General features: G+C 36.5%; 4 protein-coding genes across 4 annotated transcripts; all 4 read left to right on the top strand.

The window, feature by feature from the left end:
• Nucleotides 1–23,175: 23,175 nt before the first annotated feature.
• On the top strand, nucleotides 23,176–37,513 carry slc25a11 (solute carrier family 25 member 11). The gene is made up of 8 exons (XM_067407961.1): nucleotides 23,176–23,376; nucleotides 26,657–26,809; nucleotides 27,148–27,354; nucleotides 29,084–29,174; nucleotides 30,058–30,148; nucleotides 32,556–32,655; nucleotides 34,568–34,619; nucleotides 36,529–37,513. Exons 1-8 carry the CDS (start codon nucleotides 23,300–23,302, stop codon nucleotides 36,682–36,684), a joined length of 927 nt encoding a protein of 308 aa, XP_067264062.1. The 5' UTR covers nucleotides 23,176–23,299; the 3' UTR covers nucleotides 36,685–37,513.
• Nucleotides 37,514–38,155: 642 nt separating this feature from the next.
• On the top strand, nucleotides 38,156–78,532 carry spag7 (sperm associated antigen 7). Its single transcript, XM_067407951.1, has 7 exons — nucleotides 38,156–38,660; nucleotides 39,116–39,183; nucleotides 39,263–39,351; nucleotides 39,816–39,900; nucleotides 74,731–74,820; nucleotides 74,972–75,128; nucleotides 77,657–78,532. The coding sequence occupies exons 1-7, from the start codon at nucleotides 38,531–38,533 to the stop codon at nucleotides 77,767–77,769; spliced, it is 732 nt and encodes a 243-aa protein (XP_067264052.1). The 5' UTR covers nucleotides 38,156–38,530; the 3' UTR covers nucleotides 77,770–78,532.
• Nucleotides 78,533–80,382: 1,850 nt separating this feature from the next.
• Nucleotides 80,383–95,924, top strand: rnf167 (ring finger protein 167). Its single transcript, XM_067407424.1, has 10 exons — nucleotides 80,383–80,617; nucleotides 85,626–85,751; nucleotides 85,966–86,046; nucleotides 86,170–86,316; nucleotides 87,231–87,318; nucleotides 87,703–87,793; nucleotides 88,770–88,875; nucleotides 90,137–90,230; nucleotides 90,627–90,707; nucleotides 92,610–95,924. The coding sequence occupies exons 2-10, from the start codon at nucleotides 85,665–85,667 to the stop codon at nucleotides 93,068–93,070; spliced, it is 1,236 nt and encodes a 411-aa protein (XP_067263525.1). The 5' UTR covers nucleotides 80,383–80,617; nucleotides 85,626–85,664; the 3' UTR covers nucleotides 93,071–95,924.
• A 9,753-nt stretch (nucleotides 95,925–105,677) lies between these two features.
• On the top strand, nucleotides 105,678–117,969 carry wasf3a (WASP family member 3a). The gene is made up of 8 exons (XM_067407586.1): nucleotides 105,678–105,810; nucleotides 107,681–107,815; nucleotides 110,299–110,452; nucleotides 111,187–111,304; nucleotides 111,540–111,733; nucleotides 113,225–113,518; nucleotides 116,289–116,596; nucleotides 117,812–117,969. The coding sequence occupies exons 1-8, from the start codon at nucleotides 105,678–105,680 to the stop codon at nucleotides 117,967–117,969; spliced, it is 1,494 nt and encodes a 497-aa protein (XP_067263687.1).
• The last annotated feature ends 10,437 nt before the right edge of the window (nucleotides 117,970–128,406 follow it).

Genomic DNA, 128,406 nt, shown 5'->3' with positions numbered 1-128,406 from the left:
GGAAGATTTGACCCTTCCTATCGGAACATTCCACACAAATTCTTGTCCAAGCTCTTGTTCTATCCAGACTGGACTACTGTAATGCTCTCTTGGCTGGCCTTCCAGCATGCACTATCAAGCCTCTGCAACTGATCCAGAATGCTGCAGCAAGACTGGTCTTCAACGAACCGAAGAGAGCGCACGTCACTCCTCTCTTCATCAGTCTGCACTGGCTGCCAGTAGCTGCTCGCATCCAATTCAAGGCTCTGATGTTTGCTTACAGAACGACCGCTGGCTCTGCACCGTTATACCTTAACTCACTACTTCAGACTTACGTGCCCTCCAGAAACCTGCGTTCTGCAAGTGAACAGCGCCTTGTGGTGCCATCACATAGGGGCACAAAATCACTCTCACGGACCTTCTCCGGGACTGTTCCTGGCTGGTGGAATGACCTGCCACGCTCTATCCGAGCAGCTGAGTCTCTAGCCATTTTCAAAAAAATGCTAAAGACGTATCTTTTTCGTCAGCACTTGACCCAGTAGTAGTAGTAGCACTTACCTTGACTTATATTCTTCTCCTATCTGTGTATTTATTTAAAAAAAAAAAAAAAAAATTCGCTATGAGCACTTTACTGACATAACTGACTTCACTCAGCACTTACATACTGTTGTTCTCATGTTGAGTTGATTGATTCTACTACTCTCATTTGTAAGTCGCTTTGGATAAAAGCGTCTGCTATATGACTAAATGTAAATGTAATGTTAATGTTCGGGGGCAAAGAGCAATGATAATATTGTGGTCAATAAAACAAAATGAATTTGAATTATAATTAACATGACAAAAGTGACGAATCGCTCAAAAGTCGGAAAATTTGTTAGTGTGAGGCGTTGCCATAACGCATTTTAGCTGTGTGATATTCTCCAGCTTTGTTGTTGTTGAGTATCAAAAGCGTGAGCTGTTACAGCTCCGCCCTTTTCTGGAAAGGGGCGGGGAGCAGCAGCTCATTTGCATTTAAAGGGACACATAAAAACGGCGTGTTTTTGCTCACATCCAAATAGGGGCAAATTTGACAAGCTATAATAAATGATCTGTGCGGGATTTTGAGCTGAAACTTCACAGACACATTCTGGGGACACCAGAGACTTATATTACATCTTGTGAAAAGAGGCATAATAGGTTCCCTTCAAAACTGCAGTGAACTAAAGCAGTGTTGCCAAGTCCCCAGGGCTACTTTTCATGTCCAACCCCAAATAACATATTTAGCGACTGGAATGCGGATTTTACTAGGGGGACCCCGCCATGAAGCAGATTTTACAAGTTTTTTTAACACGTTTCTTTTTACCCCCCGGAACACAATTTCACCCCCCCTTTTAAAAAAATAGAAGGCAGGCTGAGATGGCGAACAGGAACATGGTTTGTGTAACATTAGCAACACATTATTAGCTGTTTAATAACTTAGTCAAGCAAAAGGCTAATCAAATTAATTACCATTAGGCCTATGTGTCTGATGTTGTAAAAAGCGATACATAAAACACATTATCATTCTGAAACATCGACTTGTAGACAAGTCTGTATAATTCACTTTTCCACTTCTTTTTCTGGTTCAAGCATATATGGCTGAATTAAACCAGTATTTCCACTTGCCATTAAAGATTCCCGAGTGAAACTCTGAGCTGCTGTAGTGAGTGGAGGTGGGGCTAATTTGCATATTTATAGACCATATTTATATACTAAATGAAGCAAGGGTGTAGTTACATTAAAGCTATTTTAAGGCATGAATATTTTTCTTCACATGATAAAAATGTTTAAATATGTCATTTTGATGATCAAAGATGAATTTTAAGGGATAAAATGATTGACTACAGGGGACTTTAAATTACAGAGAGATATGAATGACAATGACAGCTCCAGACTCACATCATATGCCAACGTTAATGTGTCGGATGCTAAATAAACAGTGTTTGATTGTGTTTACCCTTTTCAGGCAAATATAAATTACTTATTTATCATTGTCTCTGCATTTCGAGCTGGACAGAAGAATCAAAACATGCTGTTTTGCACCTATATATATATGGTGATTTGTGAATCCGTATTGAATTGAGATCACCGGAGGTCAGGCCATAGAGGACCTTCATTCTTTTACACATACACACAAACAAACACTCTAAGTTCTCTTAGGCTATATAAAGACAATGTAGCCCCTGTGCCTCAAATCAGCGAACCTTGAGCACGCACGGCCAGCAGTTCCCATGGCAACCCGCATTGAACAAATCACCTGGGGACACAGAACAGCCTTATGGGATTTGTGGTGCAATTATAACAGGATTATAAGTATTATGAACTTCAGAAAATGCCCAGTACGCCATACGTGTCCCAGTGGTTATATTTATTAGGGATAAAGATATTGTGGATATTTGGAATACTAGTAAGTGTACTGTGCATTGCATGCCGGGTATGAAATACATGATTTACTACATTTACCAAAAATATGCAATATACAACCAGAACACACTGTGTAATCCACTACATCCCAAAAAGCACAAAACTTGACCTTCCACACTGTCAGGAAAAAAAGTGCACAAATATGTACCCTCTAAAGAGTCTCTATTATATATATATATTTTTTTTTTTGGGGTTATTGTCTCCCAAAAGAAAGCACTGATTCTGAACTGCCTGAAAAGATTCGTCAGTAACTCCAGTCCTACTTCCTACACAAACTTACATAGGTTTGTAACAAATTTGCATAATGCCCACCTATGGTTTTCATTGGCTGCACATGACTAATGTCTACTTTGCCCCTCAAACACTGTAGTTGTTGCTGAGACTGGAATAGTTTTTTTTTTTTTTTTTGTCGACATGTTGAGATTCTACTGCCAAAGCAAATCCACTTTGATGCACTTCTAAAATATGAGACTCGTGCTTACTTGAGACTCGTGTTACTGTTCGTTTCACTGTGGATCAAGTGCTGAGGAAGATCCAGAGCTGAAATCCAGCATTTAGTTTCCGACACGTGCTGTAAGCAGTCGACCAATCACAACAGACTGGTCCATCTGACCAATCAGAGCAGAGTAGGCTCTCGGAAAGATGGGGTTTATAGAGACCGAATCCTTTATCGAACCGTTTCAGACAATGTGAGAAAAGAACTGATGCTGCAATGAATATTATGAGAAAATTAAAGTGTTTTTTGACCATGGATGCATATAAACATATTGTAGGAGAATCTGAAACAAAATTAGGAACCTTTAAAGCTGCAGTCTGTAAGTTTTGCCTCTTTGTCGCCATCTCTGTTTGAAACCTGCAATTGCAATTATTTGCCAAATTATCATCTTAATGATACGGTCTTCCGCACCGTCGGCTGAAGTTGGTCTCACCAGTTTTTTTCCGGCCGATTCGACATGTTGAATCGACATCTGAGCTTGTCAGTGCGTCGGGCCATCTGATCATTCTGATTGGCTGTTCAGCTACTCCCACCTGCTGGTACGGAAAGACATTTAATATTACGCAGGTGCAGAACGGACGTGCTACTTGGCCGTCGGTTTGGAGTGTCAGGACAACTTTGGACCCAGACGCTGTCGACGTGAGCCAACCCCACAGTCTGCTTTCGTCGCCACTAGTTCGTCGGCGTCGGCTTGGTGTGTTCCTGCCCTAACGTTGGTTGTGCCTCCGCACGACTCCTCAGTGCAGATGAATCTAATGTTTTGAAGAGAATGTTTGCTGTCATTCATCCGCACCGGTGGATACTGTACAAGTACTTCAGAATCACAGATTGTAGCCTTGGAAGTATAACCAAAATAAGTAACAAAGTTAAGTAACAAATCTGCCACTTTTGTTCTGACAAACTGAGAAAAAATAAATTAAAAAAATTGTGCTACCGATGGTGATTAAATCTAACGATCGCTTAGCTCATATCACATCAAACCAGGCAAATTATTATTATTGTTATACTTTGTTCTCAAATTGTTTATGTTAACATCTGAATTGTGTGACTATGTGTATTTAGTGTGTATTAGAGTTACCTGTAGATTTTTATTTCTTTACAGCCTCATCTCTAATGTTAATTTGTCAAACAATCTGCCATCAAAATGAAAAGTTTAATTATTGCAGCTGCTGTGAGGAAAGGCTATAAATGATCTACCACCTGCAGCAACCACACATGATATAGCCTACTAGCTGGGACTCGTTCTTTATATAAACAGACGTGACACAAAGATACAAAGATGAATTCCTGCGGAAAACCCACCAGTACCACTCGAACACAGTATTACAAGTAGTCGCCGGTAGTTAGCGATATCACTTTGAAAAGAAACACTACACAACTGAACACCTAATGCATGACATCACCGTTTTCACAAATACACGTTTTTGTTGTTTACACAGAGAGAAAAACAGTATAATTTTCAAAAACTTGCACTTTGAAACCTGTTTTCAAAAGTTTGTGTTTTCAGGCCCCCAAAACGATATTGTCGTGTAAATGAATGGCCAAAACGTATAAAAACGTTGTTGTTTTTAGTTGAAAATGGTGTTGTGTAAATGGACCCTAAACTGAAAGGTTCAACATGAAGCCAAGACATATGATCAAAATCCCAACTAAACTTGACATACCCTGACATAAATGTCTTTACTGTCACTTTTTATCAATTTAATGCATTCTTGCTGAATAAAAGTTGTAATTTCTTATTCTGTATTCTGTTCTGAATGTAGCTTCTGTTCTGCTACTGCTGCCTTCATTTTTATCCACCTTTCACATTAGCTTTATCAGGTTTGACATTTTGACACCAATGAGAGTGCATTTCCCAAAACACACACACACACACACACACACACACACACACACACACACACAGCTCCTCACTCACCGGTAGAGCATGGCTTGTCTCTCTGATTGGCAGTCATTGATGCTGAGGCCACACTCCCTCAGGTAAAGCTCAAGACGCCGCCGCTCAACCAGTCTATGTGCCGCCTCCAGAATCTGAGAAGCCAGGGCATCCGTTTCTCCTTTCTGTCCCTTCCCACGGGCTTGCACACTTGCTTTTGTCCCAGTGCTGCTTGCTGCCCCAGACGAGGCTTTAGGCTTCTTGCTGATGCCATACAGGTCCTCAACGGAGAACTTGCCCCCCTTCGCCCCACGACCCCCAAACATGGCCATATTCCTGGGTTTTGTTGAGTTTGTGTTGGTCTTCGGTTTGAGCTCTCAGAGGAGCGTTTAGACACACTCCAACTGGCAGGACTAAATGGAAAAAGATAAAAGAAAGGCAAAAAAAGCAAAGAACAACGTTTCAGCATGCAGGTACTAAATTTAAATATATCATTTGGAGATGTCACATTTATCTGAAACGCATACAGATAAAAGAAAAAAAAAGTCCCATCTTGGATGTTTGTTCTTTTGCACAATGCAAATGATAAAAAAAGAACATCTGTAAACATCACTGTCAAAAATCACACACACATTCCTTTCTAAAACATCTCTTTCACTACAAAAAAAAGTAATTTGATTTTGAGTCATTTTCTAGTAAATATATCTAAACATTCTAAAAAAAAAAAAACAGGATGCATTTACTTGACAAGCAAAACTAATAATAATAATAAGATTTGCTTTCATAGAATATTATTTTTTTAGATTATTTTTCTTACCCCAAATTGTTTTTTGTTGTCGTTGTTGCTTTAAACATAAACCTTTAGTTTTAATTATGCTTTAAACAAATAAAAACAACCAGACAAATTCAAAAAGTTTACAAATCTCAGAAAAAAAAAAATATTTTTTCTTACTTTTGTCTCTTTTGCTTTTTCCTCTCTTTTTCCCCAGTCTCTTTCGCTCTTTGGAATGAAAGATAACAGAGGATTTACAATGATGTCGTATTTAGATTTAAAATACACACACACACACACACACACACACACACACACACACATACACATACACACACTAATGCTCAAGCTGCTTGCATTGGGCTTGATTGGCAAAAAAAAAAAAAAAAAAAAATCAGATAAAAAGTGACTAGGTCACTCCTCCCTCATCCGACAGACTGATGTAGAAAAAGAAACACTAAAAAAGACACGATAAAACAAAGGACTGACATCTAAAAGGAAACCAAAAATACCCCACCAAGATGTAATAATAAAATTGGTTGACAGCCATACAGTCATAGCATAATTTTCAGACAGTGCACTATAAACAGAATATGGTAGAAGATGATGTTACTCAATACTCTAGCTATACAGTACAGTCCAAAAGTTTGGAACCACTAAGATTTTTAATGTTTTTAAAAGAAGTTTCGTCTGCTCACCAAGGCTACATTTATTTAATTAAAAATACAGTAAAAAACAGTAATATTGTGAAATATTATTACAATTTAAAATAACTGTGTACTATTTAAATATATTTGACAAAGTAATTTATTCCTGTGATCAAAGCTGAATTTTCAGCATCGTTACACCAGTCTTCAGTGTCACATGATCCTTCAGAAATCATTCTAATATGCTGATCTGCTGCTCAATAAACATTTATGATTATTTTCAATGTTGAAAACAGTTGTGTACTTTTTTTTTTTTCAGGATTCCTTGATGAACAGAAAGTTCAAAAGAACAGCATTTATCTGAAATACAAAGCTTCTGTAGCATTATACACTACCGTTCAAAAGTTTGGGGTCAGTAAGAATTTGTATTTTTATTTTTTTGAAAAGAAATTAAAGAAATGAATACTTTTATTCAGCAAGGATGCATTAAATCAATCAAAAGTGGCAGTAAAGACATTTATAATGTTACAAAAGATAACAAATATTTTGTACAATTGTACACATTAAATGTTTCTTGAGCAGCAGATCAGAATATTAGAATGATTTCTGAAGGATCATGTGACACTGAAGACTGGAGTAATGATGCTGAAAATTCAGCTTTGATCACAGGAATAAATTACTTTATGAAATATATTCAAATAGAAAACAGTTATTTTAAATTGTAATAATATTTCACAATATTACAGTTTTTACTGTATTTTTAATTAAATAAATGTAGCCTTGTGAGCTGACGAAACTTCTTTTGAAAACATTAAAAATCTTAGTGGTTCCAAACTTTTGGACTGTACTGTATATACTGACCTTTTTCATAGACAAATCACAAATTAGATCTATTTTACATCTCGACTGTTTCTAGCAATGAGACTACATGATGATCTAATGAAAACTAATATTTCTCATCAAATTCATTTAAGACCAAATGATTTGAATTGTGCTATCCACAGTCATTTCTATTTATATGCCTATTCTTACTGTATGTAATATAAGCGTACATTATTATTTCATTTAATATATATAGTTAGTTTTCAAGAGTGCTGATATTTATTGTAACTTCACTGGATCGTTTCACTCCACTTGCCACATGCTTCCTATATTTCAGACTGTGTGTAATTTGAAAACAATCAACCCAGACTGAACCTGCTTTGGTTTCATTTTAGGATGTAAAACATTTCAGTCAGTTGATATGAACGTGTTATTTATAGAACTGTTGTGCAATATCACAATCTTTCTGTTATTGTAATGAATGTCAGCACAAACACAAAAAGCAACATCTACACCATAGAATCCACTGAGTTGTTTTTCAACAGCTTCTCTATTGAACATTGAGTACTACTCTCTCTCGCTCTCTCTCTCTCCTTCTCTCACTCGCTCGTTCCCTCACACACACACACACACATACACACACACACACACAGATGTGTTGCTCTCTGTCCCATTTGTGTCAGAGGAGCACAGGAGGTATTGGGAGGGGATGAGGGAATAGCGAGCAGTGTAATGGACTGCAGCAGATTCACAGTGATTAATCTGTTGCACTCAGAGCAGCTCCAGCTTTACGCAGAGCATTCTTTAGCACTGCACTCTTCATCTATCAAAGCACATCCGGCAAAATGCAAAAAAGACTTGTTTATAAAGAATAGATTTTTATTTTTTATTATTTTAAACACACACCTATCAAGATAAAAGTGCACTTAATAGCATACTTTAAAAAAGGGTACTTATTGAAAATTATCGAAATAATAAACTTTAAAATATATTCTTAAGTGCAAACTGAATGTAATGTTTCCAGACACATAATTACATGTAATATGCAATGTATTATTGTTTAAATTTATTTTAAATGCAATTATCAGAACTTTAGAGTGCTTTTTTGACCCATTTAAGTACATTTTTATAGGTAGTTTTCTATTGACTTTAAAATATGGTATTGATAAGCATTTATGGTAAACTAAAATATAATTTAATGTCATTTCTATTGACGATTCACAATTATGTTATGTTTATGACTCCTTTAGTTCCTGTTTCCTTTCTGTCTTTAGTTCCTGTTCCCTTTGTTCCTGTTGTTCATTAGTTGCTATGGTTACTAATTGATTGTTTATGTTCACCTGTTCTTCATTTAGTTTCCTTTGTTTGTATGTAGCATTTATACTAACATTGTTTAAATTGCTCTTGGTCGGTTCTGGTTGATGTTTGCGTTTATGTGTGTTTTGTGTTTCTCCTGCAATCTCCTTTGAGTTAATTTTGTAAATAAGACTATATATTCTGAAATACCCTGTTCGTTTTCATGTTTGTTTGCAACCACAGTTGTGACAGTAATGATGACTTGCAATTTAGTCCACTTTAAAAGTAATATCGAATAACACTACAGATTAATCTGTAAAAAGTACTTTACATGTGCTTTAGTTACACAAGACATCAAATAAAGTGTACTAGTTTAAAGCACAACAAAAGGTTATTAAAATATAATGTACTAAAGCTAAACTTTTAATTTGACATTATTACAAATGTACTTTTTTGAAGTGTACTAATTTATGTTAAGAATCACAGTCATGAAATACTCTTTTTAAGTACACTTAAGTGGCCTTTTATTTAATTAATATTATAATAGATTACAAGTTAATTTTATGTACTTTTAAGATTTGAAGTGCACTGCAAGTGCACATTCAATACAATTAAGCACACTTACTTTTTTCTCATTAAATAAAGACTTATGTTTGCTTGTTAGGTAAATGTATTTTTATTTTGAGGACCTTCTTTATTTATAAAACCTGTATTTTTGCAAAAGAAATACATGGGATTGTCCATATTCTTGTTCAGCTTTGCAAACTGTGAAGTGGAACCTTTTGGAAAGCAATAAAGTCTAAGCAGTTTGATCTTCATATACTGTAGTTAATATTGCATCCATTGGAGAAGCACTGTGGCTGTGGGAATACCCATAATCCCTTACTCTTGAATAATTTATTTAAATGTGGTCAAGAGTGGTCACTGATTTATGGGTATGTGTACAACATTTTTATTTAAAATTAATAATGTTTTAGCTCTAGTCTTTTTGTTGTTGTTACAAAAGTTGTGTCTCTATTAGGTTGAATTAATGTATTTATATTTGTTAATCTGCGTCATGCATCTCCTAAAAGGGGTCATGAACTGCGTTGTTTTATTGTTTTATAATGTTTCCTTGTGTGCACTTATAATGTTAGTATGCTTTTTACACCAAAAATTGTCATAATTTAGAAATAAAAGCCATTTTTCCCACCCTGATTTTAGCCTCTGATTTGAACACTTTGTTTTAAGGGCGTGTCTGCTGTGAGAATTCAGTGTAAACGCCCACTGCTGTGATTGGCTGACATATTTGCCTATGAAATAGCTAAGTATTTTTCTCTCAAAAACTTTTCGCATGTTTTTACTATTACAGCTCTTAAGGTTAAATAATTGTGAAAAGTATTGATTATAGCATTACATTTAGATCTGTGGCATTATATTTAGATGCAGCATGAAAGTTTGCAGTTATGAACACTGTATTCGATAGACATGTTGTTGATCTCATGAAAGCAGTGATCTTGTCATTGCACTCAATTTCTGCACACTAATGAATGCTTTTGGGTGCTAATGAGTGCAAACTCAATGTAACTAAGAGATTTATTGAAAAAAACGGGAGTTTTGGCAGAGAAGTCCAGAACTCATTCACTGATAAACTTGCGCTGTTTGATTGACAGCTCTAGCGACTGTAAAATGAGCGTTCTTTGATCTCTTTCTATCATTTAATCAACGTTTAAATAACAGATTATTTTCATCCTACTAAGAGAAACAAGGTGAAGTTGACCGTTTAGTCACTGGTTTGATTTAATGACAGACAGACAAAGAACATCTGACTGTACATGAATCATTAATATCAGATCAGGCATTAGAATGAACACAGTTACTGACATGTTGTTGCATTACTGTCGAGTCCATATCGTAAAAGTCTGTTTGCAAAGCCTGCGCCGAAATGTACCACAATGAATCCTCATTGAAATGTATCGAATACAAATAAATAAAACTCAACTGAGACATTCACATGGTTGAAAATAAATAATCATATTCCATTAGGATCCTTTGAAAGGTAATGTTATTTTTATTCCTGAATCGCTCTTCTCTCCTCGTCATCTCACTAACACGCCAGTGGGCGGGGCTGTTGTTGCAATGATGAAGTAGGCGTTGATTTCTTATGCTGAGGCGGCGTTTCACCTGTCTATGACATGTATATATTTCATGAGCCCTTTAACACCAACATCTAACTGACTGAATGCTTTGCAGATTCGTGTTTTTTAAATGAATTGTCTTTAGAAGAATTTATTTCAACATTTCTGTCAGAACAGTGTTCAACCATGTGATTCAAAAACACACACAGGATGTGACAGCGGACATGAACTGCCCTTGATCCATCCGCTGTAAGAGGGTCAGATTATCAGGGATTAAACTCTTGCCTAAGAGACTCCGATTGACTGCAGCCTCTCTGGGCACAGCTGTTTCATTTCATCTCTCCTCTTTCATTCAGGCAATCACTCTCTCTTCATGCCTTCATTCCAGAACATTGGGTTCTGGCCAAAGTGAGACAAACATTTATGACGTGTCTTTGCGTATCAAATATAGATATTCCAAACTTCTGCTCCTTTGACTTCCAATGTCCCATTACCTGCTAGTCTGTACACAGAAAATTCATGTGGGAAAGTACAGAGTGAATCTACATAACAATTTCTTTGCTAAGGAACACTGAATTCTTCAAACAATCTAGCTTTAAGGTGCTAAATGAGCAGGGACATGTAAACCCCAGTAATCCACAATATTATATAGAGGCAAAGTCAGTGTCACTCCAGCATCCCAGGAGCTCATGCTCCGATGCCATGGCAACTACATAATCCATGTGCAAAACAAGGGTCCAAGGTATGGCTGGCTAGCATGGCCCTTTTATAGCCCCTGCTGGTGGATGCTGTAACTACATCATCTTACAGCAAAACAATCTTTTTCTATTGAAAGACATTAAAATGAAGCCATGCAATCTGTCAACATCCAATTTGGTGAGTGAAAAATAAACTAATGGATATCTTTCTGCAGATATTATCTACTTATATTGTGGACAGATATTATGCAAAAGTTGTTTAGGAAATTGTTGTCTCGAACAACATCAAATACAAAGCTCATTATAATATTTGATGGAAGAATCGATTGGCCAATCAGAATCAAGTATTCCAGAGCACTGTGTAATAACTGAAATCAAATACCTCTCCAAGGCAATTATAAGTGAAAATGCTATGCAGTCTTCCTTTATTTAACCAAACCTGAGCATGTATCTAGAGCTTCTCTTTCCAAACAGTTGAAAGCATCAACCAGAATGGAGAACTTGGTTCAGCAGTTTGCTCAGTCCACCATGTAGCATCAGCAGTTCCATCAATCTAGCGGTCAATGCATGCTGTTCCGCACACAAACACACACACACACACACACACACACACACACACACACACACACACACACACACACACACACACACACACACACACACACACACACAGAGAGAGAGAGAGATACACTCATTGGGTTTTCATGTTTTATGGGCACATTCCATTGACGTGATTTTTATACTGTTGCCTATACTGCTGACTATAACTCGCATTAGCTACTTTATATCACGCAGTTCTGACTATAACTCGCATTAGCTACTTTATATCACGCAGTTCTGACTATAACTCGCATTAGCAACTTTATATCACGCAGTTCTGACTATAACTCGCATTAGCTACTTTATATCACGCAGTTCTGACTATAACTCGCATTAGCAACTTTATATCACGCAGTTCTGACTATAACTCGCATTAGCTACTTTATATCACGCAGTTCTGACTATAACTCGCATTAGCAACTTTATATCATGCAGTTCTGACTATAACTCGCATTAGCAACTTTATATCACGCAGTTCTGACTATAACTCGCATTAGCAATTTTATATCACGCAGTTCTGACTATAACTCGCATTAGCTACTTTATATCACGCAGTTCTGACTATAACTCGCATTAGCAACTTTATATCACGCAGTTCTGACTATAACTCGCATTAGCAACTTTATATCACGCAGTTCTGACTATAACTCGCATTAGCTACTTTATATCACGCAGTTCTGACTATAACTCGCATTAGCTACTTTATATCACGCAGTTCTGACTATAACTCGCATTAGCAACTTTATATCACGCAGTTCTGACTATAACTCGCATTAGCAACTTTATATCACGCAGTTCTGACTATAACTCGCATTAGCTACTTTATATCACGCAGTTCTGACTATAACTCGCATTAGCAACTTTATATCACGCAGTTCTGACTATAACTCGCATTAGCAACTTTATATCACGCAGTTCTGACTATAACTCGCATTAGCAACTTTATATCACGCAGTTCTGACTATAACTTGCATTAGCAACTTTATATCACGCAGTTCTGACTATAACTCGCATTAGCAACTTTATATCACGCAGTTCTGACTATAACTCGCATTAGCTACTTTATATCACGCAGTTCTGACTATAACTCGCATTAGCAACTTTATATCACGCAGTTCTGACTATAACTCGCATTAGCTACTTTATATCACGCAGTTCTGACTATAACTCGCATTAGCAACTTTATATCACGCAGTTCTGACTATAACTCGCATTAGCAACTTTATATCACGCAGTTCTGACTATAACTCGCATTAGCTACTTTATATCACGCAGTTCTGACTATAACTCGCATTAGCTACTTTATATCACGCAGTTCTGACTATAACTCGCATTAGCAACTTTATATCACGCAGTTCTGACTATAACTCGCATTAGCAACTTTATATCACGCAGTTCTGACTATAACTCGCATTAGCTACTTTATATCACGCAGTTCTGACTATAACTCGCAATCGCAACTTTATATCACGCAGTTCTGACTATAACTCGTGATCGCGCCTTTATATCGCGCAGTTCTGACTATAACTTGCATTAGAGACTTTATATCACGCAGTTCTGACTATAACTCGCATTAGCAACTTTATATCACGCAGTTCTGACTATAACTCGCATTAGCAACTTTATATCACGCAGTTCTGACTATAACTCGCATTAGTAACTTTATATCATGCAATTCTGACTATAACTCGCAATCGCAACTTTATATCACGCAATTCTGACTATAACTCGTATTAGCGACTTTATATCATGCAGTTCTGACTATAACTAGCATTAGCGACTTTATATCACGCAATTCTGACTATAACTTGCATTAGCGACTTTATATCACAAAGTTCTGACTATAACTCGTAATCGCGACTTTATATCATGCAGTTCTGATTATAACTCATGATCGCACCTTTATATCATGCAGTTCTGACTATAACTTGCATTAGCGACTTTATCTCAAGCAGTTCTGACTATAACTCGCAATCGCAACTTTATATCACGCAGTTCTGACTATAACTCGCATTAGCAACTTTATATCACGCAGTTCTGACTATAACTCGCATTAGCAACTTTATATCACGCAGTTCTGACTATAACTCGCATTAGCAACTTTATATCACGCAGTTCTGACTATAACTCGCATTAGCAACTTTATATCACGCAGTTCTGACTATAACTCGCATTAGCTACTTTATATCACGCAGTTCTGACTATAACTCGTGATCACGCCTTTATATCGCGCAGTTCTGACTATAACTCGCATTAGCAACTTTATATCACGCAGTTCTGACTATAACTCGCATTAGCAACTTTATATCACGCAGTTCTGACTCTAACTCGCAATCGCAACTTTATATCACAAAGTTCTGACTATAACTCGTGATCGCGCCTTTATATCGCGCAGTTCTGACTATAACTCGCATTAGCAACTTTATATCACGCAGTTCTGACTATAACTCGCATTAGCAACTTTATATCACGCAGTTCTGACTATAACTCGCATTAGCTACTTTATATCACGCAGTTCTGACTATAACTCGCATTAGCAACTTTATATCACGCAGTTCTGACTATAACTTGCATTAGAGACTTTATATCGCGCAGTTCTGACTATAACTTGCATTAGAGACTTTATATCACGCAGTTCTGACTATAACTCGCAATCGCAACTTTATATCACGCAGTTCTGACTATAACTCGCATTAGCAACTTTATATCACGCAGTTCTGACTATAACTTGCATTAGAGACTTTATATCGCGCAGTTCTGACTATAACTCGCATTAGCAACTTTATATCATGCAATTCTGACTATAACTCGCAATCGCAACTTTATATCACGCAATTCTGACTATAACTCGTATTAGCGACTTTATATCATGCAGTTCTGACTATAACTAGCATTAGCGACTTTATATCACGCAATTCTGACTATAACTCGTAATCGCGACTTTATATCATGCAGTTCTGATTATAACTCATGATCGCACCTTTATATCGTGCAGTTCTGACTATAACTTGCATTAGCGACTTTATCTCAAGCAGTTCTGACTATAACTCGCAATCGCAACTTTATATCACAAAGTTCTGACTATAACTCGTAATCGCGACTTTATATCATGCAGTTCTGATTATAACTCATGATCGCACCTTTATATCGTGCAGTTCTGACTATAACTTGCATTAGCGACTTTATCTCAAGCAGTTCTGACTATAACTCGCAATCGCAACTTTATATCACGCAGTTCTGACTATAACTCGCAATCGCAACTTTATATCACGCAGTTCTGACTATAACTTGCATTAGCAACTTTATATCATGCAGTTCTGACTATATTATACCACGCAATTCTGACCATACCTCGTATTAGCGACTTTATATCATGCAGTTCTGACTATAACTAGCAATCGCGACTTTATATCACGCAATTCTGACTATAACTTGCATTAGCGACTTTATATCACAAAGTTCTGACTATAACTCGTAATCGCTACATTATATCACGCAGTTCTGACTATAACTCGCATTAGCAACTTTATATCACGCAGTTTTGACTATAACTCGCAATTGCACATTTTTTTCACACAATTCTGACTTATAACACGCAGTTGCGAATTTATATCATGCTATTTTGACAAGCTTCCATATGTTTCTGTATACGTTTCTTAGTTGCGTTGTGAGTATTTGCAGCAAGTGTTGTCAAACTGATGAAGATTTTTTCTTAATTTGCTGGTGTTTTTTTTCTATTTGCATGTGTTTTCTTCATTTAGAGCACACTGAGGTCTCTCGGCCACCGTACATTCAATACAATTAAGAGCACTTCTTTTTCACAAGGAGCCTTTAGTAAGGTTGCTAGACTCTCTACACACTATTACCACTATCATGAACTCCTGGGTTGCAGCAGTTCCTATCGATAGGTTTATCAGTGTGTCCTGGTGTGTCAACAGTTTACTATCTAACGTAAATGTGTTCTTTTCCCTTTGAAAAGTGAACAGATGGTACTTTCATTCTAGAATGTCTTTCAACAAATCAGCAAACATACATTGCTTATACAGGACTGACATAACTTTCCTTCTCCACCCAGTATCTGATTCATTTCCGGCCAAACACAAACACTAAGTTTAGTAAATCAGATTCAGTGGTCAGCATAAAAACTGAACAACATGATCTGAGCAGCTTGACAGGCTGCTGTGACCCCTGAGAAATCATTTGTCTATTTATATCTCCACTGGGTGATGTCATAAAGGGATCTGTCAGTAAAAACAAGGGAAGGCATATCTAGACCACGTCTACATGACAGAAAATAATATAACTCTAAAAAGATGGTCACATGAACTTAGGCATCAGAGACTTTAAAAACGCACACACTGTTGATTTCGCAGGCACATTTAGTAACACACATGAATGAGTAAAAGAGCCATAATGCATGGTGACAGGGAGACGCCAAAGGCATTGCACAGCCTTCAGGAAACACTGTGATGGGTTATCATGTTGCACCAAAGGAAAAGTGCCAACCAGTACTGTCAAAGGAGCAGGAAATGTACACAATAAGAAAATACACACAAGCAGCAAAGAATAAACTATACTAACCTAATATGTACACAGATGACATTTGGATTTGTGCAGGGCAAATTTCATCATTGGTTACACACATGGCTGAAAACATACATAATCATACTCTTTATATTTCTACAAATAAACTATTTCATGCCTTAGGCAACTAAACATAAATGGAATATAAAATGTATTCACACATGTGTGCACAGAAATAAAAGTGCCTCATCTTCTATGCTAAGTTCACACACTATATCTCATATCTACCAGAATATGCTATTATTCTACAGACTCTTAAAAAGAAAGGTTTCAAAAAGGAATGTTCACTGTAATGCCATTAAAGAACCATTTTTGTGCCATTGAAGAAAATTACAGTTCTTAAAAGAATCAATGTTTTCTTAGTGTGTGAAGAACATTTTGATAATCTAAAGAAACATATAAAAGAACCTTTTATGTAGGTTCCATGGATTGTAAAGGGTTCTTTATGGAACCTTGAATGCCAATAAAGAACCTCTATTTTTAACAGTGCATATGATTTACCACACATTGTTTCTTATTGTTGCATTATAAGGACTGATCCTAACTGCACATTTTGCATATACTGCCTCATTATCTCATGTACTCCACTCTTGTTTTACCATGATTTGTATATGCACGTACAGACTCTCTTATTCTTTGGTTATTTTCTCATATTTTATATAAGTAAAGAAAAAAGAAAAAGAAATAGGTATAAAGGCTTCTCTCTCTCGCTGAATATGTCCATGCCATCTCCACCTCTGTCAGTTCTTTGAGATTGTCTACGCTTCACTTGTTTCATCACAATGAACAGTGAACGAATGACCTTGCTCATGAAACAATGTCAGATCACTGTAAAATCTTAGGATGCCCCCTATTGTCATGCTACAATTCATTTTCTGAGCACCATATTATATTTATTATTGGCTAAATACAGACCAATCTTTCTTAGATTACAGACATTCATCTGTCTTAGATTAAAGCTATAGTTTTTCCTGGATTCTCTCAGAAAATGGCATTAAAATCTCTTTACCATTTAAATTTGAAATACACCACAGGACTGAATAATCATCATAATATTCCTCAAAACAGTTCCATAGTTTTACCAAAAATGCATGCCCAAAAACTATGGTGTCATGTGCAAAAACATTTTTTTCTTATAAGTTGTGAAAAGTGACACAAGTATATTGTCATCTCCTTCATGGACATTTAAGAGCTATTGCTTTCTTCTGGAATCAAAGTTTTAAGTAATATATATATATATATTTATAATTATACAGTATCTATTGAATTAAATAATAAATCATGTGAAAGATAAGCCTACTTCTTTTCAACAGGAGGCGATATTGGTATATGTTGAGTGGCAAATGTTGCTAAAACCTATAAGAAGTGTTATTCTTTCAGGAGGATCAAAAGCTGAGCAGTGTTGGGGGTAACACATTACAAGTAATGCAATTATGTAATCAGATTACTTTTCAAGTAACTACTGAAGAAGGCTAACACAACAAAAATATCTGAGTCACTATTTCAAATAAGGAACGCAAGTTACTTTGTTTTCCCATTTATTGACTGACAGCTCTCCTGTCCACATGAGCATGCACTTACTCATCTCACTTGAACAAAAACAGTGAAAAGCAAACTCAGAATATTACGCAAAACCTATAATAAATAAAATTGATAAATAATACAAATATACTTTATGTATTTAATCTCACTTTATTTACTAAAGCTGCAACAATCTAAATAAACCATACCAATAAGCAAAAATTACTTTATAAACATCACATTAGTGTTTATTTTACATTTTTTTTTATTGCTTAAGTAAGAGTGTCCTATTCTTCTGCCATCCAGAATGCCAGCACAGCTGAAAGGTTTGTTTGATTTCCTTCAGCCTGAGGCTTATTCATTTCACTTTTGGCTGATGGGCCGATTTCAAAACACTGCTTCGGAGCTTTACGAATCGAATTCGCAAAGCTCCGAAACAGTGTTTTGAAATCGGCCCATCACTATATTGTTGAAAAGTCGTTATTTTGGTTTTCTGGTGCACAAAAAGTATTCTTGTCGCTTTATAATATTATGGTGGAACCACTGTAGTCACATGAACTGTATTAAATATGTTTTTAGTACCTTTATGGATCTTGAGAGATGAAGTACCATTGCTGTGAATGCAGGCTTCACTGAACGTGTTCTGAAGATGAATGAAGGTCTTACGGGTGTAGAACGGCATAAGGGTGAGTAATTAATGACAGAATTTTCATTTTTGGGTGAACTAACCCTTTAATTTCTCAAGTGGGCGCAAAACAACTCAGAAAACTGAACATGGAAGCCCATTCAGGACGTTTTTGTCTTACTGCACAGAAACTATAAAGTTTAAATCCATTAATACCAAGAGCTGGTGCCTGACATAAAATGGAAAGCAATCTCTATATATAATTGTAGAAAAATATGTATAGAGTAATCACAAACTATTGTGATTGGTCCATTCTGAGCAGCGCTGAGAAAAGTTACAAAAGTAACATTGTCTATAGGCTGCTTCAGCAGTACCTCAGCGATGACGTATTTTTGTATGCAAAGCCCGGAAGTGAGTTAGCAGTTTAGGGCTTCCAGATCCATCGCTTTATTATTGTCTATGTTTTTTTTTAATGCATTTTTGCTAAATCACCTGAAATAAGGTCTGTGGTTAACAAAGCCTCTAAATATTTTCATGTTTTGATCTATGACATAAAATACACCAGTTATAACCCGATTGTGATTTTTTAACCCCTTATTGTGTCTTAAAAATGGCGGTTGCTAACAAGTTGCTAAAAGGGACTACTTCCTTTGGTGGGGACTTTAGACATCATCATGACAAACAGGACATTTGGACAGCATTTCTCATGAAAAAGTGGATAAGTATTCATACACAGCGCAGATCATAATCAGCGAGCATGTTTTTAAATAAAGTTGTTTTTTAAATAAAGTTTGAGGAAGCTTGGAGGTGGTGACATTGATCCGCGACCATGTGCTGTAGTCCGTTTATAGCCTACTGTTAGCTGTTTATATCCGACGACTTTATTTAGGCTTCAATATGTATAAATGTTGTGTTAACTTGTAAAGAATATCTTGATAGAAAAAACGTGTGAGTGTCATAACCCTTTGTTAAACACAGAGCTCATTTTTTGCGATTTTCCAAAAGTCTATGGGAAAAATGCTTTCGATCGAGGGAACCCGTGTGCAAAAACATGTCATCTCGGAGGTACTCTATTGATTTGGAGTAATAATAATATCCAATTCAACTTGAATAAAGTAAAATAAATATTTAACAAGACAGTAATTAACATCAAGAATACTATATTCAAGTAGCCTAAATGGCAAGTAAAGCATTTAAAATGCTTTTTGAATGTATACATCTAAAATATGTTATGAATATGATATGACTGTTTTCTTCCAGAAGCATTTGCATTTATTTTGTTGTTGTTGTTAAATTAGACCTATGTCTGCAGTGGATTTGTGCAAATTCTCTCTTATTAAAGGATTAGTTCACTTTCAAATAAAAATTTCCTGATAATTTACTCACCCCCATGTAATCCAAGATGTTCATGTCTTTCTTCAATTGAAAAGAAATTAAGGATTATTCTCCTTATAGTGGACTTCAATGGAGCCCAAACGGATGAAGGTCAAAATTAGGGATGTCCAGATCCGATCATGTGATCGGAAATCGGGCCCGATCACGTGGTTTCAGACTCGATCAGAATCAGACGTTACCTCCCGATCAGGACTCGGATATATATGTATTAGGGGTGCAACGGTTCTCGGTAAAAAATCGAACCGTACCGTATGGTTTGTTTAAAATAGCAACATGGAAAACAGACAGACAGAGTTCAAATAATGTACGTTTCAGTCGATGGATGCGCAAAACGTTACAACAACGATAATCAAAAAGCGTGGACAAAACAGTCACTCTTTGTAAACTGTTAACTGCGAATGCCGTCTGCTCTCATGTCCAGTCATTTACAGTACGCCGTCATCACATGGGTGTTGATACAGGTGAGACCTGAACAGCACACGTTGCTGTCTGTGTTTAAACTAACTCATTTAAGCCTTGCTGATTTAAACCTTCAAGAACAAGACGCGAAAGAGAACTCGCGCGCTGTGAGAAGATTTGTGTGCGCTCATCCGAAGCGCGCACACGCTTATTCCAGTCAGCGCGCAAATACTGAGTTCTCTTTCACGTCTTGCGCTTCAGCGGACAAATTCATACAAAAATTATTTAAAAATGCCCGTCCTAGCGAGTATCCTAGCAAACATAGTCGGTTATGTCTTAAGTGAACGTATATTAGTCGAAAAAGACAGCGCATGTGGAGCAGTATAGGTTGGATTGTGCATGTCTTAAAGGGAGAAAAACTATTCCTGCTGCCTGTTTTTAATGTTAAATCAAACAACAAATAACAAAGAAATCACTTACTGCTCTTGACTGAATAGTTTTTGTAACTTCAATAATGATTAATCTTTATTTATTTTATACAGTAAAGATTATAGAAGTTTTATTATAGAAGTATCGGATTGGGACTCGGTATCGGTAGATACTCAAAATCAAATGACTCGGACTCGGACTCGAGGGCAAAAAAACCTGATTGGGACATCCCTAGTCAAAATTACAGTTTTAGTGCAGCTTCAAAGCGTTCTACATGATCCCCGACGAGGAAGAAGAGTCTTATCTAGAGAAACCATTGCTTGTTTTCTAAAAAAAAATAATAATAATTATATAAGTTTTAACAATAAATGCTCATCTTTCAAACTTTAGTTTGAAATAATTGTTATATACTTGCACTAGCATATTGTATTTGACAATTTAGTTCAAACTTTGACCTGTGGAGGGCAGTAATACACTTAGCAGTGTCTACACTGTTGGAATTATAATAGAGAAGAAGAAGAAGAAGAGAGCTAGGCCGTTTCTCAAAACTAACCCTGCGTTCCAATGTCCATACTATCCATCCTAAATAGTATGTGAGATTAAAATAAGTGTGTCCCAAAGCATAGTATGTTGAAAAGAGTATGCCAAAAGTCCCCGGATGGTCTACTATTTCCGGTAGATTTTCGAAGTGTGGATCCGTGCACACTATAAAGGCTAATATTGCCCACAACCCATTGCGCATTGGACGAGGATTCAGCTCAGAACTACAAACACGAGTAAAAAGTGTTAAAAAACTACAAAACATGGCGGATATACGCGCGATCGACGCTGAGAGATTTGAGTGACTAATAATCATTTTAACCTGATAGAAAATATATATTTAATGTTACCCGTGTTATTTTTCATCTGCAAATACCAATGTGGACTTTTATAAAGATCTGAATGGCCATTAACTTTTAAATGCATCATTATGCATAAATATGACTCAGGAGAACGAACTCCCGTGGACGGGAGAACACAAGTCCGGTGAATCTGCAAATGGAACAGCAGCATACTTGATAACGTCACTTAGCTCACTCTGGCTTCTCCGGTTATCTCTTTATGTATATTTTAGCCAACAATAAAACGAAATTTGTTATAAAACACCACTCTGCCTCTTTTCGTTTTATTAAAAAAAAAAAAAAAAAAAAAAAAAAAAAAACATATTAATAGTCTCAGGCAACGAGTGATTGATTATCTGCAATGTCTGCTTATATTTATAACAAAACGAAATATTAAACAACCCTGCCTCTTTTCGTATATATTTCAAAAATATTAAATGTAATACTATTTGTGCATACTCTGATTAACTTCACTGTAATAAAATGAAATAGGCTATAACATAAAACAAAACCTTGTCTCTTTATGTCAGTTTTAATGATCAATAATAGCCATTATAAAAGGTAAGAATATACAATAAGAAATAAAGCAAACAATTCAGTCAAGCGCACAAAATCAGCGCTTTAGTAGGATACAAAAGTTAAATAGCCATATATAAAGTTATGAACAAACGTCACGTTGCCCTAAGCCAAAACGGAGCCAGCGGCAAACGTCAGAAGGATTAGACGAGATAAGGCTGCTCTCGGCTGGGAACATGAGCGCTGAGCGTCCGGTGATCGCCTGGATCTCACAATCTCACAACGTCAGATCAAATTGTCAGAAAGGCTGTTCTTTACCAATCTTTATCAATAAACCACACATTTGAGCTTTAAACCAGCACATTCTCGCCTGAAAAAATCTTAAAACTACATATCATGACATAAAAACAGTAATATGTTTAAATTATGTGGGGTTTCTCCTTTACTATTGACGCTTGCTGGTTAGTGCGAGATGCATTCTGGGATACCTGGCTGTCTCGAGTCTGCACAAGTCACCTCTCAATGCATCCTTGATAAAAGGGGCGGATCAAGAACACATCCAGGAATTTGAACTGAACTTGGTTAGATGCGAACTTTGAATTGAAACAGTACTTGGACAGCGACTGATGACGTTTCACAAGTCCACGAGAGCACAAGTACAGACAAGTACGCATATTGAGAAACGGCCCTAGTTCATGATGAGCATTTATGGTTAAATTTTTTTTATTTTTTAGAAAATGAGCGATGGTTTCTTTAGATAAGACCCTTATTCCTCGTCTGGAATCACTGTAATCACTGACCTTCAACCGTTTGGAGTAAACTATAAGGAGAAAAATCCTCAAATGTTTTCATCAAAAACCTTAATTTCTTTTCGACTGAAGAAAGAAAGACATGAACATCTTGGATGACATGGGGGTGAGTAAATTATCAGGAAAATTACATTTGAAAGTGAACTAATCCTTTAATTTCTCGCAGCTGAAAAGAAGGTAAGTGTCTGTCTCTTTAAGACATGCTACGCAAAATTACACGTCACGTACGTGCTCGGCACCGCGAGTGAAAACTCATATGTCATTGGTCCAAGCGTGTTCCGCTTGACGTGCGCGCTCCAGGCGAGTCACCTTGCTACACAACAGCAGCCGAATATCAGCGGAGCGGGCGGCAGAAGCGAAGGTGTCCTACAGAAACCCGAACAAACACTGCAGCCATGGCAGCCGCAGCGGACACGGGCAAGCCCAAAACTTCGCCCAAATCCATTAAGTTTCTCTTCGGTGGCTTGGCTGGGTACGTATGCAAGCAGCGGCGCGCTCTGTTGTATGGGCTTGAATTGAATGAACGACTGATGGGAGATTATTGATGAGTGTTGTCATCCGTTATCCGCTGCTCGAGCTATTGATCAGGATCAGCATAAGGATTTTGTGTGCTGTGCATGAGTTTTCTTGGCTCATTCTGCGAGTTCTGTTGTGAATGCAGTTACAGGCCCGGAAAAAGCCTTGTAACCCCGTGTCAATCTGAACTTCAGTTTAAATGTCATGCGTCGTCATGTGTCACTGAGGAATGCATGTTGTAGGCCCTCTTTTGTACCTTATTTGTCGCCAAAGATATTTATTGTGTGCCTCTTTTCAAATGCCTTTTATATTGAGATTTTTTTTTTTTTTTAACTCGTGCCTCTGACCTTTAAATATTAAATTCCATCCTTTAAATATATTACTACACATTTAAGACGCTCTCACACACATGACTCTTTGAAACACACACAAGACCTGTAATTCAATGCTATTTCTTATACAGGTTGTCCTTGGGCTGATGTTAAAGTCACCATGAAATCAAAAAAATATCTTGTCGTCTTTGATGACATGTATACTGGCGTGAGGGCGGGGCAACCTGTCACTCACATGAGATCCACCAATAGACTGCAACAGTCGGGTTCCGGAAGTAAAAACTCAATTTTAACAATAACTTTTAAACTTATGGTGAGCTACGATGCTGTTAATCCATGGTATTTGCTTCTGTTGAAGCTGTCAGTCAGCATTATTTTTAAAATAATCATATTTAACAGTGGAATTATAAGTGGAAAAACTACATTACCCATGATGCTGTACCGAAATTACACCAATCAGAGTCGAAAAAAGCAACAGGTGCCAAAAGAGCTGTTTATCTCCACCCACTCCCATGAAGCACTGCAAATTATGTAATCGAGTCAATCTAAGCTCTCAAAATATGCAAATATTTGTAGATATATGCATGTTTTGCAATAAATGCAAATTATGAAGCGGTTAGTTTCAGTCCTTGATTCTGATTCTTGATTTTTTTTCACAATAAAACACGCCGATGACCGCTTCACCCAACGGGTTTTATGTATCACTGCAAAACCCCACCTTTAGCAATGTAAACATATGTTTCTGTTCACAACAGTATCAGTCCTTTCAAACTAAAAGTCTTCGCTACTGACTCACTCAAACAGTCTTTGCCACCGTCTGACTTTTCATAATCTGTTTTTATTTGATCTCCATGAGATGACGCATTCTGTTGCCGTTCACGGTCAGTTTCCAGCAGAAGGAAGACTTTTAGTGATTTTACTTCATGAAAGTTGCATTGATACATATATTTGCTTTAATATTTGTATATCTGCAATAACCGTTTTATAAAAGCAGTAAGCCCTGTGAAGTTAGTTCTTATCAGAACTCCGCTTCGTGTCGTGCGAAACAACACCCTTTAGTTTTTATAAATTCACTGAAAACCACAGCTTCTTGGGGCTTATTTCTTTAATATGTTATTATTTATAAAATCAACATTCATAAATGAGTAGTTTTATAATTCTCCCATCATTTTTAATTTGATTATGCTGTCCGCAATGCTTCATGGGATTGTAGTTCTTTCCCTCACTAAAGCCGTTGAGTGTACAGTCTTGTGCCTTTTAGTAATTTTGTCCAATTTTCATAAACTTTTTTGCTTCCAATGAAAGTTTGTAATGTAATGATTCACCTCGTAGCTGGTTGGCTTGGTTCATGGCTTTTATGACGCTTTAACAAAGACTTTTTGAAAAATGCATGGAAAAATACTTCCGGAACCAGTGCCACTGAAAAAGGGGGCGGGATCTGTGGAACTCAATAGAGTACCTCCGAGATTAAGTGTTTTTGTAGGCCAACCCAGAAGTTAGCGGCGCACAGGAAAATAGACTTTTGGAGCCTAAATAAAGTCGGCAGATATTAAAAGCTAACAGTAGGCTATAAACGAACTACAGCACATGGTCGCGGATCAACGTCGTCACCACCAAGCGTCCTCAAACTAAAAAACAACTTTATTTAAAAACATGCTCGCTGATTATGATCTGCGCTGTGTATGAATACTTATCCACTTTTTCATGAGAAATGCTGTCCAAATGTCCTGTTTGTCATGATGATGTCTAAAGTCCCCGCCAAAGGAAGTAGTCCCTTTTAGCAACTTGTCAGCAACCGCCGTTTTTAAAGCAGAACTAAGTAACTTTTTTTACCTTCATAAATAGTTTTCTAAGTCCTTACGATGGTTAATTGACTTGTAGTGGTGTGTTTGAGGCGAGCACTAACCCCCTCGGGCATGTCTACGCCAAAAAACAACACTTGCAAATTGATCTTCGCCGACCCGAAACAATCTCGCCTCGTGTTCACGCGAGAGTGAAAAAATGCTTTACGGTAATTCAAAAACAATGTATATATTATGACTTTATAAGACCATTTCGAAAATTACCATCGAGATTTCTTGTACTGTATTTGCAAAACTACTGCGCTGGTGAGCGTTGTAGTCGTTGTAGTCCAGAGCTGCGCTTGGAGTATTTACAACAGTGTGATTCACTGAAGGAACCTGTAGGGGGAGCTTCGCAAATCTTATTGAGTTCCGCTTTAAGACACAATAAAGGTTTAAAAAAAGTCACAAGCGGGTTATAACTGGTGTGTTTTATGTCATATATCAAAACGTGAAAATATTTAGAGGCTTTTTTAACCACAGACCTTATTTCAGGCAAAAACCCATTCAAAAAACCCATAGACTTTTGTGCGATGGAAACGGAAATCCTAAAATGCTAACTCGCTTCCGGGTTTTGCCTACAAAAACACGTCATCTCTGATCTCGATAGCAAACCACAAACATCCAATCAATTCCCCAAGGGCAATATCATGTCCTGCCCTACATTTTTTCTTGAACGAGAAGCCATTTCACTCGGATATAGGGAAGAAAAGACTATCGCAACGTCCATTTCATGCAGACTTTTATAATACTTTTAAAGCACAATACATTTCAATCATTATTTGGAACTAATCTCAAAGGATCCTGATGAGATTAAACTGCATGAACAGATACTGGATGGTCCTACAGGTCTTGTGTTATCGAGTTTTATGATTTTTCTAAATCTAAAAGTTTCCAGCAGGGACATTTTATCCTATTGGGAATCATATTGGTCCTGTAGAGAAAAAAAAATCATATTAGCTATTTTCGTTTATGCTCATTTCAATAGGATTCCTTCAGGATGAGGACAGGACTTTAAAGTAAATAAATGATTTAGCTAACACACATTCTTTCTGACTTCCAGGATGGGCGCGACAGTGTTTGTGCAGCCACTGGATCTGGTGAAGAACCGGATGCAGTTGAGCGGTCAGGGCTCCAAGGCTCGCGAGTACAAGACCAGCTTGCATGCCGTGGCCAGCATCCTGCGCAATGAGGGCGTCCGTGGCATCTACACCGGGTAAGAAAGAGAGCCACGCCGCAGACGCGCAAGCAAACGAGCGTTTTAGATAGAGAGGTACACTTTCTGAGAAGGCTAGAATGTACAGATACAGATTTGAATGAATTATTGAATTAATGTTTTTTGTATTTTTTAACATTAATTTTACCAGACACTGGATGTGAGAAACTAGGGAGCTCTAGCTGGACATCCTTACTGAGTGACTGTAGATGGAGCCCATAGCTTTACACAAGCAGTAAATATCTGATTAGGTTTATATCTGATACATTTATCTCATTCTTGTCTCACTGCACATTTATTTTGTTCACGTCTGTTTCTGTTTCTGTTTTTAATTGTAGGCTTTCGGCGGGTCTGTTGAGACAGGCTACCTACACCACAACCCGCTTGGGCATCTACACGGTCCTGTTTGAGCGCATGACCAAAGCAGATGGCACACCTCCTAACTTCTTCATGAAGGCTTTGATCGGAATGACCGCTGGGGCCACGGGAGCGTTCGTCGGGACTCCAGCGGAGGTGGCGCTCATTCGGATGACTGCTGATGGGAGGTAGAAGAATATCATTACACTTCACCATATGTCACATTGTAGAGCCGAACAGCTGTCTCAGGACAGTCTTAGCAGGATTCTGAAGACGTGTCCTCTCAGGGTGTGTTCACACTTGGCAGGTTTGGTTTGATTAAAACGAACTCTGGTGTAATTGCTCTTTTAGTGCGGTTCATTTGAGAAAGTGTGAATGCTGCCATCTGAACACTGTTGTGCAACAAACAAACGGACTGAGCCACCTGAAAAGATGAGACCTGATCTGCTTTCAAATGAATGAAATATTTCAAATGAAATATGAACACAACATGGACCAAAAACATGTAAACAAACCAAAAACAGGACATGATGTCACTAGATGCAGGCCTAAAAAGGACAGAATGCTCAAGTATACTTGATTTTTCTTATCATAGTCGTGATGTTGCCCATCGCAGTTCGGTACAGGCGTCAGAACCACGTCTCCTCACAGCAGATCTTCATTTGTGTGTGTGACGGAGGGATTCCTGCCGCTGTTTTGACTCCTTTTATACATTTAAGATCTTCGTGATCATGAGTTGTCATCTCCATCATATACCATCATATGTACGCTCATACAGTGAGTGCATTTAGCCCAGAACACAGCATTGTCGGCAAGTTCCGTCGCAAAATATACGTCATAAAAGTATCGTTTAGGTTTGGTGTTAAAATGAGTGTGATCTCTAAGTGAACCAGGACTAAATGTATTTAGTCCACAACATTTACTAAAGACAACCAAACTACAAATGTGAACACACCTTTAGAGTTGTGAAACAAAGACTGCTCCTTTAGACAGAATGAGACTGACATGTAAAGTGACCAAATGGCAAATAATGTTGTTTTTACATGCCATTTCAAGGCAGGTGTACCTGAAATTGATGATGATTCCACAACAATAAACGTGTGGAAAAAAAATTCTAATAAGAATTTTGGTGTATTAAAGAAGAAATAAATGTTAATATTTAAATAAATAAAAACAAGTAAATATATTTTGCACTCTGCTCAGCTCTTGTTGTCTTGCTAATACATGCATCAAAAAACCTTTATATTTCAAGGATTTTATGCCACTAATTCTTCTTCCTAAGTGTTTATTCTATCAACCTGATTTCTTGTAAACACAAGTTTGTTTATGCCATATTTACTATGTGCTTGTGCCCAATATGAATTTTGTCTGATATGCATTGATTATACATGATGCCCTGTTTATAAATAATAGCATTCATACAAAGATTTCTGTCTGCAGTAAAAATATCAATATATTTTATTATTATTAATAAAATGAATGGTTAACTAAAACTAGAATTAATAATTGTTTTTGTTAATTGAATTTAATATAAAATAAAATGTAAAAACTTTTGCTTAACTAAATAAAACAAATAAAATTTTTACATTTAAGTGCTAAAATTATTAAAATTAAACATGAAATAAAAATATTTGAATGGTAAATAGACAAAACCGCATAACAAAATAACTAAAACTTAGACTAACATTAAAATGAATTGGCTTTTATTGTTAGTATAAAAATCAGTTTAAAAAAAAAAAAAAAAATTCAATAATAGTATATGAATAATAGTAAAATAACTTATTAATATTAACCCAATCAAATAATAATATCGTCATCATATTATTATTATTATTATTATTATTATTATTATTATTATTATTAAAATATTGAAATGTTAATAAAATATCACTCCTCCTTTATCTCTTTCTTGTCCAGGTTGCCTCCAGATCAAAGGAGGGGTTACACAAACGTCTTCAATGCCCTCGTCAGAATCACTAGGGAGGAAGGAATCACCACACTCTGGAGGGTAAGTGTGTGTTAGAAAGGTCACTGTGATTTTGCCAAGTCAGACATGTTCCTGGGTCAACATATTTTGTCAATCCTGGGACAACATTCCTGCCCCAAAAAATTTAGTACTAGCCCTAACCATAAGTTATCCCTAAAATCAGAGGGAAATGATGGTGAATAACACTGATGTAGAAGCACCTAACCCTGATTCCAAGCCTAAACTTGATATAAACTTGTCCCTCAGATCTGATTGGTTGATTGTAATGTTGTTCCAGGATCAACACAGATGTTGATCCAGGAACATGTTTCTCTTGGTGAATTCAGGTTCACCATGTTAGAATATGGTTTGTGTGTAATCTTTGCACTAATACTCTAGATTACAGATGGTCATTCAGTTGATGAGTTTTATGTTTTTGCCTACATCTTGCTTGTGTAACAATCATGTATTTGTGAGACTAAGACTATGATTGGGATTTGAATAAGAACTGGTTAAATGTAAAAGAAATCCTGGAACTAAATGACTTTTCATTATCTTTATTTTCATTAACAGTTCTTGAACATCTGCATTCTTTCACCAATGTACAGAAATACTCTGAAAGTGTTTCCTTCACCCAGTTTAGCTGTGATGCTGCTACTCAATGTACATAAATTATGTTTTAGCTGAATTGTGAACCAGAAAGAACGGGTAACGCAAAATCATACAAAGACCGGTGTAGTCTGATTCACAAACAAATGACTCTTATGAAATTCACTTTCAGACAAGAGGCTTAAATTAGTGAAATAACTGGCTGGTTGTTTGTGACAATGTGTTCCTTACTGTTCCTTGAGTCTGTTTCTCTATGTCTGCTTTAGTATTCTGAAACTATGTATGTAGTGATGTTTGTGTTTTATTTCTAATGTAGGGCTGCATACCCACCATGGCCAGAGCGGTTGTTGTGAACGCAGCGCAACTTGCTTCATATTCCCAGTCCAAACAAGCACTATTGGACTCTGGTATGAACCTTCTTTTATCTTATCAGTCACAAACTTGTAGAGTCAGCTCTTCTGGAAAATCTAGCCGATAGTAGCTGGATAAACATGGTTAGCTAGTCCAGACTAATCATTCATGATCATTCAAGCTGATCTAGGGTGAAGCTCAAATCAACCTGGGATTCCCAAACACATTCCTGGAGCCTTCCCAACACTGCATGTTTTCCTTAATCAAACACACCTGATTCAGGTCATCAGCTCATTAGGCGAGACTCCAAGACCTGAAATGGGTGTTTCAGACAAAGGAGACATGCAAAATGTGCAGTGCTAAGGAGGCTCCAGGAAAGTGTTTGTGAACCCGGTGGTAGACCATTGCCCTGTCCAAATACCCACACTTGCAGTCTTTGCACTTGACCACTTTCAAGTGTTTAAGTGTGCGTGAAGACTGCAAGTGTGTGTAGAACTTTTGATTACCCAGTGGAACACATAGTCTTGCAAAAAGTGCAAGCGTTTACAGCTTTTTTTAAATTATTATTATTATTATTATTTTCAGTACTTTGCATTTTAAAATACACATGTCTGTTCAGTAACAGAAGACACAATTTTAAAATTGTGGTGCTTCAAGTGATAAACAGCAGTTGCAAATGATGTACAAAGTACACACAGCCTACTCATCTTTGCATTGAATTGTGCAACACTTTACTACCAAATTATATGTAATATAAAATTAATTTAACTTAGTCGAATGTTTTCCTTGACATCTCGGGATTTCAGGGCATTTGAGTTCCCGAACATAATGCATGACGGGGTACGCTTAGCCTCGAACAGCGCTCTGAAGCAGTATTCAAGATAGTGTGGGTTTAGTGTGCATTAATGGCACTGCACAATTTTTAAGACATGGGACAGTCTTGCACACTAACTTCCTGTCGTGTGCACACGATCTTAAGTGGCGAAGACCACAAGTGTGGGTATTTTGACAGGTCACATCTCAGTCAAGCTGGTTACGGCTGACCTTTCTAGACCAGCAAGAAACCATCTGCCATGATCCAAAATCCTGCATGACTGCTTAAGCTGGTATGAACTGGTTCTCCCGCAGGGAAATATTCTAAAATCGTTCTGTTGTTTTGTTTGTTTGATTCTTTGTCAGGTCATAATTTAGTGTTTTTTTTATTTTTTATTTTGAATGTAATAAAATGAATTCTGGCAATGCTAAGCAGTTTTGGATAAATGTTATAATTGGTTTATATAATGTTTCATTGGTTAACATTAGGTAATGCTTTAAGTAACATTAACAATGAGCAAACAAAATTGGAATATTGCATAAAACATTTGTGAATAAAGCACCGTTCCATCACATTTGTTCAAAAATCACATCACTTCCTGGGAAATTGGCACAAAATATCTAATAAAAATGGAAATTGCTGTAATCAGGGAAGAAACTGTAGCTCTCTTTTTCCTACATTATAAATGTCTCAGAGCATGCAGATGAAACGCAATAAATGCTGTCATGTTATCTTGCGTTCGGATACCTGGTGTTTGGGAATGCAATTGTGTCATACGGTTCTGGGAGGGAATGAAACCAAATCATTTTGAGACTTCGGCTCAGGCATTTCAGAATGATCAAACCAACATTTGAGATGCTGTGCGCTACGATTGGTCCGATGGTTAGTCCAGTTATCCAGTCACATCCACTGTTGAGGGAAAGTCATGTGAGTTTTTTTGTTGTGCATTGAGGGATTTCTTCAGTAAATGTGTTTCCATTGTAGTTTATGTGCATGTTTTATTGGATAAAAATTGTATCCGCATCAATTGACTGCATATTTTTAGAATTTATGCATATCTTGGCGTTTCCGTCCAGCTTTTTTAATGCGATATCCAAAAATGTGCATAAAAATGGGTGGATGGAAACATAGCTAGTGGCCATTGATAATGCAGATGGTGGCGAAATAGACGGTTGAGGAAAGTTGAACTTTTTGCAAATTATGCAGCAATTATAATGATCTCTCATGACACGTGCCCTGTGGTATAATGTAGTTGACTGCATAGTGGAGAATGACCAAATCAGATCTGAGCTGCATTTTCCAAAAGCATTTTATGGCTAAGTAGATCGTAGAGACCATTGGTGCAAATGGTTTTTGCGATCTAATTACACATACGATGCTTATGGGAAAACTAGCCCAGATCAGTTTTGCAGGACATCCAGCAGTAGGAACACCTACTATGAGTATTTCATGTGCTCAATCCAGAGTGTGTTTTAGTGAATATGCTTTAGAAGAAATGTTAAAGTGTGATTCAGATGAACTGTTTAACCAGTCATTAACTGTTATTTATTTACCCTAGTAAGTGAGTATCGTTCCATGTGTGTACTTTTGAATGAATGAGTATTGCAATGAACTTCTTAAAATATCTCTCTCATTTTGTTTTTGTGCAGGGTATTTCGGAGATGATATCCTGTGTCATTTCTGTGCCAGTATGATCAGTGGACTGGTCACCACCGCTGCCTCCATGCCAGTAGACATTGTTAAGACCAGGTACAGCTTTACTTCCTAATGAAAATTCTGTCATTTATTCACCCTCATGTAACTGCAAACCCATATAAATTCTATTCATCTTTGAAAATCAAATGTATTTAATGAAATCTGAGAGTTTTCTGTCCCTCCATTGAAAGTCTATTCCCCCAAAACTGACGGTTTAAAACATTCATAAAGAGATTGTAAAAAAAAAAAAAAAAAATCCATATGAATTGAGTGGTTTAATCCAAGCCTTATGAAGGAACATGATCGCTTTATATGATGATTTAATTTGGGCTTTTATTCACATAGAAACATTGATTGGTGGACTATTGCTTTCAATTTTGGTAAACAGAAGCTCAGGCATACTTGCTAGATGTCACTTTTGTTTATTTCAATGTTTATATGTGAATATAAGCCTAAATTAAATATGTTCATCATATAAAGCAATCCAGTCTCTTCATAAGACTTGGATTAAACCGCTCGATTTATATGGATTTATTTTACAATCTTTTTATGAACATTTTGGATGAATAGACTTTGAATACAGGGACAGAAATCTCTCAGATTTCATTAAAAATAGATTCATTTGTGTTTCGAAGATGAACAAAAGTCTTATGGGTTTGGAATGAGATAAAGAGAGTAATTTATGACAGAATTTTCAACAATCTCTTTAAACAACTATAACACGCATGATAACTAGCGATGCATGTATTGACCGAAGCCGACAATTAGTCAATCATTAATTTCCATTTTATGGTCCAACACCAGTGTGACAGACGTTAAACCTGCTATTGCATTCACAATAAATGCTTGAATGATCTAATATTGCCTTATATGAAGGATATATTGTGCATCCCCAGGAACTGGCTTGATGCCAAGAGTATCAGTATTGCAGAAACATCATAAACAGTACAAAGTTCTAAACCTCATATGCATTAATATTACTGAAATGTTTGTGAAAATTGTGCATCTGTGTGCTTTTAATACCAAAACTATCAGAATATAACATTGTATGGTGGAAGGATGAGTGCAGGTCAACGCAGGTAGTTGACAGAGTATATTTTGTTGTTGTGTGCTGGTAAAGGTTGTAAATTCTGGAGCTGATAAGTAAGGAAACATCATTATTTATTATCTTATAATGCATACATGCTAGAGATCAAAGGGTTTTGCAGTGCCTGTCTGATACAGCTACTATTATGTAGAGAGCAAGAAAATACATCAATTTTTAAACTATTTATAATAATGTTAAATGTTAAATTACATTATTATAATATAAGAGAGCATGGCACTAACACCATGGTCATGTGCTTGTTTGATGAATGATAACTTGATTGCAATATAAGTCACTTTGTATTATAAGCATCTGCCAAATGCATAGACGTAAATGTCCAAGGCACTCTCAGGAGAAAACCATCCAAAATGTTCATCTTGTCAAAATCCATTGTCCATTAAACATATCCTTTTAGACTGTATTACATTTACCCCTGTGAGAAACCGTTTTTACTCTGTTGATAGTTTTGAAAAGGTTTTTAATCAAGTGAGCCCAAGCATGGTTTTAAGATTTTTAGAGGAAATAAATTTGAAACATCTTTTTTAATCTTCCTTTGATGTAATTATACTTTATTCTCGCCATGAATATAGCCTTTGAAGCCGGTATGGCGTTAAAAAAGAAAGAAAGAACGAAAGAAATGTCCAAGGCAAATACTTAATCTCATTCGATTATTATTTCCATTTTTAAAACTTGGACGCAAACAAAAAGATATGATTATACTCCACAAATGAGTCCCTCATTAAATAAGACATGATTAAAAACAATAGACTCAGAACATTAATTCAAATAACATTTTTCTGGCTGTTTTCTGTGCAGCAGGTTTGTGTGGAAATTGTGCTGATTATGCAATGCTGACATGTATCTTATTCTTTTCGAAAGAATCCAGAACATGAGAATGATTGATGGGAAGCCGGAGTACAAGAATGGTTTGGTATGTTCTCAGCACTCACAGTCAATCTCTCGCTGCTTTCCTCTGTTACTCTAGCTGTCTGAGATCAGCTGCTTAAAACAGTCAGAGTTGTGACCTTTCAGTCACGTTGGTGTATGGAGAAATCAGAAATGGATCAAGTTTCAGGAATATCTTTCTAAGCTTATTTCTGCCACAAAATAAAAATATAAATTGGTAATTGTGACTTTTGTCTCACAATTCTGACTTCTTTCTTGCAATTGTGAGTTTTTATCACAATTCAGATTTTTCTCAGAATTCTAGATTTAGATGTGGCAATTCTGACTTTTTTTTTCTCTCAGAATTCAAGTTTACATCCCCCAAATCTGACTTTTTTCCCCTCGGATTTCTCAGTTTACATCTCACAATATTTTCCCTCAGAATTTTCAGTTCATATCTTGCAATTCTGACATTTTTTTTCTCTCAGAATTCAAGTTTCCATCTCTCAGTTCTTTTTTTCCCTCAGAATTGACCATTCGCAAAGACCCGCCCCCCTTAGTTACTGTTGCTTTGTCTGACAAGCCATGGCGCTGTCACGCCTCACACAGTGAAAAATACATTGCGGAGCAAAGAGGACACTGCCAACACGTCGACAGACAAGACAGAGCAGGTTACTCATGATATTTAACAAAGTCCCAGCTTTCAAACTGGTGTCGTTTTTTTTAAGAAATTCGAACAATAAAACACGTTTTTTGGCTCTTTAATGTGTCGTGACAGATTGCTGTAGCGCCTCAGCTCAAGCGGCTCATGAACCGATCATCTCTTAATACTAATTAATTTATAGCATCAAATAAACATGAATGAACATGAGAAGAAATGTTGTTTCAATCGCAGAAAGACTACACACGATTTTTCAAGTTCAAGTCCACTGAGGTTAATCTTCTTACTCCTGACTGCTTTGTCGGACAAAATGGCAGATTCGACGTTACATCGCTTGTCAATCAAACTCCCTGCGAAGGGTCAATTCTTAGTTTACATCTCGCAATTCTGATATTTTTTCCTCTGAATTCTCAGTTTACATCTTTCGATTCTCCTTTTTTCCCTTCAGAATTCTAGTTTACATCACTCAGTTCTGACTTTTTTTTTTTTTTCTCTGAATTCTGTTTACATTTGGCAATTCTGATTTTTTTTTTTTTTTTTTTTTCGGAATTCTAAGCTTACATCTCCCAATTCTCCTTCTCGCAATTCCAACGTTTTTCCTCAGAATTCAAAGTGTACATCTCTCAATTGACTTTCTTCCTCAGAATTCTCAGTTTACATCTCCCAGTTCTGACTTATTTTCCCCTTTGGATTTCTCAGTTCACATCTCTCAATTCTCACTTTTTTCCTTGGAATTCTCCATTTACATCTCTCAGTTCTGACTTTTCCTCAGAATTCTCAGTGCACATCTTGCAATTCTGACTTTTTTCTCAAAATTCTGCACATTTATGCAGTCATGTCAGGTGTCTAAAAAATTCAGAGGAAAAGCTGAATTGTGAGATGTAAAGTCAGAATTCTGTTAAAAGTCTAAACTGTAAGAAACTTACAATTGCAATTGACTTTTTAGCCTCTCAATTCCGACTTTTTTTTCTCAGCTTCCTTCTTTATATTTTTATTCTGCGGTGGAAAAAGACTTCCATTAAATCTTCTTATGTTTTAGGAAACCAAATGACTTGGTAAACACTTAATTTGCTCTGAGTTGCAGGTATAAGAGCACCAACAGTAACATTTAATCAACAGGTCAGGATGGCATGACATTTTCAGTCACTTTGTAATGGTTACGCTGGATAAAATGCTAAAGTGTAAATACACTTACTGCAATAATCAAATGTCTTTTTTTGTTGTTGTTAGTGGAATAGTCTCTAGCACTTCCAGCCCCCCTCTCATCCTTCTCTTTTTCTTTCTCTTCCTATAGGATGTATTGGTGAAGGTCATAAGAAACGAAGGATTCTTTAGTCTGTGGAAGGGTTTCACTCCTTATTACGCTCGTCTTGGGCCGCACACAGTTCTTACCTTCATCTTCCTGGAGCAGATGAACAAGTTCTACAAAATCTATTTCCTTGACTCCTAGATCTGTCCTTAAGGTCATCAGGGGACAGCACAGGCAGTACTTCATTATGTTTCTCTCCCACATCTGGTTTCCCAGTATAGTTTCCATTTTTGATGGTTTGTAACAGAACCAGTGTTCGCACCGGGTTACGTCCCTTTGCTGCGGTGGTAACTGTGAAGACCGTTTGGACTCTTATATTACACAGACTGACTAACCATACTGTAAATCGAACTGACTGAAGGTATCGCTCACTCCAGTAGGACCCCTGTTTAGTTTTAAATTATATTTATGTAGTCTCCCTTCCCCACACAAACATTTCCTCCTTAAAGATCAACAGCTGTACTGACCTGTCGACAGGCTTAGTTGGGAGGAATCTTTGTCAATACTGATGTCAAACCTGTATTCTGAGTGAATCATAAAAGATTTTTCTCTTTCTTATCTCATAATTCTTTTGATTCTAACAAGCATACACAAAATGGTGTGCAAAACACTTATGATCCCAATGCAGTGACAACTTAGCCTCAGATGTCCACCTACCATAAAGGACTGCTTACAGTGCAGTGAACATTTGGAACATTTGGTTTACTGGAAACTGTGTTGTAATAAAGATAATGAGGTGTGTAAAGGCCAGTACTACACCAGATAGCTGCTTGTAATGTATTAACGTTCGAGGTATTAGAGAATTAATTCATGAACGTAACAGTGGAATTGTGTTCTTAAATTTTGGTATGAAAAGGAATTCCAAATTTTTCACACTTGATATTTTCATCCTAGTATGTAAGGAATTGTATTTTTGTTTTTAATGAAGAGTGAAATCAAACAAAGAGACCAGCTTTTAAAAATTATGCTATTGTGGCTTTCATCAAGTAAAGAAACTATTAAAATGATTGGCTATTGTGTTGTTTCTCATTTGCTTGCTATGCAGAAACAACAAACAAATTATGCAATCTGAACAAAACTAGTCCTGTTTTAAATAACAATTCATTAGGAAACTAAAATAATTTTTTTAAAAAATCATGTTTTAAGGGTTACATTGTAGTTGTACTGCTGGGTTTCAAGTTGTAACATTTAGAACAATAGTTTATTCTTGCTATATGACATCCACCTAAAAAATTGATAAATGATCAAGAATTATTTATTTTACTAAAATTATTTGCGGAAATGTAATTATTAAAACCTAAAAAATAAAAATGCATATTCAAAACTGATTTTAAAGAGTGTCGACAATAAGTTGACGACAGTCTCGAAATATTGTTTCTGAATTTGAATCACAAAAATTATCAAGAAACATAATATGCAGCACGTCAAAAGCATTTTTGTAAAAGTTCCTACATGATAAAACCTATGTAGCAAGCATTTGCACAACTATACAAAGAAATTCATCTTTTCTTTTCTTTTTCTTTTTTTTTTTACGGATGACTTTTTATTAGATGTTAAGACATAACATAGAACATTTACACTTTTAACATGACATCCAAAAAGATACTGCATTTAAAGTAATGGGTTTACATTGCACAAGGAAAAAATAAATAAAATAATAGCCAAAAATATAAAATAAATAAAGAAAAAACTACCAGTTCAAGTATATACCAGTTAAATTTTCAAGTAACTACAATTCTTTTGCGAATAAAAGTGTATCTCTACATTTTTTGTCATTGGAGAGACTCAACATACAAATGAAAATCAATCATAAAGACCTTCAGTGTTTAGAATTATTTCTTTTACTTTTATGAATATGAAATTTACCCAATAAAATCATAAGATTCATCATAAAATAAGAAATTCAGCCAATTGATTTAGATGCAATGACGTCATTGTGAACCCCGCCGCTTGCTTGTACCACATTACCCAGAATGCAATTTCAAGAATGCAGCATGCAGCGAGTTTCCGGTCAGAATTAGACAGTCCAAAGATGGCGGACCTCCTGGGCTCGATCTTGAGCTCGATGGAAAAGCCTCCAAGCGTTCACAACCAAGAAAGCCGACGGAAAGCTAAAGGTATAAAGTTTTAATTATACAAATACACTTCCTTGCCGCTTAGAATATGAAACTGAGAATGCTTCTAGATGTACAAGTGGAAATGAACAAATATCCGAGTGTCCTCTGCGACACCATCTCCGTGATATAACCAATCACCGCCCGAGGAATAATATATGCACATGCATACGTCATCTGTCGTTGAAAATCCCCTCTACGTCATATCTGGTTTGTTGATGCCTTTTGTGGTTTGTGTTAAAATGTTTTATAAACAGGCCGTGCATATGCATTAAAGCGCGTGTGTTAAAACACTTTCAGTTCAACAATAATAGCTAAGCTTTAATAATATTAATATAAACAATGTTCAATAAATTATTCGACTGTTCACTAACAATTCCATCTGTGCACTTGCATGTGTTGCATCATTTCTATGATATATTTTGATGTCTTTTTTTGCTCTTCCTGTTACCGTGCAGAACAAGCAGCCCGGCTGAAGAAGATCGAGGAACATGAGAGGAGAAAAAAAACTGAGTTTAGGAGAAAGGTATAACTTAATTACCTTTCTTTGTCTCGCATAAACAGGAGCCTATGACATTGTTTATGAAAATGAGTGATGTTTTTAGATGGAGAAGGAGGTGTCAGACTTCATTCAGAACAGCACAGTGCAGAAGAAGAAATATGAACCAATGGGAAAGATCGAGAGAAGCATATTGTGAGTTCAACACAGTGTTATTTTAGTATCAATTTATTATTAATACATAGTATTAATATTTTTAAGTGTGTATTTTAAATTTAGTTGATGTTTTAGAACTTTTTTCATGTGTTCTTAAAAGGTTATTTCACCCAAAAATGAAAATAATGTCACTTTGTTGTTGTTGAGCAACCGAAGCACGAGCTGTTAAAGCTCCGCCCTCTTCTGGAAAGTGCCGGGAGATCATTTGCAGTAAAAGGGACACACATAAATAGCGTGTTTTTGCTCAAACCCAAATAGGGGCAAATTTGACAAGCTATTCTGGGGACACCAGTGGGTTTTTTTTTTTTTTTTTTTTTTTTTTTTTTTTTTTTGGATTGGTCCGACTTCTCAACTACTGGCTCAACCACTGGCAGAGTTTTAGGCAGGACTTCCTGTTTTCCCGTGTACCATACAGTTCATGCTAACATCTCCACTTCTCTTAGGCATGATGTGGCTGAGGTGGCAGGGCTGGCGTCGTTTTCCTTTGGTGAGGATGAAGAGAGCAGATATGTCATGCTGTTTAAAAAGGTACGAATATATTGCAGACAGTTTCCTCTCCTGAGAAAATGTTTTCTTGTGTTAAGTGTACTGAACATTGAAAGATTCTAATTCTTTTCTCTCACCTGAGTTATTATAGTTAACTGAAATTAAAACTAAAACCATAAAAAACATTTTTGTTGCTTAAAAAAAAAAAAAAATGTTAACTGAAATAAAATGGCAAAAGGTGACAGTGGCAAGGAACCAAAACCACATCAGGTGACAGTAGTGGGGGAAAAATATGGGGGTAAATTGATGCCAAAACCATTGAAAATGGACAGACTAAAAGTCACAAATAGATATTACAACTTGTAAACACAAAACACAATCTACAAATAGAAAAAAAATCCGCAAACAAAGTCCTCATGATCCGCAAATGTAAAACAAGATCTACAAATAGATACAAAGTCCTCAAACAAACTCTTTGTGATCCACAAATATAAAGCATGATCTACAAAAAGATTAAAAATCCACAAATAAACACATCCTGATTCACAAATAGAAATCAGTGACTTGTACTTGAAAACCAGAATTTGAATGAATGTAAAGTGACTTGTTTGCAGGTGAAGATCATGTTCTGTTTGTAGATTGTGTCACAGTTGTTTTCAGAATTCTGGCACTATTGTTTCACTGTTGTGACAAAATAATGCCATAATCATTGAAAATGAAGAGACTATGAGTCAAAAATGCATATTACAATTTGTAAACACAAAACAAGATCTACAAATAAATTTAAAATCTGCAAATGTAAAACACAATCTGTAAATAGATTCCAAATCTGCAAACAAACTCCTCATGATCCGCAAATGTAAAACAAGATCTACAAATAGATGAAAAATCCACAAACAGACTCTTCATGATTCACACATAGAAATCAGTGACTTGTACTTAACAACCAGAATTTGAATGAATGCAAAGAGATTTGTCTGCGCACGAGGGTCATTATTTGTTTGTAGATTGTGTTGCATTTGTTTTCAGAATTTTGGCACAGATATTTCGCTGTTTTTTCCATTAAAAAATCTACAAATGCCCTCCTCACAATTTGCAAACAAACACGGTCTAAGTTGTATTTTCAAACCACTGTAAAAAGACATTCTTACACATTCTGTGCAAAGCTCAGCATGCAAGTGTTGAATCTGTGTTTGCAGATCACAGGGCATTCACAGATCCCTCTCCACACGTCTACAGATCTTTTTGGCACTATCTTTCCGCAGAGTTGTGTGACTACGATCCACACGTGTAGTCAGCCAATCAGGGGTATTGCTTCAATGTGATGTCACGCCCCCTCAATAAGCCCTTTTCAAAATAAGAGCTGACACTGATGGGTGGACCGGTGTCACAGCGCTGACAGGCGGACAGAGCCTGGGCAGCGCTGGGAAAGGACGGGCCGACCGACGCTCACAAGATGGGTTGTCAGGTAAGCGGTCGCTCGACTAAGTAGCTGTGTGACATTTAAAGAATAACTTTATCGCACCCCAGTACGTTAACGTTATGCACTGTCGTTAAAACTGCCCAGAAACCGGCTCACCAACAGCCTGGCGTTAGCCAGTTAGCCCTATAGCTCAGTGGTCGATCTTTATCACTGTTCAAGTAGCTCGCAAAAATAACAGAAATATGAGTATACATGACATTTCTCCTGTCTTTGTACTGTATTTTTGAATTTATTTATTTTTTGTTATTTTCGGGAGCTATTGGGGCAGTGATAAAGGTAAATAACTTAGCCCACATCATGTCTGAGTCTGTAAAAGGCCGTTCACAAGAGGCCAGAGACGCTGAAGACAAACACGAAGAGGAGAAAATTCTGTAGCCGGCAGAGCAGCTCACTGTTCACCTTGCTCGAAATATAGGAGGAAAATATAAATATTGAATTGTGGGTGAGGGGTTATATGAATGCATCTCTAAAAGGAGATCAGTCTTCAGAAAGATTTCGATGCCAATGGCATTTTATTTTCCTCAGAATAAAGTAGCTAAAGTATTCCTTAGAATAGCTTTGTTTACAGCAGTAACCAAGGAAACACTATATCACTGCTGCTCCATAAGCGCCACCTGCTGCCAGAGAGTGAATTTGCGTCCCATTCAGCCTGCTCTTTTTGTGTGTGTAGCATTTATAATTTCACAAAGATAAAGTCAGACCGTTCTGTTTTTGCTTTAAATCTTGAAATTAAATCTAATTCAGTTAAAAAAAGAAAAAAACAACTGCTCATGCAACGTTCGTAGCATCTTTGTTTGGATTGTGATTAAAAAGCAGTGGTTCCCTCTAATTTGAAATGGCTATGTATTTTTGTTTATTATAATAATATTAATAATAAATGCCTGCAACCAGTATCAGAATCAGCCAATTTCCTTGTAAAATAAATACATAAATAAATCATAATCTACATTGGCCAAAAATACTAAATCTGGGCTGTCTTTTTCTATCAAGTATATCTTGTCTTTCAAAAAGATCGAGGTCAGGGATCTTGGACTTAAAAAGGTTGGTGACCACTGCCATAACTTGTCCAACTAACGTTAGCCTAATAATATCATTTAGCTTTAGCTATAGCTGGCTATAACCAAACTTGTGTTTACAGCACAGAACAACAGCACATACAGTTAACGTTGGCAGTTCTTGCACATTTTGTGCCAACAGCAACAAAATAAACGTTCGCTGGGGACGTATCGGCACTGTGTCCCCATAGCATTTATGGCAAATATGTAAGTTAATGACACACTGAACATAGCATTAACGTTAACTAGAACAACCCCTCATAGTCATGCTGTCATTTCAGTTATTATCAGTGCCTGACAATTCAGCTGGTTGATGGTACATGGGGCAACTTTTTAAGCATTGTTGCTGGGCAATCTTGCCGAGTGATTGTTGCTTGGGCACTTTCCCATTGAAAAAATACAATACATTGCTATCTGGATAATTTAGATTGGTCGTGGGCCCTGTGTCTCATCTGGTTGACCGTTTATGGCAACATTGCCCAGAAACATTGCTCAAAAAGTTGCCCTGTGTATCATCACATTTACTCTTTATTGATCAACACAGAGCTGCGCTGTTGTCTTGTCTGGTAAACAACCTGCTAGTGTTTTGGAAAGCTATGTGCTCATGTCTTCCCCCTCTGTCTGCAGAATCCGGACCGGAGGTGGCCCAATCTGTTTCCAGACCTGCCAAACTGCTGTGTGTGTGTGTGTGTGTGTGTGTGTGTGTTTGTTTTTTTGTTTGTTTCTCTGTGCTGGAGTTCTTTTAAGAACTTGATGGCTTTATCCAGTTTGTTATTAAATTTGTTATGAATTTTAAACTTGTGTCTTTATTACATCCACACACAAAATAGCCATTTTTTGTCGTCAAGCATATTGTTTTTAATTGTATTACCATCAAATCGCATGGATAGTGACGTTGCAGTCTTATGTCGATTCAGCATCTTAAACCTCTCTGGTGCAATCTAGTCCATATTTGAGGGCTTTTGCCATAGTGGTTTTTGATCAGGTTTATCGTATATATATATTCCCCTCTATAGTATTTTCACTAACAGAATAAAGGTTTTACAAATCTACAGAAATCTAGAAACTACAGTTAGTAGTTACAGACAAAACAGTCTTTTCCCTCAGCTGTCACTGTGTTGCTGCCCACTGTTGTGCCACGCATGCTCATCACACACTGGCAACTACCTACACACTATATCACTATATAGATAGATATATAACCATCTATCTATAGATGGAAGCATATAAAATGAGCTAAACCTTAAACATCTAGGCTACAGCATTGAAATCCAACATGCACATTAATGCACCTTAACATTAATACAGGAACATCATGGTTAAGAAACGCTGATGGGATCGTTATACTGCATTTTGACTTTTTACTCTACATAGTTTAGGTGAATGTCACTACTACTTTCACTTAAGTAAGGTTTTCAATGCAGGACTTTTGCTTGTCATGTAGTGTTTTCACAGTCTGGTCGTACTACTTTTACTGAGGTAGTCTAAAGAAAGTTAATACTTTTTTCACCACTCCAAAACAAAAATTCCCCCCTACAGAAACAGTCAACCAGGACACATTGGATAGAGGGAGAACAAGTCTGCACCGGCCTGTGGTTATACAGACTGTCCAGAAAGAGGGAAAAATGTTTTTTTTTATATAATATATTTTACCAAAGTTGTACATCACAGTTAAATGCAAGGTACAAAGTGTATGCTGCTCTCACAGATTTTTACCTTGTCACAACCTGGCTCAACAGTACGTGACAAAAGAAGGAAACCACACAGGTCTGAAAATACTAGATATTTTAATAAGTAAATTAAGAAAAATATACAATTGTAGGTGTCTGTCAGATCAGAATGTATGCAGTGTATGTGTGAGTGGAGTGTATGGGAGTAAAACAAAGAAAAACAGAACAGATCAGCCACCACCTATTAACCATCAACCATTTCAATGAGTGATTCCACAAATTGCACCGTGGTGATGTAAATGTCCATGCCAAGGGAATCTGAGGGTCCCATAGGGTCAATAGCTGACCTAAGCTGCTCCATCTGTTCAGGATTCAGAGGGCTTTGTACGGTCGGAACAGTCACCCCAGTGTGTCCATTGTCTTGACGGCTGATGTCCTCCTCCCAGTCAATAACAGGAACAAGATACTCCTGAAATATTGAAAGACAAATCATAAACTTCACTCAAAACACTACTGGTTCATTTCAGTAAATTGTAAATAAAGAGCATTTTTATTGTTTTTATACATATTGGAAAGTGACTCATTCAAGAGAAATACAATACAGAACATTTCCAAATAACACGGCCATGGAAAAGTACCTCTGCATTGTCTGGATCTGCAATGGGATTTTGCATTTGGCCAACATCCCACAGCTGGTTTGGCGTCAGGTTTTGCTCAGTCCGGATTGGGTGGTTGTCCCATCCCTCACGAAAGTTGTCCAGATTGTTTTGCAGACGAGGCAAGAACACATAATGACATGCAAAAATGTGTGTGGTGCTACTGAGGTCCAGATAGCCTTCATTTTCCAGTGTGTGAAGTGCGTGATAAAACACATTGGTCACTGCCATCCACACGTCTCGCCACAGCCTCTCAATCCTGAGTTTTGAAATTAAAATAGGTAATTAGATTATATGAAATTACATGTGATAACCAAATGTCATGTGCTGCATTACCAATTAAGTAATTGCATTTTTGTGCAATAAAACCATAACACAAATTGCAAAACAATTTCAACAAATGTTTAATACCCATAAAAGTCTTTTTATAAACACAAAATGTTCTAAGAGATCTAACAGTTTGAAAGTATCTTAAGCTTCAGCACTGAAAAAAGCCCTGACCAGAGGCCTAATTTGATGCCTCATTCTCATAAAAGTGATCAGGAACCCCTTGAGGCAATTTCTTAAAATTGGCACAAATGTTAACTTGGGATACCTCACAATTGTCTAATTGCATCCATTATTCCCTCATTTGCATGTTTTCCTGAATGGCTGCATAAAAAGAGATGCAAGGAAAACATGTGAGGAGAGAAGAAACAAGGAAATGCATAAAGATAGATATATATGCATTAGATAAATGAGATGTCCTTTTACTCCAATGCGTCATGTGAAGAAACATCTGTTTCTGATGATGGCAACACCTAGGGCCTGTACCACGAAGCGAGTTCAACATACCCAGGATATGTTTTTGTTATCTGGCCTAACTAACCCTAACAATCACGGTCGGGATAAGCGGTACCACGAAGCTGGTTATCAACTCAGTAAGTCAACCCAGGGTTTCCCAATCCAGCCGTGAGCGCGTTCAAATAAAAGAGGCGTGTTAGCAGCAGATGACCAATCACAGACATGAACAAATCTGACAGCAGCAGAGCATCATATTTTACAGTCGAAGAACAAACTGTAACACTACAGAAATATGACATGGTCTAAGTAGCACGGCTGCAGCGGACACATGCAGGGAGAGAGAGGAGAGGAAAAAAGAAAAAAGAAAAAATTTTCGCCGACAGTGTGAATGCCTAAATGAACAGGTGTAGTCTATAATAATGCATTGATTTGATGTGTTCTTATGAGCTGTATAAAAATATCAGCCTTATTCTTTCAGCTCGGCTGTGTCTGCGTTTCCACATTAAAAGACTGGGGCACTGAATAAGTGGTTGTTCACCTCACTTTGAAAAACTTTGTCACTTAAAAAATGATACATTTGCTTACTGTTAAAACCTGTAGGCCTACAATAACCTAAGGCTTTTAATCAGTCTCTGTAGGATGATCTCGCTTTAGAGAAGATTTTCTCCACATCATCGCAGCAAACAAAGCAGCCTATAAAACAGTCTGTGGGATTTCCTACAAAGTAGATGGTGGATGGAGCTGATTGGTTAGTAGGCAGCATTTTCATGGAGTTGATCTCTTCTCTGCTCCGGAGCAGGTTAGCCATTCAGCATAAGTTACCATGGAGATCTACCCAAGGGAGTAAGCCAGAGATCAAACAGTGGAGCACACCAAAGCCTTCACAGAGGGCTCCATGTAGGCCCAAAAATGACGTCAAAACCCTGTGACACCCCGTCGCACATGAGAGATGTAACCATATTTTTTAGATTATAAAATCTGCAATCTATAATACATAATATTCAACCATCAGTGACGCTGCGTTGGTGTTTGGCAGGTGAGCCTTGTAGGTGGGCTGATGCTTCGTGGTACAAGCCCATGATCACAGGTGGATCAGCTGTCAGCTGGCTTTAAAAGCTGTAGACTTTTGAAGGAGTTTGAGTCTGCACACACACACGTGCACTGTGCTGATACTAATAAGGTACACAGTTCTGAGCGGCATGTTCTCTCAGTAGCAGTTACCTGCTACACACCCGTACGTGAAGAACCAGCTTTCTGCATGTCTACCGTTTCCTGTACCATTTATTATAACAATGCTTCTTGGCAATACATCTTATACCATTGGAATGTCTGTTAATGTCCCTTTTAAAATGGTGCCACATTTGTAAAGAACATGCATTTGTGGCATGAGCAGCAGAGCTCAGTATGTGGTTTGCACCGATGAAAGATTTGCTAAATCTTCTGACAATACCGAACAGTTTTTCTTTGCTGTTCACTCTTGTTTGGTGTATTGGATGATTGAAGTCAGAATAATTAGAAAGGTACTTTATTGTCACATGCAATGGCACTAACTGAAGTGCCTGACGTGTTTTTGATGGTGTGAGAAACCCACACAGATACGTGGAGAACATGCAAACTCCACAGAGAAAGGAGTTTGAACCCGGGACCTTCTTGCTGTGAGGCCACAGCGCTATCCACTGGACCACTGTGCCGCCTGAAACAAGACACATTGAATATTTAGTAATTTAACAAACAGGAATGTCAGTAGTGTGTGGAAGAACCATATAAGAACGCAACAGCCTGGCACCTTCTCCCCATACTGCTCATCATCCTGGTCACACACTGTTGTGGGATGGAATCCCATTCTTCAGCCAGCATTTGTTGCAAATGAGTTCTCAGCAGCCGGTCTCTGACATCACCCCTTATATGGAACTTGGCCTGAAGTTTGCAGATGGTACTGGGGCTTACTCCAAAGAATTAAGCAACTTGATTTTGCGGAACACCTGCTTGAAGTTGCCCTATCAATCGCATGGGCCCTATCCAGATCAGTCAAACATGGCATGCTGATTCTTGGAGCAGACACCAACGGACCTCTGTAGCAGAGCACATGCTCACAGTGGGGGTCCATAGGCTCAAAACAAAGGTTAATAGCAACAGCAAAGAAAAGCTGTTTGGCATTGTCAGAAAAGATTTGGCAATTTTTAAATGGGGACAACCCACATACTGAGCTCTACTGCTCATCCCATAAATGCATGTTCCTTACAAATATGGCACCATTTTAACAAAAAAGGGACATTAACAGGCTTCCCGATGGTATAAAATGTATTGCCAAGAAGCATTGTTACAACACAAAATAATTTACCAAACACAAATTGTCACTTTTCCTTTTTCTGCATAGTTTACATGTTTATCATACTACAACAGTTTACAGAGTTTATGTTCCAATTTGTGTGATCTTACCTTTGGTTGTGCACACTTTTGCCTGCAATGAAGCTTCCGTTCTCAGGCCCTCGTACAGACATCATTAGGCGTGCCACTGCCACATTCTCTACACCGTGGTCTGCTCTTACTCTGCAAACATTAAATCAGTGAATAATATAGCATATTGTTTAAAGATCATTGGTAAGGCTGCATAGGTTAACCATGTGACAGCACACAAAAATAAAGCATAATAGGACTCAATTGGCATTTTATTTCATACTTATATTTGCTGAACTTCTCTTTACATCCTGAAAGCAATCAGTATATGCTTATCTGATTGACAGTAAATCAAAAGAAAACCTGCATCTGTGGCTGTCACTGGACTGTAATAAGCAAAGCCAATGACATTTCCTTACCAGTTCTAATTAAATAATAATAATTGACTTAATATCTCTAAAATAATTACTGCAAGACATTGTGAAAACGGAAAGTGACCAACCACAGATGTCAACTTTTGGTGAAATTCAGAGTTATCTTTACCTCCATCAGTGGTGGTGGTGGGGTGGGGAGGGGGTCAAACAGAATAGTCATGCAAAAAATACTAGATGGCATTAAGGAATGAAATCATCTAGCAATATACAAATAGGACTACTGTGAATTAATAAATGCCATATCAAATGTCATTTTTCAAAAACATTTCACACACTTGTGGACACTGATTAACAATAATTATTTTCTGCAGAGATCTATGTTTTCTATATAATTCATACATCGTGATTTCAGGGCAGACAATCATGAAACTACTGTGTTGAAAATGTCTGTGGTGGAATGAAATCTCACCTGAGTGGGAATCCAAAGCGCTCCACAGATTCTGAGAAAAAGGCCAAAGTGGTGGCTGACAGGTTATTTGATGCAGCTCCCAGGTACATTATCTACATCAACAAAAGACATCAATTCAACATAAAAACCAAGGCATATCATACGACATAATTGTGAACAACAATGGTCAAGTCAAGTCACCTTTATTTATATAGCGCTTTAAACAAAAGATTGCGTCAAAGCAACTGAACAACAATTAGGGAAACAGTGTGTCAATAATGCAAAATGACAGTTAAAGGCAGTTCATCATTGAATTCAGTCGTCATCATGCAGCTCAGTTCAGTTTAAATAGTATCTGTGCAATAATTTGCAATCAAGTCAATGCTATCGCTGTAAATGAAGTGTCCCCAACTAAGCAAGCCAGAGGCGACAGTGGCAAGGAACCAAAACTCCATCGGTGACAGAATGGAGAAAACACCTTGGGAGAAACCAGGCTCAGTCTGGGGGCCTCTGACCATATGAAACCAGCAGTTCAATTCCAGGCTGCAGCAAAGTCAGATTGTGCAGAAGAATCATCCGTTTCCTGTGGTCTTGTCCTAGTGGTCGTCTGAGACAAGGTCTTTACAGGGGATCTGTCTCTGGGGCTCTAGTTGTCCTGGTCTCCGCTGTCTTTCAGGGCTGTAGAGGTCCTTTCTAGGTGCTGATCCACCATCTGGGCTGGATACATACTGGATCCGGGTGACTGCAGTGACCCTCTGACTTGGATACAGACTGGATCTAGTGGCTACGGTGACCTTGGAATAATTGATCAACAGACTAATAGTAGCATAGATGCCATTCTTCTAATGATGTAGCAAGTACATTGGGTGTTATGGGAAGTGTTCCTGGTTCCGGTTTACCTAATTAACGCAGCCTAAAAATCCTTTAACGGATTTGGATATTAGAAGCATATTAGTGTGCTATGTGTAAGCCAGGTTAAAGAGATGGGTCTTTAATCTAGATTTAAACAATGTTAGGTAGGTTATTCCAGAGTTTGGGCGCTAAATAGGAGAAGGATCTGCCACCCGCAGTTGACTTTGATATTCTAGGCATTATCAAATTGCCAGAGTTTTGAGAACGCGGCAGACGTGGAGGACTATGATGTAACAAGAGCTTGTTCAAATACTGAGGTGCTAAACCATTCAGGGCTTTATAAGTAGGAGCCAGTGCAGTGATGACAGAACCGGGCTAATATGATCATACTTCCTGGTTCTAATAAGAACTCTAGCTGCTGCATTTTGGACTAACTGGAGTTTGTTTACCAAGCATGCAGAACAACCACCCAATAAAGCATTACAATAATCTAAGCTTGAGGTCATAAACGCATGGATTAACATTTCTGCATTTGACATTGAGAGCACAGGCCGTAATTTAGATATATTTTTGAGATGGAAAAATGCAGTTTTACAAATGCTATAAACGTGGCTTTCTAAGGAAAGGTTGCTATCAAATAGCACACCTAGGTTCCTAACTGATGACGAAGAATTGACAGAGCAGCCATCAAGTCTTAGACAGCGTTCTAGGTTATTACATACAGAGCTTTTAGGTCCTATAATTAACACACCTGTTTTTTCAGAATTTAGCAGTAAGAAATTACTCGTCATCCAGTTATTTTATATCGACTATGCAGTCTGTTAGCTTTTCAAATTGGTATGTTTCGCCGGGCCGCGAAGAAATATAGAGCCAAGTATCATCAGCATAACAGTGAAAGCCAACACTGTGTTTCCTGATGATATTTCCCAAGGGTAACATGTAAAGCGTGAAGAGTAACGGCCCTTAGGTTGTAAATAGGCTGCTTTTTGCAGAAGACCATTAAATATATTTTAATGTATACAAAAATAATATATAATTTCCCTGACAGGGCTTGTGTAGGCCTACTCCTATTCCCAATATTATAGAAAAGTTGAATGGTTTTATGTCACACTGTTAGCTTTGTGATCTGGTCATCAGGCAAAGATGCACGGACTCAGACCAACATGGAAACTATGCTGTGCAAATAGTGATGTATATTAAATGTCTACCTTTCGAGAAAAGCCATCAATCCCTCCAAAGATGACAATGTTGTACCTGCGGATAAAACCATTTATTATATTCCAAATAAATGGGAACAGATCCACTACATCTTACACAAGTTTGTACATAATTGCACTTACAAAGTTACAATAACTGTTATGTGTACACATTTATTCCAAGAACAATCACTAGTAAAATAAGACTTACCGGATAAGCTTGTGGTTCGTGTCGATGTGGACCAGGTACCTGGGACAGGGCACAGAGTAGGTCCGTCTTACAACACACCCCAACTGCGTCATCCGAGACAACACCCCCATTGTATCCACACGGTGCATAGATGCCCTCACCCGGTTCCACTGCACCCGATGTCCCTCTGCTAACAAAGTCCCTTTGATGATACGGTAACCGGCATGAGGCATCCTTAATTTAATCTCTGACACTATTTCATCCAGTGCTTCATCCGTCAATGTACTGTACAGTTCTCTGACAGAAATAGAGTTTTCTTGCATCCTTCTGCACACTGTTCTACGGGACACCCCTGCTAGCTTGGCAATGCATGGAACTGGCAAACCAATGTCAATCAGATGAATGAGAAACTCTTCTGATATAATAAGTTTTGGACGGCCAGCAAAAGGACCTTTTACCACCTGTACCACTCTAGGCGGCTGTTGATGATCTTGTTGGTGCATCTCTATCAAGTTGCTAAGCTCTGTCAACACATTCATTACCTCCTGCGGCATTTCAATGTGCCTGGACAGGGCACTGATGAAAACCATTTCTTGGGTGCAGATGAAATCTAGGTAGTCCATGTCCAGCGGTCTTTGTTCTAAGACATGCGTAAGGCGTGAATGCAGACGCTCGAAGATGTGTTGCTTTAACAGTTGCTGTAGAGAAGAAACAACACATGTTGATCTAGGCCTCTGATATGACATGTGCAATGTTTTAATTGGTGACAGACAAAACAGTTAATTTCTGTCTTTAACCCCAATAAAAATAATACCAATGCACACATTAGTAGGGATGTCCCGATCCGATAAACAATTCTGATCTAGGCCGATCAAGGCATTGTTTTTAACTGAGCACAAACCTAAGCCTGATCTTGTGTGTTGCTTTAGATTTCCTACAAGTCTCAGAAACGGAGAACAGTTTCTGGCCGGATGCAGCTATAATGTCTGCAGGGTGTAAATATTTTTAAAGTTGAAAAACAAAAGCAGTCCAACATCCTTTTGTAATGTCTGCAATACAAGCATTTTGCAAGCAGTAAAAACATATTGAAAACATTGTTAGTGACAAATCCACATCTATCGCGGCTTTTCACAGTGCGTGTGTAGAGGAATGTGCAAAGCGCAGGTCTGCTGTAGTTAGCAATGTGTGAGTAAAGATTACTGGGAGAAACCACGATGGTTCGGTTGAACTGTCGCTTGAGCAACTCCTGATACAAAAACGTGTGACAAGTGTTTTAAAAAGGCGTTTTTAATGTGTCAAATCAAAAGAAAAAATCTGTTTTAATAATTCCTAAAGCTTTAACAATATTTTGTGCCCATGCCTAGTGTCCAGATAACAGGGCCTTCACTTCCATAGTCCTCCACTGGTTTCACATAATTGCACACAAGGAGAAGCAGCATAAGATATTGTGATGAATGGAAGTGGATGATTTGAATGTTTGATGTACACGCCCCTCAGTTTACGTAAGTGGGTGTCCCTTAATGAAATGAATGGGTACAGGTGATGCGTGTTAAACATTCCTGAAATAATTATCTCGAGGACTGCTTGGAAGAGAATGCTGGGGGAGTTTTTTGGGTTTTGGAGCTCTTGTGGGGAACACTAAACGGCCGCTCAGGACAAATAGTGTCTCCAGCGGTGAAGATAGTAAGTTAGTGGGGGGGGTAAATGTGTTAGGCAGTCAGGGTGGAACTTCTGATTAGAAGAGCTCCCGACTGAAGCCTTAAATAACTCTGCCCCAGGAACTAAGCTGAAAAACGCTGAACCTGATGGACTGATTTCTATGTATTGAGTGATTAAGTGACAAAAAGGTCTGTGGTGTATCTTCCCTGCTGAGCTGAATCCATCTCCACTCTGTGTTTCTGCTTGTTCATACACAAACATACAAATGAATGTTACAAAAGAAGACTATCCCGTCTCATATAGGCTACTGAGAATTTATCAATAATGTTATTTATTTAATGATATTATAGATTACACTTTTGAACGTGCCATGGATGCGGAGTTCTCGCATTTGACCAGCGGATGTCGCTAGCGTGTCACTGCTCCGCTGCTTTGCGCATGCGTAGAAGTTTCTCATTATTACGAGAAACTAAGTCATTACTAAGTCATAATTACGAGAAAGTTTCTCATTATTATGAGAAACTAAGTCATTATTACGAGAAAATAAGTCATAATTATGAGAAAGTTTCTAATTATTATGACTTACAGAATTATATCTTTTTACTCAACTGTGGCGGAAACGGGCTTCCATACTCATGCGAATAGGGCAAGACATGACACTGACCAAACACTTACATGAATATAATACGTCACGTATAATATCTTGAACAGTTACTTTAAGCATCAAGCAAGACACTTACCCATCCTTCGCCAGCCATATTAGCCTAATTGGCTTGGTATGGTAGTAAGTTAGGTCTTCTCCAATGTCCAGTCCGCTAAGTTAACGTTAGCTAACCGAGACTTTTTTGACTGTTTTGAGGCAGTTTTATTTGGCGTGACACGTTTAGGAGGACCTGTTGGCAAAATGGAATACAATATTCACAGTAATGTTTTTATTTGTGTATAATTACTGAAAATAATAACCGTGTTATTTTACCTTAGAATGAGCAGGTTTTATTGGTTTTAGCCAGAGGGAGAGGGTCCTCTTCTACGGAGTTCTTTACATTGAACCGCCACTTTCCTACGCAGGAACCCACAACGCGTTTTATTTCCGGTTTCCGGTTTCTTCTGCGCCAAAAAAAAGGGGTGGGTGCGCCTATTATGAGTACGGGATGATGCGTTTTTGTAGGACAACCCGGAAGTTAGCGGCGCACGGGTTCCCTCGACTGAAAGCCTATTCATTTTTCCCATAGACTTTTGGAAAATCGCAGAAAATAAGCTCTGTGTTTAACAAAGGGTTATGACACTTACACGTTTTGTCTATCAAGATAATATTTACAAGTTAACACAACATTTATAGATTTTGAAGCCTAAATAAAGTCGTCAGATATAAAAGGCTAACAGTAGGCTATAAATGGACTACAGCACACCATGGTCGCTGATCAACGTCGTCACCACCAAGCATCCTCAAACTTTATTTAGAAAACAACTCTATTTAAAAACATGCTCACTGATTATGATCTGCGCTGTGTATGAATACTTATCCACTTTTTCATGAGAAATGCTGTCCAAATGTCCTGTTTGTCATGATAACGCCTAAAGTCCCCGCCAAAGGAAGTAGTCCCTTTTAGCAATTTGTTAGCAACCGCCGATTTTAAGACACAGTAAAAGTTTAAAAAATCACAAGTGGGTTATAACTGGTGTGTTTTATGTCATAGATCAAAACGTGAAAGTATTTAGAGGCTTTGTTAACCACAGACCTTATTTCAGGCGATTTAGCAAAAACCCATTCAAAAAACCCATAGACTTTACGGCGTTGGAACCGGAAGTCCTAAAATGCTAACTCGCTTCCGGGTTTTGCCTACAAAAACGCGCCCTCCCTCCAAGTATAGGTCTCTGCGGAACAAAAGAGGGGCGTCTCCCAATTTTGGGGTGTTTTCTAACTGAGAGAGGTGTTTATAACCATAGACATATAATAAACGATCCAACCAAAAAAGTACGGAAGCCGGGATATGCGTTTTTTTTTTAAAGTACGAAAGGCCATTCATTATTATTTTATTTTTTTTCTTATGATTACAACTACTTTTTTAATGTTTAGATCCCGAGAAACAATTATGTCGAGATAATGAAAAATAAATAAAATATTGCTGCATGCTTGACTTCCGTAACAGGGAAACTATGCGTTTTTCCCGAGTGCCTGCCTAGATATATGGAAACATTTAACTATAATACATTCATTTATTTTGAAGAGCATGAACTATTTTACAGGACCTGTAGCTTATAGCTCGAGAGGGCGAAATATATGATTTATGCAAGTTTTATTAGCCTACTCCGTTTTTTTAGTGCTAGTTATTTATTTATTTTGTTATTATTTGCATAAACTAGCCTACGAATTATAATGACACGGGATGTAATTTTGTCACAATGGCTATATATTTTACATAGACAAATAGTAATTTGTCTGAACTTATCCAATCGGCGTCGTTTGGTTGGACATGGGGTGTAAAAATACTATAGTAATTGATAGTAAAAAGTGTTTTTGAACCAGTAAATTGTAGTATACTGTATATTATAGTATTTACAACACTTTGTTAATTATTGCTACAGCATAGGCTGTAGTACTTTAGTTTTTACTACAGTTAACTGCGTGTATTGTAGTGTAGTTTAAAGAAAACTTAGTACAGTATTGGATAACGTAATTTGTTTATATTACTATAGTTGTTATATTACCACAGCAATAGCCTATAGAATTACCACAACAAATTAATTCAAGTATGGTTCAAAAACACTATAGTATTTACTATAAATTACTACGGTATTTTTTCACCTCTTCACCTTTTTCATCTCAAATAGTTTCTTAAGGCTAGATCCTTGTGCTACAAGTCTTGTTTAATAATTGATGCTCTTCAATATGAATAACGCAGAAGAGCAAGCACGCGATCAACAACTATTTTATTTAATCTCTCGCATGCCAAATTTCACGTGCATATAGTGTAAACCTTCGTCATAAAAGCTATATAGTATATAATATTAAAATGACATAACCACTGCACTATATCAACAGACAAGCAGAGAGAATACGTAGGCTAGACAGTGCTTGTGGTATAATTAACTTTAATTTTAAGTGTTTGTTTTTTGTAGGCTATCAACCACAGTAACACATGACTGCCTCAGCGTATATTGTATAAGTATAAGCTTTATTTGCATTAATAAGACTACTGACTTACTGACCTTGTGTAAACTTTAAAATTTAAAAAAAAAAAAAAAATGTGTTAACCTGAAATGATGACTCTGAAGACTTTAAACATTATAATCATTTTATTGACCACAGACACTGTAGCCACAACCTAATGGCAAAACTAAAACAAATCAAGTGACTAACAGATACATCAAATAGAATAGCGAATGTTAGCTAATAATAGTTATGCGCGTACCCTAAAGAATGACGTCACTCGATCGTCACTCGCTTGTATCTCCCAGTGTGGCTATATTACACTTTTTGCCACATGCTGTACCTGTCTTAAGTGTAAAAATGAAAGTATTTTTTTTCCTAAAATAATTTTTCTTTAATAAAACAATGTTTGACAGGTATTTATTGGTATAGGAATTGTCTTACCTGTGTAATTTTCCAATTTCTTTGTCAGCAAAGTGCTTTTCCATTCTTCATCTTTTCTTTGCTGCATTCATCAGTTTAAGTCAATAACATTATTTTAGAGCTCCACGGGATTAAATGTTCTTTAAGCATGGGAATACATAATAAATTGTATAGGGTGCGTTCAGGGTGATTGGGACACTTTTTACTATTGAGATGACTTGGATAAAATGTCCCATTCAGTCTGCATTCACCCTGTCTTATATAAAGCTATTGAGGGGTAGGCCTATCATGATTTTGATGTTTAAAATGATAACTGCTGAAGGCACACATGATCTGATCTTTTATTAGTTTGTAGGTTGAAGTACTCCATTATTTTTCCCATTAGGCTAACATGAAAGTTGTAAATTTTTAATATTTACTTCATTTTACAATGAATGGTCATTGTACAGAAACGTCCACTTTTCTGTCCCTAGACTTTACAGAAATATTACACCTGAAAACACTTCAGGATTAATTTATATATATAGATATATATATATATATATATATATATATATATATATATATATTAATATGAAACAATATGTTATTTGAACAATTAAACCTTCTTGAGCCATCAATGTGGCAATATTCATTTTTTAATTGTAAAAATTCCAAACACCACAGAAGCTCTTGTCCCCACAGTCATGTACAGAGGGAAAGTGCTTTATTTTGAGCTCAGAAACATGTTTTTCTACCATTTCAAATATAATGTATGCATAACTATCAAATATATTACGTAAACTAACTACATAAAAAAACAAAAAAAACGAAACAAAAAAAAAACAAAAAAACAAATGCTGAATAAATATTATAAAATATATAATGAACCCCTGGTGTTGTGTCACTGGTGTTACCTTTAACAAAAATCTATTTTTTTTTTTAAATAAAAATCACACTGATGACATCACTTGACATCCTTCTTCCTATTTCCTGAAGATCCATGAAGAAAGGCCAATGGAAAGTCTCTTTTATCAGAAATTTTAATTAGAAAATCATAATTTAATATGAAGCTTTTAGGTGAAGTCACTGGTATGACCTACATTATTGTTAGAGATTTTTTAAAAACTAGAATACAAATGGATTAAATGACTTAATTTAGTGGATATTTCATGATTGACAACATGTGGATTGATTCCTTGCAGCAGCCATTTTGTAAAATACATTTTTCATGAAAAATGTCACTGGTGTTACCCATATAGATAAACTTTATTCAAAACTATTCATTAAGTTCTTTTGCATAAAATAGCAGTAAGATTACATGATTATAACTCTTCTTTCTCATTGTTAATCCTCATTTGGTCAGATATGGCTAAATTAAAGGTATATGGCTAAATTGAGCACAGCTGAGAAGCAGCGACTATACAGACTGCATATTTTACAGACATTTTTAAAATGTTTATGAGCCTCTGACTGCTTCCACTAATGTCAATGATAAGTCTTTGATTGTATACCAAAAGTAAAAAAATTAGTCCCATCTACTTAATTCTAGTTGACGAATAAGGATCTTTGGTCTTACACAAGCAGAGGGTCAGGGCTGGCAGATATCAATCACGTCTGTTCCTGTCACATCCCGGACTACATTTCCCATGATCCTCCATTGCTTATCACCTACACTCACTTCACAATCACTCCACACTAATCTGTGTACAATTCCAAGCGTTTATATCTTGTTTGCCTGTCTGTTTCCCGTCTACGATCCTGTGCCACCTGTCCTGACCTTTGCTTTGTATACTGACCTGTGATTGATATCTGCCAGCCCTGACCCTCTGCTTGTTCCTGACTACGATTCTGCCTGTTCCTTGCTGTATACTGTTTGCTGTTACATGGTTACATGGTTGTGAATTTGAATTAACATCATTCAATCACACTTTTAACTAACCTGATTAAAATAAATAAAAAAACACAATCTCCTTATTTTTTGCATCATTATTTTTTATGTAACTCTGACTGCATGTTCTGAAAAAATTGAGAAATAATATTTCATAAAAACGTTTAAAAATGCCAGAGAACTACATGCTGTCTTTAAATGCATGCAAAAAATAAAAAATAAAAATAAAAATCATAAAGCTGTCATTTGTATTCATAAAGTCAATGGCATATAATGTGGTGTACGTTTAAACGTTAGAAAAAGAAGCACATTTTAAGACATTTTAGAATGACCCGAATTCAAATAGACGGTAGACCTACTATTTTTAAAACCATAATATCAACCTGCACAAACAAACAAACAAACAAACATGGTTTCTGTAAAATCCATTATCATATTTAAAGTGATTTTTTTAAGGAACACGACCTCTTTTAAATCCAAGGTTTAGTTTAATTTGTCCTTTGTCTGAGTGTCAGGTCTGTTGGTAAAAGGCAACGCATGGGTGACTGGTTTTTGCAAGTGTTGTTATGGAAATATCAGATGAGGGACGTCAGTACTTTCGCAAACTGGCAAGGACTTGAATGTCCCCCGAACGTCCGTCAGCGAACGTTACAAAGCGGACCTACTGCGGACCTTAACGGACGTTCACAACGTCCGGGGGACGTCCCTTGTTTGTAGGGCATATACACTCCTCGTATGAATTTATTTTACTGTAGGATTTTGGAGATATGTCACATTAATCGAATTAAGAGGAGTGTAAATACATCATTTCTAATAAGTAGAAAAAAATAATGGTCAGGTTTAATACAGGACGTCTCATATAGTATACACACCTCATATCAAACCATTTTACTATAGCATTTTGGAGATAGGTCACATCAATCGAATTAAGAGGTATTAGAGGTATTAAAAAATATTATAAACAGTATGGGAAACCCCCTAAAAAAAACCGACCATTCATTTCTTCTACTTACTAGAAATTAGGTTTTAATAGGTGTTTAAATTAGAATGGCATATATCTCCAAAATGCTGCAGTAAAATAGTTTGATATGAGGTGTGCATATTGTATGGGACGTCCATCTTGTTACATCGTCTCTCACGAATATGGGCAACTAACATGAAAGAAAGAAAGAAAATAAGTAAATGAAATAAAAAAAACTTGTTTTATCGCCTTGTCTACTGCCATTCGCGTTTTTCGCGCACCCCGTAGTTTTTTCCTACACGTTTGGAAGGTCAGCGCAGACTCAGTCAGCGGCATTCGGTGCAATTCTGCAGCAACAAGAACAACTTCAATGTTTCGACACTTAAATATTGAAAATGACTGTGCTAGCTAACTGTTATACACTTTAACATAATTGATGTATTCATTGGGGTACTACTTGTTTGTATACATCAAGAAGATACATTAAATCCAAACTCAATGCAAGGAAAGTTTTTTCAGTTAGTTTTATTGATACATCCACAGATGCTTTTAGTAACCAACCGTTAACAGTGACCAGATCAATAACTCTATACTCACGTTTTCTCCAAGTATAATAACGCCAATATCTGGATTTAAGATGGTAACATTTTAATGCCTCAGGCAAGGTCTCTTGAACCGCAACCATAACAGTAACGTTTTATGTTTTGAAACAACATGTTTTATGTTAACAGTAACATGTTTTATGTTTTCAAACAACAAAATGATTGTGACGATAATGTGAACAAAAAATGAACAGGCTATTCATTGCATTGATTTTTCTAAAGTAGCACAGCCACATATATTTTTGAGTTGACACTTTGGTGAGCCACAGTGTAAACAAAGGTTCTTATTAATGAATTAAGTTTATTAATAAAAAATATAGTGTTCCCTATGGATGTATAATACATACATACCCATATTTTTGCTACGCAACACTTGTACAATAACTAATATAACGGAGTACAATGTCTGGGTACAAAACTGAAATTTAAAATATATATAAAAAAAACTAAACTATGACATCCTGAAGCTAGATCACATTAAACAAGCCCAAATCCGCTGTCCACGGATCGGAGGCACAACATCATGTCTGCCTTCAGAGCAGTATAAGTGTGGTAGTGGCTTGGAAGGCGCAAGCGCTCAAAGCAGGTGGATGCAGTTGGAAGCGTGGACTCCACCAACACCAAGTTAAGCTTAGAGCAAGGCACCTCCCAGCCCACCCAAAACTTCATCAAATCACGCAAAACCTCAGGTGTAGCTGTAATAAAAAACAGAAATATACTTGAGGGAGACACTCTTGAAACAATTGACTTGCCAAAACACTTTCAGATTTGTAAAACTGCATAATTCCTTAATGCAAAGATACCTTCTTCAATGAAGGTTCTAAAGAACCCTGTCACACGGTCCACTGTTGCTGCTGAGGGAACATCGTCATCGCTGTCCACATTGCTGTCTTCATTTTGCTGTGGCCATCTGATACTCTGAAGGACTATCTGTAATGTGTGTAATATGTTTATGAAGAAACTAATGTGCAACTCAGGCATAATGCTGCACTATAATTTCTTTAAATAATTTAGTGTTTCATAGTTTAAGTCCAAAAAAAGAAAATACCTCAGATGTCAACTGCACCTCTGTCTCCCTTGGGAAAAGGATGGGAAGAACATCTGCTCTGGTGGAAAGGAGTGGCCACAACCCTGTGTCCTTCAGACCCTTGCGCAGCTGCTTGATTTGACGGCTAACTCGTCCAATGACCTATAATATTTAATTCATTTCAGATTATAGGATAAACAAATAATAAAACTCAACCCACATGTCTGTTAATCAAACAATGGTTCAACAGACAGCATAGCTGAACAATTTCTAACTGCACATGAAGTGCAAACATAACCATTTTTTGGATAAAAGTGAGAGTAATTATTAGATTGTATGACTGTGCATTACAGCATGGATTAGTAGTTTTTGGAAGAGCCAGTCCTTGTTTTCGGAGTTTGGCACAGGTAGATCCCAGGCAAAGCAGAGGTTGGTGAGACGTGAGCTTTCTTCCTCTGTTAAAGCCTCTTCTTTTTGCAGCTGCAAGACAATATAACCAAAAAATAATGTATGCGTGAAAGAATGTTCAACGTTTTTTTTCTCCCTTCAGACAGTTTTGAAATTCATCTGCACAAAAGACACAATGCTGTAAGGGACCTGGCTGACCCAATCATTGGGCCCTTATTATTCCTATCATTGAAGTAAAGGTAAATTGCTTGATTCATATCAAGCTGATCATACAGGGTTTAACGCAAAGAACATTTCTGTGGCTAAAATTTGTTTGGGGATTGGACAAAGAATATGAAGCAAGGTTCATGAAATTAATTAATTAATTTAATACTAACATGTTTAATAACACAACTGACACAGACAGCAAACAACAAAATGATTGTGATGATGATGTGAACAAAAAATGAACAGGCTATTCATTGCATTGTTTTTTCTAAAGTAGCGCAGCCACATATAATTTTTGAGTTGACACTTTGGTGAGCCACAGTGTAAACAAAGGTTCTTATTAATTAATTAAGTTGTTAAGTTTATTAATACAAAATATAGTGTTCCTTATGGATGTATAATACATACATACCCATATTTTTGATACGCAACACTTCAAAAAATATTAAAGAACACTTTCCATAGAAATATTAATCTATTCTTGAATGTGAAACAGCCCCACAACAGAATTCTGGCAGGCCTGAGATCATGTCATTGAAATAAACTCCTCAATATTTACATTTATTCATTTCGTTGAAGCTTTTACCCAAAGCAACTTAAAATTACAATACATGTCAGAGGTTGCAGGCCTCTGGAGCAACTAGGGGTTAAGTGTCTTGCTCAGGGAAACAATGGTGGATGGGTCACAGTGGGGGATTGAACCCGGGTCTCTCACACAAAAGGCATAGTCTTATCCATTGCACCATCACCACCCCTTAATTACAAAGATGCATATGCTGTACTCACAAGGCCGACTGTCTCCCTGAGGTCCATGTCAGGACAGTCCAGCAGTGTTAGAACAGAAGCAGCAGTCTCTGGTGTTCCGCCCCCCAGAATGTTGACAACTGCATTGCTAAGTCCTGACAGAGTGGGACCGCCGTGAATGAATGAATGTCCAATCATTCTACCAGCCATTAAGAACAAATCACTCTCAACAAGCACTGATGATGCTGAAGGGACAAGGTGATCCTTCTGACCGTCAAACAGTCTGGTCACGTTTGTGGTACCTGGGTAGAGACATTACAATATCTATTTAAAGTACTGTATGTAATGCACCAAATGTAAAATATCGAGGCAAATGGAGTTTAGTCATTTTTAGTCATCGCACTAATGACTGAGACTCTTGCATCATCCGTTTCCACCAGTCACAAATTATTCTCACAGTTTCTGGACTTTTGCATGTATTAAGTATAATGGTAACCCCTAGGGCACCAACCAGAAATGTGACAAATATGTTTAATGCACTGCTTGACGCATTAAAGCACAAGATTGTGTACTCACTTTTTTCATTGTGTGTAAAAAGCATAAAAATCCAAAACATGTTGACTTGAATTAGATGTAATGATTTAATACAAACCTAAATCCAGTTGAAACCCATTCTTGACTTTGTGCATAACTGATGAAAACAGGTAGCGGTTAACACCCTTGCCAATGGCAGCATCTCCTAAAATACAAAGCAAGTCTAAAGAAGGTAGTCTGCCATCAAGCTCTCTAAAACCAAATGCAGACATTGTGCAGCAAATTGTTTAATCTTGCAACTGTATTTGAAGACAGAATGGTAAAGAAATGTATGGCAGTAGTATGCATTGCAATTTAAACAAAATAATACCTTGAAGTCTGCACTTGAGAGGGGCAGCCCACTGAGGTCTTGCTACCTTGTAAAAGGTAATCAGTGTACTCTGCTGCTCATCTTCATCAGCCAGCACATCAACAGTCAGATGGAGAGTTGGTGAATTCTCACCCTGTTGGAGCAGTTCCTTGGTGAATGACTGAATTGCCATCCTGGGATCAGCTTCACTTTTCCACACTTCAATGAATTAAAATTCTGTTAATCCAAACAATCTTTGATCATATGTGGTAATCTGAACCTCAGAACCAAACTGACCAAAAGGCAAACAAGACTGGCTTTTGAAATGCACAGCACGCATGCGTTTTTCCTACTTTCAAATCCATTTGCCCAATATTAGGGATGGGGATCGATAACCGGTTATAAAAGGACCAAGATTTCTCAAAACACAAACATCAATGACGTCCGAGCTTATCGATACTGCAATCAAGACTAGTGGGTCCTATAATGTAACGTTATGTCTCAAGCGTAAAATCTGATGTAACTTGACAAGCAATAAATAAGAAAACTAATGTTTCTAATGATGGCACTGAAACGCGGTATAAAACGGGCCTGGGGATGTTTATCATCATGCTGCAGCCTCTGCAGCTCTCTGTCGGTGCCTACACACACACACACACACACACACACAGAGCCCTGCAGAGAGAGATGCCGCTCCATCACTGTGGAGATGGTGAAGTTAAGTTTGCTCCAAACTACTTGAGTTGACGACAGCTATGCTCGTTACTTTAAGTAGTGAAATAACACCTCTGCAAGTAAAAAGACAATACTTTATCAACCTGCTCTGTCCACAGTCTCACATCTTGAATGTTTTATACAACCACAGATAAAGTTAGCTTGGCATTAGCCAAATGTTACAAACAAGCTAAATAGAAAGCTGTCTGTCTGGAGCATAGACTGGTCGGTAGTCTTAAAATTTGGCACATTGTTAAATTCTGGCTGAGACAAACCAGCCGCTCCCCCTTCTACTAGGTAACGATGACTTTAGGCAGTGAATAACAGCAGAGAGGAGGAGGAAGAGGAAGGACTGATATATACTGATATCTGAGTTTTTCATTTTTTCGAAACTTTACTCAGTATTGTGAGGTAAGATATTTACTTTTTATAGTGACATTTCTGTTGTAAACATTCATGTTGCTGCTCTATAAACATTTAGTTAAAATTTAAATAATGAAGTCTAATCATATAATTTATAAAACAACTCAATATATAAAAATGTTATCACACATTGGAAATTTTCCTCATACCGTGCAGGCCTACCTCGTACACGTTGGATCTGGTCTTACCAAAAAACTGTCTCCAAATTATAGTAAAGTATCGATAGTGGTATTGTTAAAGACTCGGATCATTAAGCAGTTCCAATAAGGGTATCAATATCAATAAAAATGTATGATCCCTGTCCTTACCCAATACAAACATAAATAGCTAAACATTTATACAAAAAATACATTACCAAGAGGTAAGGTGAATATGTTATACTACACTACTAAGCATCATCTGGTCTGTCTTAATGAACACACACCTTCTGGACTTGAGGAACCTGCACCGTCTGGTCTTGAGGAACCTGCACCGTCTGGTCTTGAGGAACCTGCACCGTCTGGTCTTGAGGAACCTGCACCGTCTGGTCTTGAGGAACCTGCACCGTCTGGTCTTGAGGAACCTGCACCATCAGGTCTTGAGGAACCTGCACCGTCTGGTCTTGAGGAACCTGCTCCGTCTGGTCTTGAGGAACCTGCACCATCAGGTCTTGAGGAACCTGCACCGTCTGGTCTTGAGGAACCTGCTCCGTCTGGTCTTGAGGAACCTGCACCGTCAGGTCTTGAGGAACCTGCACTGTCTGACCCATCTATATCTTGTGCTAACCTGAAAGGAAAATGAGTAGAACCTGCTCAAAAGTGGTTGTAAAACTCTTAAAGTTGACATTATGGACATTCAATTAAGTAAAAAACATGTTCACAATGTGAATGGATTCTGGCACCGGTCAACTTAAAAACTGTTACTACAATACAGAGCTTGTCATACTGGTACTCTTTCTGGCAGTGTTGGTACTGTGCTAGACAATGTAAAAAGAAGATAGCTTCCAAAGCAAAATAAAATTTATGAGTGAGTTATCCATGAAGGGTTGTACTTATCAGTGTGCCCTTGAACGACCCACTTGAACAATTATTTCTTAAACAATAGTAAACTGTGCTTCTGTCTATGACCCATACCATGCTGTGTGTATTTGGATACAGGGCACATGAGACAATCATGGTGGTAGTGCTGTTCTAAACAGGCATTTATCTTACCCATCTGCACACACACTGGCATGAACTGGAAGAATTCCAACTGGATAATCATTGAGGCAAAAGGGACATGTCTGCAAGGACAGGAATTATAATTTCAAGTATTTCAAAATGAAAGACATGAAGACATGCATTAGGTATGTTGAACATTTAAATTACTTGTGTAGAAAACTAGAGAAGAAGTACCCCATCGCTATCTTCGGAGGTGTCTTCGTCACCCACCACAGTTACATTGTCCTCAATGTCCTGTAAGAATGTTTGTTTTCAATTAGCATGTGCTGAGAGGATTATTCCGAAAGTTTGATACTTTCTTCCTCAATATCATGAGCTGAAATTACACTAACCCTATCCACCACATTTGTAGACTGTAAGTCATTTGGCTTTTTTCCACTTGATTGTCATCAGACATCAACATTAATAATAATATGTTAAAGCCAATGTTGCAAACATCTCTTTAACATAACAGGTGACATGTGAGTGAAAGTATGAGTTAACTTAGTAATTTAAATCAACAAGGAACAACTTACCGTAGGCATTTCTGTCACACACTCATCCAAGTGGAGGGCCAGCAACTGAAGGGGCATGCTTGATCCACACTTTTTGCAGACTGAGCGGGGCATTTTAGAAAATTCCCTTGAATCAAGGGGCAAAGGTGTAGTATCCAGTTCTTCCTGAAGTGGAATAATGTACAACACATTTTTCCCACCGTTGGAGGCGGATTTCAGTTGTTTCCCTGTGTAACCCTCAGACTCAGGGGGATCAATGACAGCTTCCGTTGGCCACTTCCTCCTTGTGTAAGAGTAAGATCATGTTAGATGTTGATCATATGTTGAAACACTTTACAATAAATAGTTCCAACCCCAAAATTCAATTGGATGACAGCCGTGGTATGTTACTGAAATCTGAATAGTAGCTTTGCTACAGTGTTTCCAACATTACTAACTGCACAGTCTGACATTTTGCAGATTAAATAAGTAATAAATAAGTAATAAAAAGTTACGTAGAAGCTAGAAAACACATAGTTTGTTGAACACCTTGATGAAGAAATACAATGTTGCAATTATGCTCTAGCAACTTAACTTTACCATCTTGATTGCTGCCCCCCAAAAAAAGTATTGTTTAAAACACTACATGTATTGTATCTAAATTTATCCATGTATGTACTTACCTGTGGCCTTGTGGAACAGCCAACCCCCTGTTAAAGTCCGTAGTTTAGGGAACTCATCCTCTAGCAACTTAACCATCTAATCAGAAAAAAACATATTTATAGTTACAGTATACCAGCAGTCTCAAACTCTGGTCCCAGAGAGCTACTGTGTGTTTATATTGAGCCCCAGGAGAACACATCTGAGTTGGATATCAATGAACTAGCCTTTTCAATGAGTCATCTATACATAAACACAATGATTTTTTTAATAGATTACTTAAACAATTCCTTTAAATAAACAATTAACCTAAAGAATAATTTATTGATTAAAAAGCTAAAGAGAATTTTTAATCACTCCATTAATGTAAGAATTGTTTGATGTAAAAAAAAAAAAATCAATATTTGATTCAATCATCCTGAAAAAGAGACACAAAGGGTACATTAGAATAATGATAATATTAGCGTTTTTAAAAGTTAGTCCAGTTTCAAGTTATGATATTACTAATAATAACATTTGTAAGAGACAGGATTACTGAGATACACAGATTAATGTAATCACTGTGTGTCAACCCTTTGCCTGAACTGAATGATCAGTATTTTTATCTTTAAATGGAGTAATATATATATAGTATAATACATGTACTGATCGGGGACAACAGATGAAAAATAGCCTTCTGGCTAAATCTAAGATTTTTTTTTACACTGATGCAAGCAGAGATGTTAATGTGCACTGTCCATTTAAAAAAATTAATATTATGCAGAAAGAAAATCACTGGCAAATGTATTTTTTCAACAGGGTGGGGAAAAGACAATACCTGAAACCATTTAAAAACTGTAACAACAGTCGTTGGTTTAAGCAATTGTGTCACTCGTAAATGGCCAATAAAGTAAACAGAAAATATAAAACGGCTGAAAAGGGAAATTGGTGTGATGTTTCCATGACAACAGAGGTGCAGAACATTTAACTACTAACAGAAACAAGTTCCTTGTGTTGATAATTGTAGAATATTGTGCTCGTGTGATGACTGTAGACAGGATTTGTGCTGCTTAAAGTATTTGTGCAACGCAGTTTTGCTACTGTAATAAGTCATTTCCAATTTGCAGCTTACAGAGCACAACAAACTATTTTATTTTTTGAGGAAGCTTAAGAAGGCCAAATTCCCATGCCAAGTTCTTGTCAGCTTTTACAGAAAGCATCCTGACATCCTGTGCACGGCCCAGGACCGGAGGGCTCTGCAGCGGGTGATTAAAAATGCTCAGAAGATCATTGGTACCCATCTCCCGAGCATCAGTGATATCGGTGAGGTTAGGTGCCTACGCAGAGCCAAAAGGATACTAAAGGACAGTACCCACCCAGCCACAGCCTGTTCACCCTGCTGCCTTCTGGGAAAAGATATAGAAGTTTCTGCTGCCACACCACCAGACTGCAGAGCAGCTTTTCCCCCCAGAAGCCATCAGACTCTTAAACTCAAATTCATCCTCAGCACTGCTCCAGTGATGATAGTTTATTTCTGTTACCATTTTTCATAATCGAATCTTTATTAATGTATATTGTCTGCTATGTAGCAGAAGGGAGTTACAAAACTCAATTTCAGTCTACAACTTGTTGTATTGTGACAATCAACCTACCTACCTACCGACCTACCTAGATTATTGGGTCTCTGTCTTTAATACTGTCAAACTTGAGACAATCATATGTGGATTTTTTTTAGCTGCATTTTAATGATCTGCAAATCTCTTAATAATCTGCACACACTCAATGCAGATGTGCGGAACTTCACTGTGACATGCCAATGCATGTAAATCAACGTATTTCCGTAATCGATGCTGTCCTTGAATCGCCCCAGCACATTGCAATTACATAAAATAGTTAACCCAGTATCACAATGGATTTCACCTCTTTGTGGTCCATGTCCTCTGGCATGGACACCTGTCTTTTCCCCAGGCCAGCCTGCATTAGTTGCAATTCAGCTGATCCCTTAGGGGTAAGTGATGAAGGGCCAGGGAGGACACACAGATTGTATGTGGCAAATTTAACCGATGTCCTTGGAGACGGTGCAAACCTCCTCTTCCCCTTGCTCTGCTCTCCCCTTCTGTTAAATAAAGCAGGAAATTGCCTACACAGAGATGAAAATTATAAATCTACAATTTGAAATATTATGACACGTGGACACATGAAATTGCCTACACTGCACTTTTACTGAGGTGCCCTGAAAAAAAAGCTAACTGTTTAATTCATGGTAAAAGACTGAGACAGTTTAGAAGGAGATGAGTACAAAAGTGTTACATGGTTTACCAAAAAATGATTTCTGTGTTCTTGTTTTAGTTAAAGCAGTGACTTTATTGAAACAGATAAATAATATATAAGCTTGAAAGATATAGACATATATATAGAAAACAATTTAGAAATATCCAATCTAAAGACATTGAGTTTAAAAAAAAGAAGAAATTATGTTTTGAATTCTATTACCTGGTCATTTCCCGCTGCACCCGGCTTTCCATGTTATTTCCATAATCATGACTCTGCAATTTAGGGGAGGGGAAAAGGTTGTTGCTCTGGGTACACTTCCTGCTGGGCCCAGACTAGGAATAATGTTCAACAAATATCAATTATAGCTATATCAAGTTTAACTTTCAAAGATATCCATTTTTTAATTATTGCCAACGCTACACTAACAACCTGGTCATTGAACGCTGCATTCTCAACAATGTAGGAGGGTTGGGGGTTATTGTAAGGGGTGCAGTTCTTCTTGCCACCACAGCCTCTGATGTAGATGGTTCTGGCCTTGCTGCAGAGGAATCTTGAGTGGCAGTCATATTTTTAGTAATAAGGGATAAAAGATTGACCACTACTGCCTCCACATCCTTTAGTTCCTAGGATAAAAATAACATTCTCTGTTATGGTAGCAAGCAAATGCATTCATAATTTACCATAACACATTTTATTTAAAATCTGCCAATAACATTCATCCATGTGCTTTCCTTCATACTGATGCTAAAAGGATGGCAACTGAAGAGCATCCATGAATTAAAGGTTAAGGATGCATAGTCAGCTAGCTAGCTATATTGCTTTTCTTTTCTTAATACTTGTGTATGCATTGTTGGAGAACTGCCAACTACCATTGTTTTGTTTTTTTGTCTCATGACTGAAGATAATCTTCCAGCCATTTCCATATTTTACCAGCATTTGGCTGGTGCTAATTTTGCACCCTGTGTACAATATTATAACATGATAATACTATACTGTTGCTATAATATAACAATACAATAATATAATATGCAATACTGCAACAAACTCGATTAACTCTTCATCTTACACCTTTCAGCAACATGTTATTTATAATATTGTATTGTAGCTAGTGTGCCTCACCACCAGACTGCAGAGCAGCTTTCCCCCAAGCTATCAGGCTACTAAACTGATTAATCCTAAGCACTGCTCCATTGATTATAGTTTATTTCTGGTGACCATTTTTTTATAATTGATTCTGTATTAATGTAAATTGTCTTGTGTTGTATACAAAACACAATTTCACTCTATAACGTGTTATTGTGACAGTAAACCTTTCTACTTACCTAGTATTCATAGGATTACCCTTTTGGCATAGTAACTGGATTTAATTACAACAAATAACCAGTATCATCCTTAACTTCTCAAGATTTCAAGAACCAAATTTAATGAAAATCTGTTTTAAATTCAGTGCTGCATCACCCAATACTAGAAGCTCCAACGTGGCGGGCGGCCGAAAAAGGTCAAATCCATCGCGCCCATCGATGTTAACGTTAACGTTACTTATAAAGGGTCGAACTTTTGACCGCATTGGTGGTTAGGTTGTCATGACAACAATGTCGAACACTCTTAAACGCTGATTGATTATTTGAGGTTAACATCACTGAGCTTACTAGCCTTATTAACGTTTAACGTTATCCATTGCACTGTAGGGTTAGCTAAACTTATTGCACGTATATTCAGCTAGGTTACAACAAGAGCATTTAAACAATAGCAGTTATACTCACTGGACTTTGGTTGGGAGTAGAGGTCATCTTAATTAAAGTATTAATAAAATAAAGTATTAAATAAAGTATTTATTACGCTATACGTGCGCAAGCTGCAGGAAGAGGCCTCCGCCATGGGCTAAAATCTAACGTTAAGTGTAAAAAAAAAACCGTTGGAGTGAACCAACTGAAGAGAGGGGGACAAGGGTCCATATCAATGTGCGGAATATGATATAGGCCTACTACTGTATCAAATATAAAAGCTTGACTGTGATGAAAATATGTTTCGTAATCTTTCGAATGTTAATTAGTTTATACAGTAATTTGTGATGTACAACTTTGGTAAAAAAAATAATAAAAAAAAAAAAAAAATATATATATATATATATATATATATATATATATATATAAATAATATATAATTATTATTATTATTTTTTTTCTCTTTCTGGACAGTCTGTATAACCACAGGCCGGTGCAGACTTGTTCTCCCTCTATCCAATGTGTCCTGGTTGACTGTTTCTGTAGGGGGGAATTTTTGTTTTGGAGTGGTGAAAAAAGTATTAACTTTCTTTAGACTACCTCAGTAAAAGTAGTACGACCAGACTGTGAAAACACTACATGACAAGCAAAAGTCCTGCATTGAAAACCTTACTTAAGTGAAAGTAGTAGTGACATTCACCTAAACTATGTAGAGTAAAAAGTCAAAATGCAGTATAACGATCCCATCAGCGTTTCTTAACCATGATGTTCCTGTATTAATGTTAAGGTGCATTAATGTGCATGTTGGATTTCAATGCTGTAGCCTAGATGTTTAAGGTTTAGCTCATTTTATATGCTTCCATCTATAGATAGATGGTTATATATCTATCTATATAGTGATATAGTGTGTAGGTAGTTGCCAGTGTGTGATGAGCATGCGTGGCACAACAGTGGGCAGCAACACAGTGACAGCTGAGGGAAAAGACTGTTTTGTCTGTAACTACTAACTGTAGTTTCTAGATTTCTGTAGATTTGTAAAACCTTTATTCTGTTAGTGAAAATACTATAGAGGGGAATATATATATACGATAAACCTGATCAAAAACCACTATGGCAAAAGCCCTCAAATATGGACTAGATTGCACCAGAGAGGTTTAAGATGCTGAATCGACATAAGACTGCAACGTCACTATCCATGCGATTTGATGGTAATACAATTAAAAACAATATGCTTGACGACAAAAAATGGCTATTTTGTGTGTGGATGTAATAAAGACACAAGTTTAAAATTCATAACAAATTTAATAACAAACTGGATAAAGCCATCAAGTTCTTAAAAGAACTCCAGCACAGAGAAACAAACAAAAAAACAAACACACACACACACACACACACACACACACAGCAGTTTGGCAGGTCTGGAAACAGATTGGGCCACCTCCGGTCCGGATTCTGCAGACAGAGGGGGAAGACATGAGCACATAGCTTTCCAAAACACTAGCAGGTTGTTTACCAGACAAGACAACAGCGCAGCTCTGTGTTGATCAATAAAGAGTAAATGTGATGATACACAGGGCAACTTTTTGAGCAATGTTTCTGGGCAATGTTGCCATAAACGGTCAACCAGATGAGACACAGGGCCCACGACCAATCTAAATTATCCAGATAGCAATGTATTGTATTTTTTCAATGGGAAAGTGCCCAAGCAACAATCACTCGGCAAGATTGCCCAGCAACAATGCTTAAAAAGTTGCCCCATGTACCATCAACCAGCTGAATTGTCAGGCACTGATAATAACTGAAATGACAGCATGACTATGAGGGGTTGTTCTAGTTAACGTTAATGCTATGTTCAGTGTGTCATTAACTTACATATTTGCCATAAATGCTATGGGGACACAGTGCCGATACGTCCCCAGCGAACGTTTATTTTGTTGCTGTTGGCACAAAATGTGCAAGAACTGCCAACGTTAACTGTATGTGCTGTTGTTCTGTGCTGTAAACACAAGTTTGGTTATAGCCAGCTATAGCTAAAGCTAAATGATATTATTAGGCTAACGTTAGTTGGACAAGTTATGGCAGTGGTCACCAACCTTTTTAAGTCCAAGATCCCTGACCTCGATCTTTTTGAAAGACAAGATATACTTGATAGAAAAAGACAGCCCAGATTTAGTATTTTTGGCCAATGTAGATTATGATTTATTTATGTATTTATTTTACAAGGAAATTGGCTGATTCTGATACTGGTTGCAGGCATTTATTATTAATATTATTATAATAAACAAAAATACATAGCCATTTCAAATTAGAGGGAACCACTGCTTTTTAATCACAATCCAAACAAAGATGCTACGAACGTTGCATGAGCAGTTGTTTTTTTCTTTTTTTAACTGAATTAGATTTAATTTCAAGATTTAAAGCAAAAACAGAACGGTCTGACTTTATCTTTGTGAAATTATAAATGCTACACACACAAAAAGAGCAGGCTGAATGGGACGCAAATTCACTCTCTGGCAGCAGGTGGCGCTTATGGAGCAGCAGTGATATAGTGTTTCCTTGGTTACTGCTGTAAACAAAGCTATTCTAAGGAATACTTTAGCTACTTTATTCTGAGGAAAATAAAATGCCATTGGCATCGAAATCTTTCTGAAGACTGATCTCCTTTTAGAGATGCATTCATATAACCCCTCACCCACAATTCAATATTTATATTTTCCTCCTATATTTCGAGCAAGGTGAACAGTGAGCTGCTCTGCCGGCTACAGAATTTTCTCCTCTTCGTGTTTGTCTTCAGCGTCTCTGGCCTCTTGTGAACGGCCTTTTACAGACTCAGACATGATGTGGGCTAAGTTATTTACCTTTATCACTGCCCCAATAGCTCCCGAAAATAACAAAAAATAAATAAATTCAAAAATACAGTACAAAGACAGGAGAAATGTCATGTATACTCATATTTCTGTTATTTTTGCGAGCTACTTGAACAGTGATAAAGATCGACCACTGAGCTATAGGGCTAACTGGCTAACGCCAGGCTGTTGGTGAGCCGGTTTCTGGGCAGTTTTAACGACAGTGCATAACGTTAACGTACTGGGGTGCGATAAAGTTATTCTTTAAATGTCACACAGCTACTTAGTCGAGCGACCGCTTACCTGACAACCCATCTTGTGAGCGTCGGTCGGCCCGTCCTTTCCCAGCGCTGCCCAGGCTCTGTCCGCCTGTCAGCGCTGTGACACCGGTCCACCCATCAGTGTCAGCTCTTATTTTGAAAAGGGCTTATTGAGGGGGCGTGACATCACATTGAAGCAATACCCCTGATTGGCTGACTACACGTGTGGATCGTAGTCACACAACTCTGCGGAAAGATAGTGCCAAAAAGATCTGTAGACGTGTGGAGAGGGATCTGTGAATGCCCTGTGATCTGCAAACACAGATTCAACACTTGCATGCTGAGCTTTGCACAGAATGTGTAAGAATGTCTTTTTACAGTGGTTTGAAAATACAACTTAGACCGTGTTTGTTTGCAAATTGTGAGGAGGGCATTTGTAGATTTTTTAATGGAAAAAACAGCGAAATATCTGTGCCAAAATTCTGAAAACAAATGCAACACAATCTACAAACAAATAATGACCCTCGTGCGCAGACAAATCTCTTTGCATTCATTCAAATTCTGGTTGTTAAGTACAAGTCACTGATTTCTATGTGTGAATCATGAAGAGTCTGTTTGTGGATTTTTCATCTATTTGTAGATCTTGTTTTACATTTGCGGATCATGAGGAGTTTGTTTGCAGATTTGGAATCTATTTACAGATTGTGTTTTACATTTGCAGATTTTAAATTTATTTGTAGATCTTGTTTTGTGTTTACAAATTGTAATATGCATTTTTGACTCATAGTCTCTTCATTTTCAATGATTATGGCATTATTTTGTCACAACAGTGAAACAATAGTGCCAGAATTCTGAAAACAACTGTGACACAATCTACAAACAGAACATGATCTTCACCTGCAAACAAGTCACTTTACATTCATTCAAATTCTGGTTTTCAAGTACAAGTCACTGATTTCTATTTGTGAATCAGGATGTGTTTATTTGTGGATTTTTAATCTTTTTGTAGATCATGCTTTATATTTGTGGATCACAAAGAGTTTGTTTGAGGACTTTGTATCTATTTGTAGATCTTGTTTTACATTTGCGGATCATGAGGACTTTGTTTGCGGATTTTTTTTCTATTTGTAGATTGTGTTTTGTGTTTACAAGTTGTAATATCTATTTGTGACTTTTAGTCTGTCCATTTTCAATGGTTTTGGCATCAATTTACCCCCATAGAAAAAGTCAGGAGAAATAAGTTCAATACGTGTGTTTGATTATGTGTGTTTGGTTATGAAGGAGTTTGCGCCATCAGATGAAGAACTGGAGGCGTATCGCAAAGGTGAAGAGTGGGACCCGCAGAAAGCTGAGGAGAGGCGTCGGCTAAAGGTGAGAGGAGATTCATCCTGAATACTGTGAAAGAGCAGCAGTCTGTTATGCTTCAAAACAGTAGATAAGCAGAGAAAGTAATCTTACAGAGCTGTTTTGAATGACTGTTTCTGTTAGGAAATACTGACATGTTTTACTGCACCCTCTTCAGGAAAAGGCCGCACTGGAGATGGAAGCAGCCAGTCACAGTCAGAAGAGGCCTGCGTTGCCCAATTCAAACTACAGAGACAAATACAGCCATCTGATTGGAACATCTGCTGCTAAAGACGCCGCCCACACGCTTCAAGCCAACCAGACATATGGCTGTGGTGTGTATATTTAAAGGATCTAAACACTTAGTAAAAACACTTCAAACACATTAAACACACATCTGTATAATAATTAACACATGAAGTCTTTTAGTGACGCTCTCATATTTAGTGCATTTCACACTTGAATGTAAAGTACCGAATTGTGTTCTCTTTCACTTCTTCTTGTGCTTGAATGGTTTAAAATAGCTTGAATGTGTAAATTGGCAACACAAGATGGTTAAACTTTGCACTTAAAGTATTAGTTCACCCAAAAATGAAAATAATATCATTAATCACATTAATCACCCTCATGCCGTTCCACACCCATAAGACCTTTGTTAATCTTCAGAACACAAATTAAGATATTTTTGTTGAAATCCGATGGCTCAGTGAGGCCTGCATAGGGAGCAATGACATTTCCTCTCTCAAGATCCATTAATGTACTAAAAACATATTTAAATCAGTTCATGTGAGTACAGTGGTTCAATATTAATATTATAAAGCGACGAGAATATTTTTGGTGCGCCAAAAAAACAAAATAACAACTTATTTAGTGATGGCCGATTTCAAAACACTGCTTCATGAAGATTCGGAGCGTTATGAATCAGCGTGTCGAATCCGCAGTTCAGAGCACCAAAGTCACGTGATTTCAGCAGTTTGGCGTAGTGTTGCACTAGAAAGGTATCGCGATACCCTGCTTTTAGAAACGGTGCGGTTCTTCATTTTATTAGTACCGGTACTTTGAGTACCAGCTGTATTTCCTAATGTGCGACAGCAGGGGGCAGTGTGCGTGCAGCGCGCTGCTTCTAAGGCACATTGAGTGTGTGTTTATTCCTCTCAACTGCGCAACGGCTTTTATGGTGACCAAACGAGAGGTGTGGCTGCAAATACAGGTGCTCTTGCAGACCTTATGGCATTATTTTGCTTACATTGCGACAGACAGCTCAAGCCCACGGACACCACGAAGCCCGTCTGCAAAATATGTTACAAAATAACGCAAGTGAAGGGAGTCAAAAGCATCTTGCCGACAAACATCCCGATTTGTACAAAGAATTTAAAGAGCGACAGGTTAGTGAATGTGATACCAGCGTTATGTTTATGCTCTCAAAAATTAAATGAGTGTATTTATATTACTCATGCAAGCAGACTCTCTCTCTCTCTCTGTCGCTCGCGCGATCAGTTCTCCTCGCGCCTGAATAGTCAAATACACGTGCACACAGATGTCTAAATGTCCATCGTGTGGATTATCTCGCGTGAATACAGTCGGTTATGGCTTAAGTGGACGTAAACAGGTGGGTAATAACTGGATATTTGTCAGTTATGTCCATGCATTCAGCAGCCCAATTAAATGGGCCTACCTGTCTGTCATTAATGTTAATCAAACAACAAAAGATGATAAATAAATGTAGGCTATATGTTAAATAAACCTAGTGTATCTGAAAAAAGATTATTTTTAATTTACTATTGTTTTTGTAATTTGCTTCTTTGTTCTTTTTATATAGCCTAACACAAATAACTTGTTCTCATACTAGCTCATGCTCATATTGTCCACCTCTTTCCCACCTGTACATACCAGCTGATATACAATGTAATCTTGATTTGGGTGGTCAGTCTGCATTTAAAAGTTTGAAAGGGTTTTAAATCTTCTAAATCAAGTAAAATGACTTAAAGAAATTTAATATAATCATATAAATCATATCATATAAAATGTATTTACCAACATCAAAATTGTGGCCAGTGAAAATGCTGAGTGGCTAGTAACTTTGGAAAACCACTAGCCACAGTGGCTGGTGGGTGAAAAAAGTTAATATCAAGCCCTGCTTACATGTATAAAAAAAAAAAAAAAAACAGGAAAAAAAGCATAATAGCACATAATTTACAATTTTCTTGAGCATGAAAATAATAAACTTTAAAAATTATATTAAATCTAACTCTGTAACTTCACAGCAATGAAGCTCAAATCCAGAATTTTCAGCTGCACACTGGTGAAGAAAGAAGTTCTGTCATATGTTATTTATTTACTTTTCCTACTGTTTTAGGTTTTTGCCATAGTATCGTTTAAGTATCGGTATCGTGATACTGAAGTTGGGTATCGTATCGAAGTCAAAATTTTGGTATCGTGACAACACTAGTTTGGCGGTTTGACACGCGATCCGAATCATGATTCAACACAAAAGATTCATAACGCTCCTATCACATGCCGAACAGTGGGGTTTGGTTCATACTGATCACAGATTAACTACGATCCGTTACAGTTTCACTGATTGAACAAACGCAGATCTAAACGAACCATTTGACATTTTCCCCTTCAAACGCTGAAACTACTGTTTATACAACATGTGGTGTTCCTGTGACTGTCTACAGCATGTGAATATGAGGCACACAGTTGTCTCTGTTGCTTAATACCAGACTTAAACAGCATACACAATAAAACCCTGTATTAAAAGAAGTAAATTAATTTTGGTTTTATACTGACTTTAAACCTTTTGCTTTCATGGAAGTACAGTAGCCCCGAGTGATTTCTGTCCTACTTGCCTTTGTTACAGTTCCTGTGGCCAATAAGAGAGACACTCGCTCCATTGAAGAAGCCATGAACGAGATCCGAGCCAAAAAAAGGCAGAAGAAAGACGAGGAAGAAGGAGCTAGCAGCGGTGTGTGAGAGGTGTGTGTGTGTGTGTGTGTGTGTGTGTATATGATCAGTTGGGTGATGGAACAGTATTTTACTCCTATGACAATGTTTTACATGAACAGCAGGGTTTGGTAAAGATGAATTGTCATGCACATAAAGGCAGTCCAAAACTGCCAAGGTATAAGCGCACTGTTCAAAAATGCTTTGAACTATATTACTGTCCCAAATAATGTGTTTTTAGAGGTCATTATTAGAATAAACAGAAGCGTGGTGTTTAATATTACAAATTCCTGTGTATTTTGGCATGGTGATCTTTAATAGCTCTGTTTGATATAAGTTCTCTATTAAAACACATTTGGTTTTATTATAGTTTTCATTTGCATTTCCATTGATTAAAACAGTCGTATTTATTGCCTTGACATAACTGTGGTAGGTTTGACTCCATAGCCATTTTAATTGTGTTTATTTTAAGTCATGAGACAGTATGTCCTTAAACTAGTAGTTGTTTCTTGTAACTGTTCTTTTGGTTTGTTTTAAATAAATTTGGTTGATATGTTTTTAAGTGTACATTGTGTCTTTTATGTACAGTTGTTGAATGCAGTCTATGCAGTTCTAATAAGCATATGTATCTCATCTCATCTGTATCTAACATTTTGTCCGTTTACACTGGCTAATCATCACTCTGGATCGTGGACCACGACTAGATGGATCAAACATGATGCTAATGGTATTTAAGCCTACTGTAATGACAAAAAAACGTTTCAAAATAAAGGTTCAGACTCAATTGTGCTGAAGGCAAACCGTATTCCCCGTCTCTTTACTGATTGGTGGTTTACCCTTTATTTACCCTTCAAAAAATGTATGCATATACCATGAAGTGTAATTTTGATGACTACTTATAATATTGTAAATATTTACTACAATTGTAACTCTTACTATATTTCAGATTTTTTTTTTTTCTTAGTTTATTTTTTTAACATTTAATTAATTTGGCATTGGAATTTCCATCAAACTGCACTACCTTCATGAATCCCCAGGTGGATCCGCGTATAGATATACATATACGTAGATGCCTCATTCCACCGCTCCACACAGACACTGAAACGCCCGCCATCTTGCAACGGTCAGGGTGTTGTCACTCACAGTAAGAATCAATGATGGCACAACATTACGCAGCTTCTGGTTGTGAAACCGCCGAGATTTAAATTCTCGAAGAAATGGGATAACCTTTCACAGGTGAGAATGTGTTTGTGTTTTAATATGTAACTCAGTATTACATGTTTTTACTGTGGTGCTTTTAATGTTTTTTTACTTTTACTATGGCAACTTTTTAATGTCTTGTCAGCTGATGTCTTCATTTTGTTTAGGTTTTTATATATAGATATTCATCTAACTACAGCTGCAGATGCTGTCAACTTGTTCTCGAATGTTCACGGACCGCTCCAATATGGCGGACGGCTTTAAAAAAAACTTTAAAAACTACAGAATTCAACAGCAAGTTCTTGACACATTTTCACATTTTGTAAGTATACATTGAAACAACAATAATTAAAATAAAAAGAAACAATAAATGAACTTAAAATTAAAGGGCATCACAATATGTTAAATTCATTTAGCAAAGAGTTCTTTAGGCTTTTGACTTTATACAGATTCTAAATAAACATTAAAGGGTTAATTCACCCAAAAATGAAAATAATGTCATTAATTACTCTCCCTTGTGCCGTTCCACACCCGTAATACCTTCGTTAATCTTCGGAACACAAATTAAGATATTTTTGTTGAAATCCGATGGCTCAGTGAGGCCTCCATAGCCAGCAATGACATTTCCTCTCTCAAGATCCATTAATGTACTAAAAACATATATTATGAAGTAATGAGAATATTTTTGGTGCGCCAAAAAAACAAAATAACGACTTATTTAGTGATGGCCGATTTCAAAACACTGCTTCAGGAAGCTTTGGAACGTTTTGAATCTTTTGTGTCGAATCATGATTCGGAGCGCCAAAGTCACATGATTTGGCGGTTGACACACAATCCGAATCATGATTCGACACAAAAGATTCATAACACTCCAAAGCTTCCTGAAGCAGTGTTTTGAAATCGGCCATCACTAAATAAGTCGTTATTTCGATTTTTTGGCGCACCAAAAATATTCTCGTTGCTTTATAATATTGAACCACTGTACTCACATGAACTGATTTAAATATGTTTTTAGCACATTAATGGATCTTGAGAGAGGAAATGTCTCTGCTCCCTATGCAGGCCTCACGGAGCCGTCGGATTTCAACAAAAATATCTTAATTTGTGTTCCGAAGATGAACGAAGGTCTTGGGTGTAAAACGACACGAGGGAGAGTAATTAATGACAGAAGTTTCATTTTTGGGTGAACTAACCCTTTAAGTAAAACAGACGGTACATTTAAAACTAGGCTGCGGCTCAGAGATTATCTCATGAAACAGCCGTTATTGAGGCATCTATGTATATATATATATATATATATATATATATATATATATATATATATATATATATATATATATATATATATATATATATATCTATGGATCCGCGCATACTCGTTTGGAATCTCAGTCACTGATATCGCGATAATTCCAGTTCTCGCACTTCCTGTTGGCCTTGCAGAATTGTAAACAAATGTGAGATCGTAGTTCCACTAAGGGTCAAATCAGCCAGGCGTCCCGTGAAACCGATACAGATCAATGAGCTCTGAGCTTCGAGAAGGAACTTGTGGAAGAATAAGCGGCGAGTTACAGCGATTAAAGCTGAATCAAAGCAACGACGCGAGTGGAAGACATTAAGTTAGCTGTCCGCTCAGGAACACAAGTGATAAGCCAGCTAGCTGGCAGTCGCTTGAACAGTGAGTAAACCATTACAAACCCTCTAACTAACTGACACCTTGGCGTTGTTCCACTACAAATGACACTGATACGTTCTTTTCGAATATAATTTGTTTTTTCAAGAAGTAGTATAATATATTCAACGGGACAGCAGGAGTTTAAGTAGCTTCCTTCAAGTCGAGGGATGATAGATTTATGACGCAATTGTTGTATTTCGTACATTATCATAGTTAGGAATTCTGGGATTTTCTTTTAGTGCCTATTTTGTGTCTGTGTTTGTCAGTTAAAGAACGATAGATGTGGGGTGTTGGGTGTAATTAAGTTGTAATAGTTGGTTATAAGGTCCGTGTGCTGTTGCTCAGAAGCTTTAAAGTCTGCTAAAGCATTACTAGTTTAACTGATCTATGAGTTGACTGACTTGTGCCTTTTACTATTCCTCACAATTATCCAGGGCTTGGCAATAAATTGCGTAAAGTCATATGTCACGTCTTGAAGTCAGTAGTCATCGCAAACAGAAAAATTAACATGTTTTCACATGTGGCGTACCATAAAAAGGTGTGCATGGTTTTGTAAGCAATACACATTACGAGATTCTCACTATTTTAAGTAGAATAATGTTGATTATTAAACAGCAAAGTGATTTTAAATCTTCCATGCAGAAGAAATGCCACTGATATTAATAGGTTGGTGACAATAATCTCCAAACAGCTGAATAGTAAGCGATTAATCTGTCTTGTTGACTGTATCAGAATCATAGCTGAAAAATGTTCAACAACTCAAATAAGTTAATGTAAGCAATAAACATTAAGAGATTCTCACTATTTTAACCCTTATAAGGTCTTTGGGGTCTTTTTAGACCCCAAACGACATTTGCTAAAATAAAAAATAAAAATGTTATCCTAGTCCAAGTGACATGAAACTTTGTACAGTTGTTATCACTTTCTAGATCTACAAATAAAAATAAATTAAAACAAATAGAGCGATATCTTGTTTTTATGTTGGTGTAAAAAAAAAAAAGTAATGTTTTTTTGTAATTTTGTAACAAAATTGTTTTTTTTTTAAAAAAAAAAAAAAAACAATGTAATTTTACTGTTTTTACTTCATATTTGTGCAGTTTTGGAGGATTTATCATATCTTTTAAATTTATATAAATAACCTACTCAATAAAATATATATTTATTTTTTATACAAAAAAAGCTTTTTATGTAAAATTCATTTTATAAAAGACCCACTTTCATTCATAGGGGATAACATGGATAATATGACATGGTTTAGTGTAAGATTTTTGCCCATCTTTTGGAAAAATGCATTTTTAAAAGTAAAAAAAACTCACTTTTTCCAGTAAATGGCTGTAGAGCTCCACTATTGGCTATGTGCTATTTGACTAACTAAAATACATCTTTTCAAGTATTTTTCAGTTGGATTCATGTCTAAATATTATGAAATCACAATTATGACAATTAAAAGTTACTTTTTTTTTTTCAAAGTTTAGCATTTTTTGTACTGAAAAAAATACGGTCCTAATGAAGACCGCGCAAGGGTTAAGTAGAATAATGTTGATTATTAAACAGCAAAGTGATGTTAAATCTTCCATGCAAAAGAAATGCCACTGATATTAATAGGTTGGTGACAATAATCTCCAAACAGCTGAATAGGTGATTAATCTGTCTTGTTGACTGTGTGTCAGGATCCTAGCTAAAAAATGTTGCCTAGTTTCTTGTTTATTCAGGAAACAACTCAAATATCCCATTTGCAAATGTAGAAAGATTGTTCCTCATTTGAGCCACCAGCTAAAAACATGTTGGATGACTCTCAGGCACACCTTGCATTCATGTCTTATCTAGTGTTTTGTTTTTTATTGAATTGAAATGAATGCTCATGTTTGGTTTCTGAATTAACCCCATTAAGAGTAGATCTTTACACTGGCATTAAACCTGTGTTGTGCTTCTTCAGAGGTCAATGCAGGTTGACTAGAGAGATTAGTTTCAAGTTTGTTTTCTAGGCTCTCTTTTCCCTCATAGAATGTTAATTCTTCCTGTGGTTGGTTTCACTTCCGTGACTCATTTAAACGGCAGGTTCCTCACAGTGTCGTAACACTTGAAATCGCTTAATGGGTTAGTTATTTATCGGAAAGCTGAGTAGAGTGAAATTCTCGAAATGACTCTTAGATTTGATGCATTCATGTTAAGAGGGGTTTGTTTTTTAAGGAAGCATTAAAATAAACTGTCATTGAATGACACTTTTCATGTGTCTGTGGTACTTTTGCAAATAGTTGAGGATACAAGTCAAGCACTAAAACCAAATCTTGTGTATAAAGAATAATAAAAAAATGATTTGGAGGAAAAATGTAACTGCAATTATTGTAGACAAAAATCGTGATTGGGATTTGGTTTCCTGTGCCTGTCGGGCTGCACAAATTGGCAAAAACTTTTTGATTATACTGTATAGCAATATGGCTACAAAATAATAATAATAATAGCAATAATAACAAATGACAAATACTAAATAAAAGCAAAAATATGAAATATTACTATTGCAATATGTCACTCTAAAAAATTAGTATTTAAAAAAAAAAATTATTTATTATAACATTACTGTGAAATTACAATACTCACCCAATTATTACTCACCCTCATGCCGTTCCACACACGTAAGACCTTCGTAAATCTTCAGAACACAAATTAAGATATTTTTGTTGAAATCCGATGGCTCCGTGAGGCCTGCATAGCCAGCAATGACATTTCCTCTCTCAAGATCCATTAATGTACTAAAAACATATTTAAATCAGTTCATGTGAGTACAGTGGTTCAATATTAATATAATAAAGCTACGAGAATATTTTTGGTGCGCCAAAAAAAATAAAAAATAACAACTTAAATAGTGATGGCCGATTTCAAAACACTGCTTCAGGAAGCATCGGAGTGTAATGAATCTATGACCAAAAATATTCTTGTCGCTTTATAATATTAATATTGAACCACTGTACTCACATGAACTGATTTAAATATGTTTTTAGTACTAACAGCCGTTAGTAGTTGTTAGAGTTGAGATGTTGTTACAGTTTACACACTGCACCTTTAAAGCCTCTCTTCTGTTGATAAGTGCTTCTCATTACAAGTATGTGAAGATGGTTGGCACATGTTGTGTTCTTAAATTCTTAAGTTAAAGCGACCCAAAGTCAGAGCAGAGATGGAGTTTGAGTGGAGCAGCCTTTACTGTGAACCGAGACGCTGCAAACACTGGCGTATAATGAGCTGCTCACGTGTGAATGAACACGGTGCGCCGCTTCACTCTGAAACAGGCAGCGCATTTACTTAAATCACAACCTTTGCAATTTGCTAATCACAGTCATACTAAGCCATATCACAAGCTTTTCGTTTGTTTGTTTTTTGATAGTTTAACATGTTGTTTGAATAGACCTATTTTGTGTTCGCAAACAGCGGTGATGGTTTTTGTGGGCGGAGTAGGGCTGGGCGATATAACGAATGCTTTTGTCACGCGCATTTCGTCAGTAAAGCCGGTTCCCTGATTACCACAAAATCGCCATCCCCTGCTTTCAAATGGAGCGGCATTTAATAGACAGAGCCGTAGTTCACTGACAAGCTACGCAATATCACGTTCATTATTAAAGGCGATTCATCTGCGATAATGGCTACAAAATAATAATAATAGCAATAATAACAAATGACAAAGACTAAATAAAAAAAAAAAGACCAAATAAAAGCAAAAATATGAAATATTAGTATTGCAATATATCACTCTAAAAAAATAGTATTTAAAAAAAAAAAAGTATTTATTATAACATTACTGTGAAATTACAATGCTCACCCAATTATCATTTTCTGTCTGGTGGCAGAAAATGACAGTTCTGCAGTAGCATTCTGTGGAAGCCACGGAATAAAAGAATAAAAAAAAAAATGTAATTTCGAGTTTATATCTCACAATTCTGACTTTTTTCCCCCTGATATTGTGAGATTTAAAGTCCGAACTGGGACATATAAACACGCAAATGCAAGAAAAAAGAGTCAGAATTGTAAAATAAAAATATTATAGGCTATGTTTAAAAGTTATCTATGTAAAATGTTCATGCTGTAACTGCTATGTATGTCCCCTATAAACTGCATATGTGAATATTATGTAGACTTACTGTTTACATCAAATTCATGCTTTAATAGTAGACTAAACATCGCAGGTTTCATCTGTCCAGTCTGTGACTTGCAGATGTTTATGATGCCTTCCAAAGGCACTAAAAAACATTTTTCTCTTATTCTGTGGTTTTTGCTCCACTTTTTACAACTATTTTTCTTCCAACACTTTGTGCACGCACAGCTGCAAGTGACGCAACTGTGACGTCTGCTCCAAATTGGTCTATAGGAAACTATTTAAAAATGGGAAACTGTTATGGTCAGATCATTGAAGTCAGCATGTAATCTATCTATTCTCAGCTATGTATTTTGTAAATGCATGTTATATATTGTATTGTGAATGATTCTTTTTGTGCCTTTAAATATTTTTCTTTTTTTTTTAACATGGTAATGTATAATCAAAATGTCAAAGCTCATTCTTCTCTCTGGTGACGCATGCTGGACTTCTCCAGTAATTTAGTCCACTTTTTTTTTTTACGCTCTGATTTACACCACAGAGTGGAAGAAAAGATCTGTCACTACTTCAGTTTCATCAGCGACTTTAGCCCATTAGTGGGTCACTGCAGTGATATAAATAACACAGATAAAATCATTCATAACTCCAGATTTATTATTATTAGCACAGATCTCCCACATACAAAACTGCTGATAATCATGACTTCATCCTCAGGGAAGAAATGTTTTTTTCATGAGCTGATATGTGCAAGTTGTAAGTCAACATTTATTTTATAGTTATAAAGCTATATAAAAAAGTGATCTATGTATTTAACAGATTGAACTGTTTCTTGTATCCTTTTCTTGGTCTAATTTCTTTAGACATTGTACACTGAAAATGTAGGTGTTTTTAATGTTGAAGGTTTTAAAATCATGAATCTGTGTGCAGGTCTTCATCGCCCCTCATCAGGGCCCAGCCTAATTCAGGATGGTGTGTGTGGGGACTCTGGGTGTCTCGGTCCTTGTCTTATGCTTCGCTCTGGCACCCTCTCCTGGTCAGGCATATATATATGCTGTAAGTGTCTGCTTTCAGGATTATTAAGGCTTTAATTGGTTTTATAGGCATTTCAACTGTGTATAGTACAGTACATTTTCGAGTATTTGGTTGCACAAAATCTACACACTTCACCTTTCTACAATCAATATTAATTTTATAATATGGGTTGTTTGATTGCTTTATAATGTCTTTATACTGCATTTGCTAATGGCCTCTTTTCTGTTCCATGCAGCATTACAGTAACATGACCTCCATGCTGTTCGAAGATCTGCCTGCTCTCTTTGGCTCTCCTCTGCCAAAAGATGGACTCACGGTATTGAATCCCTGCTGCTGGACTTGTAGTTTTACCCAGTAGCTAAAATAACTGGATGAGAGTGACTGACTTCTTTCTTTGTCTCTCTCTCTCTCTCTCTCTCTCTCTCTCTCTCTCCCCCAGGGTGTGCTGGTTGAAGCAAGTCCTCTGAACGCTTGCATACCTATAGATCCTCCTCCAGTTTCTCCCACACCCTCCGATCCCACTACAAACAGCACTACAAAATACATCGTCCTCATTCGACGCTACGACTGTAACTTTGATATCAAGGTTAATGTTCCTGCACAGCAAGGCTTATTCCAAATTATATGTTATTATATGTTATATGTTTGACTTATATTTTTTAAGCAATATACCCTTGTGAAAAAGAAGTATACTTCAGCATACTTTAAAAAGAGACCTTAAGGAAATAATATACTTTAAAAGCATATACTTAAGTGCAAACTGAATGTAATGTTTTCAGACAAATGCATGTTAATTGAAAATATATTATAGTTTAAATTTATATTAAATGCAATTAGCTGAACTTTAGAGTGCTTTTTTGGCCAGTTTAAGTAGGACTTAAGTACATCTTTATATGTAACTTCATAATCACTTCTGTTTATGGTTAAAGTGTACTAAAAAAAAGTCATTTCTATTGAAACTTGTGTGTCATGGATTTAAATATATCTGTAATTACACAGTTGTAATAATGAAGTTGCAAATTAGTACATTTAAAATAAATAAACTTTAAATGTAGTGCACATTTTAAAAGTGTACTTAGGCGTACGAAGAATTAGTAATGAAAGTACTCTCTTTAAGTACGCTTAACTGCCCTTTTATTTCAGCAATATTATATAATCTGCATGTAGTTTTTTTTTTTTTAAATATACTTTTAAGATTTCAGGCACATTAAGTGCACATTTAATGTAAGACTTCGTTTTCACAAGGGTATATTATCTAGTGACAAGGCAGCCATCATAAAGTCAGCCATGGAAAAATAAAAAAAAAATATAGCAGGAAAGTACTTTTGAAGAACTGCCATTGAGGAAAAAGTATATTAATTAAAAATATATATTTTAAAAAGTGCTAACTATATCACAGACTGATAAGGCCACAGAAATGTCATGCATCCATACTTGTCTAGTCGATAATGAACAACAGAAGAAGTGAGCAATATTGTTTTGGTGTTTTTTGTCTTATAGGTGCTCCATGCACAGAGGGCCGGTTTCAGTGCAGCAATAGTTCACAACATGTACTCTAATTCACTTCTCAGTATGGGATACAGCAATGGTGAGATTGAAACACACATGCACTGCTTGTATTGAACAATTATGGGTAATAAACGCATGTGCACCTAGGTTTGTTTAATGTTCGTAGATATGGGTAGGCCCACAGAGAATCTGTCCCGAGTGTGGGTGAAATGTTATTGAGAATACTACACTCTTACTGATATAGCTGAAAACAATCAAATAAGATGCATTGGTAACACTTGATTTCAGTGGTCCACTTTAGACATTCTACTAACTATAAGTAACTTTGCAACTACAACTACCAATCAGAGTATTAGTAGCCTTTTTTAAAAAATGTAAATACAGTCCTTTTCAAATTGGTTTGAGACATTTGTTGTAAGACGTGTACTTTATCATCCTCACAATCTGTTTTGTTTCTGTTTAGACACCATCGCAGAGGAGATCGAGATTCCCTCTGTGTTCACAAGCTACTATGCCTCTCAAATACTGCGCAGCTTTATCATACCAGAGAAAGGGTGAGAATAAAACCAGCTACATACATTCTTACACAAAAATGGAATACAGATAGATAGATACATAAATACAACCAGTCGTTTGGACTCACCTACTCCTTTATAATTATTAGTATTCCTATACTTTTAGTCTAATAGTAAGTGGTCAAAACATATTCTAAAACATGTTACAATACAAACACCATAAAGTAAACATTGTCATAATTCATCAACAGTAGATCATAAGCAATCGCCTGACTTAAATGCACTGTATTCGTTTATTGGAAACTGCTCTAAAACCGCAAACCTGTAAAACGGGCAACAGAGCCACATTTTTACTTTGAAAGGGCATATCTCACATTTATTTAATGAAATCATTGGTTTAATTTGTAATAATCAAATTAAACCATATCGCTATTTCCAGCCCTGAAATGTAAGACCTCTTAAAATGATAATTATGACTTTTGTTATATCATTTAAGATACTTATAAGACCTGTGCACACATCTATTTTTAGTTGCAAATGTGAGTAAAATGCTTGCCCTGTCGAGCCCTGGTGTTGTAATTATGCAGTGACTGGAAATAGCCAACAAATCAAAATGTTATCTTATGTTATCTATTGTTATCTTATGTCATATCTTTTGTTTGAACTTTTTCAAAGTTGCCTCCCTTTGTGTAGTTTACAGTGAAAAAGAAAGTTTGATTTTCTTTAACTATCATCGTCTCCAACTCATCCACTTACTAAAAAGAAAAGAAGAAAAAAATTAAAACTGTTTATATTTAGTCATTTGTTGCAAAAAGTCATGCTTGGGCACATTTTAAATTTTTGTACAAATCTAATTTCAATCAGAGAGCATCACAATCATGTCCAGACATGTCCAGACTTCTGACTGGAATACACACATTTTGAATGACTTTATTCAGCTTACCAACCTCAGGGGCAAAGTTTGTTTATGCATGTTATTGTGTGCGTAACATTTTGCTGACCTACTTTGCTGCAGGGCCTATGTGATTCTGAAGCCTGAGTTCTCCTTTCCTCTGTCCTACTATCTCATCCCCTTCACTGGAGTCGTGGGCATGATCATCATTGTCATGGTCATCATACTGGTCAGTGTTGTTCCCTCAATGTGTACAAGAATCATGCATGGAATTACAGTCGGTTCTAATGATATGAAATGCTGTAAGATTTACTAGTGTACTAGTTGTTGTTTTCAATTACAGTGAATGGGAATTGCAGCTTTTTTTTTTTTTTTACTTTTAAAGGAATAGTTCACCCAAAAATGAAAATTCTGTCATCATTTACCCCCCCTCAAGTTGTTCCAAACCTGTATAAATTTCTTTGTTCTGCAGAAAAAAATACTATGGTAGTCAATGGGGGGTGAGATCTGCTTGGTTGCAAACATTCTTCCAAATATCTTCCTTTGTGTACAGCAGAACAAAGAAATTTATACAGGTTTATAACAACTTGAGGGGGAGTAAATGATGACAGAATTGTCATTTTTGGGTGAACTATCCCTTTAAAAAAAATACAAAAGTACTGAAAAAAGTAGTTTATAATAGCTTCAGCGCCCCTATGATGTCCAAAAATGTTGTCTAGGTCTGCAGCTATTTAGGATCCACAGTAATTTATGTCTTAAGTGAACATTAACAGTTAAGAAAGAAAGCACATGTGTATCAGTATATTAGATCAGTGCATTCGATCTTAAAGTGACAGCAGCCTAATAAACATTTATCTAAAATAGAAATCTTTTTTAACATTATAATGTCTTTGGTGTCACTTTTGATCAATTTAATGAATCCTTGCTAAATAAAAGTATTAATTTCTTTCATTTTCTTTTGTACACAGCTGTTTTCAACATTGATAATAAGAATAAATGTTTCTTGAGCGGCAAATCAGCATATTAGAATGATTTCTGAAGGATCATGTGACACTGAAGACTGGAGTAATGATGCTGAAAATTCAGCTTTGATCACAGGAATAAATTACATTTTAAAATATATTCAAATATAAAACTTTAATTTTAAATTGTAATAATATTTCACAATATTACAGGGTTTTTTTTTCTTATTTTTAATCAAATAAAATTTTTTCCAAATATCTTCCTTTGTGTACAGTAGAACAAAGAAATTTATACAGGTTTATAACAACTTGAGGGTGAGTAAATGATGACAGAATTGTCATTTTTGGGTGAACTATCCCTTTAAAAACATACAAAAGTACTGAAAAAAAGTAGTTTAGAATAGCTTCAGCGCCCTTATGATGTCCAAAAATGTTGTCTAGGTCTGCAGCTATTTAGGATTTGGAAAAGAGCCCATTATGCATTCATTGGTGGGTGATAATTTATGTTCTTCCTTCTGATTGGTCCAGATTGTGCGGTGCGTGCAGCACAGGAAGAGACTTCGGAAAAACAGACTCTCCAAAGAACAGCTGAAGAAAATCCCCACTCACAAGTTTGTTAAAGGTGAGAAAAAGAGTTTATTAATGAGTCAGTCTGGGTTAAATGCAATATAAGCTCTATGGACCGCATCTAGCATACTTTTTATTACCACAGGAAATAGTCCAAAAGTCCAAAATATGTCCAGGTTTGCAAACCAAACATAAGTTGGAGTCTAAGAAAAATTCCATAGCATAGCTTAAGAAATGTATTACAACTGCTAGTCACAAATAATAGAAGTTCAGCTATTTTCTATTCCATAAAATCATGTTTAGGTGCTCTAAAGAGAATAAAAAGCAGCACTGTAATCTCATATGTAGGAGTATACATCATATACTCGAACAAAGACTGATGGGTTCTGATAGCAAGCATGATTGTTCTGCTGGACCATCTAACACTTCAGTAATGCCATGTTTTTCTCAGGTGATGAGTATGATGTGTGCGCGATTTGCCTGGATGAATATGAAGAGGGAGATAAGCTGAGAGTGCTGCCGTGTTCACATGGTAAGTGAGCTGCTCAATCATCTGTGTGAGAGAAGTGTGTGTTTTAGTTGAATCTGTGTTGTTTTTATCCTCTGTCTAATAAGTGTATCTAAAGTATGGATTTCAAAGTTTAAGTGAAAGTAATTAAATGTTTTAGCTTGACATTACAATTGCTCGTTCTGATTTGTGTGATTTTGAAAACAAAACCCAAGATATGCAAAACCCAAGATTCAAATAAAAACGTTTTGGTTGATTTAATAAGCTTTTTTAACTACTGAGGACCTCAATAGTCAGTGTTCATAATATTTCACTATATAAGTATAGTTAAACAAGTACACACACATCAACCACCCTACTCTCTAAGATATTGGCTTTGGCATCGCCTATAAAAAAAAAAATCTGCTGATCACTATTCAGAACTTTTTTTTTTTTTTTTTTTCTTCTTAAATTTCATAAATCCTTCTGAGAAACAATCCTGCCGCTAAGCCACCAGAAGAAAACAAAAATCATGGTGGGTCTTGGTCTTTGTTGTGAGAAGTGGCATTTCACTGTGAGTCTGGCTTGAATTTGATGAATCAAGGGGAAAAATTAATTCAAATACAACAAGGGAATACTAATTAAGTAAATATTATGTAAAATAAATTTAATTGCAGAAATTATGCATGTGGTATTTAATTCAATTCAATTCACATTTATTTGTATAGCGCTTTTCACAATACATATCGTTTCAAGAAGGGAATAAATCCATTCTATTTACTATCTTTAAATGAAATGGTGTGATGTATATATTGACTTGGGGTTAGTCTTAATACTGTTCGAACATTTCTGCCACTAAACCACAAAAATCATAGTGGCTCTTAGGGATATCCGATATATCGGTATACATGATAAACTGATTTGTCAACCAGTAGAGATTTTGGACTATTGTCTCTATCGTGGTTGCTGTCACTTGACGTACCCGTCATTTCGTATCATAAAAACAAGTGATTTTAGTGCTATAAGCAGTGAAAGAGAACTTATTTTGGTATATTATGTGCGCACTGTCTGAGAGACGTACTCACATGATGCCGCTGCTCATAGAGCGTGTGGGTACTGAATCTTTTTGCCGCCTTATTGGGCATGAAAGTCAAAATGCCCATCTTTGCAAATATCCACAGTAATTTATGTCTTAAGTGAACATAAACAGTTAAGAAAGAAAGCACACGTGTATCAGTATATTAGATCAGTGCATTCGATCTTAAAGTGACAGCAGCCTAATAAACATTTATCTGAAATAGGAATCTTTTGTAACATTATAATGTCTTTAGTGTCACTTTTGATCAATTTAATGCATCCTTGCTAAATAAAAGTATTTCTTTCATTTCTTTAAAAAACAACAACTGTTTGTACACAACTGTTTTCAACATTGATAATAAGAATAAATGTTTCTTGAGCGGCAAATCAGCATATTAGAATGATTTCTGAAGGATCTTTTGGCACTGAAGACTGGAGTAATGATGCTGAAAATTCAGCTTTGATCATAGGAATAAATTATATTTTAAAATATATTCAAATAGAAAACTTTAATTTTAAATTGTAATAATATTTTACAATATTAGTTTTTTTTTTTTTTTTTTAATCAAATAAATGCATCCTTGGTGATCTTTCAAAAGCATTAACTTTCAAATGTTTGAATGGAAGTATATGTCATTATCATGAAAAAAAAAATTACTTGATATAAGATTTTGGTCATGTCGCCCACCCCTAGTGGCTCTCGATGTTTGTTGTAAAAAGTGAGCCTGGCTTAAATTTGATACAGTCAGGGAAGAAGGGATTTTCATTGTTTTCCACATCAGCGAAATGACAGAGTTATTTTTAGGTAGAGTTCATTTTTGTCCCTGTTCAGAATACCATAACCTGACTATTTTTGCTCCCATGATTCAGCTTACCACTGCAGGTGTGTGGACCCCTGGCTCACCCAAACCAAGAAAACCTGCCCGGTGTGCAAGCAACGCGTGACCCGTCCCAACCCAGAACACTCTGAGTCTTCAGATTCTGAGGAAGAGGCAGGGCCGCGTGAGGCTGGCGAGGAAGAGGAAGGAGTAATCAGTGAGGCCGATTCTGAGCGCACCCCTCTCCTTCGTTCATCCAACCCCGCGTCTCCTGCCTCCTCCAGCCCGCCTCCCAATTACGCCTCCACCGTAACGTCCCCGGCAGCCGTGGCTACGGTAACAACCTCCGCACAGTGCTTGCCGCACACACCGCAGCATGACGTGCCCCTCCTGGGCCAGGATGAGTACTGCTCACCCATAGAGGACTCAGATGAAGCTACTGATGATGAGGAGGGTCACCCCTCAGATAACGACACCACAGAGCTTATTGGACGCGGTGCTCTACGAGTCTGAGCCGTTGATTTAAAAACGGTCACTTTGGTTGTTCTAGGGATCCATTTTCTCTGATGTATATCACAGATTTTGGATTTTTACACCCCTTTTTTGAGATGCATTTTGTCTCAGTCCAGTCTCACTGAGATACACGTCCATCACACTTTTAGTTATAGCTAGTGCATCCAACACTAAACAGCATATGTGCAACATTTTACAGTTCCTGACAAAAATACACAGATTGGTGTGGTTCACAAAATCATTTGTTCTACTAAAATGTCCAAATCAGAGTTAAAGGTAATGTAAAAACTATTTGAAGTTGCTGACAGCGTTTCTTGACAAAATAGTCAATACATAAATAAATTAAAACACACCATTTACTCACCCTCATGTCATTCCAAACCCATATAAATTTCTCTCTTCTACGGAGCCCCGCACATGACATGCAGGGGAAAAAGTAAATCGTGCACATGATTTACTATTTATTTCCCTCGATTTATAAATCATGCACATGATTTACTATTTAGTTTCCTCAATTTGCACACGATTTACAATTTCTTTCCCTCGATTTGCTAAATCGTGCGCATGATTTATTAATTCGTTCCCTCGATTTATAAATAGTGTGCATGATTTAGCAAATCAAGGGGAACGAATTCTTGCGTACGATTTATGAATCGAGGGAACAAATTAGTAAATTTTTTTCCCCCTGCATGTCATGTGCTGGGCTCCGTAAAACACACAATTTATTTTTGTTTTTTTGCAGGATGTTTTGCAGTGTATGACAACACTGCACTTTTTATTTTTTTTATTTTTTTTTTTTTATAATCTGACACACCTATTTCAGGTGTTTGAGTCTCGACAAAACAAAAAAAGACCTGTCAAACCTGGACACGTGTGAAGCCTAAATATGTGGAAGTGCAAATGAGATTTTCTAACTGTGTTGCAGGAGCAGATTTTCAGTGAATGATGACTAGTTCATCCAAAAATGAAAATTCTGTCATCTTTTACACACCCTCATGTCGTTCCAAACCCATGAAATTTTTTTTGTTCCTTTAGAACACAAATGAAGATATTTTTAGTATTCTCCAAAACGTTAGCGCATTACAACAAAAAGATATTGTAAACCATATCCATCCATATGAATCGAGTGGTTTAATCCAAGTCTTTTATAGAGACACGATCACTTCATATGATGAACGGATTAAATTTAATTTAGTATACATAAACAAAAATAAAATACACTTGCTTGATGCACAAGAATCAATGAGGTTTGTTCTCAGGCATCTTGTGAGTAAAGTTTTCTCTTTTTTTTTGATGTGCTCTATGTATGTGCGTTGATCAGTGTTTTATGAGAATGAAAGACTAAATTAAATCTGTTCATCATATAAAGTGATCGAGTCTCTTCAGAAGACATGGATTAAACCGCTGGATTCATATATATTACTTTTACAATCTCTTTATGAACATTTTGAGGTGTCAAAGTTTTTGGTTTCATTAAAAATCTTCATTTGTGTTTCAAAGATGAATGAAATTCTTAAGGGTTTGGAATCACATGAGGGTGAATAAATGATATTTTTGGGTGAACTATGCTTTTAAATTCTGCTGTGTTCCTCGCACAAAGCTGTCATATGGCTTCACAAGATATAGAATGTAGCACATGAGTCATGGATTATTTTTATGCTTTTTATTGGTGATTTATTGTCTTTTTGTGAGCTTGGTTAGCTTATGAAAAAGAGCAGCCTCCTTTATAATGCTAAATTTCTTAGTTTGTGTTTAAAAAAAAAAAAAAAACTCCACAAGTGGGTGAGTAAATAAAATTTGTTGGTGGTTCTGCCCTGGTCACCATTTATGTGCAATACGGACAGGTTGCCAGTTTGTAAATGAATACTAATATTTTATTTATACCTACAGAGGTCGCACAGAAATGATTGCAGACTTCTGAATTAGCGTCTTTGATAAGTACATTATTTTATGTTATTTTTAGTAAACACCTGCATTGATCAACCTGTTTAAGTGATCAACTATACCATTCACACAGAATTCACTTTAAGAGCCTGATGATTTAGAATATATTTGGTTGGTTATTACAACAACAACAAAATCCTTTATAAACGGTTATTTTTTGTTATTTTCAATACATAAACTGACTTTCTGAACCAGTTCCTTGCAGATCTCCCTCTCCCTCTCTCTCTCTCTACATTATGTAAAGGCATTATTCTCTCTTATTTACAAAGATTGCAGTTGAAATAGTTTTATTATTGTTATTGATGCAAGCTAAATGGACTAACTTTGTTTAATATAGACATTTACCATTTAAATGCTAGCTGCTGTTTCAGATTTAAATTGGCTTTGATCATGATTGACGGTGTATAGACTTAATGGCAGTGTTTATTACCTTTTACTGTCCTCTTAGGTTCCATCTTTCATCTCAAATGATTAAGAACCTGTGTTGTCTATACTAAATAAACATGTGCCTACTTCAAATTTTCATTTGTAAATGTAACACCATCCATCTCTTCCTCTAAATCACTGATCGGTCAAATGAATATTCACTGTCACATGTCTGTTTTTCTTTCCCAAGTTTTATCATTGTGATTTTAGTTTTCAGTTTTTTGACATCACTGACATTGACATCACGCATTCAGATATATTTGTGTCTCCTTTTAAAAATATAAAGCAAATAACACTGTAACGAATCATAGGGTTTGCACCTGTAGTTTGCTGAAACAACATCTTTTATTATTATTTCTACTCTGTAAATAATGTTCAGTCCGTGTCTGTGTTTAATCATTGAGTGCTTCATTCTAATCGATTGAAGATTTATGTAGGATTGTACCATTGCTTCATTTTGTGCCATAAAAATAATTTTACTATTTCCCGAGTCAAATTTTATACTATGAGCTCCATTGAAAGGTTTAACAAATGCAATTTCATGCAATTAAAAGTCTTTATTCTGTATAGTTTGAAACAGATGAGTAAGCGACTGAACGCCGGTGGGCGGGGCCTATAGTGTGATGATGTATAACTATTCGCTGAGTTCATACTGTAAGGTTTTGGCCGTCTAAGATTGATTTTTTGGCTGTCTTTTGATAATTTTGTGAACCCTAATAGATTCCTCTGATCCTGGGCCAAAATCTGAAGACTTTGATCACTAGTTTGACATGTTCGCAGACAGCCGATTAATGACCATTGACAATTTTACCTCAGACCATATTTGAGCCGCAGTTCTGCAGTGTGACTTCTATGACAACCACCAAATCAAAAACCAGAAGGAGCGTGGAAACTGATGACACAATTGGTGTGATGTAGCAAATTAGCTCAAAGGGGAAATATTAAAGGGTTCGTTCACCCAAAAATTCTGTCATTAATTACGCACCCTCATGTCGTTCCACACCCGTAAGACCTTCTTTCATCTTCGGAACACAAATTAAGATATTTCCATTGGCCAAATCCGATGGCTCAGTGAGGCCTCCATTGACAGCAAGATAATAAACACTTTCAGATGCCCAGAAAGCTACTAAAGACATGTCTAACACAGTTCATGTGACTACAGTGGTTTCTTAATGTTATGAATCTTTTGTTTTGAAAAACTGGTTCAGAGAATGTATCAAACTGCCAAAGTCACGTGAACCATTGAAATTTTGAAGCGTTTCGAAACACTGATGACGTAACAAAGCCTCATTTACTGAAATCATGTAACTTTGGCAGTTTTGGCAGTACGCTCTGAACAAAAAACAAAATTCGAAACAAAAGATTCGTAAAGCTTCTAATCTTCAAGAAGCTTCATATTTTGTTTTGTTCTTTTGCCGCACAAAAAGTATTCTCGTCGTTTCATAACATTAAGGTTGAACCACTGTAGTCACATGAACTGTTTTAAATATGTCTTTAGTAGCTTCCTGGGCATCTGAAAGTGTAAATTATCTTGCTGTCAATGCAGCCCTCACTGAGCAAAAATATCTCAATTTGTGTTCTGAAGATGAACGAAGGTCTTACAGGTTTGGAATGACATGAGGGTGAGTAATTAATGACAGAATTTTCATTTTGGGTGAACTAACCATTTAATAATTATTCATAACTTATGATTAATTATGAATATTTGAATCAGTTAATTAGATTAACTTGATGTAGCTAAATTAACATTGCAATCAATCAGTTTGTCCTTTGAACACTCAGTATTGATTATTAATTAATTCTAAGAAAAGGGAATTTTTCATGGCCACAGAAAAATAATTATTTCTTAGCATTTACAGCGTTTAGAGCATGTAACAAGATCCAGATCATTTAAGTGACAATTTATCTGCAGGCAGTGAGTCAGAACCAAATATGTATTGTACACAAGTTTTATTAACTAAATCACAAACGCATCACTCGTACATAGGTAAGATGGAAAGTGACAGAATGATCCTGGAAATGGGTACAGGAAATGAAGCTATGGAGAAGAGTCATTTAACTAGGAAAAGAACCATCAGTCTCTGATTTCAAAACACATCAGTAAGAGGATTTTACAATATTCGATACTTGCATGCCTTTGCAGTAGAAGCAGTCTGAACAGGTTCTTGGTGATTCCGTGAATTGATGGTGTTGAAGTTGCAATCCATTTCTCCTGTACTGAATGAACCAACCATGAGATGTCTAGCATCAGTCAGAGGAGCAAGAGAGCAGGCAGAGCTGTGCGGCTCTTCAAAGTCTGGGCAAAGTCACACCGCTTAGGGTTGACCTAACCAATGAGAAAAGGAGGAATTTCACAACTGGAAATACCTCTCCAATTAATACAACAAACACACTGCATTCTATGAGGAGGTGACATACATAAAAGTGTGAGTCATGAAAAGAGCATTAATTTGATGAGACACAATATGCGTAAGGTTACATTAACTAATAGTTCACACATGCATAAAACAAAATACAATGCAAGAAACACTTTACAAGACAGTTATAATCATACACACAATGTCCTGGGATGCGTGTTCATTTATAGAACAGTTTGTCTGTAAATTGAGGCAGAAGAGTGTTTTTACAGGCATTGTGTCTTCCCTATGGACTCTGCTATTCCACGTGGCTACATTGTTTAGAGCAATAAACCATCTTATCAGTTGGTATCCATGGTTATCCATGAAGCCCTTGCCTAAGTTGGTCTTTTGGGGGAAAGGTCCAAAGACCCCAGAGTGAATTTTAAAGATTATTTGTCAAGTATACAAATAATTGCGTCTGATTTGTCTCAGTCATTACAGTGACAACAACAAACCGCATACTTCCTTACTATATAGTAGGTGGAAAACAGTATGTGACGAAGGAAGTATGTCCGAATTCACAGTAATAATAATAATAGAGTAGGAAAAAAGTTCCTGGAAGACTTTCTACTTCCAGTGAGATTCTGAAGTGTGCATTCGATGGACACTTTACTATACCATGAGGCCACGGAAGAGGATATGTGATTTTGGACGCAGCCCACCACTTGCTCCACACACACTTCTTCGTTTTTTTTTTGTTTGTTTGTTTTCTTTTTTAATTAAAGCCATGATTGAAATTAACGCTTGAGATTGATGGTACAGTCTGACAAGCAACAGTCATAAAGGACAATTACAAATCAGGATCATTCACTTGAATTTAAACATTTTATTCCTCAAAACATGGGATTTTTTTTGTTTTGTTTACATTGTAGATTTAGTGCAGTGCAGGTTGCACGTCAGAACGCCGACTCGATATTGGCCGACGCTGTTCACGTGAGCACCATGACGCATGAGTGTGATGCTAACGCAGGAGTCGGCAAATAATAGCTGTATCCGAAAACTGAAAAATGCTGCCTTCGGAGGACACATTTCAAGGTAGGAAGGCATCAAGGCACGTCCAAATCCAATGTTAGCTTCACTTCCTGTCTCCTGAGATACCTTCATCTGATCGATTTTTTAAGGCTGCATAGATGTATCCTTCGCTACCTTTGATATCCCACAATCCTGTGCGTTCCATTCTGTGACAGTTGAGCTAGAAAAACAAAAATGATGCCCGAAAGTTGCGTTTGCTGGTCAGTTTGTGTGTAAAGGTACATTTTTAACAAACAGTTTCCACTTTAGATGTCATCTCTAGCGAGAAATTTCTACGGCAGTAATTAAATATTTGTTTAGTTCTCACCACAGCTCCTATTTTGCTGTAGATCATTAACCCTCTACTGCACATGTTGATGGAAAATATTCCACATCATTTTTTGGTTCATTTGGAAACATTTTATTGATAACATATTTTTCGTTGCCTCAGGCCAAGGTTGTCCAATAATGGTACAGAACCATAGAGAAAATGATCATAAAACAATCCTCAGAGAGCAATGCAAAACCACATTTAAAAAAATGTCAAGAAATCATTAAGTAAAAAGGGAAAAACACTTAGAAAACATTGATATATTGAATTTGATACATGCACAGGTTTGTCTCATGTAGTTTGTCATGTCATATAATGTACTTCATGTAATAAGATTTCACTCTGTACGAAACTTCAAAAGCAGTTCTTCTCTGCTGTGAAACAGAGGTGTATGTTACAATTTTTGCACATCACTTTAGGTGTTCCTGCACACCCGCATCGTCCCTTCTTATAACACATTATTGTCAATGTGAGGTATTGTCCAAAACATCCTCGAAAAGTACCCCTTATTGCACGTTTCCCTGAGGCAACGAAAAGAAAAACTGAATTTCTGAACATGCAAAATAAAAAAAAAACTTCATAAAACCTGACAAAAGGCTTCTCTACGCCTTCATACACACACACATACTTTTTATGTACAGTTCATGTCATTTTAAATAAGATTACTAAAGCAAATAATCTTGCCTTCTTCTCACACCATGTGCTCCTGTGACCATGTGTCAGAACAGGATGTCCCACCTTCAAATGGTGCTTGATAGTGACTCCAGCACCCTACTGGACTGTTCTTTGGTACTTTCTCAACCTTTCTAATTGGTTGCAATCATTTAAAGAAAACTTTGTTGCTTGAGTGCAATGCTGTGCTGTAGAGGGTTAAACTGTTACGCTGCCTCAGAAGTCTGTCTGAAATCAGTTTCATGCACAAACACTGCCTTACAAGTCATTGCCTAACAAGGCAGTGAGGCAACAAGTCAGCTGCCTAGGTTTTTGGATGCAGCCATCGAGCCGGCGTTCTGACGTAGAACCTGGAAGCGCTGAACTAAGTCAACAACGTAAACAGCATAGGAGGATGACAAGGAAGAGAAATCTTTTTTCCAAAGATTTTTATTATCCCGTTGCGCCCTCTATAGGCCATGACCAGCGACTAGTCGACATCATGCTTAAAGCGTCATCCCAGAGCATTTCAGTTGACTAGTCGATTAGTCGGTGCAACCCCTATCACATTAAAACCTGACAAACAGAACATGTTTATATAAAAATATTAAAACAGCTGTAATTATTTACGTTTTAGGTCATTATGGGTTTAGCTGAAAAAAAGGTTTTCACAATTGTTAACAAATTAATAATTCATAAATACACCACATACAAAGGTCACTACTTTCACTGTATGTCAATATGGCTCCATCAGTGTTTTAATGGTCAATAATTCATTTAAAAGTGTTTTATGCCTGGAGCCAAGCCAACTTGTTGCTTGTCCTTCTCCAGCTGCCCCAAATATAGCCTTTTATCAATCTATACCAACAGCCTTTTTGACATTTTTGCATTGACTTTCAATTAGCTGACGCCTCAGTGATTTTTAGTGGATATATGAAGTCAGTTCTCTTCAATCTCACATAGAAGTCCTTAAAGAGTAACCGATAGTTCATCACATTCATTTTTCCACAAAATGCAATAACCAGAAAGTGTTTAAATTTTGAACACTATATTCACTGCTTTATATTATTTTCGACATAATATATTTTGCTTGTAAAGTGTCTTGCTATGTTTCTTTAAAAAGATTTTTTAAAAATGCCACTGATATTTTGTCATTATAAAGACCTAATGCAAAGCTATTCATACATATTCAAGCCCCCATATACTTTTTCAGGCCACTGAATAGAGTACTAAGCTATATCATGTTCAAATGTTACATTTAAATTACAATATAACTGTTTATACACTCTAAAAAATGCTGGGATAAAAACAACCCAAGTTGGGTTGAAAATGGACAAACCCAGCAAACAGCAAGTTGTTTTAACCCAGCAGTTGGGTTAAATGTTTGCCCAATCTGCTGGGTAGTTTTACTTAAATCAACTATTTTTTAAAAAATACAGTATTGCTTACTTAAAATGAACCCAAGATATCTTGAAAATTAACATAATATTTTTAATAAATGAACATTTTAATTTAATTGAAGTCAGTCATATAGTCATTTTCAAACAATAGTTGGGTTAAATAAAACTACCCAGCAGGTTGGGCAAACATTTTACCCAACAGTTGGGTTAAAACAACCCAATCGCTGGCTTTGTCCATTTTCAACCCAACTTGGGTTGTTTTTAACCCAGCATTTTTTAGAGTTCTGGTATTTAAGTATTTATGTAATCCAGCAGAAGACACCATTGTGTTACACCATATTTAAAACAGAAGTGTCCATCTCTTGTGTGAAAAACTTAGTACACCCATACATTTTTTTATTCACTGTATAAAGTGCCTTAAAAAATCAGTTTGTCAATTTATCAACATCAATACACTGGTCTGGTTTCATCATAAATGGGTAGAGAAGATACTGTTCAATAAAGTTGTTATTTTTGTTTTATTTTTGCGCACAAAAAGTATTTTTGTAGCTCCATAAAATTGAGGTCGAACCACTGTAGCCATTGACTATTTTAACAATGTCTTTAGTACCTTTCTGGACCGTAAAAAAGTCGTAATTAAATAGCTGTCTATGGAGGAGTCAGAGAGCTCTCGGATTTCATCAAAAGATTTTCATTTGTGTTCAAAAGATGAATGAAGGTCTTATGGGTGTGGAACGACATGAGGGTGAGTAATTAATGACAGAATTTTCATTTTTGGGTGAACTAACCCTTTAGGATTTTTAAAATGCTTTTCACTCTAAAAAGATTAGTTCACTTTCAAATAAAATTTTCCTGATAATTTACTCACCCCCATGTCATCCAAGATGTTCATGTCTTTCTTTCTTCAGTTGAAAAGAAATTAAGGTTTTTGATGAAAACATTCCAGGATTATTGAAGGTCAAAATTACAGTTTCAGTGCAGCTTCAAAGAGCTTTAAATGATACCAGACAAGGAATAAGGGTCTTATAGAGAAATGATCGGTCATATTCTAAAAAATGTAAATGTATAATATGCTTTATAAACACAAAAGATCGCCTTCCAAGTGCTTCCGCCAAAACCTGTTCTACTTACAGAACGAATGCAGAGCCAGTTCCATTTTTCCGTAAGTAGAATAGTGAAGGCGTAGGTCCGTAGGACATACAGCGTAAGCTTTTTGAAGAATAAGAAAGTGCGGTTTTGGCGGAACCAATTGGAAGGCGATCATCTGTTTATATAAAGCATATACAGTTGTATTTTTTTTCGAAAATGACCAATCGTTTCTCTAGATAAGACTCTTATTCCTCGTCTGGTATCATTTAAAGCCATTTGAAGCTGCACTGAAACTGTCATTTTGACCTTCAACCGTTTGGGCTCCAGTGAAGTCCACTATAAGGAGAAAAATCCTGGAATGTTTTCATCAAAAACCTTCATTTCTTTTCAACTGAAGAAAGAAAGACATGAACATGTTGGATGACATGGGGGTGAGTAAATTATCAGGAAATTTTAATTTGAAAGTGAACTAATCCTTTAAGAGCTGTTCAGTGAAAGGTTCTTTATGGCATCGCTGCAAAATAACCCGTTTGTAACCTTTATTTTAATTAGGCCTAACGCTACATGTTTATAGCACACCTTTCCAATCCCGAAACTGTCACATTACAGCCCCGCGCCTCTCCTGCTTCACGCGCGAATTTGATTGGTTCTCACAGTTGTAATCTCCAAAGAAGCTTCCAAATCCTGAAATGCAATTGGTGCTCAGAACTGTCCATTAACATGATAATCCCGCCCTATAAAGCAATGCCCTGATGGCAGCGCATCCAGACGGTCCGTTTCATCTGCATTCAAGCCACTTTTGGTAAGCGAAAATGTTTTGAAATACATACTCAAAACTTTGTGAAGTGCTTCGTTGTTATAATATAACTAATCGTACATGTTTACATAGTTTATTTAGTGCATAGGTGTGTAGGTTACCGGTCCCCTATAATAAACTCTCGCGCAGCGGCAGTCATCCAATATTCAGCGTCATTAATAAAAACGCGTTATTAATTAAGCGAGTTCTCAACTTTAGCAGCGTTTCGGAGTCGGGAGCGCTTTGTCAACTCCAATTCTGTGTGCAAAAATGACTGGTGTTGGGATGAGGTGATGCCATGGTACTTTGAACTGAATTATTGTCATGTTTATATTGTTGATTTTTACACTAGTACTTCAAAAATATCATAATCTTTTTCAAAAAGAAAAGAATATAAGTAATTTCTGATTATTTTGTGAGTAAATTTACTTGCATGCAATAAAACCCCATCACTAGTATTTTGCTGATTTACTTGTTTCTCATATTTCTGCACCATCATCTGCATTTCTAGTAGGTCTTCAATAATTTAAACTAATCAAGCTTTATCATAACAGAAATGTTTTTCCCTCATGCTCTGTGCTTTTACTAGTGAAATGGAGCACTGTTGACTATAGTGAGCCATTGATTTCCATTTGAGTTAATGGACCTTTCCACAAGCCTGCCTGCCTGATTGGAGAGATGCTGACCAATTACACTTGCGCTTGGCTTCTCCTGAAACCTAATGAGACAAGGAATGTGACTTCAGACCTGTGTTATATATGAATTATCTGTTAATGGAAACATTGAGCCTTAATTGAAGTAAACCAACATTCATGCCTCTCCTCAGTACTGATATGTTCTGCAGGAAGGTGACCCTGGTGTAACACGCGGTTTTAGCTGAAGAAGCTATCGTTCCTTTTATTCTGCACACGTTCTTGGCTTCATGCTTTAAAGAGTAACTATGCACAAATGTGTCAAATCTTTTGATGCATCTAGCAGTGTTCTCTCTCAAATGTGTCACTGGGAGTTAATGTGACAGCGGGTGTAATCCAGAGAGCAGTGTGTGTGTGTGTGTGTGTGCGTGCATCTAATAACTTAATCCTGAAAGGCTGGGAACACCAACCTCCCCCTGTATAATCTTCTGGTGACACACAGTTACCTTACTCGCTTCTAGTAGGCCACAGAATGAAACTAACATTACACGTGGAAGCTTTGAAATTACCTGCTGAGGTGTTTATATAATATATAAGGGATCCTTTATGAAAAAGAAGTGCACTTAATTGTTTTAAATGCACATTAAATGCAACATGCACATTCCTAAATTTCTATATATCCTAATTATTGTTAATATATAATTCATTATTTCCAGGAGCTCATTGCATCTACCTTAAATTAATCTGCTAACAGTGATTGTAAATTAAATTGCCTAAATTATTACATTGTTAGCTTACTGCATGATTATATGTACATTTCTGAAACCAGATACATGCATTCTCTGTAAAGCTGCTTTGAAACAATATGTATTGTGAAAAGCGCTATACAAATAAATGTGAATTGAATTGATGTGCACTCGTAGTGTATTTCAAATCTTAATAGTATTTTTTTTCTTCAAAATAATAATGAAATAAAATAAAATCAATGAAATAACAGTACATGTTCATGACAATGTTTAACACACTTAAGTACACTTTTAAAAAGTGCACTTTGTAATAATGTCAAATTAAAAGTATTACTGTTATTTTGATGTGTTGACGAACACACTAAAGCACGTATAAAGTACTTGATTATAATTGTAACTGTAGTGTTTTAAATGTCATTATTACAAATGTGTAATTACAGAATTATATTTTAAATACTTGTCATACAAGTAGAAATTACATTAAAATATATATATTAACATGCAATTAAGTGTACAAAAACATTACATTCAGATTTCACTTAAGTGTTTTTTATTCTTTTTAAAACTAGCAGGAATAATTGTTAAAAAATCTATATATCTGAATATATTCTGCCATTTAGTCATGACATGTGTCAGATAAATTTATAACTTAAGTTAGATACACAAACTTCATTCATGATGACTAAAAGAGCATTTTGATAAGGAAAATACATACAATAACACCTGAATTATTGGACTGTTTAGATGTCAATGAATTAGATAACAAAATATTAAAACAAGTTGTATTTTTAAAGAAAGACAGCATAAACACACTTTTTTAGATAGATAATAGTAAAACAAATAATTTTGAATACTTTTTGCACGTGTGTGTGTGTTTGTGTGTGAGTGTGGTTCTAGTAAACCCTAGATAGCATTATCCGAAATCCTTGCCCTTGTAAGGGATATTTTTTGGTCCTCATGTGGAAAACGGCTTATAAATCATACTAAGTGATGTTTTTTGAAAATGTAAAAATGGAAAGTTGCCATAAAACATGGAAACCCTATTGTACACTTCGTTATGTGATAAGGTGAATGATGGAAGGTGTGAGGATATGTGGTCTAACTGACTGTGTTTGTGTTCTTACAGGTGCTGAGGTGTGTGTGTGTGTGTGTGTGTGTGTGTGTGTGTGGTGAGCTGAAGCCATGCCGCTGGTCAAGAGAAACATCGAGCCGAAGCACCTGTGCAGAGGAGCTTTACCTGAGACCATCAGCAATGAGCTGGAGTGTGTGACCAACAACACTCTCTCTGCCATCATTCGCCAACTTAGCAGCCTCAGTAAGACCTACTTTATCTTAATAGATTGGCTAAAATAGATTTTTATTTTTAAACCAGAATACTGGGAATGGAAATGTTATGATAAAATGTATGAATTTCTTGTCAGACCTCTTCAAACTTGAAAGGATTGTTTTAATACAAAGGGTTATTTATCTTCTTCTGCCTTGGTTTAAAAAGCTGCTTTTACAATACCATCATGTAATACATGATAATACTGATTTTCTTATGTCAAAATGTTCTCTTGACAATAATCATTGTGAACAAAGCAAAACCAACTGAACATTTCTATCAATATCCCCCAGCCCGACAAAAACAAACAATAATAAAAAGTCACAATGGGAATGTTCTGCATTGACACTGATTTGAGAAGAATAGCCTACATATATATATATATATATATATATATATATATATATATATATATATATATATATATATATATATATATATATAATACATTTAAAAAACATATGCAACCTGACATTTATGAAAGACAGCTTTGTTCTGAGAACACAGTTTAGCATTTCATTTCGGTTCAAATCATAATATAGTTGAATCTATACAGTAGCTCTGTTTTACACAAACACACTATAAATCACAAGAGGAAATGAAATGGGATAACAATGCTTTTTTGTTCACTGGCATCCAGCAAATGCTCTAAACCTTAATCCCATGAAGTGCAGAAAGTGATCGACAGATGTGGACGCCAAGTATATGCATGTTCTGTGAGGTCAAAGATCCTGAATTGGTGAATTAATGTTGCCTGCAATATCCTATCTGAGTGTGTGTGCATCATATATGTTTTTGTGTGAATGTATGGAATGAGACACATATCATTTAATTTGTGGTAATTTACTCACCCCCATGTCATCCAAGATCATTTCTTTCTTTCTTCAGTCGAAAAGAAATGAAGGTTTTTGATGAAAACATTCCAGGATTATTCTCCTTATAGTGGACTTCAATGGACTCCAAATGATTGAAGGTCAAAATTACAGTTTCAGTGCAGCTTCAAAGAGCTTTAAAGATGAGGAATAAGAGCCTTATCTAGCGAAACCATCGCTCATTTTCTAAAAAAAATACAACTGTATATGTTTTATAAACACAAATGATCGCCTTGCACGTGCTTCTGCTCTCTGTATTCTTCAAAAAGCTTACGCTGTATGTCCTACGCCTTCCCTATTCTACTTATTGAACGAACGCGGCGCCAGTTTTTTTTTTCTTTCCGTAAGTTGAATATCATTTGTGTTTATAAAGCATATATATATTTTTTAGAAAATGACCAATTGTTTCACTAGATAAGACTCTTATTCCTCGTCTGGTATCGTTTAAAGCCATTTGAAGCTGCAGTGAAACTGTCATTTTGACCTTCAACCATCTGGGCTCTATCGAAGTCCACTATAAGGAGAATAATCCTGGAATATTTTCATCAAGAACCTTAATTTCTTTTCAACTGAAGAAAGAAAGACATGAACATCTTGGATGACATGGCGGTGAGTAAATTATCAGGAAATTTTATTTAAAAGTGGGCTAATCCGTAAAGATGCATTTTTGCAAGTGAATGACACTAATACAGGTGTAAACGGGTAGTCGAAAACACATTGGACCGGATTGCTTTCGTAGTGTAGATGCTCATGTGGTCGAATGCGTTCAAACAGCCACAAAAGACCACCAGGTGTAAACAGGAACGTGTCTTTCTTGTCTACTTGTGATCCGATCGACCAAAACACATCTTAATACCAGATGTACATAGGGCCTTAGCCTCAGGTTGCATCGAGAGTATAATTTCTAATAAGTGTGCTGTAAGATGTTTTGAACTAAATGACTGTTTCAAAGCTCATCTCTGATCTTCTGTCTGTTTTATCTCCATCAGGTAAACATGCTGAGGACGTGTTTGGTGAGCTCTTTAATGAAGCTAATACATTCTACCTGCGTGCAAATTCTCTACAGGACCGCATAGACCGTCTTGCAGTCAAGGTCACTCATTTGGACTCTAGTGTGGAAGAAGGTCAGTCAAAGGTCAAGGATCACATACACTTGACTAGACTTGTGCTGATATTCGCTAATGCGATAAATCGGGATAATGAATATGCACGATATTGTAATCGTCGGCACTTCAGAATACCGTAAATAATAATTTATTACCAATTAATAATTTTTTATAAGGCAGTTAAGAATACTTTACCCATCAATCGTATAAAATGCACAACACCACTGTATCCTGCGTCAAAAGGACACGCGCTCAGATGTAAACAATCCCAACGTGCACGAGAAGCACATGGCGGCACCAGTGAAGGAGACGAGCTGAATGAAAGTGCGTGTTCACTCTCTGACAGCAGAGGGCGCTGATGGAACAGCAGCGTGCAGCGGTTACCACGGAAACCGTGCAAACAAAGTAACTGCGCTAGTGAAGTTTTTAAAATGCTTCAAACAGACATTCATTTTTTTGTAATCTCAGTGTTGTTCATCACAGCACCAAATACTGATTACTTAAAAAAGACTTAATAGGATATTTATTTTCAAACCTAAACATTTTTATATTTTAATCTGGACTACAACATGCCCTAATGATTAGAAATGTTCTGATTATTTGTTATTGTTCAGTAAAACTTTGAAAACATACAGCTTCATTGGTTAACATGTTAATTTATTATCACTAAACTGACAATAAAAATACTTATAAAGTATTAATTATTATTAATTAATGTTAATTTATTAGTTACTGTTTAATAACATTACTAAAATCAAAAGAACTTATTTAATGGACCTGAGATAAAATTAACAATGATCAGTTGTGTTTCTAAACTAACATTAACAAAAAATAACACTTTCTGTAACAAATGTAGCTATTGCTCAATCTTAGTTAATGCATTAAATAGTGTTATCTGTTGTTCTTTATAGCGTAATTCTATTGCATTTTAATCTGTTTGAAAATTTCAGTCAGAGTTGTTTTGTTTTATTACAAAAAGAGTTCTTAAACCTGTTAAACTATGACAAAAATGGTTTTGCAACTTATTTTAATACCGTGATAATACCGTATACTGTGATAAAAGCTTAATCAATTAATCGCAACATGAGAATTTGATACCGTCACATGCCTACACTTGACCAGAGATGGGGCGGGGTGCTCTTTTAACAGGATATGCGGATCTCCTCTCTTGGGTGTAATTTTTTGTGAAGTGTTCTTTTCACAGACCTGCCAACATGTACGCATTTTGCGCAGTGGGTACACATCTTGACCTCAAAGTACGCTGATATGATTTGTCACATTAAACTGTGCAAAAACCTGGTGACTCCGCACGCATAGTGCTCAAATCAAGCAAAAGAAGAAGAGTTTGACTAATCACAGCGCTGGGTTAAAAGGATAGTTCACCCAAAAATGAAAATGTGATGTTTATCTGCTTACCTCCAGGGCATCCAAGATGTAGGCGACTTTGTTTGTTCAGTAGAACACAAATGATGATTTTTAACTCCAACCGCTGCTGTCTGTCATTCATATGAAGCATATCAATGGGAATTCCAAAAATCATCATTTGTGTTCTACTGAACAAACAAAGTCACCTACATCTTGGATGAGCTGGTGGTAAGCAGATCAAATTTTCATTTTTGGGTGAACTATCCCTTTAATTCCCCAAATAGCAAGCAGGGATGAATGACACATGCGTAAGGCCTATCATTAAAAAGAGACTGTAAATTGACAGCAACACAAACTGATTTCTTAAGAGAGGACATTACAGTAGTCACGGTACTTCTAACTCCTTAAGGTAAACAAGTTGGGGTGGATGTGGAAAGTGAAATATTGAATTGAGTTAACTTAATCCTCAGGAGATGGATTGACTTAAAACACTCCATCATTCATGGTCACTCAGATAAGAGGAAGATATTAAGGCATGCACATTATAAAATGTTAAAGTAATGCTGAACAAAAATCTAAATAAAACTGAAATCACTATATGGCTTAGTGATTATGAAAGTGCTGTGATACCTATAGTTTTTCTTCAGCTATATGTCACAGTAGAGAAGAAACTTCTGTTTCATGCTGACTTTAATCATGTCAACTATGTTTCTCATTTAATTAGATGTTTTTTAAATTATAACAACATCACCCCTTGGATGCATATGCATATAAATTATTGATAAATAAAAATTACTGTCTGTGGTAAGCAACGACATGCCATGTTACATTCCTTTAAATGTCAAAGATTAACCAAACGATAATACTAAACTAGTACCAGTGAAATATTAATAGGCCCAGGCGTAATCTGTAATTTTTCTTTTAACTATTTTTTTTGCTATTATTTTTTATAAACTCTGTGTAATTGATTTAAACATGGTAAATGGGTAAAAAAACACAACTCATAGATTATACAGGGCATGTTTAGGACTTTGTAAATGGTGGTGTTTCTAATTCTGTGGAAATCTGTGGAGAGCAGATTTTGTGTGCCTAGGGATAATTGATGTACTTTTCTCTGTTTCCTTTTTTTGCCACAGTATCACTTCAGGACATTAACATGCGTAAAGCCTTTAAGAGTTCTACTGTTCAAGACCAGCAGGTGGTGACAAAGAGCAGCATTCCAAACCCCACCACTGAGATGTACAACACCAGTGACAAACCACCACCTCTGAACATACTCACTGCCTACAGGTGTGTGTGTGTGTGTGTGTGTGTGTGTGTGTGTGTGTGTGTGTGTGTGTGTGTGTGTGTGTGTGTGTGTGTGTGTGTGTGTGTGTGTGTGTGTGTGTGTGTGTGTGTGTGTGTGTGTGTGTGTGTGTGTGTGTGTGTTTGTGTGTGTGTGTGTACCCGTTTACCTGGTATCCTCTACATTATGGGGACCAAATGTCCCAAATTGTGAACTTATGAGGACATTTGTTTTGGTTCCCATGAGGAAAACAGCTTATAAATCATACTAAATGAAAGGTTTTGAAAATGTAAAAATGCAGAAAGTTTTCTGTGGGTAGGGTTAAAAAAATCATTACATCTATGGGATGTATAGATGTGCATGTTTTTGTGACATATCAGGACACAAATGTGTATAATGACATGGGTATGACATAGGTATTACAATGAGAGGGTGACTTATGAGGACATTACCCCATGTCCCCACTTTTCAAAAGGCTTATAAATCATACAGAATGAGTTTTTGTGAGAAAGTAAAAGTGTGCACAGTTTCCTGTGATGGGTAGGTGTAGGGGTAGGGGTAGTGTAGGGGGATAGAAAATACAGTTTGTACAGTATAAAAACCATTACGGCTATGAAATGTCCCCACAATTCACAAAAACGAACGTGTGTGTGTGTGTGTGTGCTTTCATACTCTTCTTTATATTATTAAGATGCTTATTGTGTATAAATGAGTTTTGCTGTTTGTTTGTTTGATCTAGGGATGACCATATTGATGGAATTAAATTCTACACAGACCCCTCATATTTCTTCGACTTGTGGAAGGAGAAAATGCTTCAAGACACGGAAGACAAGAGAAAAGAGAAGAGGAAACATAGGGTAAAATAATCACTCCTTTGAATGTTTCGAATGTCTATAAATCTGGTAACGACGTTTTTGCAAACATAGTTGGGTTCGCAGCAGTGTATGACTTTATGAATTTTGCATATTTGACCTATTCACACACAGTTAATTTTTGAAGTGAAAACTCAAACCTCTACCAGAGGAAAATTGTACTGCTCAGTTTTTTCAAGTTAAAAGTTTTCCTCTCTCCTTCATAAACACTATGGCACAGGAGCAGAAGCGGTGTGTTGATGGCACGTTGCCTCGTGAGGTGAAGAAGGTTCGTAAGGCTCATAACCGCAGACAGGAATGGAACATGATGGCTTTTGATAAGGAGCTACGACCGGACCATCGTCATCATCATCATCATCATCATCCACTTCACAGGGGTGTATCATCTGAAGGCTCACTGTCTCCAGAGGGCAGGTTTGTCAGCTTTCCATCTGCAGATGTATCCCTCATGCTGTAAAGATATTGTCCGCTATTTTAAACAGCATTTATGCCATAATCACATTGCCACAAAAATAATTTCAACTCATTATTCAGTTTTTTTTTAATAATAATAATAATAATATTAATGGCTACATTAAGGCTCTTAATAATATAATAATTGAATGAGAGAATGCAATGCAAACATTAACATTAAAAGACACACTGACATGATTGATACAATGATATGCACAAAGGCACAATTAAATCAAATAGAATATTGCAGTTTATTATTAATTATTTATCCTTGCAAATTATATATGTCACACCAGGTTGCAAAATAAAGATGTAATAAACAGATCTGTTTGCAGCAGCTTAAGTTTTATTTACAATGAAAAGAACAACCAGGTAAAACTCGACGAGAACTGGCAATAAATTGAAAGAAACACACATGTATATACAGTGCTCAGCGTAAATGAGTACACCCCCTTTGAAAAGTAACATTTTAAACAATATCTCAATGAACACAAAAACAATTTCCAAAATGTTGGCAAGACTAAGTTTAATATAACATCTGTTTAACTTAACAAATTAAGGTGATGCAAAAATGAGTACACCCCACCGAAAGTCTCTGGAGCAAAGCTACATTTTAGACTACAAATGTCTAGTAAGTATAGTAAAATATAATTTATTCCTGTGATCAAAGATTTATTTTCAGCATCATTACTCCAGTCTTCAGCGTCACATGATCCTTCAGAAATCATTCTAATATGATGATTTGCTACTCAAGAAAACATTTCTTAGGTTTATGAATATTGAAAACAGTTTTCACTGCTTATTTACTGCTTTATTTTTATGATACACTACCATTCAGAAGTATGGAGTAAGTAAGATTTAAAAATGATTTTAATAATAATAAATTAATAAATTTATTCAGCAAGGACACATTAAATTGATCAAAAGTGACAGTAAAGACATTTATTTTAAGATTGCTATTTCTATTGCTGTTCTTTTGAAATGTATCAGAGTTTCCACAAAAATTTTAAGCAGCCAAAACAACATCGAATAAGTATATTAGAATGATTTCTGAAGGATCATTTTAAATTTTAATTATTCCAGTTTTTTGGTATAGTGTATATTTGTATAAAGTACTGGTAACACTTTATTTGAAGGTGATGTAGTTACACGTTACTTCATGTACTTACTATAGTAATAACAGTAAATTATGCATAATTAAAAGTAACAAACCCTAAACCAAACCCTAACCATAAACGTAACTATAGGCTATAGTAAGTACATGTAGTTAATTAATATTGCTCAGTACTTATTTGAGTAAGTACAATGTAACTACATCACCTTAAAGTAAAGTGTAACCAAAGTACTTTGTATGTCTTTGAAAGAAGATATTTCTTTGAATATCTGTTTCTTATGATTCAGTTCCTCAGAAATCATTATTGCAATGATTTGCATTCATCTTCTTTTCAACAGACCACATCCAAACAACTCTGACTACCCAATCCCAGCATGCCATGCTCAAGCACGAGCCAGTCATGCACATTCACAGCCGCACCCGTTCCTGCCTGTGGAGACAGCATCATCTAGTGCCAATGGAGGGGTAGAGCACGAGTACCACAGCATTGGAGGGCCTGTAGGGGCGGCTGTGAATGCTGATGTAGGTTACAGAGTGGGCTTACTCGCTCGAACACATCCAACTCCTCCACAGTACCTGCCCCGGGAAAATGGAGTCAATGGAACCATCACGCTTCCACCAACAGACTATGGGTAATAGCAAAAATTATAGTCTGCTGTGATGCGATAGTGTCCTACCTCTCACACACACCATATAACCATAACATGTTAAGCCATATAACACGTTGTGTAGTATAGCTTACATGATAAAATTAGTCTACAACTTAAAGGGTTAGTTCACTCAAAAATGAAAATTCTGTCATTAATTATTCATCTTCATGTCGTTCCAAATCTGTAAGACATTTGATCATCTTTGGAACACAAATGAAGATCTTTTTGATGAAATCTGAGAGTTTTCTGTCCCTCCATTGACAGCTGTGCAACTACCACTTTCAAGCCCCAGAAAGGTAGTAAAGACATCATTAAAGTAATCCATGTGACTCTCAATTTTATGAAGTGACACGAGTACTTTGTTTGTGCAAAAAACATAATTTACCCAACCTGATCTCACGGCAATTCGTACGTATTTTACGAGGTGGCTTCATACGACCTCACTCGTACTAATTCATACGTTTTTTGCTAAATCGTATGTATTTTACGAGTTGACAAATTCGTATGAATTCATACGAATGACCTACCCCAAACCCCGCCCCTAAACCTAACCGTCACTGGGGTTTAGACAAATCGTACGAATTCACACGAGTGATGTCGTATGAATTTATACGAAATAGCCACCTCGTAGAATAAGTACGAATTGGTCGTGAGATAGCGTTGAATTTACCACTCTATATACAAAATATTAATCTTCATTAATTGAGATTAACCACTGAGTTTAAATCACTTGAGTCACATGTAGTAGGCTACTTTAATGATGTCCTTACTACCTTTTTGAGGCTTCAAAATGTCAGTTGCGTCGGCTGTCTATGAAGGGACAGGAAGATCTTCATTTGTGTTTTCCGAAGATGAATGAAGGTTTTATGGGTTTGGAACGACATGAAGATGAATAAATAATGACAGAATTTTCATTTTTGGGTGAACTAACCCTTTGAGTTGTATTTCTAGTGTAAATCTTTTAAACTTTCTGTTGCATTCTTTTTTCGGAAAAAAAAAAAATCGTGATGCTTTTATGGTGAATTTTGGTTTTGTTCTGCTACTTGTGAAAAAGAAGTACACTTAAAGGGTTAGTTCACCCAGAAATGAAAATAATGTCATTTATTACTCACCTTCATACCGCTCCACATCCGTAAGACCTTTGTTAATCTTCAGAACACAAATTAAGATATTTTAGTTGAAATCCGATGGATTCATAACGCTCCGATGCTTCCTGAAGCAGTGTTTTGAAATCGGCCATCACTAAATAAGTCGTTATTTTGTTTTTTTGGCGCACCAAAAATATTCTTGTCGCTTTATAATATTAATATTGAACCACTGTACTCACATGAACTGATTTAAATATGTTTTTAGTACATTAATGGATCTTGAGAGAGGAAATGTCATTGCTGGCTATGGAGGCCTTACTGAGCCATCGGATTTCAACTAAAATATCTTAATTTGTGTTCTGAAGATGAACGAAGGTCTTACGAGCGTGGAACGACATGAAGGTAAGTAATAAATGACATTTGTTTCATTTTTGGGTGAACTAACCCTTTAATTGTATTGAATGTGCACTTGTAGTGTACTATACTTTTTGATTAAATAAAAGGCCACTTAAGTGTACTTAACGAGAGAACAAATTTATGACTATGTTTCTTAACACTCTTAAGTACATTTTTAAAAGGCTTACTTTGTAATAATGTCAAGTTAAACATTTTAATTCAAACAATTTAATTCAGTTACGAAATGACATACTGTATGTACTTAAGTCCTGATTAAATGAGTCAAAAGAGCAGCTAATTGCATTTAAACTATAACACATCTTCATTAAACTGCAGTTGACATCCAGTTTTATATGTCCGAAAACATTACATTTAGTTAGCACTGAAGTACTGTATATTATTTACGTAATAAGCAGTGTTGGGGTAACTTGAGTTACATAATCAGATTACTTTTTTCAAGTAACTAGTAAAAGTAACACATTACTTTTTTCAATGTACAACAAATATCTAAGTTACTTTTTCACATTTATTGACTAACAGCTCAGCTTGAGAGAAATGGGGTAAGGTCAGAGGTGTCGTGTGCGCTGTGTAAACATAATGGGTATTGTAATTCTAGACTAAATGTGAACATGCATTTACTCTTCTCACTTGCATGAAAATATTCAGTATTCTTCAAAATTAATAAAAACAGTGAAATTCAATCTCAGAATTTTATGCCAACAAACACTGATTAAACAAGTAAGACAGATTTTACGCCTGCATTAATGAACTATATTAAATTGCACAAATATGCTTTATGTATTTAATATCTTTGCAGCTGACCTTCAATGATCTAATTCAACCATATTAATAAGCAAAAATGACAGAAATAAGAGTGTTGAAGTTCCTCCTCCTGTAATATATTCTTCTATAATCTAGAATGGCAGCACAGTCGAAAAAAAATGCACTAGTTGCGTGTCCAGTGTGAAATGGGCTTTTGATAGCATACCCAAGAACTTCCCACAACTCATTCGCTAACCGTCTGATGAATATTGCACACGGTTCATGAGATGTAAGAGCAGGCTCAAATTGGTCTGGAAACTAAGTTGCATTTACAAGGTATACTGAAATGATACAGTTAGCACTGGAAAAAGCTACAAAGTGGACCAGGCTTGATGCTAATAGTCAAAATCCTCTATCGAATGACAATGTATGCTGGTCCATGTAGAGGATACATGGTGAGGTTTCCTAATACTAGGTTTTTCACATTCTCTCTTTCTCTCTTTTAGTATGATGGAGTACTATGCCAGTTCAGGTCCGCCACCTCCTCCATTGGCTCCCCTCATTCCATCTGCACAGACGGCTTTTGCCTCACCTCCGGTTACTCCTCATCCTGGACCAATCGCATCAGCCTCACGGTATCCTCTTCCACCTGTCCCACCTCCTGGACCGGTTTTATCTTCACCCCCCGAAGGTCCACCTCCTCCTCCGGCCCCTCCCATACCACCTCATCCAGCAGCATTTGGAGAGGGACGGAGACACAATCTGCAGCCTGTCACAGACGCTCGCAGTGACCTACTCTCAGCAATACGCATGGGTAAGTGAAGTGTTTTTGTGCAACAGGATTGTGCTGTCCATAGTGGCATACATTAACATGACTACAGTACTGTATACAGAAGTACACTTTGGCATACTTATTAAGGAAATAATATACTTTAAAAGAATATACTTAAGTTTGAACTAAATGTAATGTTTTTGTAAACTTATTTGCAATTAAATGAAAATGTATTGTAAATTTATATTATTATGAAATTAGCTGAACTTTAGAGTGTTTTTTATTAACTTACGTACATCTTTATTTGTCAATTCACAATAACTTCTATTCTCTTTGAAATATGATTAAAGGGGACCTAAAAATACCCATTTACAAGATGTAATACAAGTCTCTGGTGTCCCCAGAATGTGTCTGTGAAGTTTCAGCTCAAAATACCCCACAGATCATTTATTATAGCTTGTCAAATTTGCCTCTATTTGGGTGTGAGCAAAAACACAACGTTTTTATGTGTGTCCCTTTAAATGCAAATGAGCTGCTGCTCCCCGCCCCCTTTCCAGAAGAGGGTGGAGCTTTAACAGCTCAGCAACAACAAAGCTGGAGAATCTCACACAGCCAAATTGAGGATTGTCAGTGTTGGTGTTCAGCCTTACATTGTTCAAACCGGAGTCGACACTGATGGAGAGACTCAGGAAGAAGTTACAACTTTTAGAATGAAACTGGACGTTTCTGAACAGTTAGTGGATAAATTGATGTAGTTGCTGTGGAGTTGATTCAACACATGGACTAGCATGTGTCGTCATGTTAATCTTTTGTGCAAATCCAGTGTTGAATTGATCCTCGTTTGTGAAGCAGTACGGTGTAAAATGACGGCATGATAACAACACTCTACTACAACAACTCTTCCTCTTCTCTAAAGCAGCCCAACATGGCCCCACCCGCTTTGTTGTGTGATCTCAGGGGTCACCAGCCCAGGAAGAATCTTGTTGTAGTCCCTACCTGCCGTTTGTTTGTTGTAGTCCTTAAACAGCAAATTCTTTATAAGAAATATCTAATTCTACATCATAACTTTGGAGATGTTGTTTATGCTCAAACATCAATATAACACACTAACTAAAGTTAAAAAAGTGAATTCATAATCAACCAACCCTTTTAGTCCAAACTCAACAGCTACATTAAGATTTCAAATGCTGTGCACAAAACAAGTTGTCCCTGTGTACTGTATAGGCTACTATACATGTGTTTTGTGTGTTTGTTCAGGTATCCAACTAAAGAAAGTACAGGAGCAACAGGAACAGCAGGCTAAAAGAGAGCCAGTGGGGAATGACGTGGCCACTATACTCTCTCGCCGCATTGCTGTGGAGTACAGCGACTCAGAAGACGACTCAGAACTTGATGAGAATGAATGGTCTGACTGATCATAGTCCGCCACACACACGATGGTAGAATAGAGACCGTCCATGTAAATATGAAAGTACGTTCACCTTCAGACACCCACATATAGTTGATTATTAACTCTTTCCCCGCCATTGACTGAATTTTCTGGGCCCTATCATACACCCGGCGCAATGAGACACCAGGCACAACGCAAGTGTGATTTATCAGTTTCAGCCTGACGCAGTTATCATTTTCACATCCAGCGCCCACGTTTTTTAAATAGCAAATGCACTCGTGCCGTCTGTTCGCCCATGGGCCTGCTGGTCTGAAAACAAGGTGTTTTCAGGCGCATTGTTGGCGTGTTGCTATTTTGATGCAACTGAAATAGACTGCACCACTGACCAACAAAAACCTGGTCTAAAGTCAATGAGAGTGTCTATATTCCACCATGGTGCAAGCGCATCTGGGTTTTTAAGGGAATGGGAGATGACACTCTGATTGGTTTATTGCACATTACACCCAAAACACACCCATGACTCATTAAGAGACTAGGTACAATACTTTTGGACCATGCGCCTGGTGCGCCAAACATTTTTTCCATCGTTAAACCAGCAAAAGTGGATTCGGACATGCCCTAAGTGCACCTGTGCCATGCACTAAGATCGTTAAAATAGGGCCCTCCGCCATTTATGACACAACGCTTCTCCGCCAATGGCGGAATTTTCTGGCAATCCATGTTTTCACTGTTATACAGCAGGGGGTGCTATTAAACATCTTCTGAAACAGTGTAGAATCTCCAGATCAAAACATAGGTGAAGAAGAAGCCGAAACAAGTGTTGCTTATGAACATGTAATCTAACACGATCATCAAACTTTCGATAGTATAAATCAAAACTGCCTAACGTTACCGAAAGAAATGTCGACCCAGAACGAGGTATAGGACTGTAAAGCTTTGGGGGTGTTGATGGGCTCAATCTACTCCATCTATGTTTTTATCATCGTTCTGAATCCGATCTGGATGTAGTCTTTGACAAAAACGTGATTTTCTCAGCGTTTTTGTTCAAAATGTTGCTTTTTTTAAAAAAAAACACTGTTGGGGAAAGAGTTAAGAATGATGTCAATTTCTCAAAGAATGTTATGCAATACAGAGGGAAGTTTTGAATAAACTTAATGTACTCAAACAAGCCAAACGCCCAAGTTACAGGAAGTAGGTATTTAAAGTGTTTATTTGAAAAGACTCTTGGTTCAAATTTGCAACCTTTTGAACAGAAACTGTAAATTATTAAGAATTTCTAAATTAAGAAAGTTATAAGCAATCAAGGTCTTGTAAGAACCTAACATGATTTGCACTATTTTCTATATTTATTATTTTATTTTTCTTTCCATTGAATGATCTGCTAATGTTATTTTGTTTATTATATATTTCTTTTTTCTGTGTTACCTCTTGAACCTCAGCTTGTACCACAAAATGTTTGTGTGCAAATAACTGTGTGACTAACTCTTGCTCTCTCTCCCTCTCTCTGTGTGACATCTATGCAGAATACGACAGCGTTTAAACTTCTACAGTGTCTTCATAAAGTATAATAGAATTGGAGATTGACTTCTCTCTCATTTATGCCAAAGTCAAATGTTTATTGAGTGATTAAAATGTTAAATCTCCAGGGCTGATAACGAGCTGTGGACTTGCTGTTGACTACCAGATTTATACTTTCAAACCAAGAAATCTAAAGAATGAACAGCAAATCTTTTAGCACAGAAAATGGTATGGAGAAAATTATTAAAGGGTTAGTTCAAGTGAAAATTCTGTCATTAATTACTCACCCTCGTGGCATTCCACAAGACCTTAGTTTAGCCAGTGATGTGCTTTGGTTAAGTCACATGAGATGCAATTTTCTTTCTGTGACACGATATCTGACAGACTGCCGTCTCTTGTCGGTAGTTGAAAAAAGCGAACTAAAACGTCAGTAAAAAACAAGGACCCGCCCATGTCACATTCACAAAAAAAAATGTAACATCATCTCAGGTAAGGTATGATGACATATTCACCATTCAAAAAAGTTTTTATGAAATTATTTTTTGGTAAATCGAGAAAATGTCGAGAAATTTTAAAAGTTAGCAAAAGTGTTGCCATATGGCAACACTGTGCAATAATGGAATGGCACTATTATAGTAGGTTAGATATCTAGCAAAAGTTAGCTGCAGTCTGTTAAGCTGTAACAATAAAAACATTAATGCTACTGGTATAATATTGATTAGTCGTATGTTAAGGACTGCCATGACATTTGTATTATGGATTAAATCAACATCAGAGATCTGCCATCACAGCCAGTATACTGGCCCAGACCAACCACTTTCCTATCATGGTGTCTCAAAAAGGCAGGTGTAAGTGGCTGTAAGTGTATTGTTAGGGTGAAGAGCACCAAATATGATGTCTACATGTGTCTCACCTCTGAAAAAAAAAATGCTTTTTGAAGTTTCGTACAGAAAAAAGGTGAAGTTTCAAGGATTATGGGGGTTCATGTTCATAACCTTCCTCTCATAAGATTGTGTAATGTTAAATTTTCATGAACTGCAATGTTTTTGATTTTATTTCAATGTTTTATGATACATGATAAATATTATGTAACATTCAAATGATTTGTATTTACTCAAAGAAATTTTGTCAGCTTTACTTGAATTTATTTTGTTCAAATTGTCATTTGTACAAATTACTCATAGTTGCGTGGAACCACTTGACACTTCTTTTTAAAGTAAATCCAACAATTCATTTTTTTGAGTGTTTTGAGGCTTAATAAAGTTCATAAACAGATCGTAAAGCTAATCCATATGAATTTTCTGAAGAGACTCGGTCACTTTATATGATGAACAGATTTAATAAATTCTGTTCATGATATAAAGCGATCTAGTCTCCAAAAAATTTTGACTGGAGTTAACATTAAAAATGTTAATAATGTTAACAATAATAAACATTGATCAGCAAATATAAACAGAAACTAAACTGAACCTGCTTGACGCGCATGAACAAACCTCATTAGTTATTGCAGAATCTCAAACATGCTGTGTAACACGAGAATGAACCTCATTGGTTCTTGCACATCAAGCGAACATGCTTGAGCTTCCGTTTACCACAACTGATGTGTGAGTTGATGAATGTTTACATGTGAATAAAAGCCTAAATTAAATCTGTTCAGCATATAAAGTGATTGAGTCTCTTCAAAAATTTTGGACTAAACCACTGAATTCATAGGTTTTACAATCTTTTTATGAACTTTTTGAAGCATCAAAGTAGTAGTTGCGTAGCTGTCAACGGAGGGACAGAAAGCTCTCAGATTTCATCAAAAAGATCTTCATTTGTGTTCCGAAGATGAACAAAAGTCTTACGGGTGTGGAACAACATAAGGGTGAGTAATTAATGACAGAAATTTCCTTTTTGGATGAACTAACCCTTTAAGGTTACATATAATAGACACTCTAAAAAATGCTGGGTTTTTTCAACCCAAGTTTGGGTCAAAAATGGACAAACCCAACCATTGGGTTAAATTTTTAAACGCATTTTTTAATCCAACAGTTGGGTTTGTCCATATTTGACCCAAATTTGGGTTGAAACAACCCAGCATTTTTTAGAGTGTAAGGTAATATGCACCTTTTAGGTGTAGATGTGAGCTGGTTCTGCAGCGACAAGCTGTTGTACCTCTACAGGTACATTTTTTGTACATTTTTCTCATTGTAAGAGTTCTGCCCACAAGACAGTGACTCCGACTGTTAATGCATTAACTTTGACAGATCTCATTGTAATGTAAATTTGATTTTATTCTTGTGACTTGGTTGACACCTTGACTTCAGGAAAACATCAAGATACTCCAATATGATTTTGGTTGTTTACATAAAATGACACCAAGTGAGGTTTTTTTTATTCCCCCAGGTATTTCCATATTTTAATATTGCTCTTCACCATTTCACTTGGTTCACTTCACTCAGTTAAGGACTAAATATATAGTTGTTAAAATGACAGAGGTCAGGAAATTAATTCTGGATATTCCCTTTTGAAGATCTTGCTGATTTGAGACCTAAAACGTAGTGTTGTTTGAACACAATGGTGGGGGATTACAACCTTTTAATGATTCAAACCCACTGTCGGGTGCATTGTAGGGCTCATGAATGGGATAAGTTAACAGACCACAATAGTGGCATTAGCGCTAAACTTTTTCAGAATTCCAGAAATGTCACATATTCTTGGTGTTGTACATCTGAATATGATGGAATGACATTTTATGAACGCCTTTGAATAGAGTTTCACATTTTGCAAGCATAGTTTTTACCTGTCGGCTGTGTTCAAATTCGATTTTATTTCTTTGTCCTTCTCACATTAAAAAAAGTATTTGTTCATTAAATGTCTTAAAAGAACATCTGTTATTCCTGATCATCAGAGGAGAATTAAATTATACAAACTGAAATAAGGGACTCTAAATCTTGCGATTTAGATTGGATGATGCGGTCATCCGCAGTATAATTGATTTAAAGCTGAGCATTATTGTGATGAAAGGTTAGCACAACATAATACATGGCAAAGTGAAAAGCAGTCTGGTGAGCGGATGCATCCCTTTCTTACATTGTTTTGTTTACTGTCTGCATCACACACACAGAGCACCTGGTGGTCTGTTTTTTTTCCGAAAGCATTCTTTCTCACACTCTGACTCTGTTGTTTTCATGTATTTGAAATTGTTTTTTTGGTGGAATTAAAAACCCATAGCCTCAAAAGCCCTTGCCCCGTTTCCATATGGCTCCGAAAAGTTCCCATAGCGATCTCCCACTGGCCCTGCTTATTTGCGATAGTGGTTGAAGTGCAGCATGCTGCCATGCAAAGTTCATTAAATCACTGTTTAACCACTCAGCTTAATCCCTATACCAATACAACAGTACAATCCAGAAAGACAAGAGAGAGGCAGACAGAAGAAGAGGGCTTAAAGACTTGACGGATCAGATCTGACATTTTGTTTTCTCACTGTTGCCAGGGAGTGCAAGGGATCTTGCTTCTGCACTGCTCTTGAGGAAAAATACATGGAGATGCAGGACATGTCCTCCCATCGGCCCCATGAAATTCCTTGTCAGTCTAGGACTGTCCTTGATTGTGGCCATCTGCCAGTGAATTCAGCAGGGCATCGGTTTTATAGAGCGGATCCTATTGTACTGTTCTTGTATTAAGTTTGCATTAAGGTTGAACTCGGGTGCAGGAACAATTCACAGATAAAGCTAGTCCTGTGTTTTTGGAAGCGCCGCCCCCTCTCTATCCGATCCACACACAGCAGCTCCTACTGTAGGGGACGTCTTCACCAGCGGGGAGTCACAGAGGGTCTCATGGAATGCCTGTCCTCTGTTTTGTTTAGTTTTGTTTATACATCGACAATGTGTAATAGCGCCCAACTGTGGGGAGGGTGGGATGTTGCGAGATGGTGTTAAGAAAAGAAAAAAAAGCAGTGGTATTTGCCAAGTGCCAATTGTCTCCTCGTAATAGGCATCAAAAGACCAACTTCTGTGTGTTACCATACAGGTGAACTCACTCCTGGGAAAGTAGGGTTTTTCTCAGCCTCCGCAGAGAGCCAGCGTCGCTCTTTTCTCTCTCAGCAGTAACGGGATTAGTCGTGCCATTGCTCTCCCGGCTTTCACGCCACTGTCTACTTCCCATCTTCCACTAATGTGATTATCCCAGCCCCTGTGGTCCAAGCAGAAGGACGAGGGACTCCTCTTCAGTTGCATATTCACGGTGCCTCACAGAACCCCCCCTCCAGTAACACCACCCAAATTCTCTAGTGGTGGTGGTGTTAATGATGGAGACCTGTTGGGCACAATTCAGATGCCATCTTAGATTGAGGAAGACATGGTAGCAAAAGACATATATTACATTATGCCTCCATGTCTTGAGAATCATAACTATTACCTTTACTGTGCAGTCCGAAGATTAGTACATTACCAATGACCTCCTCCTACCAACTACATTATTTCACATCCATGTGGTTCATGTCAAGTTAAATTAAATGTAACTTTATTGTCAATGCGCAGAGAAGTACAGAGACATATGTCCGTAGATGTGGCCATTTGTTTACATACACCTTGCAGAATTTGAGAATTCATATGAGGGATCGTAAAATTGCTTGGTTTTTTTTAGTACTCTCATGAATAAGCTATTATGAGACATTTACATATAGTACACAAGACAAAATAACTGAATTTCAATCTCGACAACCTACTGTAAGTATATTTTGGCATGCTAATGGAAATGACGATGGTAGGCTATTTGGTCTTTGCAGACTTTATCTGCTATGCATGCTGCTGCTGCTTCAGGGCTTAGCTACTGCTAAGAGATACACAGACATGCTGCTGTGAGCATGTAAAGCCGCGTTTCCACCGCAGGAACTTTGCCCAGGAACAAGGGACTTTGGGGTGGTACTCTGTGTGTTTTGACCGCAGGAACCAGGGTCTAAATGACGTTCTGGGAAAAATTTCCCCCTCAGAAAGTCCCTGCTCGCGAGGTAGTACTTTTCAAAGTTCAGGAACTTTCGGGGGTGAGACTTGGGTGCAGAACATGCTGATTGGTTGAGTTCATGCAGCATTTTGATTGGCTGACTCCACGCAGCAGTTTATTTCAACCACCATTTTTAAAAGTCTGTTGTGGTGTGTGCAGTAAGAGACGTTTGCTATTTGAATTAACAATGGAGTTTAAAAAATACGACCAATGGACAAACAATGAGGTTCAGGCTATATTAAGCTTATATATCTGGAGGACAAAATCCAGCGGGAACTGGAAAGTCACATGGAATCCTACGTCACCGGACTAATTTGCCTAATATTCATGGTACTTTAGACTGTGTTTGAAACACAGACAGCAACAGGTCTGGGGGAAAAGTTCCAGGGAAAAACGTTCCTGAGACAAATTGTTCTGGGTAATTTAGGTGGAAACGCGGCTTTAGATATGCGGCTGCTGCTGCATGAATAGGCATACATAAATCCCAGGTGACAGGTGGAGCTGGGGGAGGTTAAGGATTTCTAATAGCATGCTGCAGGACCAGCTGTTAACCTATTTAAATGTTGAGCAAGCAAGCTCATTGGCGCCAGAATCAGCAGAGGCCAATCAGCTTGGTTGTGTTATAAATTATGTGATAGTACAGGAACTATCAGCCTGTGCCATCTAGAGTTTCATGACTGAACTAGATATTTACACAAATGACCCACTTCAAAAGTTTACATACGTGTGATTCTAAATACTGTGTCATTACCTGGATGATCAATAACTGTTTTTATATTTTGTGATTCCCTTATTTTACCTGAAGCCATCAGCAGCCCTCTGTCTCTCCACCCTTTCATTTCCGTCTGGCTCCGACTTCCCTAAGGCTCCGCCTTGGTCCTCAGGCACACTGGCTCCACCACAGACGATAACTATAGTAACCATGGATCTCAGAAGCACCCTAGGTTACTTTTGAGGTCTGTTACAAATATGACATACAAAAATACATAGGCTATAGGTCCATATGTATGAAATTAAACTATCACAATCTTGTTTTAAACACACACAATCTTATTCCAAAATTACAATGATTTTGCTATGTCTAAACGTTTGAAAATATGATCACACCAGAATATTTAAACCTGATTTCATGCTGCTGCTGACCCAGAGAGAGCAGCGGCCATATAAACTATATGTGTGTAACAGCTTCACAAACAGTATTTTCAACTACAGAGTATTTCTATTTCTGCATTGTAAACATCAAAAAAAAAAAAAAAAAAAAAAATGACGAAAGTATTGGAATAAAAATTTATATAATCAGATATAACATTGATGTTGCGGCAGCGATCAAAATAAGTAAATGGCATTAGTTGCCTAATTTTATGCTTCAAATAAAAATTAGATTGTTGTGCCAGTAGGTGGTGACCAGTGACTGTTAAAATGTATTTGATGTATATCACTGAATCATTAATTTAAGAGATTCATACAAAAACTCTGAACGAAACAAGTCTTCATTCAGTAATTTCAAACAATTTTTACATAATTAATTCATTTAAATTAATAAATATGTTTTATTTATAACATTAAGTAGGATTTTTTTAAGTAAATTACATGTTATTTTGTTTATGTTTGTCTCATGTTTTTTTTTTTTTTTTTTTTTAAGAATCATGGGAGAATGAGATCTCTATTTAAAAAAAATCCAGATTATCCAGAATAATAAATTAAGCTTTAAAGAATATATAATATATCTGCCATCTAACTTATACTTTTAGACCTGTTTCTAATATTAAAATGTACAATCTTACAGACAGGGTTCGGGAGTAACGAAATACATGTAACGACGTTACATAATCAGGATACAAAAATCCTATAACTGTAATTCGTTACAGTTACGTAAAAAAAACGTAGTAATCAGATTACAGTTACATTTTGAAAAAAGGGGGGATACTATCAGAATTACAATCGTTTCATAAAATAAATAATTATTTTGCCATAATAACACATTAAGCGCTGCTTGATTATACAGTATTTCCTGGTTCTGTTGCCAGTAATGACTCACGTGAGCCACCCGCTGGTGCATGCGCAAATAACACCCGTCTACAATCTCCTCAGACGCAGATTGAACCACTGCTGCTAGTTGAAGCGATGCTGCCTGCATGGAAAATGCTTTCAATTCATGGAAATTTCGCTGCTATTTTCTTTTCAAAGAAGAAAATGCAAACAACATGGTTGTACAGTGCAAACTCTGCCTTCCAGCTATAAAAACACTTTCTTTAACAAAGGACTAAAAAATAATCTGTAATACCAAACTGTAGACACTAGATGTCTGAATAGCACTTTACTATAGAGGACTTTACTATATATATATTCAGGACTTTGTATTCCCAAATTGTGGAAATGAGACATGATTGCTTAGTTTTAATATGTTTTAAAAGTAAACAAAATGCTAAACATTAAAATTAAAGCAGAACAAACATAAACAGAAATGTATGATCCGAGCTTGTTCAGTTTGATAATGATCTGGGGCCGTATTCACAAAACATCTTAAGGCTAAAAGTAGCTCCTAACTTGCAGATTTAGGAGAAACTCTTAAAAATAATGGGCGTGTCAGTCCTAATTTTAGGACTCCTAAATTTTTGCTCTAAGAGTATTTCACAAAGCATTTTAGTGCTAAAACTAGCTCCTAAATCTGTGAAACGTTAGGAGTAGTCAAGAGGACTCCTAAGTCACTAAGACCAAATCACAAACAGTCCTAATCCATTCAAAGACACTGAACACCATTGAGACAATAGTGATAGAGCCTTGGGTGCTGAACCTTTTCTTCATAACTGCAATAAAATGCAATGCAATAAAAAAAAAAATGATTTATAGATTTGAATCTATAAATTAATCTTTAACAAATAAATAAATATTGTCCGATTACCTGTGGCAGTGGTTTTCATGGGTTCACACTTACAAATAATTTAATAGAGTAAAAAAAAAAAAAAAAAAAAAAATATATATATATATATATATATATATATATATATATATATATATATATATATATATATATATATATATATCGTCTGTGTATTTATTCCTCTTCTCGTGCTGATTAGAAAGACCGTTTGAATGTGTTTCTCCCAAACTTTGTTTATAAAACATATTTTGTCGGTTGAATTCTGCATTCTCTTGAGATACAGACAACCAAGAGGTGGACAATTAACTGTATATACTAGTTTAATTAGTGACACTTAGCCTACATTTTATGGCAAAAATATCTCAACATTTTATTTTGACTGTGGGAACATTTTTATTAAAAAAATATTTATTTGAATAGGGCAGTATTTTTTTTTTAAAACCTTTATTTTAATATGGAAACATGATACCTCATTCTACAATATTTCTATGATTAAATCGCTGACTCCTCCCCCATCAGCCAATCACTGTGTGTTTACTCCATAGCAACGAGGTCAACCCCGCCCTTACTCTTAGCTTAAGACTTCAGTCTATTCCTTAGTAAAAGTTTGTCTCAGCAGCTTTGTGAATAGGAATGCGGAGAAAACTCTAAGCTAAGAACTTTTACTGCTATTTAGGAGAACTCTTAGTGGTAAGATAAAATGTTTTGTGAATATGGCCCCTGATGTCACTTTTATATTTTTAAGCTCTAAACAACAACAACGATAATAATATTGCAATAGATCATTTATCAGATTTTTAAAATATTTTTATTGTTGAGACACATTCATAAGTATGGAACGTGTAACATAAAAAGAAAAAAAAACTTGCAGAAATTGGAAAGAAGTAAAATTAAATTTAAAAATGCAATTTATAAAGATTTCTCTTTCTTTATATATATATATATATATATATATATATATATATATATATATATATATATATATATATATATATATGTGTGTGTGTGTGTGTGTGTGTGTGTGTGTGTGTGTGTGTGTGTGTGAGACCTTGAAGAAATCCAAAGTAATCAAATTAC

Source organism: Chanodichthys erythropterus, chromosome 13, assembly GCF_024489055.1.
Source record: "Chanodichthys erythropterus isolate Z2021 chromosome 13, ASM2448905v1, whole genome shotgun sequence".
Taxonomy (NCBI): Eukaryota; Metazoa; Chordata; class Actinopteri; order Cypriniformes; family Xenocyprididae; genus Chanodichthys; species Chanodichthys erythropterus.
Note: the sequence above shows the minus strand (reverse complement) of the source record. Positions and strands in the feature narration are given on the sequence as shown.

Coding starts and splice junctions, on each gene's coding strand:
- slc25a11 (XM_067407961.1), top strand. CDS start 23,300: ATGGCAGCCGCAGCGGACACGGGCAAGCCCAAAACTTCGCCCAAATCC. Junction 23,377..26,656: donor CTCTTCGGTGGCTTGGCTGG/GTACGTATGCAA, acceptor TCTGACTTCCAG/GATGGGCGCGACAGTGTTTG. Junction 34,620..36,528: donor CGGAGTACAAGAATGGTTTG/GTATGTTCTCAG, acceptor CTCTTCCTATAG/GATGTATTGGTGAAGGTCAT.
- wasf3a (XM_067407586.1), top strand. CDS start 105,678: ATGCCGCTGGTCAAGAGAAACATCGAGCCGAAGCACCTGTGCAGAGGA. Junction 105,811..107,680: donor TCGCCAACTTAGCAGCCTCA/GTAAGACCTACT, acceptor TATCTCCATCAG/GTAAACATGCTGAGGACGTG. Junction 116,597..117,811: donor ACTCTCAGCAATACGCATGG/GTAAGTGAAGTG, acceptor GTGTTTGTTCAG/GTATCCAACTAAAGAAAGTA.
- rnf167 (XM_067407424.1), top strand. CDS start 85,665: ATGGTGTGTGTGGGGACTCTGGGTGTCTCGGTCCTTGTCTTATGCTTC. Junction 87,794..88,769: donor TTTATCATACCAGAGAAAGG/GTGAGAATAAAA, acceptor ACTTTGCTGCAG/GGCCTATGTGATTCTGAAGC. Junction 88,876..90,136: donor TTGTCATGGTCATCATACTG/GTCAGTGTTGTT, acceptor TGATTGGTCCAG/ATTGTGCGGTGCGTGCAGCA.
- spag7 (XM_067407951.1), top strand. CDS start 38,531: ATGCAGCATGCAGCGAGTTTCCGGTCAGAATTAGACAGTCCAAAGATG. Junction 39,184..39,262: donor AAACTGAGTTTAGGAGAAAG/GTATAACTTAAT, acceptor TGATGTTTTTAG/ATGGAGAAGGAGGTGTCAGA. Junction 39,901..74,730: donor ATGTCATGCTGTTTAAAAAG/GTACGAATATAT, acceptor TTGGTTATGAAG/GAGTTTGCGCCATCAGATGA.